This window comes from Furipterus horrens, unplaced genomic scaffold (assembly GCF_987537825.1).
Source record: "Furipterus horrens unplaced genomic scaffold, mFurHor1.1.pri manual_scaffold_6, whole genome shotgun sequence".
Lineage (NCBI taxonomy): Eukaryota > Metazoa > Chordata > Mammalia > Chiroptera > Furipteridae > Furipterus > Furipterus horrens.
Genome location: NW_028327176.1, coordinates 95,175,808 through 95,317,934, shown reverse-complemented (window position 1 = coordinate 95,317,934; position 142,127 = coordinate 95,175,808). Strand labels below are relative to the sequence as shown.

The 142,127-nt window shown below is 43.7% G+C and overlaps 5 protein-coding genes across 12 annotated transcripts; 3 read left to right on the top strand and 2 right to left on the bottom strand.

Annotated features, from left to right (window-relative positions):
* Positions 1-32,030: 32,030 nt before the first annotated feature.
* Positions 32,031-84,795, top strand: USP49 (ubiquitin specific peptidase 49). Of its 2 annotated transcripts, none has more exons than XM_090282388.1 (6): positions 32,031-32,091; positions 73,224-74,589; positions 75,877-76,081; positions 79,623-79,731; positions 80,797-81,002; positions 81,995-84,795. In XM_090282388.1, the coding sequence occupies exons 2-6, from the start codon at positions 73,252-73,254 to the stop codon at positions 82,180-82,182; spliced, it is 2,046 nt and encodes a 681-aa protein (XP_090138514.1). In that variant the 5' UTR covers positions 32,031-32,091; positions 73,224-73,251; the 3' UTR covers positions 82,183-84,795. The 2 variants fall into 2 exon arrangements, with proteins under 2 accessions (XP_090138514.1, XP_090138513.1); XM_090282387.1 differs by having other exon boundaries at positions 80,797-80,851; positions 81,995-82,094.
* Positions 84,796-88,381: 3,586 nt separating this feature from the next.
* TOMM6 (translocase of outer mitochondrial membrane 6) lies at positions 88,382-90,071 on the bottom strand. The gene is made up of 3 exons (XM_090282399.1): positions 89,515-90,071; positions 88,914-89,018; positions 88,382-88,684 (listed from the first exon to the last, which is right to left on the bottom strand). Exons 1-2 carry the CDS (start codon positions 89,640-89,642, stop codon positions 88,922-88,924), a joined length of 225 nt encoding a protein of 74 aa, XP_090138525.1. The 5' UTR covers positions 89,643-90,071; the 3' UTR covers positions 88,382-88,684; positions 88,914-88,921.
* A 71-nt stretch (positions 90,072-90,142) lies between these two features.
* On the bottom strand, positions 90,143-96,227 carry PRICKLE4 (prickle planar cell polarity protein 4). 6 transcript variants are annotated; one of them, XM_090282392.1, is made up of 8 exons: positions 95,890-96,227; positions 94,309-95,248; positions 93,758-93,901; positions 93,137-93,244; positions 92,303-92,521; positions 91,839-92,042; positions 91,077-91,281; positions 90,143-90,609 (listed from the first exon to the last, which is right to left on the bottom strand). In XM_090282392.1, exons 3-8 carry the CDS (start codon positions 93,887-93,889, stop codon positions 90,239-90,241), a joined length of 1,239 nt encoding a protein of 412 aa, XP_090138518.1. In that variant the 5' UTR covers positions 93,890-93,901; positions 94,309-95,248; positions 95,890-96,227; the 3' UTR covers positions 90,143-90,238. The 6 variants fall into 6 exon arrangements, with proteins under 6 accessions (XP_090138518.1, XP_090138517.1, XP_090138519.1 ...); XM_090282391.1 differs by lacking the exon at positions 94,309-95,248; XM_090282393.1 differs by lacking the exon at positions 94,309-95,248 and having other exon boundaries at positions 92,303-92,518.
* On the top strand, positions 90,815-105,528 carry FRS3 (fibroblast growth factor receptor substrate 3). 2 transcript variants are annotated; one of them, XM_090282390.1, is made up of 7 exons: positions 90,815-90,903; positions 98,457-98,600; positions 99,833-99,921; positions 101,050-101,236; positions 103,158-103,319; positions 104,174-104,331; positions 104,624-105,528. In XM_090282390.1, the coding sequence occupies exons 3-7, from the start codon at positions 99,856-99,858 to the stop codon at positions 105,509-105,511; spliced, it is 1,461 nt and encodes a 486-aa protein (XP_090138516.1). In that variant the 5' UTR covers positions 90,815-90,903; positions 98,457-98,600; positions 99,833-99,855; the 3' UTR covers positions 105,512-105,528. The 2 variants fall into 2 exon arrangements, with proteins under 2 accessions (XP_090138516.1, XP_090138515.1); XM_090282389.1 differs by lacking the exon at positions 90,815-90,903 and adding an exon at positions 96,578-96,797.
* Positions 105,529-133,211: 27,683 nt separating this feature from the next.
* PGC (progastricsin) lies at positions 133,212-141,043 on the top strand. The gene is made up of 9 exons (XM_090282386.1): positions 133,212-133,376; positions 134,758-134,908; positions 135,307-135,424; positions 136,240-136,358; positions 136,770-136,969; positions 138,116-138,238; positions 138,824-138,971; positions 139,924-140,022; positions 140,749-141,043. Exons 1-9 carry the CDS (start codon positions 133,318-133,320, stop codon positions 140,899-140,901), a joined length of 1,170 nt encoding a protein of 389 aa, XP_090138512.1. The 5' UTR covers positions 133,212-133,317; the 3' UTR covers positions 140,902-141,043.
* The last annotated feature ends 1,084 nt before the right edge of the window (positions 141,044-142,127 follow it).

The following is a 142,127-nucleotide window of genomic DNA, read 5'->3' as shown; positions in this document are numbered from 1 at the left end:
GCTTCACAGGCCAGGGCTCAATCCACTGAGCCACACCAGCCAGGGCTTCCCTGACCATCTCTTGATGTCACTGCTCCACCTAAAAACAGACCACTCTTCCCCACCAGCGGGTATACCTCAACCCAGTGTGCCAGTATTCATTCCTGAGGCTTTAGGATGAGGTAGTGAAATTTTTATCTTTAAGTCCTGGCTGGTAAGAGGAGTGGTTAGAAATTCCCACTTAAACGTGTCTTCCAGATGTTGAAAGCTAAGGCTCTTAAAGTACGATATAGGAAGGACCATAGGCTGAGCATTCTGAGGACATTCACAGAAGGTCTAGAGCCATGCAGTATGGATATGGAGCAGCCTCCCTCTCCATATCTGCTGCTGTGGGGGCATCTCGGCCTGCAGACTCCAGTTAAAATTGCCATGTGGAATGGCTGAAACGGGTTGTATTACAAGTTGGGTCCTTTTCTAGGGGTTGGTGACCTTTGGGGGTGGATTATACCCAAGTGAGTTTCTGTCATATTGTAGAGCAGTTCTAGTTCAGTCTCGGGTTAGAAGGGACCGTTTAGGTCAGCTGCTTTGACCATCAGTACTCATATCTTTATACAATCCCCTCCTGAGGTCATGCAGCCTTGACTTGGCCTCATCTAGAGCAGTCCCTGCCCTCTGTATTTCATCCCTTTTCTCATTAACTCTTGAGACAAAAATCAAAACAAAACATACCTGCCCTTCCCCTCCCAGATTGTGGAGAGAGTCTTGTGCTTAAAGAGGGAATTTGTTGTTAGTTGGTGCTGGACGTATGCATGAACTATGACTCTAAAGTAGGGATTCTAACATTACTACAGGTTATCAACCCCTGAGGGGAGACCTAAGAGGCTTAAAATGCCCTGCAACTGGACACAGCTTTGTGTATATGCACAGTTTTTTGGGGGGGACTGTAGGATTTATAGGGTTCATTGGAGTTTTCGCAAAGATTTGTGATCCAGACAGTGAGTTTCTGAAGGGAGACAGCAGGAAGACAAAAAATAAAGCAGGGGTGAAATGTCCAGCTGGCTTATCATGAGCAAGACTTTGCTGTGCCTTTTGGACACCTCATATGGGATTCTCTCCAGGGAATTTCCTCCTTCATTTTGTAGTCCTTCAGACCCTCCATTCGGTTTCTGGGAAGCTGGACTGCTTCCTTGCTCTTATCTTTTCTATAGGTTCCTCCTTCTCTTGTCTCTTCATACACGTGCACAGAATCTTTTAGAAATGAATGGGAGTAAATACGTATGAAGCAATCTTTACAGTTTTCTTGATGGCCCCAGAAGTTACTCTTCCATTATGACACACTCGATGGGATCTGAAAATTATTCTGGTGTGATGGAATTTGGCATAATGAGTTTATTTTCATAAGGAGGTGATTGATGAGGTAGAGAAATAGTTTCTACTTTCTATGATGAAATAAACAAGTTTAAAAAAAATCCTGGAACTACTAGGACAAAGATTCCTAATTCTCTTTTATTCTCTGTTTTGTTTCCCAACACATTCCTGCCCCATCAGATGTAATAGACCTGTTTTAAGGTTAGAAATCTCTTGTTGTGTAGAAAAGGCAAAGCTAGGGAGTAGAGGAGGTGAGGGTTGTTCCGAGGCAGCCTAAAGGGGAAGAGAACATGTGTTAGGAGACAGATGGCTGTGGTAGCCATAGTACTGTCTCTAACTTTCCCCGTTACTTCAATCAAGTTGGCCTTTCTGGGTCTCATCTGTAAAATGGAAATAATGATGCTGATTTTTCATATTTCATTGGCTCATGGAGAGGCTTAAGGGAGAATAAATGTGAAGAGTACTTTGTAGGTAAGAATATGCTGTCTCTGTTGCACTTTTGCATTTTTATTTTTATTTATTTATTTATTTATTTATTTTCACTGTGTGGTTGCCTCTCACTTGCGCCCCCAACTGGGGACCTGACATGCAACCTAGTAATGTGCCCTGACTGGGAATCGAACCAGCGACACTTGGCTCGCAGGTCGACGCTCAATCCACTGAGCCACAGCAGCCAGGGCTCCACTTTTGCATTTTTAAATGGTGCTAAAGGTATTGGTGTTTGGTTAGGATGTTTAGGATGGGAGGTTATGGGGTCATTACTGTTCAGAGGTAGGTTAAATTCTCCAGTGCAAAGAGTGTTGCTTTAATAGAGAACAAGCAGTGTAGAGAGCGTACAGAGAACATAGTTGTATGTATATAGGAGTTTTTTTGTAACAAGATTAGTGAACACAGTTTGTGGATCAGCTCTTATTCATAGTGACAAAAGTTTACTTGTTCTCATAACCTAAAGGGTCTGAGCTTTAAAAGAAAAAGAAGTGGGGTAGAAATGACTATATCTTTTATGTGGAGCATATCCATTCCTGTTTCCCCTCAGCTCTCAAGTCTTTGTTATGGCTGTCTCTGAACTTTTTTTTTTAAGGTTTTATTTATTTACTTAAAAATATATTTTTTTAAATTTATTTATTTGTTTGTTTATTCATATATTTTTAGAGAGAGGGGAAAGGAGAAAGAGAGGGAGAGAAACATCACTGTGTGGTTGCCTCTCACTCACGCCCCCACCTGGGGACCTGACATGCAACCGAGTCATGTGCCCTGACTGGGAATCGAACCATCGACACTTGGCTTGCAAGCCAACGCTCATTCCACTGAGCCACAGCAGCCAGGGCTATTTATTTACACTCAGAGAGGGGGAAAGGAGAGATAAAGAGGGACAGACATCGGTGTGGGAAAGATCCATCAATCAGCTGCCTCTCATGTCCCCAACTGGGGAACCTGGCCCGCAACCCAGGCATATGCCCTGACCTGGAACGGAACCCACAACCCTTCAATTTTGCAGGCCTGTGCTCAATCCACTGAGCCACACCAGCCAGGGCTTCTTTTTTGTTTTTAATGCCATCTATATCGTGATTGCACTTGTAACCAGTTGTGTCTTTAAAGAAAGTTCAGTGTTCCTGATTCTGTTTTCTATTCCTCATCGATGAACCTTCTAAGCTCTTAACTCTGAAGCTACAATAAAACCTTTTGTTAGCTATCCTGCATAGATGTTTCATATTTGAATTATCAAAAATAGCCTTCTTCATACTCTTTCTGCTTTCATCTCATGCACAATTCTCAAACATTTGGTCTTAGGACTCCTTGGTGCTCTTAAAAGTTGTTGAGACCCTGGCTGGTGTAGCTCAGTGCATTGAGCATCGGCCTGCGAACCAAATGTCACTGGTTCGATTCCCAGTCAGGGCACATAACTAGGTTGCACGTCAGGTCCCCAGTTGGGGGCGCGAGTGAAAGGCAACCACACATTGATGTTTCTCTCCCTCTCTTTCTCCTTTCCCCTCTCTCTAAAAATAAATAAACAAACAAACAAATAAATTATTTTTTTTTAAAGTTATTGAGTACCCCAGAGAGTCTTTGTTTATGTAGGTTATGCCTGTTGACATTTACCTTCATAAAAATTTATAGTGGTAAATGAAAGTATTTAATTCATTTAAAGATAATAAATCTATCACATGTTAACATAAATAAAATATTTAATGAAAAGTAACTTCTAAAAAATGTAGTGAGAAGAGTGGCCTTGTTTTATATTTTTTGCAAATCTCTTGAATGTCTGGCATAATAGAAGAGTGAATTCTCATATCAGTTTCTGCATTCAATCTGTTGTTTTGGTTGAAGAATATGAAGAAAGTCCAGCCGCACATAGATATGTAGTTGGGAAAGGAGAGGAGTGTATTAATAATCTTTTCAGATAATTGTGGATAGTCTTTGATACTACATCACAATTTCACTAAAGGTTAGTTGCAATGTGGAATATAAAACTCAATCAGTGAAGTTTTTGTACTCTAGTATATTAACATTCATTGGCTTATTTTGCACTTCAAAGGAGTCTTTTACCAAGGTGTGATTTTGTAGCATTGTGTATTGGTCATTTGGAAAATACTACAGATCTTTGAAATGTCGACATACATCTTATCATACAATATCAAAAAATTATATGTTAATATCACCACCAGTCTCATCAGAAGTCTTGGGAAGTTGTGAGGCTAAAAGTGGTGGATACAAGTTTTCAAAAATCAAGTTTTGCTTGAGAGCTTGAGTTTGAGCATTGCTAACAAATGCTGTCAGGCTTACCTTGTTTATTTTTGAGAAAATATCTGTCAGAGACCTGAATCACTTTAGTTTATCTGTTAGCTGTTCTTTCACGTAAAAGTGGTGTCCCATGAAGAAAGCTGCTAATTCATCTCAGAATTCAGAGAAATTGCACAAGTGCTTTTCCTCAAGAAAAACATTGTGCTTAGGTAAGGAATAGAAGTGCTTTATGCATACATCCAAAGAATAGTATTAATGAAAACATGTGTACTTAAATAAAACAAATAATTTTTAGTGCTTCCTCAAGGGCTTCGTTAAGTAGAACAATTATTTTTTCCTGTGAATGGGTGACAGTGAAGAATAAATACCTTGACTGCTAGTACAATTTAGTGCCATTGCCTTGATTTGCGCTAAGGCAGTAACAGCTTCACCTGTCATTACTTTTATATCATCAGTGCAAATGTCATGACAGTGACAAGGGCAAATAAAATCTTATTATGAAAATACTTTGATCTTGGATGCCCCTAAAAGGGCTTCAGGGAACCAAGGGCTCCACGGGCCACACTTGGAAAACCACTGATCTAATACATGCTCACAGCACTGAGACTCTTCCCCTGCCCCTGGATTGCTATTCTGAGAGCACCCCTTTTTTCAGAAGTCTTAAGTGTCTCCAAAATCCTTCACTCAACAAAAGCACCTATTATGTGTCAGGTTCTTTGTCAGGGAACTAACATAGAATAAGATATTGTACAACCTTTATTCTCCAAGAATTTTCTTGGGCGGTTTGGGGGGGGCGTGTAGAAAATAGATAATTAAGGAGTTATAATGTAAGAAGAGTTCCTTAAAGAGAATACTGTTAAAGGTGATAGACAACAAAGGGAATGCTAAATTTTAGCTCTAACTCTGAACTCTTGAATCACATGACAAATCCTCACCAAATCAATCACCAGGTCCTCTTCTTCCATCAAATCTCTTAATTACCTTTGGAAATGTTTTCACACCTAATTGTGCTTGGCACCAGGCATTGTAGTTATACATGCACATGCTGTTCCCCCTTGTTTTATTGTTCTTTGGCTTTTGTGCTTCTCTATTGCATATTTACAAGTGTGTAGCCTTGAGCCAGTGTAGCTGATAACGCATGTTTATTTTTAACTTGTCCTTATATCTAAATATAAGCCTTTACTTGCTTTAGCCATGTGTTGGGTGATGTAACAGTATTGGTCTTATTTGGGATAACGTAACCTCCCCCCTCCCCGCAAGTTATGTCAGCACAATGCACCATAGAGGCTACTCAGGAAGGAAACCTTTTCTGAGACAGGGAAGACTTATAGAAGTAGCCGCCGTTCTGTTTTCCTGTGATTTCTCACCATCCCCATGATCTAAAGAGCGTCTTCAGTTTACAGTCAGACCCCTTCCTTGGGCGGATGTCCATAAAACAGCTGAATCCCGCCTGGGTCATCAGTGGCAAAAGTCAGACACGTGCTCACCGGTCTGAGAGCCAATCGTAACTTTTGCAAACGCTGCCTCAAGAAACCACTGCTCGGAGGCTGCTGCTTCCCAACTAACTAGCGGTTAAAACTAAGTCTTTTAACAGAACAAAACAAAAACATAGACGGGGTAATGAGAAAGGCTTTACCCCTTGGAAGTGGTTAGAGATGTTAAAGGAGCTCCAAGAAGAGTGCAGGATACTAACGTAAAATTCCTTTTCTGTTTTCGTGGCTAAAGGGGCTGGGGAGAAGGGAGCGGAGATGGGCTCGGGAGAATCTCTGGCCCTTTAAGAAGGAGGGACAGACAGAAGACTTGGTACCTTAAGAATCTCTTTGTCTGGAAACCTCCTTATTTACCCTCCTGTGCTTCAACCAAACTTCGATCCGCGATTCACAACGCTCCTCTACGCCGCCGCCCCTTACGCCAGGCTCAAGTTGGCCTCGGGTTGGTGGCTGACCCTAAACTTTGCGCCTGCGGCGCGAACCCTGGGAGCGGATAACATTGCCAGGGTCGGGGCCCAGCGCTGCGCCGTTGGCGCAATGCGGGGCCCGGGGGCGGGGCTTCGGGGGCGGGGCCCCGACATGCGGGCCAATGTGCGGGAAGGGGGCGGGGCCTGTTCGGTTGTCTCGCGCCCTGGTGACAGCTCGCGCGTGCTGATGATGGCGGTAAATAGAGGGGGGGGTCGGTGGAGGGGGTGGAGGAGGTGGGGAAGCAGCGAAGGGGGTAGCTCCAGGAGGTGGGGGGGGACGGGGACCAGGGAGGACGCGGCCGCAAGGGAGCCCATTCTAAGACTCGGAGGCGGGGACTGGAATCTCCGGCACCCTGGTCCTCCCCTTTAAAGAAGCAAAATCCTTACACACCGGGTGAGGGGCGACAAAGGCTGGGCAGGCGGGAGGAGCGGCGGCAGGGGGCGGGACCGCGGCGCCTGCGGGCTGGGGGCGCCCGGGGAGGGGGCCGGCGGGAGGCGAGAGCCGGCAGTCCGGGCGCGCCGGCGCTTGATTTTGGCGGGGTGGGCGACAACTGGCTTTGGGGTAAAAGCCTTGAGGAGAAGAGAAGGAAGGCTTGCGGGGCGGTTGCGGGGAACGGGCTAAGAACGAGATGGGGATTAAGGGGAGAAAAGGTTAGAAGGCAGGAGAAGAAGCCAGCCAAGGATGTAGGAAGGAGAGGCAAAAACCAGGGCGTGTGTTTAGGAAGCCGGGTAGGGAATGAGGTTAGGAAGACCAAGGCTTGGAAGAGGGATCCTGGGATTAGGTGTAAAATCCTGGGGTTAGATTGAAGGGAAAAGCTTTGCAGGGGATGGTAGTAGGGTGAGGGGTACTGGAGTAAGAGTTGGAAGTGGGCAGCGAGGAGGGCAGAGCTGGGGTAATAGTTGGGAGCAGGAGAGAGAGAGTGATTAAGAGCCAGACGTGACAAGGGTGTGAACTAGTGCAGAGCGAGCGAGATGAGCTGAAGGACTAGGACCAGCGGTGGTGGGGTGGGAACTGCGAGGTTCTGGGAAAGGTATGGGTTAGTGGTGGGCAATGGGTGTGAATTCTTGAAAGTGAAGGAGGGTGAATGAAACACTGAACTAGTACCAGGTGGAGTTAGGAGTAACAGCATGGTGGAAGGAAGGGTGGAAAGACATAGAGATGAGATAGGGCGTTTATAGGACAATTTGGAAACCAGAAAAGCTGAAAGGAAAAGAGTAAAGGTGTAAGAAGTGATGGTGGTGTGGGACAGGGTAACTGAGGAATTTGTTAATTGACGAGGTTCAGCAAGATCCAAGGTGAAAATAGGGAGGTGAAGAGACAGGGCTAATAGCGGAGGGTGGAAGGAGCAAGGCAGAGATGGGCCCCAGGATGTAAAGGATGAGATGGGGAGGAAGGGAAGAGAACAGGGTTAAGGGAAGTCAAGTCTGATGGATGCAGAACTGGGGCCGACTATACAGGGGTGGGAATCAGATGTGCATATTGTGGGGAAATCCGCCAGAAGGTGTGCATGGGTCAGGGCACAGATGCTGTAGTGAAGAATCAAGTGTAGGGAGCCTTTGGTGCAGAAGAGGAGGAACCATGGTGAGTGAAAAGAGACCTAGAGATAGGGGTAAAAACTAAGACGGTGGGGAGGGTACAGGAAAGGAATTCTTTGTGGATAAGAGAACTGTGTTTTTTGTCCAAAAAAGTAGGAAATTCCAGAAACCTCTTTATCTCTTTAAGGAATCATGAATCTGCTTCTACCTTTCATTGCTTTTAATTTGACTTTTAGGTCCACTTTGAAAAGATGAGACCCATTTTGATTTGATTTTGTTCTTGTCTGAATGATTAAACATCAACTCAGCGCTGAAAAAACCTGTTCATTTCTCTAGGGTTGTGATCTTAGGAAAACGGGGTGTATTTTTGCAGAGTGTGGCTGTGCCGGTGTGGTGTGATAGTGATGTGTTGTGCAGTGTTGTACCTGACAAGTACTGGGTGGACAGAGAGCTTTATCCACAGCATTTTTGTTTTCCACGAAGAGTCTGGTGTTACTGAGGTAAATCTGAAGATCTTTTTGTTTTGATAATCAACCAGATTTCTGCCTAGTTGAGTTTGGTGGCTGGAGAATACTGAGAAACCATTTCAGAGAAAGGCAAATAACCAACCAGGGAAGTTTGTTGGGGAAGAGATTTAGATTTAAATCAGGGCTGTGAGGGCTTTGAGTTCCTAAGCTGCCTTTAGCTTTGTGTGGGACATTTCATACTGGAGTAGGTAACTCACCCACTTAGCAAAATGGAATAAAGAAAGGCAGATTTGTAGAATAGTGGAGGATTTTGGAGTGGGATTTATCATTTAGGTTAAATAATGAATTTATGGATAATTTTTATCATGGAAAAAGCCTCTGTAAGATAATGCATGCTGGAGAGCCTTGGACAGCTCCACTTCCTCTCCTGTTTTGTAGGTGTGAATAAAGAAGGCCACAATAATATTAATTTTCTAGAAGCTTTTGATTTTTAAGACACTTCTTGGAAATTACAAGGAAGGTAAAAAATCTGGGACAAAATTTAGGTTATTCTTACTAAGTATTTCTTTTGATGAATTTTTATTCTGAAGCTTTTACATTTAGCTAAGAATATGAATGATTGTACTTTGCATTTGATGGTGCCAAAGGACAGAATATAACTTACTGAGGGAAAAAAATGCAAACTGTTCTTTATAATCTTACTTAAGGTTATTTCATTAGTGTACATTCAGTTACACAAAGATACTTTTTTTTACAAAGTCATGTAAATTTTGGATTGCCACTGTTTTGTGGGTGTTTGTATAAAAGCAAAGATGAGGCTGAAGGCATTTGTTATAGTTAGCAAAGATTGAATTTTGATTTGTGATTATCAGAAACATTGCTTATTAATACATATAAATAATTTGGAATCTTAAATCTTTCTGAATTCAGCTGCAAACTGTATTCATGGATTCTGGATTCTATTAAGCAGGTGCTCAAGGTGATTAGGTTGATTTAAAAGTTTAACAGGATTTTTAAAAATTACTATTTTTGCTGCTAAATTTCAAGAGGATTAGTCTGAAATATTATCTTTCAAGTTGAAGAGTAACTTTGGTATGAGTTATGTGTTTCTGTGAGATGTGTGTGCATATTTTTTCTTTATGGATGTGTTTGGGCTGGAATTACTACTAGGTTTTATTCTGTGTATGGTATTGCCATTTTAATAATGTAATTGTTTTATAGTTGGTGTTCTTATATAAATTATCTTAGACTTACAGATATTAACAAAGAAGAAAATATAAGCTATGAGATCAACCAAGGGAAAGAGTCTGTTTCAATCCTGTCTTTTGTGTCTGTATGCTGCCATAGTGTGCTAAATCATCAATTCTCTGTGAACAGTTATTACTCAGTTAATATTCCTAAAACTGAAAATGGATAATCTTTTAGTTCAACTAATACTATTTATCAGTAAGGACTTCAGTGATAAGTTTAAGCTTTATTTTTCTTTGTTCATCAAGTAGAATTCTACTCAATTTAACTTTATTTTGTTTACAATATTATTTGCTTAGCAAAAAACATTTAAGTTTATATTTTCAGATTTGAATAAATAGGTTGTACATAATTAAATGTTTTTCTGGTTAATCGTAGATTCTTTGGATGGAACGAAACCTTGAAAGGACCTCTAGTTTATCCTGCAACTTCAGTCAATATCCCACTTAAATCATCCCAGGTAGATAAAAATTTATCCTATTTTTGTAAATCTTCAGAGGTAATGTAGCAACCTTTGTAGATAATCTTTTTTAGCATTTAATGATTTATTATATAAGGAGAGCTTGCCTTCTGTCCAGCCAGCACACACTTAATGCTATATATGTATTTATTCCTTCACTCCATTCTCATTTTTGAGTAAATATTTCTGCTTACTATATAATATTAAGAAGATGCTAGTTCTTCATAAACTTAATAATAGTAGCTACTATGTATAGTGCTTTTGTACCAGACACGGTTGTAAACTCTTTGCAGATTATAACTTATTTATTCCTCACATCAATCCTGAGGTCGGCAGTGTTCCTGTTCCCATTTTACATGTGAAGAAATAGAGAATCCTTGAGATTAACTGATTTTCCCAAGGTTATACTTGGGTGTTTTTTTGTTTTGTTTTGTTTTTTTTGTGGACTAATAATTTATTTATATATTTATTTATAGTTTTTTTATAAGGGAAACTTCTACCAAGTGGTGGGGGATAGGATTTGAACCTTGGCATTTTGCTGGCAAAGTCTGTGCTCTGATTCATTGTGCTGTCTCTGGCTGGTATTGTATCTACTTGACAGTTTTGAAGTCATCCTTTACTATGCTCTTCTCCAGATTAAACAGTGCTAGTTTATTTTAATCCCTTAATGGGACTTGCTTGCCAATACTTAAATTGTCCCTGTGGTGCTGTTATTAACTGTTCCTCAGGTCCTTTCTGGATAAGGAACCTGGGACAAACACCTTAAGGGTTATGTCTAATGCAAAGATTACATCAAAGTTCTTGCATGCTCCTATTTTTTAATTATAAAATTGCATTTATAAAACAAAACAACCCCAAAACAAAAGGCCCTGGACTTGTTATATATGCTACAGTTTGTAATCGTAAGATTGTTGCCATTGAGGAAAAATGGAACTCTCAGTGCAGATATCCATAAGCAATATGTCTTCAGGCTCTTGCTGAATATTTACTATATTCTCTTTGTTTTCCTGTGTAAACAATATACTAAGTACATTTATGCGTGCTTTAATTTGGTTAAGTAAATTGATAAACTCATTTTTTAAAAATTAAGACTTTTTAAAAAGATTTTATTTATGCTTTAGAGACAGGGGAAGGGAGGGAGAAAGAGAGGGAGATAAACATTAGCCGATCGGTTGCCTCTCTCACGCGCCTAACCAGGCACCTGGCCCACGACCTAGGCATGTGCCCTGACCAGGGAACCAGCCGTCTTTCAGACTGCAGGATGATGCCTGACCCACTGAACCACACTAGTCAAGACAACACTTTATTTTTTTAGGGCTGTTTTAGGTTCACAGCAAAACTGAGAGGAAGGTATAGAGATTTACCGTTTACCTCTGCTCCTACACATGCGTAGTCTCCCCCATTATCAGTATCCCCCACCAGAGTGGTTCATTTGATACAATTGATCCACTTTTTTAAAAAAGAACTAATAATTAGTGTTTACTAAGTGTCCAGCATGAGTTAAGTATGTCAGTTGCTTGAAATTCAACAATCCTATGAGAGAACATCTGTTGCTAATACTTGATTTTGGGAGGATGTTTTGATTTTTTTTAACAATGTTTCAAACTTATAGAAAAATTTGAAAAATAGTACAAGGAACTTCTATATATCCTTATTTAAATTCACCAGTTGTTTCCATTTTGCCCTATTTGCTTTATCATTTTATCTCACTTGTATATTTTTAAACAAGTAAATTTGAAGAAAAAAATGGATATAAAGGCCTTAAGTTTTTTTGTTTTGTTTTGTTTGTTTTTTCAGATTTTATTTATTCTAGAGAGAGGGGAAGGGAAGGAGAAAGAGAGGGAGAGAAACATCAGTGTGTGGTTGCCTCTCACACGCCCCCAACTGGGGACCTGGCCTGCAGCCCAGGCATGTGCCCGCCCTGACTGGGAATCGAACAGGCTACCCTTTGGTTCGCAGGCTGGCTCTCAATCCACTGAGCCACACCAGCCAGGGCAAGGCCTTAAGTTTTAAAAGAAAAAGGAAGACTGTCTTGAGTGTATCAGCAAGTTGGTATTTATTTGGTTTTAGTCAAATATGTGAAGCAGAAGAATCAGTGGATTTTGTGGTGTTATGGTTTGTTTTCTTCAGTCTGTTCTGAAAACATTATTTTACTTGTGAATGATGAGTTTGTAGGCCCCTTTCATATCAACAAAACTGTGTCATGGTGTATCCCTCTGTTGAGGACCTGCTTAGCACTTGGCATGGTGTGCTCACACATGAGTGGGTCATTAGGATATGCTAGGTATTGATGTATGGGTGGTTATTATGTGAAAACAGGAGTCACAAGGGCTGTCCAATGCCATGACTTAGACATATTTTGAAGATCCTTTTGTAGCTTCAAGCAGTTGGAAAAGATCTAAGTGCAAAATGTGTAAGAACATTGGTTGCAATTCATACAAATAGTTTTGCCTTACAGTAAGGGAATGAATATAAATATTGTAACATTCTATTATCTCTCCCCAAATAAACTAAATTTTAGGATTCTTTTCAGTTGTTGTCATACAGGGAGATTTAACTGACCCCCATCCCCACTGCCACCTTCTAGCTCATCCTCAATCTTTATTATTAAAATGATAGCCGTCCTTTTGATAAAGGCATGACCTGCAGAACGAGGCCTGATTTCAGTGAAAGCACTATTATCTGTATTCTGACAAATGTAAAATACAGCCCTTATAAGCTTCTTTTCCTTTCCCCCATTTTAAGTGATCATGAAACTGATGAAATATAGCTTCTATTAAACCTGATTGTAATAATTAAAAACACTTTGCTTTCATAACGACGAGAAAATTACAAATTATTTGGAAAGCATTCTTCCCAGTCACGCATTGTCTGTGAGGCATGGGCAGTTTTTTAAAGACTATAATACTGCTCCTTTGACATTTACATGCTAATAGAAGTCTGAAAAGTAAGGCACTCTTCTGAAATGTTCAGGGTTGTTTTTATTATATGTCAAGTTGTAAACAGCATTCTGTGACAGGTATTTTCTCTCTTTGTCTTCTGTTGGGCTAATTAGTAATTTACACTCTAGTAGCATCTCTTACAGCCTCACTGTGTGAAAATGCCTGCTATTCTGTGCCTTCCATGCAGCCTGGGCTGGCAAATGATTGGGGGCAGATGTTGGTTAGCACATCAGAAGGATCAAGGCTAAAATTTATTTTTGTGTTTTTATAAAGGTACAGGCTTTTGTATATGCTTTGCCCTTGCCCCTTCACCCCTCCCCCCTCCATTTAAATAGGAATGTTATGACCTTCTGTAATCCAGAGCAAGTGTCCTTGATTCAACTTTGGGCTGCTTTCTGTGCTGTCCCCACCCCCACCCCATCGTTGTGGGATTTGGGGAGGATTAGCAGGGCCGTCTGGCATAGTTTAGAGCCCAGAAAGCTGGTCTTCACTGCTCCCTCCCATTGTCAGAATACAGAGCTTCTTGCCATTGTCTTTAGAACCCAGGAGTCTTCTCTTGCTGGGCAGGCTATGTGAGCTGTGGGAGGGCAGCACTGTTGCTGGCAAGTTAGGAAAATGCTTTTATGGGACACTCGTATCCCTCCAAAGGAAGGATAGGCCCTACTTTGCATCAGCTTTTTCAAAATGGAGTTGTGAGTGATGGAAAGATAATTTATAGCTTGCCTTTAGCACTTGTTACATTGGTGTTCTGCTCTTTCCTGCCACTGGTCTATCTCTTTCAGTCTCTGACATGGGGAAGGTGATGTGTAGTATCTCTCATGTGCTCACTTGGATAGACTGTGTGGACATATTAAAGTAGCAAAAAACTTGATTTTGAAATAAAGTCCTAAGGATCAGTTTGTTCAGTAAGGAATATAATTTTAATTGATAATTAACTAAAGGAATGGTAGAGAGGGGTTTACTGATATATTAGTTTTGAGCCAAAACCTTTCTAGTATGCTAGATAATTTGTGGTACTTATTTGTACAGTTATGGGCACTAATTTACCAGAATAATAAGGTCAAAGTCCCCATTAGAGTTAGAGTCCCCCTGACAAAAAATTGTTGCCTGGATGTTGCCACAAAGAAAGTCAGGTGAGAAAATGTGTGACTAGCTCTGTTCAGCTATCATAGCTAGGAGTATCGTAATCATAGACAGCTAGCCTCTGACAGCACGCTGGCGTTTGCGGACACAGAACATTTCACTTCTGTAAGCGTTCATAGAGCATGCGGGGCTGTAGGCTATCCTCACATCTACTTTTATTCTCCTTTTTTTTGTGCTCTAATACAACAACCTGTATCAGTTGTCCTAATTATTTTGGAAGTTCGTGGCTGGATACTAATTACACTCCTGTGCTATAACATCTAAAAGAGGTTAAAGGTCAGATTTTAAGCAGCATATATAAAAGGAAAATACCAAAATGGACTGCGCACACAAAGAGGTATAATGAGTAAGTAACGGTGAGAAAGTGAATGTAACATGATGGAACTGAATATACTCTTAAAAGAAACATTTCTAAAATGTATGACATAGCTTAAAGAACTGATAACAATGCATTTTACTTGAAAGGTATGTATACTTTAATGAAGAGATCAAACTCATTTATGCTTGGCCTCATTGTCTGCTCCATGCTAAAATCCCTAATTGGTTAAATGTTACCAGTGTTCAGTTATATTGTTAATGTGCTTATTGAATTTCTTAATCTCCATAGGCAGTTTAGCTTAGCCTATAACTAATAATAAATTCAAAATCTATTTAAGCTATAAATTCAGTAATCCTAATATTTAAATGAATGCAAAATAAAACATACAATTACTGCTTTTTGTCTATCAGATTGAAAGATTAAACAAATTGATGATAGCCAGTAGTGAATGAGGATGTGGGGAGAAGTTGGAACTTTCACACATTGTTGGTAGGAATGTAAGTTTCCTTGGAGGTAAATTTAGCAATGTCTATTGGAATTTAAAATGTTCATTCCCTGTGACCCAGCAATTCACTTCTAGAAATTAGTCTTATAGATACATTCATACAATTGCATGAAAACTATAGTGCAAAATTTTTCTTTATAGCATTGTTTGTTATAACAAGTTCCTCAGTTAGGTGCTGGTTGAATACTGTGTGATGAGTCCACACAGTGGAACACCACTAAGCTGTTAGGAATGCAGTGGGTCTCTATATGCTGATATAGAAAGATGTCCACTATAAAGTTAGTTTAAAAGTCACATTTTAGAACAGTATTTATAGAATATTCCTAATTTTGTAAAATGTTAAGGACTATTATTGAGATATTCCCTTTTGGGGGAGGAGGTAGCCACTTTTTATGCACTATACATTTCTATATTGTTTACTTCTCATAAGCATGTGAGGAAGGGGTTAACTGAGACCATCTTTGTGATGGAAACTTCTGTGGTAGTAAGGGAGAAGAGGGAGGAGGTGGGCCAGAGAAAAGAACTGGTCCATTCACATGAGAAACATCAGTCATATTTTTGAGTCAGAATTGTCTGGAATTGAAGAAAAAGGGAATAGTGTGGAGGTTGAGGCCATTTGGTGGAGGTTTGAAAGGCAATAAAAAGAGCCTGTGTTTGATTTGAAAATGATCTATAAAGTGGAGATGATAATAGTACCTACTCCGCCCTGACTGGTGTGGCTTAGTGGGTTGAGCATTGCCCCACGAACCAAAGGGTTGCCAGTTCGATTCCCGGTCAGGGCACATGCCTGTGTTGCAGGCCGGCCTCGGTTGGGGCTCGTGCGAAAAGCTACCGATTGGTGTCTCTCTCTTACATTGATGTTTCTCACCCTCTCTCTCTTTTTCTCTTTCTCTAAAGTCAATAAACATATTCTTGAGTGAGGATTAAAAAAAGTTAAAAATACTGAAGAGTTACAATTTTAGAGCTCTAGACACATGATATCCTATAAGTTGCTATTGGTTTTGTTTACCTGTATTATCATGTAAGTATATTAACATTCAGGGTCTGTAAAAAAGAGGGGAACAGGTGATTTTGGGGAAAAGCATCATTTTCTGTGCCCATGGGATGTGAAATAGATACATCACTTTTCACCAAATGTGTTAATCATTTTTGTTAGCAGTGCTGTGTAATGAGCGTATTAGCTGCAACACCTACATTGGCAGCCAGGAGTCAGCTTGTGAAATCTTTTAGAAAACAAAAATCTGGCAAGAAGTATTCCTGAGCAGTCGAAATAGCTTTGGTGGAAAAATTACATGGAACAAAAAAAAGTCGAAAAAATTTCTCCAAAAAGAAATTGTTTCACTTGAGAGCAACAAGAAAAGATGTTTTACTATGAACTGAGATGTTACAGTGTAATTTTGTAGGGCTTTAGAGTTCTTTTTGTATTTCAACTTTTCATTTAAGTTTGTCATGTAAAGAACTTCAAGGTATGAAAAAATAAATCTGAATTTTTATGCTATAAAAATTCCTCTCTTTTAAGAATGATAAATTTCTCACACTATATAGTATATACTATATTCTAATCTAAATTACTTTCCCCTTCTACTTCCAGTTAAAACGTATCTTAAAACATATAAAACATTTTTTAGAGTTCTTAAAAAAGAAAACCTTCAGGAGAAATAACAAGAAAAGTTTATATTTTATCACAGTACTTGGCACTTGAAGTGTTCAATACATTTTTATTGAATAAATTAATGTATGCATGAATGAAAGTATTCTGAATTTTGACTTCATACTCTGTGATTTGGGCACAGTCTAGCATCGGTGTATAAAGGCCCTCTGTTCATCCCCTTTTCTGTGCCCAGTTTCCTCTCCCACCCCACAAGCACCCTCTCTAATGTGTTTGCTATATGCCCTTAATTCTGTATGCATCTTTGTAAAATACTTAGTGATTTTTTTTGTATATGTACCTTTAATTCCAAAATTCCTCATTATATCACACTACTGTAAAATTTGGTTATAGAATTCTCCTTGTAGAAATACTATAGATCTTGCTCAGTTTTTACTTTTTTCACTCATTACTGATTTAAGAGCTAGGTATGTTTCTGGTTATACATTTAGCTAATTGGCCCTCACTGCAGTATAGTATTCCATGGTGTGCATCCATTCCCATAGTGACGGATGCCTAGGCTACCATAAACAATGTTACCAATAAACAGTCTTGTATGTGTCTGTTATGGGCATGTTTGAGAATTTCTTTGGGTTACGAGCACTGTGGCATAAGTATTGTCAGGCTGTTGAATCAGTTGATATCCTACAGGCATTTTATTTCCCACCAACCTAAAACCTGGTATTGTACATATTTCTGATTTTTGCCATTTAATAATGTCTCATTTTAATTTATACTTTCTAATTATTAGTGAGTTTGAGCATTTCTCCATATTCTAGTGAGTTGTTTCCTTTCTGTGAAGTAAGCATGAAACAATAAACAGTATTTTTTTTAAGCTGGAGGAATTTTTGGTGATGCATTATAGTTTGTAAGATAATGTATTTTCTCAAACTTCAAAAAGGGAAGAACATCATACTGTATGTAGAAGCTTAAAGTATTTTCTTACTAATTGAAAGAAACAATGAAACAGACATTTTAAAGCATTCAATTTGAAAGCTATAAAACCTGCTTCGATTAAACCACCTGGCTAATCTAGCCTCATTGTCTTTATTTATGACGAAAATTGAGAGCAAGTGTTTACCAGAATGGATTTGGTCAGAAGGTGCTTTAGCACATTAGATTTTTAGAAAATCACCTCTGGACAAAAGTCAGTAGGAGATTATAATGATCCAGCTGTTTCCCCCTGTTTATGGTGTTCTAGATGTTAGAAAACTGAGTAAATAGCAAGCAACGCTTCTGCTTGTATGTCATGGAGAGCCCATCACTTGATCAATAACTACAGACTTAACACTCATTGACTCTAAGAGATGATATTAAATATCATAAGTGCCATATTATACTTCCATTTTTTTATGTGAAAGGACCATAGAAAATATAGATGTGAAATACTTGAGGACAGAGAAAATCATATTTCCAAATTGAGCTGCCACTTCCTGGGGTTTTATAGAAAGCTGGGCAGCAGTCGTTTCAGAGTTGTGCATGAATCCCACTATTTGTTCAGTTTTCAGGAGAGGATAAGTGACCGACTCAAAAGGCTTTTTTCCTTGTTCCAGTAAATTCACAGGACTACTTGTGCTTGCCTGTCCTGAGGAAGCAATACAGTGTTCTAAGTATTTTCATTTCTGCCTAAAATGTGATACGGTCAGCTTGTTCTTTAGTTTAGCATCTGCTTGACTGAGTGAAGAAGGAAATTTAATTTGTGGCATGATTGACATAGCCATAAACCATGAACTTTCCCAATAATATATAATATGTTAAATTTTTTCTTTCATTTCTCTCTTTTTGTTGGTGTTATGGTTATGATTTTTTGAGTATCAGCAAAACATTTTTTCTGCTCTTATTTTTTTCAAAGTCACACTTCATGCTAAGATATAGAGTTTTCTAAATACTTTGATATTGCTCTGCCTTGAAATTTTATTTTACTCTCATTAAATCTGCTTGACATCCCAGTCAGGGCACCTGACTAGGTTGCACATCAGGCCCCCAGTTCGGGGCGCGTGAGAGGCAACCACACAGTGATGTTTCTCTCCCTCTCTTTCTCCTTTCCCCTCTCTCTAAAAATAAAATAAGTAAATAAACAAACAAACAAATAAATAAAAATCTGCTTGACAAACCTTATTTCTAGATGCTATTTTAAAACATCCTTTTAAGCCTTTCAAGAGTCTTTTAAAATTTAATATTTATCAATGCTAAGCCTCTCTAAAGCATAAAAAGTATACTACCTGCTTTTCCTTTCCCCAACATTCTGCCTTTCCAGGCACCTCCATTTTCTACCCTTTGAGCTGTTTCTTTTGAAGTTTAATGACATTTTTCTAAACAGTGGGCTTAGATTACTATTTTTAAAAATCTGTACAGCTTGTTTTCTAGACCTACACAGCTATTGCCCTGTGATCTGCCTTCCTGCATATCCTAGGTATATACATTCACCTTCCTATGTTGGGATCCCATGTTACCTGGACCTCATAGCTTCCTCCTTTATCATTTACACTTTAATCGAGCAATTCCTCCATAAAATTCCAAAGAAAAAGGTACACAGGATGTAAACTTATTTGCGAATCTGCATATATGAAAATGTCTTCATTTTCTCTCATGCTTGATTTATAGTTTCCCTGGATATAGAATTTTAGATTGGACAGTATTTTTTCTGAGTTTAACAAGCATCACTCTATTAATTTCTTGCTTCTATTATTGCTAATGAGAGTCGGATGGTGTTCTGAGTCTTGATTCCACCCCCCCCATCATGGTTACTTTTAGGATCTTATCTTTGTCCCTGATGCTAATCAGACTCACTGTGGGCCTTGTTTTGTCTGCTCTGCTAGGCACACTTAGGGCTTCAATTTGGAAACCTATTACTATTTCTGGAATTTCTTGAATTCTTAAATTCAAACCAAATTTCCCCCTTCTTTCCCAGTTTTCCTATTCTTTCTCTCCGAAATTCTTATTATTTGTATTTGAAACTTATGGACTGATGGGTCTTTTAATTTTCCTATCTTTTCTATTTCTCATCTTTTTGTTTTGTTCTACTTTCTTGGAGGTGTCTTGAACTTTCATCTTCAGACTCTTCTAATAAATTTTATATTTATTCTATCCTTATCCTATTTTTAACTTTTAAGAGTTTTTTTTCTCTGAATGTTCCTTTTTAATAGTTTTCTATTTTTGTTTTATGAATGAAATAGCTCTCCTCTGAGTACATTAATTATAATTTAAAAAAAATTTCTTCAGCCTCCTGCACCATCTCTGTTTCCTTAAAATACCTTTATTTGATCATTTGTTTTGGTCTTTCATTTAGGGAATTTCCTTAAATGTATAGCCTTGGCTATCTTACTCATATTCCAAAATGAGCCATGGAAAAACTGAAAGCTGGCGCAATGGGGGCTTCCGGAAGTAAACTGGTGGTCTTCATTATAAAGTGATAAGCCATGGACCCAACTTCTGGAGGTGGGGGTGGGAATTACCTCTAGCAGTCAGTATTTGTAGGTGTTTTTCTCTTGGCAGGTTCTTCTCCAGCGAGAATGCTCCAGTAATTGGCTTACATATCTGGCTGCAGCATTTGGGGAGCTGAGTGTGGAAAGAACAGGGGAAATTTACCTTTCAGGTTTCCATTAATCCCCATCTTTTTAGACTGGTAGGGCTGCCCCGAGCTAGTTGTGCCTAAGTCCTGAGTCTCTTTAGTTTCCAGAGAGCAAACTTGCTCTTTGCTGACCGGTGGATATTTGGAGTTAAGGTGGGAATCTTGGGGTGGAACTTTCACCCTGTTCTCCTTTTTTCAGGCCTGACTGCAGTCTCCACTTGCAGAGGTAATCTGAGCTTCTCTGGTTTATCTCAGCACGATTCAGTTTGCCTTGGGATTCCCCTTAACATGTTCTTAGCTTTTGCTTTCTTTGCTCTGCTAAATCAAATAACTTATCCATTTACTTTTCAGCTTCCAAAAACTTTGTTGTAGTTATTTCCTACTCTTTGTCCTTGTGTATTTTGTTTTCAGTGCCATTTTAGTGGAGTTATGGAGAGAGCAAAGGTAAATGCAGGTACTCAGTGTTTCATGGAAAATTCAAGCTTCTTTCTTTTTTTATTTTTTTAGTTATATTTTCTTGGTTATGCTGTTACAGTAGTCCCAATTTTTCCCCCCCTTTGCCCCTCTCCGCCCAGTAACCCCCTTTCCTCCAGCAATCCCACCCTCCTTAGTTCATGTCCATGGGTCGTGCATATAAGTTCTTTGGCTTCACCCTTTCCTATATTATTCTTAACATCCCCCTCTCTATTTTGTACCAACCGATTATGCTTCTTAATCCCTGCACCATTTCCCCATTTCTTCCCCTTCCCCCTCCCAGCTGATAACCCTCCAAATGATCCCCATACCTAGGATTCTGTTCCTATTCTTGTTTGCTTAGTTGTATTTTGTTTTTATTTTTTAGATTCAGTTGATAGTTGTGAGTTTGTTGTCATTTTAGTGTTCATAGTTTTGATCTTTTTCTTAAATAAGTCCCTTTAACATTTCTTATAATAATGGTTTAGAGACAATGAACTCCTTTAGCTTTACCTTGTCTGGGAAGCGCTTTATCTGCCCTTTCATTCTAAATGATAGCTTTGCTGGATAGAGTAATCTTGGTTGTAGATCCTTGCTTTTTATCACTTTGAATACTTCTTGCCAGTCCCTTCTTGCCTGCAAAGTTTCTTTTGCGAAATCAGCTGATGGTCTTAAAGGAACCCCTTGTAGGTAACCTTCTTCTTTTCTCTTGATACTTTTAATATTCTCTCTTAACTTGAACCTTTGGCATTTTAATTATGATGTGTCTTGGTGTAGTCCTTTTTGGGTCTAGCTTGTTTGGACTCTCTGTGCTTCCTGAACTTGTATGTCTATATCCTTCGCCACATTTGGGAAATTCTTTCTCATTATTTTTTTCAGATAAGCTTTCAATTTCTTGCTCTTCCTCTTCTCCTTCTGGCACCCCTATGATTTGGATGTTGGCACACTTAAAGTTGTCCCTGAGGTTCCTGAGGCTCTCCTCATTTTTTTCAATTCTTGTTTCCTCATTCTGTACTGGTTGACTGTCTTTTTCTTCCTTATGTTCCAAATCATTGATTTGAACCCCAGTTTCCTTCCCTTCACCATTGGTTTTGTATGGATTTTCCTTCATTTCATTTAGCATAGTCTTCACTTCTTCTCTTATGCATTTGCCATAGTTAAGCATATCTATCAAGCCTGTAAGCATCTTTATCACCAGTGTTACGAACTCTATATCTGTTAGGTTTTCTATCTCCTCGTCACTAAGTTCTCCAACTGGAACCTTGATCCATTCCCTCTTTTGGGCCATACTTCTCTGTTTCCTCATCTTGATAGGTTCCTGTGTTTGTTTACCTCTGTGTCTTGGTTAGAGCTGTCACACCTGTTACATTGTAAGGAGCAGAGCCTTATGTATTTATCAGTGTGGGGTGACCCGTTTCACCACATTGTGGCACTGTTTGTGGGGGAGGGGTCTGAGAGGGAACAATGCCACTTGCTTAGCACTTGCCCGCTTCCAGGCACTTCTCTCACTTCCGTATGGGATTGGCACCTCTCTAGCTGTTGCCCTGGCTGTTGTTTCCAGAGTAGGTGGGTCTGCAGATGTCTTAGGACTGTGGAGTTCTAAAACAAGTGAACTCTACTGAGAGACCTGCAGTTTCTGCCTCCACCCCAAACACCACTGGTTTGCATAGTCAGAAGCAATGAGGCTTTATTTTCCCTGGTGCTGGGACCATAAGCTGTGCATTCTAGTCTGGTGCTAGGAGTGCTCTCAGGTGTCCCTCCCTACTTTTCAAAATGTGTGGCTTCACTTTCCGCTGGCCTGTCTCTGCCACAGCTGCTGCTGCGTCCTCTACGCCCTGGCTCCATCCCTTCTACCTGTCTGGATGAGTATTTCTTCTTTATATCTTTGTTTGTTGGATTTCCATACAGCTTGGTTTTCTGGAACTTCTTGGTTGTCTCTAGTTTTGAGATAGTTGTATTCCTTCTTAGTCGTGGAGGGAGATGCAGTGTGTCTGTCTAGGCCTCCATCTTGGCCGGAAGTCTCAAGTTTATTTCTTTAATGCCCTGTTTTCACACAAGTCTTATAATAGGTGTATTACTTATAGCAGCGATTTTCAGCTGATGTGCTGTGGCACACTGGTATGCCATAAGAATTTTTAAAATGTACAATACCTGACTATTTAGTCAGGGTTGTGGACCTCTTTTCCCATAGGTTGTCAAATAAAAAAATGACAACAGGCAGTATAACAGTACAGTATTACCTCACTTACCACGGGTATTACATTCCAGGACCCCCCCCCCCCCGCAAAGTAGGAAACTTAAATTTATTCCTCACTCTTAAACCTACGTAACTTTAACAACATATGTATACAGTACCACAAAATCTCGCGATATAGCGAAAAATCCGCGATAAATAATTAAATATAATATATTTTAAAATCCCGCAATACAGTGAGACCGCAATAAGTGAACTGCGATATAGCGATGGACTACTGTAGCTGTCTGGTGTGAATGAATCAAAATTATACCTATTTTTTGTCATCAGCAAAAAATATAATATTTCTGGTATGCCACAGAATTTTAGAAGTTAGTTTGTGTGTGCCATGAGGTGAGAAAAGCTGGAAATCACAGGCTTATAGCAATTGCAAAATTTTGCTACAATGGCAGAATTGTACAGGACATAAATTCATTTGGTTCTTGCAACCCTCATAGATTAATGCCTAACCTATAGCTTGCTATAAGAGAATGACATCTGAATGACTTTGGAAAGTTTATAGGTAGATAACAGAAATTTAGGTTATTAGTCACTTTAACAGCCCTTTTGCAGATGTGGAAACTGAGACACCTGTTTCAGTTGAGAAGTGGCTTACTTATATTCACTCATTTATTTAGAACTAGAACTGAGCCTCTTCTTCAGTGTTCTTTTCCTTAACAGTATGGTTTTATTCTCATTAAAATAACAGAAATGGGAGCCCTTTATTCATTGCTCATGTCGCCCATATATCCTGTTAATTTAGTGTTAAGTTTTAGGTTTCAGTCATGGAATTTTTAATGTTTTTCTTCCTGTTAATATTTGGAGGTCTAGTTTTATTTTGGTGAACTTTAAAACTTGAGAAAATTTGTCTTACTATTTAAAGATGTTTCTGTCTTGAAGAATTATATTGAGCATTTAGAAGGTTTATTTTTTCCTCCTACTGTTCCCTTCTCACTGGGTCCCAAAGTTTTTGTCAGGGAGGGCAGAAACTTTCCTGAATATAATTATAACAGCTAAAACAAATTAGTATGCCTGTTATAAATTTTAAATAATGTGGAAAAGGGAAGCAGGTGTTGTAAAAATGTCAACAGGTTTCTTTGGAGAAATCATGGAATGCTTTCTTTACCAGTTTTTTAATTCTCAATTCTTCTCTTCTAAGACACCTTCCTGCATTTTACCCCATACTACATAAAGCTTTTGTCTTATTTCTCCTTCCCTCCTGTAGTTTGTATTTTGTACAGTTTGCCCCAGAACACCACTAAATTTTACGTTGACCAAGGATTCTTTGGTGTTTTTTTATTTATACATAAAATCCATGGTACAGAAACCCTGTTTTATACTTTTAAATAAAACCACTTACACATATTTATGGAGCACCATCTTTAACTGAGACACTGGGTTCCTCTGTAGGTGCTAGCATCTTTTGGGGTAATATTAGCTCTTGGACAGATTACTATTGGTTGGTATAAATCCACCTTTTCTTTAGTCGCTATTACAAGGCAATCGAAATGGGCTTGGCCTCTTTCTTTGTGTCACATTGGTGACTAGTAATAACAGCCGGGAGCAGAGCAGGGAAACCTGGTGTTTGGAAACTAAGGGGTCTCATGTTCCCTTATCTGGAAGTGAACATATTGGAAGAGAAGCCCTCCGAGAGTCCGTATAACCTTCAGTTTTCATATCATAGAGAGGGGCTCCCAGTGAACCAATGACACTCTTTGTAACAACTGACTGACAAAGAAAAATAATGTCTGTTAGGATTCAGTGGAATCCAATGGAAATTTTTTTTATGACTGAGCCAAGCTATTGCAAACATAATCTGAAGTAACCTTAGAATACTTAGAGTGATAGAGCTTTGTTTTTTTTTCTTTCTCTCTCATTAAGATTAAACAATGCATGCTTTCTCATTATACTTCGGAAATGTATTTTTAATTTTTTTCTAATTTTTTATTTTTATTGTGGAATATGATGTATATGAAATACATTTAAAGACTAATATTAAAATAAAAACTGGAGTAACCATTCTATAATATGGAAGTTCCCTGTGTGATCCTTCCTTCTGCCCTATCTCAGGTTAACCACTCTCCTGACTATTATCAAGAAAGTTAGGATTTTGCATCTCTTTATTATGTTTTAAATTATAAACTTGAAAGCAAAATAGCTCAGTGATGAAATGCCTTCAGTCTTTTTACATGTATATTTTATTTATTTATTCAGGTGTAATTGACATATAACATAGTTGTTTCAGATATACAACATAATGATTCAGTATTTGTATATATTACGAAATGATCACCACAATAAATCTAATTAATATCTGTCACCATATATACTTAGAAAAACATATTTTTCTTGTGATGAGAACTTCTAAGAGTTACTCTGTTAGCAACTTTCAAATACACAATACTTTACTTCAGCCAATCTGGCTTTTAAACCTGCTCTCTTAACTACTGTACCTAATTAGGGTATTGTTAAGATCTGCATTTATTTTGCATCTTTGAATACTCTAACCAGATAGGTGTAGTCATCAAGTTCTGTATTGTTTCTGCTGGAACCATTTTGTGGGATAGTTCTACAGGCTTTTAGATCTCATTGCTTGGCACAGAAAATATAGTCCATGAATTTATTGAAAAATTTTATTATATCTTTACTATTTTTCATTTCAGAGCCTTTCTAAATATTAGTTTTTTAATGGAATTTTCAGGGGAAACCAAGAATATCACTTATATTTGTAGTATAGTGAGTAATGATATGTAAGTTAAAGATAACTTTAATTTTTAAAAGCCCTGTGGTTATAGGAGGCATTTTTTTTACTGTAATATTTTAAATTTCTTCCTTAAAATATTTTCCTGTTTGTAAAGCAAGTAATTTTGACACTCCTTTAGATATCTTCAAGAGATGTTATTTATAAAACTGTTATTAACTCTAGTTAGTGAATTAGTTTCCTTTGCAGTGTTTTCTCTGAAAACAACCAGCTGCAATAAGTCTTTATGTTTAAATTTTAAAGTTAGAAACTTTCTTTGGGAGGTGTGTAAATTTACAGCTCAGTAACATCTCAAACAAGGCTAACGGCCAACTAAGTTTTACCATGGTACAAAACTTAACTAAACCTCGGATGGTTTTTTTTAAAAGATTTTATTTATTTATTTTTAGAGAGAGAGACAGGAAGGAGAAAGGGAGAGAAACAGCGATATTGCACATCTACAGGTTGCCTCTCACACACCCCTGACTGGGTACCTGGCCTGCAACCCAGCTGTGTGCCCTGACCAGAAATTGAACCAGCGACCTTTTGGTTCACAGGCTGGCACTCCGCCCACTGAGCCACACCAGCCAGGGCTAAACCTCATGTTTTTGTTTTTGTTTTTCACTGATTACTGGAATTGTGCTAACTCAAAGCCATTATTTTGGGTCTAGGCTCTGCTGTTTTCTTGCTGCATGATCCTGTGCTGGTCATTTACTAACCAATTTGAGTACCCATTCTTCATTTGTAAAGTGACGCTGACACCTACTTCATTGTGAGAATTAACTGACACAACATGGTATCTGGTAGGAATACAAAAAATGTTCATAAATGCCCTTTCCCCATAAAAATTGCCACACTTTGTTGACAGAATTGTTGTATATTATTTATTAATGTGCTTGGTGATGATAGAATTAATGTTTTAAAAGTGGTTTGAATGTATGCTGGCAGACTGAACTCAACCAGTTAATCATATTATATGTGGGGAGTATAAAAAGCAGGACTAGATGAAGCACAGTGATGCAATCGCAACTCCAGTGTGTGCTCTATGCGGCTCTGTAGACTAAATGGGATTTGGTCTTGTTTTTGTTTGCCTGTGTTTATCTTGGATGATTGGGGTGAATGCACATATATTATGTTATTGCTTTTAGGTCATTTTTGTATGTGTGAGAAGGAATTCTCAATCTGGCTAAGATCTTATGCCCTTTAATCCTCATTACGCTGTTAGTTAAGACCAGGATGTTATTTAACTAAAATAAAAGACCCAGATACCAAACACATTTCAGGATTCCTGAGCTGTACCCAGATGATCAGGCTCTTATCCCAGCATGCCCTTCAGCCAGTGTTCAAATATCAGTACCTCTTCTCACCAGAATCATGATCTCAGGTCTTTGCTTTCTTTGGTAGCAAAGAAAGAATAGCCAACCCATGTGCAGCTCTTGTCAGTTTACAGTGCACTTATGCACACATTTTCTTATTTGATCTTCACAGCACTCTTGAAAAGGAGTAGAGTTGATATTATATCCATTTATAGGTGAAGATGTAGCAGTACTGACATTAGTCAATTGCTCAGGGTCACACTGCTAATAATTGAATAACCTGGGGCTTAAACCCAAGCCTTCTGATTCTAAATCTAAAGCTTTCTTATTCTTCCATATCCTTATGCTCCTTATAAATTAACAGACCCGTTTAGTCTCTCATTAGATATGAAACTCAATCAACAAGGTAGGTGGATTCCTAAAGCCTTTTGATCCTAACCATTACGTAGACATTTAGGGAAGAAAGTTTCTAATAAGGCGCTTGGCTGTCTTTTAGTCTGAGATTCTGGATCTCATACATCGTTATATTGATCCCAATTGTTTTTATTTAAGAAGGGCAAGACAATGGGAAAGTTTTATTCTAATACAAAAATGTGTCTGTTGATTATAAAAATTACAATTTTCTGTGGTAAATGCCGTGTGAAGTTTTTGATTTAAAAGACATAAATGTTAGAAAGCATATGACCTAAGAAATAAACTTTGCAATGAACTTAAATTTATGTATTTGTTTTTTAAAGCTTCTTGTTTTAATAAAAAAATAAGCACATATTAACAGCCATATGTGAATACCAGATGATTAAAACAAGACAAAAAAGTGATCTGCACTGCAGCTAGGAAAGCAAACTTTTTGTCTGAAGAGAAACGGGGCGTGTGTGTGTGTGTACATATGTGTGCACGAGTAGATGTGGGGATTTTTCAGGAAAGCCATTCTATTTCAGTCTGGAAAAATAAAAGCACAGACCATTTCTAATGACTGTTTCACCAAAGCAAACAGAGTAGTTAGGGTATTTTTTAAAACAGCAACAACTGATCTCATTAAAAGGCTTTTTCACTGAAGGAAAAAACCTTTCTCCTTCCACTGAGAACACAATCCAATAAAATAACTATTTTAGTTCTTTTCGGGGTTGATCAACTTTCTAAAGGCCTTATGCTTACTCACGGGTTAGATTTTTGTTTACCAAATTTTCTCAATTGTAAGTATCGCTCAGGGCACCTCTTAGACATAGGAATGCATGGGTCCCATTTCAGACCCCAAGAAAGCTGACCAGCTGACAGGTGCTCTGACTTCCACCATCAGCAGCACTCAGTTCAGGAGCTGCTCTGGAGTCTTCTGCTTTGCCTACCTCTACCCACCCATCCTGGGATATTTTTGGGGGAAAATACCTTGAAGGCCTCTAATACTATTTGGTTTTCTTTAAGCATCAGAAGACCTTGTCTCCAGGAACGCACAGGAACAGATTGAATCCCTTTGTGAAATGGACCGGGATTGAGGAGACACTGAGTTTAGCCTGGTTTCTACCCGAAACAGCACTGAGACCTCCAGCAATCCCTTAACTTTGCTGGACCTCAATTTTCTCTTACAAAAAATGTGGGTCATGTCTGTCTTGTGGACCAAAATTTCTCACTTAGTACAAAATTTCTGCCTAGTTGTGTTAAACTTACATTTAAAAGAGATGGTCGTCTTATAGTGATTAATTCAAACAACAATATAAAGACAGTGGGACATAAAAATGAATGAGAAACGATCTTTGTCCTCAGGAAGCTCACAGTCCAGGTTGTCCTTTCATGTATACTATATAACAGCTTCATAAACCCATGCTTAATGGTGGGGGGAAAAAAATTTTAATAAGCACCTTATAAGAAATCAATCCAGCCATGGCCAGGTGGCTCAAGTGTTTGAGGGTGGTCTTGTGCACCAAAAGGTTGCAGGTTCAATCCCTGGTCAGGGCACATACCTAGGGTATGGGTTTAATCCCTGGTTGGGGCTCATATGAGAGGCAACCAATTGATTTTTCTCTCTCCCTCCCTTTCTCGCCCTCTAAAAATCAATAAACATATCCTTGGATGAGAATTAAAAGAAAAAGAGAGTGAGAAGGGGGAGAGAGAGAGAGAGAGAAAGAAAGGAAGGAAGGAAGGCAGGGAGGAAGGAAGGATTTTATTTTGCAAGTGAACTTAGATTTTACCACTAGACAATTCTGGACCACAGTCAGGGTGTAAATGCAAACTTAGCACCCTTTGTGTTTCACAGAAAAATGATAAATCTGACTGTTTTGCAGTTTCTGTGCAGAGGTCCTGAGTTTGAACTGAAATTATTAATCAGAGCTGTTAATGGGTAAAATCCATGGCAAACTAATAATTTAGAATCATAGAACAGTAAAGTCAGCAGATCTTGAGCCTTTATGCTGTCCATGGTGTGCACTGAAATGTAAACTGTTATATGTTTCTTTTACATTATTACTCAGGGTGATATTAAAAGTAAAAAGATAACATGTGCTGGCGAGGATGCGGAGAAAAGGGAACCCTAGTGCACTGTTGGTGGGAAGGCAGACTGGTGCAGCCACTGTGGAAAACAGTATGAAATTTCCTTAAAAAACTAAAAATGGAACTGCCCTTTGAACCAGCAATTCTGTTGCTAGAATTATATCTGAAGAATCCTGAAACCCCAATTCAAAAGAACCTATGCACCCCTATGTTCATAGCAGCACTATTTACAATAACCAAGTGCTAGAAACAGCCTGAGTGCCCGTCTGTAGATGAGTGGATCAAAAACTGTGGTACATTTACACAATGGAGTACTATGCAGCAGAAAGAAAGAAGGAACTCCTACCATTTGCGACAACATGGATGGAACTAGAGAGTATTATGCTTAGTGAAATAAGCCAGGCAATGAGAAAAAAATACAGTATGATATCACCTAATACAGGAGACTAATGAACAACACAAATGAACAAAATTGAACCAGAGGCATGTAAACAAGGAGCAGACTAACAGTGAGAAGGAGTAGGGGGGAGGAAGAGAAGGGGGACAAGAAGTGGAATGATCTAGTCAAAGAACATGTATAAATGACCCATGGACATGGATAACGGGGTGGGGATTGACTGTGGGAGAAGGGGTGGGCAGGGTGTGAGAAAGCAATGGAGGAAAAAAAAAAAAGTAAAAAGATAAAAAGATTATCAGCTATGTGCCAGGCAGTGTACTAGCATTTTACCAGCATTCTCATTTAATCTCTACACCAGTGCTATGACGCAGATGAGAAAACAGGCTTAAGGATGTTAAGTATCTTGCATAAGATCTGTGCTAGAAAGTGGATACCCTGATAACTGGTCTCTGTTACTCTCTACATCTTGCCTTGCATGACACCAGAAAGCCTGAGAGTTCAGCAAGTTTCATTAATAGATAGCTTGAATGTGCTTGTTGGGGACCTTATTTCAAAGACCATTTAAAGGATGTCATCCACATTTTGTTTGTTTATTTTATATACGTATTCTGTAATTTCCCTTCCCCTTCAAAAGTATATTGCAGTAGCTTAAATGATATAAGTGGGGCCTAGATGGAAACTATTTTAACCTGTAGAATCTTATTAATAGTAAGCTGATTTATTATAATTTCCCAGTTTTCAAGATTACTATCATAATTATTGAAGTCATTACTCTTTAAATTAATAGCTGTTTCAAGGGCTTTTAAGCCTGCCTAAACTCCATGTAATTAAATATCCTAGGTGCTGTTTAGAATAGAATTGATTACTGTGGTCAGCTTTTGAAGAGCGTCCAGATTAATAACTTGGATTCAGCCCTGGCCAGGTGGCTCAGTTGATTGGAGCATTGTCCTGTACATCAAAAGGTTGCAAGTTCGATTACTGGTCAGGGCAAGTGTGGGAGGCAAGCAATTGATGTTTCCCTCTCACAAATGTTTTCCTCTTTCTCTCTCTCTGTTCCTTTCTCTCTCTGAAATCAATGAATATATCCTCGAGTGAGGATTAAAAATAATAAAATAAAATAACTTGAATTTAAATGTATGTAAGTTAACTTTTAATCTTTGGTGTTATATTGAAAGTAGGATTATTTGGATAGGAAAGAGGGAAATTTTGTGCATATAAAAACCCCATCCACAGTCAGCTTAGCTTCCCAGATTCGGTTGCCTCAAATCCCCATTCTAGAAGGTGTGGAAATGGTAAGCTCTTTCTAAAAATATTTGCACGTTTCCTGAGTTTTATCGTCTAGCAGTCACTCCTGCCTCCTAGACCCCTGTTTTCTTGCCTTGCACCTCTGATGTGCGTTGCGGTGCACTCAAATGTGAAACTTGGCTCTTCCTCTGATTTTTAGAAAGACCGCAATTCACACAGGACATTTGTGGGTTTGGTACACCCGACTGAAGAAAGGTGATGAAAAGAGGTGGGGTGAGCCTTACATTGCATTGATGCAACTTTCCTAGTAAAGCATCCCCATTCTCAAAATGTTTTCAGGCCTCCCTTGACCTAAGAACTTCACCCCCATCTAATCCCAGCTTTCCTCCATTATACTGACTCATCTTTTCCTTTCCCTGTCCTCATCATTCTTTTCTCTGTTCCTTTCAGAGATAAAATAACAATTTCTTTCCCTTGTGTAATGCAGAGCAATTTCTCTCTTTTGACAACCATTCTTGGATCTTGACAGCCATTCTGAAGGGATTCATTCACCTCTAGAGACTGGACGTGAGAGAAGAGGTGACCCATATTGAGGGAATATATTTTCACAAAGGAAGTTCCTTCTCAGAGGAATTCTTGTATGTGTTATAGGATGAAAAAATAGGCTGACATTGTACTAATCTCTAGCTTATTGTGTCCTGCTTCCTGAATGAAGTGTCAGAAACCTAAAAAGTGATTATACATGTAATTTATCCAAATTGTATGCTCTGGATATCATTGACCAGTCTAATGTCCTTGTGTAAAGAATGTATGCTGCTTCCCTAAAAGGCACAAACCCACCTATCACAAAGGGGTCACCTCATGGCATCTTTCGTTATTAAATATTTCACTTATGCATAAATAATTGTAGCTTTTGATACACGAGAATTTTTGTTACCATGAATTGGTTTTTGTTTTTCTGACAGTTTGGGGTTATATGTAAAGACAACATATAATCTTTAAAACCTAAAGCAAATGCCGAAGTGTTTTTTTCAGGACATAAACCTTTGTTTTCATTTATGGATCAGACTATTCATAAGTGACTAATCTTTGTTCTTAGCTGAAAAACGATCACAGCTTTTTTCACTCTTCTGCATTAATATTGAGTACTTGTAGGGAGTTCATTAAACTGCATTGTAATATACTGATCCTTCTTTTGAATTTATAAATAAAGTTCATGAAATCATTTTTCTCTTGCCCCACCTTACTGATTATTTTTCTCCATAGATAATAGAGAAGAGGAAACCTAATCAATGACTGTGGAATAATATGGAAGAAGATGGAAAAAGACTTGTTTAATGGGTAAGAAATAAAATTATAAAAATATATTATGAAAACTATTTATAATAGCATATGTATGACCAATTTGTAATAGGTGGCTGAGGATGGGATGCTGTTAGTGTTAGTGATCAGTCCCTGCTTTTGTCTTATCTCCATTCTGAACTTTCACCACCTTCTTCCTTCTCACTATTGAGGATTTTTGAGTATTATAAAGTAACTTAAGCTAAGAGGGAACATAGCCGTATTTGTATGTCAGGTGGCAATCAAATGGAATTCCACATAAAGCCCAATAAAAGGTGTGACTAAATTTATAGGATTATAAAATTGTTTAATTACACAAGTCCATACATTCTCATTGTCAATAATTTAAACATGCATAAGCAAAGTCCTCTACCTGCATCTTAGCCCCCTCTCAGAGAGTATATGAGGTCTGTCCAGAAGGTGTCCAACCATGTAATATGAAAAATAGAGACATTTATAGAAGAAGATACAAGAAACACTGTACATAGGACAGTGACACCTCAGTCCCCTTCAAAGTAGGCACCTTGGGACCTCACCCAGTTCTCCCAGTTGCCATCAGCTGCCCTGTTGTATTTTCTTGAATCTCATCGACCATCTGAAATCTCTTACTTTTCAAAGGTGATTTTAGTTTTGGGAAAAGTCAGAAGTCACAGGGCGCCAAATCTGGGCTGTAGTGAGGCTGAGTCACCTGGGTGATGTGATGTTTTGCCAAAAAATTGCAAGAGACCTGATGGCGTGAGCAGGCGTGTTGTCGTGATGAAGCTGCCAGTCACCAGTTAGTTGCCCATAGCTGTGGCCTTCTGAGTCATCCAGATAGTTTCCACAGATGAATGTTCAAGCTTAATGCAAAATTTGACGCAGATTCGTTGTTCTACTCGCTCAGTCATTTTGAATGCAAGGGCCACACAGTGCACGTGCTCACTCAACAGTGTCTGCTGCCCCCGCTGACTGGTACAGTGAAGGCGCTGTTGTTCACGCATGCGCATTCCAGTCCACTTGCGTTGGCTGCCAGGTTACATTGATGTCATGCAAACCATTCTCGTTATATTAACAGTGGCTGGATGTTTTTTGGACAGACTTCATATAAATGTATGATACATATTTGCACAGCCTTCTTCTTTGCTTAATATTGAAAAAGTTGGGCTTAGGAGTCAAACTTATTTTTGACTAGCCACTGTTAACTTGACAGTTAGGCAAGTTAATTTCTCTGTGCCTCAATTTCTTAGGTATAAGGTAGAAACAATAAAATGCCTGTCTTATGCCATTTTGAAGATTAAATTATTAACCCATATAAAAAATTTGGAATAATGCATGAGAGGCAGTAAGTGCTCAGTGAATGTTAGCTATAATTCTCGTATGTATACCAGTTTATATACCAAAGATTAATTTTTTTTTTTATATATTCCAAGAGTTAAACCTTTTTGGATAAGGTTAAACCCTGGTGGCAAGGATTTTTTTCTTTGTGGCTTCATATCTCTCAGAGTTTGCTGCTAGACTACATGAGAATAGTTATACACCTTCAACTCTTACTGCGTATATTATGGTGTATATGATGCTTATAGGTACCTATGAATAAACAACTCTTTGGGCTACAATAGTTTCATCCTTTCCATAAAAGTAGCTATGTCTAAGCTGGATTCATGATTGATTCTCTTGTTTCTGGATAGGTATGTCAAATATTCTAAGATTCCTTCAGTCTGTTTTGAAGGACAGGCCTTTTGAGTTTCTTGTTTGTTTCACAGAATTGTAATAGTTTTGAAAATGTCTTTGATATCTTTTCTATGGCTTATCAGTACTTTTTTTAGGTGCTATAGACAATTACCTATTTTAAGAAACAGTCATCTCTTCTTAATAATTTTTTCTCCTGCACTGTTTTGGAGCTCTCTTAGATTATAAGACTAATATATAAAAACAAGTTAACATTTATTGAATATTTATTATGTGTCAGACACTGTTTTTTTAATTAATTTATTCATTTATTTCATTTAATCCTTTCGTTCACTTATGAAACAGATACTATTATGACCTTCATTTTAAAAACTGAGAAAAGTGAGACACAAATTGAGTAATTTGCCCAAAGTCACAGAACCTATGCTGTTGAGTAGGGGATTGCCGGTCTAGTTAATAAACTCTTTTAAGGTTTCCTAAGATGAATGTGAATTTAAATGAAACAGAAAAGCCAAATATCTTCTAAAAAAAAAAGTCACTGTAACATCTGTTTTTGCTTGCTTGTGGGAAGGAGGATTTGAAATCATGTATCTTCTTAAGGATCAGAAAAATGATGTGAGATTGATTATTTTGTAAATATATATTTTTCTTGACCATACTTAAATGAGTACAGCTGTTTTGCTTCATTGGGAATTGTTTGTAGTGGATACAAATCACCTGAACCTAGCTAAGGACCAACTATTGAGTGCATGTTTAAAAGAGATCACAGTGAGTTGATTTGTAGATTACCATTTTGCTGCCCTTTGTAGAAACAGGCAGACAGAAAGATTTAACTGTGCAGCAGTTTGGAACTGATTGGTAATTGGAAATTGTTCTTTTGTCCTGTTAAATAATATTTGAATGACAGTCGGTAGAAAGTTGTGCAAGAGAAGAAAAGGCAGGAGAAAGGTGACTTATGGGTCTCATAATTAGAATGTCACTTATAAGTGATGGTCTAAAAAGTAAATGTGCATTAACAATTGACATATAGGAACTGGAAGGACTTAAAGTATGTGGTTTTGTTCTGGGGTCTGTCTTGTCAGAGAGAAACATTGGCTTTTCTTTTCTTCAAATAGCAATTATTTCATGTTGAAATACGATAAAGTACAAAGAGTAAGCAACATTTAAAATAACAAGTATGCTGATAAAATGTTTTGGCTTTCCTGTGAAGTGTGGCTACATGTAATCAATCAGTATTGTTTTCCTCCCTTCATCTTTTTAAACTCCATTCCTTTGTTTGAGAATCCCTTCTGAATGACCCTCCAAGTTAAGCCTCTTAGTGTACATACCTTTTACAACAGTTTCTTGAAGGGTGGCCCTGGGCCCCTGAGAATATTTCAGGATTCAAAACTATTTTCATAACAATACTAATGTATTACTTGCTTAACAGGTATACAGTGGAGCTTTCCAAAGGCTACATGATGTGCAGCCAACTGAATGCAGAGATAAGGTAGGGGAATTCAGCTGTCTTCCTTAATCCAGATAGTAAAAAGATTTGCAAAATATGTAAAATAAGGTCAGTCTTCTCACTAGATTTGCAGTGAGACGCACTGGGGTTTGTTTCTGCATCAGAACATTGCAGTGACTCCAGTGTGGGTCAGGATGCCCTGATGCCCTGTCTAGTGAGTGAGTAGACTGTGAGCATAGACTGTGAGTGGTCAGCCAGTGCCCAGCACACAACACCTCTGTGTAGATTCTAGTGACATCCTGGTAGATGGGGGCTGTGTCTCCCAGTCTAGAGAAGTGAAAACTGTTCCTTTTTCATATTGTGCTAGAGGGAATGTTCTAAATTATAAGGAGCTGTGGAAATCTGGACTTAAAGGAGAAAGGAGGGTTTCATGTGTTAAGTAGAAACACCACCAGCCTTGCCAGTTGTTCTTTGTGCTGGTTGCTCCCAACTTTGGGAGGGCCAAAAGGACCTTTCAGGACAGCCTTCTATCAATATTTTTTAGTGTTAATTGAGCATCTACTATGTTCCAGTTGTGTTCAGGGGCTGGAAATAAGTCAGTGAACAAAGTAAAAGGAAAAAACCTCTACTCTCACGAAGCTTTCATTCCAGCATTTGAGTCCTTTGTCATTGTAACACCTTCTTCTCCTGGGGAATCTGAATTAATGGTAGCTTAGACACTGTGGATCTTGAACACTGGTGTTTCTCATTGTCCAAGTGTTGAAGATAGAGTGGAAACTGCTTGACACTTTATTTTTTTAAAGGCACATTATGGCCCTGGCCTGGTGCTTCAGTTGGTTGGAGCATTGTCCTATACACCAAAAGATTGTGGGTTTGATTCCTGGTCAGGGCACATACTTGGGTTGAAAGTTTGATCCTCTGTTGGGGCATGTATGGGAGGCTAGCGATCCATGTTTCTCTTTCACATCAATGTCTCTCTCTCTCTCTCTCTCCCTCCCTCTATTCCCCTCCCCCTCTCTCTGAAATCAATGAACATATTCCTTAGATGAAGATTAAAAAATAATAATAAATAAAAATAAGAAAGCACCAAATGGTTTGGGATTTTTCAAATCTTACATGGAACCCCAATATAGCATAAAGGTAGGCCTATCCAGTCACCCTTGTGGTTGTTTTAATCTTGTTTTGCTTTCAGAGTTAGTGCCACATTTGTTAAGAAATTTAACTTAAAAAAATTAAATACCAAGTGATGTTAAATTTATTTTAATGTTTTCTGTTGTTTGAAGAAAAATATTTATGCATTTGTGAAATATTCCTTTCCTGGTGAGTTGCTCCCAAGACCCTGTAATTTGTTTAATATACTTTTTTTTTTAAGATTATGTCATCTACAGACAATTTTATTTCTTCAATTTTAGATGCCTTTTTTTTTAAACAATTTTATTTATTTATTTATTTACTTTTAGAGAGGGGAAGGGAGAAAGAGAGGGAGAGAAACATCACTGTGGTTGTTTAATATACTTTTATACAGAAAGCGATTGCTTGGCTCATTAGATTCTGTCACTTAATAATGACTTGAAGGTTAACTAATGTGACCGTCAGACTCCTGCTCACTGGCTAGATGTCTTTGATATTTTGAGTATGTTGGCTGTCTCAGTGGGTGGAATAACATTTCCAAGTACAGAGGATTGGGAGTACCAAAAGAAACTGACATTCTAAATGCGAATGACCGAAAATTGTCTCTAAAGATAATTTAAAATATACTTTAATAGCCCTGGCTGGTGTGGCTCAGTGGATTAAGTGCCAGCCTGTGAACCAAAGGGTCACTGGTTTGATTCCCAGTCAGGGCACATGTCTGGGATGCTGGGCCAGGTCCCCAGTTGGGGGTGCGCAAGAGGCAACCATACTTTGATGTTTCTCTCCCTCTTTCTCTCTCCCTTCCACTCTGTCTAAAAATAAATAAATTAACTTTTAAAATACACTTTTAATAGAAGTTTTTAAAAAATAGGTGGCATTTGGCCTTCCCTTCATTGAAGGTGTGAAAGGAGCATTTTAATCAGAATTCACCAAATGGCTGTTGTTTTCCAGCTTTGCTACCTGTCAGGTGCCCTGTTCTCAGCTGTGCCTGGTGTATCGCAGACCAGAACATCTAAGATTTAACTAAAACGCCAGCCTTCTGCCAAAATGGAAAAGACATGGTCATTTGGGTGCTTGGGGCTGAGGAGGGGAAAACAGTGTGGGATTCTTTTAAAGCTGTCCAATCAACTTTTTTTTTTTTTTAAATCCCATACCTTACATCCACCTTTATAGGTGTGCAAGACCCTCTTAGTTCCTGAGCCTTTCCAGGTTCTGAAGTTCTAACCAGCTTGCTTGTTTATTTCACCCACATCAGCATTTAAGTTTTAGCATATTCTTATCTGTTACATTTCCATTCCTCCATTTCCGAGATTCTAAAATTTTGATGATACTTCTCATCTGCTATTGTGTCATCTCTCATTCTTTCTGTGCTTATGAATTTATGCCCTTTTTTACTCTTACTATAAATGTATATGTTTTCCTAGAAGTCCATGTTTTAACATAAATTATCAAGTGCATGAAACATACCATAAATTATGTTGGACACTTGGTGTTTTCTCTAGTTTAAAAATCTTGTCAAATTCTATTGAGGTTTAGCAAATTCATTCCCATTAGCATTATTCACCTATCATTTTTTGAGCCCCTTCGATATGGTAGGCACTTCTCATGTAAATCATTTTATTTAATCATTACATAAGCTCTGGGAGGTATGTTAGTTATTATTCCTCATTTTAATAAATATGGAAATAAATTAAATGTCACAGACCTAGTAAAAGGTAATGCCAGGTTTGAGACAGGTTTCTAAAATAAACATGCTTTCTGTTATATGTATATATTGGGTTGGCCAAAAAGTCCATATAGTTTTTTTCCATAAACTAAAAGACACATTTTTCATTTTCTTTCTTCTTTTTTCTTTTTTCTTTTTAGCAGTTTACTTACTGGTTTATTTGAAAGAATGTTAACTCAGGAACAGCCACATGGAAGTCGTCATTTTTCATTTTCACCAGTAACTTTATTGATTTGGATATTTTGAGTATGTTGGCTATCTCAGTGGGTGGAATAACATTGATTATTCTCAATTAATGTCTCAATTTGATTGCTATCAACTTCAACTGGTCTGCCTAACTAGAGCATCATCCAGTGAGAAATCTCCAGCATGAAACTTTGCAAACCACTTTGGACACGTTTGAACAGTCACCTTCTCCATGCACTGAACAAATCTTTTTTGCATTTCAGTTGTGTTTTTACCTTTTTTGAAATAATAAAGCATAATATGCCAAAAATTTTGCATATTTTCTTCCAGCTTTAGTATTAAAATGGCTACACCAAAATTCATCAATTTTGATTTTTTTTAATGCACGCTGATATGACAGCTGTCACAATACAATCTAACAAAATTGTTTTGAATGAAGTTAAGGACAACTAAGCGCTACTAGAGCCATCGTATGGAAAAAAACAAACGCACTTCTTAACCAACCCAATACCTCCGTAACTCTTTATTAGATATTAGGTAGATAGCTATTGTAGGTTTTTATGCAGGGGATTACAATATAGGGTGACAATACTGTTTTTTGTTTAATACAGTGATAATATTTAAGATTTGTAGTAAATCTAGAAAGATAGGAGACATCAAGATCAACTAGCAGTTAAGCAGTAATAATGCAGTTGTGTAGTGTTATAGGCCTAAATTTGGACGAAAGAGGGTAGCAGTAATAATGGGGAAGGTACTTAGGTACAGAAAGCCACAGGGACATTTGAATCAGTTTAAATGTAACAAAGAACGTAGACCAGGGTCTGGTACTATCATTTCTGAATACAAATTAGTAGCCTTGGTAACTTACTTGACTGTGACATGAATAAGGAGTTTAAAAGAATGTCAAGCTTTCAAGTCAGGTGAATAGGAGTGCCATATCTATAACTGGAGAAAGGTGGGGAGGAATGCAAGAGGAAATTAGTAAATTAAAAAAACTTACACACGAATTCATGGTTTCTTGAGGATATGAACAATGACGTTTTTTGTATTTCTGTCTTTGGGGTTGTTTGTTTGTTTGGCATTTGTCTGAATGTGCTGTTATCATATCATATACGATTACAGGAAGTCAGCTTCATACAGTTACATTGTTTCTTGGTAGGTAATATGTACTTGTGTTTTTAAGCCAGTCTTTAGTATTTTCAGATCTGTAGTTGGAGCATCATATTATTTTCCTGTTCCGAAACAAGTACTCCAATTTCATTAGCACACAAAGTATTTTTACAAGTCAATTTAAAAGACCAAGACATGAATTTATAGTTCACATAAAGAAGGGAAAAAAAGATTAATAGTTACCATAATTAAAGACATAGAAACCAATTATGTAGGCATGTATATATAAAATTTTCCAAATGTCAGATTGAAAATTATTTAAACATGTGTCAGTCCCCAGTATTGGGGAAACATACACTCCCAGATACTACTGATGAGAAGAAGGGGACCAAGTGTAAATTAGTGCAGCCTTTTTGGAAGGCAGTTGGATGCTATCTGTCCAAAATTTAAATGCATATATATCTTGACACAACAATTCGTCTTCTGTAAGTTATTTCACATACACACTTGCATAAGAATGCCCAAGAATATCCGTGGTGCATTGTTTGTAATAATAACACACTGCAAAGAGCATAATTTTTCATTTGTAGGGGAGTTAATTAAATGGATTATGTAGTCCATGCCATAGAATATGATACAGTCTTTAAAAAGAGTGAGGTAAAACCAGATATGTGGGAAAAAGTCCAAGATATACTGAGTTAAAAAGAGCAAAATATAGAATAATATACATGGTAGGGATTCAATTTATATTAAATATTATGTTTCTAAATGCATAAACTATTCCTGGAAGTGTGTTCCAGAAGTACACTCAGTTGATAATAGGTACCTCTAGAGAGGCAACTGGGGATGAAAAACAGAGGGAGAGTTTTAATCTTGAAATTTCTATTCTGTAAAACATACTAGTTTTATATTTTAAGTATATAAAATTAATATGAGAAAGCCAGGACTCCAGTTGCCCTTTGCTAAATGTATAATGAACCTTGATTTTCATAATTTTTAAATTCCTTTTTCATGGTAAATTTCAAACTTTGTCTATACCCCTTTCCTCTTTCCTACCCTACTCCTGGGTAATTTTGAAACAAATCCTAGACATTATATTATTTTATCCATAAATATTTATTTTTTAAAAGATTTTACGTATTCATTTTTAGGGAGAGGGGAAGGGAGAAAGCAAGAGAGGGAGAGAAACATCAGTGTGAGAGAGATACTTCAGTCTGTTGCCTCTCACATGCCCCCAACTGGGGATCTGGCCTGCAACCCAGGCACGTGTGCTGACCGGGAATCGAACCAGCAACCTTTTGGTTTGAAGAACAGTGTTCAATCCACTGAACCATACCATCCAGGGCAATCCATAAACATTTAATTATGTACCTCCAAAAGATAAGAATTTAAAGAAACATAACCACAGTAATTATCACACATAAAAATTGACAGTAATTCTTAAATATCACCAAATAGCTAGGATTCAGATTTTTCTAATTAACTCATTTTTTAAAATGTTTTATTGCTTGAATTAGGATTCAAACAAAGTTTAACCATTATGGTAGTTGATTTTATCTCTTTCCTCCCCTGCCGTCTTTTTTTTTTTTTTCCTTGTAATCTGTTTGTTAAACTATCATTTGTCCTTGAGTTTCCTTTAGTTTGAATGTTGGTGACTGTAGCCCAGTGATGTCCTTTGTTCTGTTATCTGTAAATTTTTAGTTAAATCTAGAGACTAATTAGATTTAGGTACTTTTTTTTTTTTTTTTTAAATAATGTTGGTATATACTTTCTTCAGGGAGTACATAATGTCTGATTATCTTTTTTTGTGTGTGATGTTAGTAGTCATTGTTGATCATTGTCTAGGTGCACTAATTCTTAACTAGTGGGTTTGGTTAATATATTAAGTATATATTAAGTAAGGTATACAATATTTAGGTACAGATTATTTTAAACATTTTCTAGCTTTTTATATTTTGTGTACCTGTTCCCATTGGTGTGCCAGTTTATCTCTGGACCCTTTCATCATGGTTTAAAGTCCTTGATTTGATCAGACAGACGATCTTGTTTTTTAAACCCCAGTGAAAAATTCCTTTTGCTTTTTTAGTTTTCATCAGGGTATTTTTTCCTTCTGAAGATACGTAAAATGAATCTTAGATATAACTATAAATAATTTGCCAAAGAGAACATTAGAGAGTTACTTGTTCATTCATATAATCTTTCATTCAACAAAGTTTATTTACTGAGTACCTGCTATGTTCTTGGCACCATGCCTACCTCAGGTTGATTATAATTGTGACACAGTCAATCAGACAGGCAATGACTGTGCAACATGGCAGATGCTGAGGAAGGGAAAATACATGTGTGTACTCTGAGAGCACATAGAAGGTCCACCTAACCCAGTCTTGGGGAGCAGGTTTCCTGGATGAAGGAATGCTATACTGATGTGAAGAATAAGTAGAGTCAGGTTGAGGAAGAAGTGAGTGGCCAGGGTAATGATGAAAATGTCCTAGAGGAGGGTGCAGGCTGTGAAAAGGCCTAGAAGTGAGAGAGAGCAGTTTCTTAGGGCCACTAAGGATAATTTAGAACAGCTGGAACACAGCCATGGCGTGAGGAAAGAGGGATGGGTTAGAGGTGTGCAGAATCAGACCACAAAGGACTTGATGAACCATGAGTTTGGGTATTATCCCCAAGGCAGTGAAAATGACATGTTTGAGAGTTAGGCTGAGTGCTTAACAGTAATGTGGGCTAGAACTGATGGTGGTCTAAATTAGACTAGAGGCAATGAAGATGGAAGTTGTTCGTTCATTTTTTCAAAAAATAATTACTGAGCATCTCTTTTCTGGTAGGTACTGTTCTAAGCATTTCTAAGCATTTGGGATTCAGTGACCAGAATACACAGACTCCTGCCCTCACAGACCTTCTAGCCTAGTGGGGAGGAAGAGGATAAATAAGTAAATATATACTATACAATGTATTTAGATGGTGGTATTGGCAGGAAGGAAAATAAATCAAGAAGGCAAATAAGTATAAAGGAGTGTTAAGTGGGGAATGATTTTATGTAGTGTGACCAGCAGAGGCTTCACAGAGAAGGGTGTGAGAAACTTTATTTGAGCACATATTCAAATGAAGTGAGGAAGTAAGCCATGTGAATTGACTATCTGAAGGAAGAGCATTTGAGGCAGAAAAATCGCACAGGCCCTAAGATCAGAGAGTGCCAGTGTGTTGGAGCAACAGTGAGGCCAGTGGCTGAAAAGGAGTAGGTGAGGGGGAGAATAATGGGAGATGAGGTCAGATTATATATTGCCTTATTGGTCATTGTAAAATGCGATGGAGGAAGAATGTGATTCATAAGGAAGAATCAATGGGGACTTAGGGATCAACTGGGTATAGGACGTGGTGTAGAGGAAGGACTCTTGCCCTGGCTGGTATGGCTCAGTGGATTGAGTGTCAGCTTGCAGTTTGTAAGGTCGCTGGTTTGATTCCCAGTCAGGGCACATGCCTAGGTTGCAGGCCAGGTCCCCAGTTGGGGGTGTGCAAGAGGCAACTCATTGATGTATCTCTTGCACTTTGATGTTTCTTTCTCTCCCTCTCTTTCTCCCTCCCTCCCCCTCTTTCTAAAAATAAATAATGAATTTTTTTTAAAGAGGAAGGACTCTTGATTACTGAGATGACAACACAGTGATCTCATAACATGAACACTAACTTTAAGAGACTAAAGCAGCTGGAGCAGATAAGCTTAGATACCTATTATACAACTCTTTTTTTTTTTTTAAATCCTCACCAGAGGACATGCTTATTGATTTTAGAGAGAGGGAAAGAGAGGGAGAAAAACATTGATGTGAGGGATAAACATCAATCAATTGCCTCATGTACACATCCTGACCAGGGACCCAACCCACATTTTTTGTGTACACAGTGACACTCCACAAACTGAGCCACACTGACTAGGGACATCCATAGTCTTTAGGATGTCTGATAAATGCGTAGCTGACATTAACCTAGTTGAATAGTATAGCAGCTGCTTCCACTGAGAGAGAAGTTATTATGATTTTGTGCCTGTGCTAAGTATGGTTTGGGAAATATATATACGTAACCATCAAGTCATCATTACTGGTGATCTATATAAATCTCTTCCGTGATTCCTGGGTTACAAAGATGATAATGATGTGGTCATTGTTCCAGGTTTCAAGGACTTCAGAGTCTAATAAGTGGACGAAGGACACCAGGCATTACAGTTAGACATTCCATAACATTGGGTGTGAAGAAGGTACTATCGGAATATCAAAGGAAGAGTTCGTTAAGCTCCAGGCTAAGTTAGGCAAACTTCTAAAGGCAGAGAATAGCTTCTAAATCTACTGCTTTTTCATTTACTGCCTAATCGGTGTATAAACTCCCTTCTACCTTCTTTCCAAGTCCCTCAGACCCATCTTCCTAAGGAAAGCTTTGTTTACAGGTCCCTGAATGACCTTCCTTATTCTTTCCCAGTATTCTGCAGATATAATAAACAGAAGGAAACACCGACAAGCAAATAGTATAAGCAGGTTCATGTGTTGTTTAGTTTGTATTAATTTATAATTAAAATGCATAATGCTATTATAAAAATAGAACTAAAAAGAAGTAGCTTTAAAAATAAAGCAGCTTCTGCCCTGGCTGGTGTAGCTTAGTGGATTGAGTGCTGGCCTTCGAGTGGGAAAGTCACAGGTTCAATTCCGGGTCAGGCCACATATCTGGATTGCAGGCCTGATCCCAAGTTGGGGGGGGTTGTGAGAGGCAACCCATTGATGCTTGCACATGTTTCTCCCTCTCTTTCTCTCTTCCCCTCTCTCTGAAAATATAAATAAAATCTTTAAAAAAATAATAAAGTGGCTTCTATCCTGTAGAACAGCATCTCTCAAGCTTCCAACATTTGTATATCACTGTACACATTCCAGTAACATCTGTAGAGTTTTACTTAATATTTTTCCTTAAACCAAATTTTGTTTTAACTTAAAGCCTACTTGAACCTCATCCTAAAAAATATCCATGGAGTTAGGGATTTTCTTTTATTATATAAAACATTAAAATAATATATAACTACTAGATTAAAAAATATTTTCCCCTGGAGAGTTCTATTTCTCCCATAAAATGCAGCTGAAAATCTGGATAGAAGACATGAAACAGCAATTTGAAGGCTCTGAAAAATCTTCAGTAGCTATTGGATTGGAGAAGACCAAGACTTGAAGTACTACTAACCACGTGGGAGTGTCCCTTTTTATTTCTCGTATTTGCTGGTTTGCCTGCAGTGCAGCCCAAACCTGGAGATGGACACCCGGCACCAAAAGAGAGAGCTCCCAGGGTAAGCCCTTTAGTTCAACTTGACTCGGAAAGGAGACTCTTTTCTTAAAGATGTTATTTATTTATTTTTAGAGAGAGAGGAAGGGAGGGAGAAAGAGAGGGAGAGAGAAACATCAGTGTGCAATGTGCGAGAGAATCACCCATCAGTTTCCTCTCACATGCCCCCAGTTGGGGACTGGGCCCGTAACCCAGGCATGTGCCCTGACGGGGAATCAAATAAGCAACCTTTTGTTTCACAGGCTGGCATTCAACCCACTGAGCCACGCCAGGCAGGGCAGAAAGGAGACTTCTAATGCTCAACGAAAGAGTGGTAGAAACTCCCTCCTTCAAAAATTTTTCTTTCCATTTTTCATTCTTGTGGTGTTGATCCTGGCAGTGACAGCAGCAGGGTCCTCAGATGACTGAAACTCTAAGGGAAGGGACCCTGCTTCTCCACTTGGAGAAGCAGTAGTCCTAAAACCGTGGGCAAATCCCCATCACTTCATTTTTTCTGTTTGTGTGCTGCCTAACCCTCAAAATAGGTGGTAGAATGGGGTAATGAAAGCCCCAGCTTTCTGGCTGGAAGACAGGAAAAGGGAGCTCCAAGGAACTGAAGAGTACCTGGGAGACAGTGAAGAAGGAGGAGCATGGGAACACAACACCATAGAGTTGTTTTTGAACTCCTGGGGTCACCACCAAACAGTACATGTGTGGATCTGATCCTAAACAGCATACGAAACCTTTGAGAATTGAACTATGAGAGAAATCACTGTCCAGGTCCTAGACTGGCCACTGGGTAGCACTCATGCCAGACGGACCTGAACAGCTCTGCTGAGGCTTTGAATGTGCTTCTGGTATTTATGTGTTTATGTATTTATTTATTTACATATATGTACATATGTTGGAAGGGTTTCTCTAATCGTAGCATCCTAGCTTTTGTAGGAAAGTGGTGTGGAGTGCACTGGCTGGGAGTCAGGAAATTTGGGTTCCAAATTCTAGTTCTAACTCAACTAGGCAAATCCTTCTGATTGTGTGAGTCCTAGGTTCTTTGTGAAACCAGGGAGCTGAATCAAGTGGGTGCTCAAAGTTGGGAGTCTCAGTCCTCTCAGAATATGGTTGTACAAGTCTTTTTTTTTTTTTTTTTAACTTTTAACTTTTCTTATTTTTCAATCTCCTTTTTATTATCTTTTACAATGTATATGTAACATTATATTTAGCACATGCTAACTTGGGAAACATAAAAATATAGTAACCACCTGTGAATTCACCACCAGAACATTATCAATGTCTGCGTCCTGTTCCTCTACCCCATATTCCATCCTCCTGTCCAAAGCTCACTGCTGTTTCATTTGTATGATTACACGGTGTTATAAGAACCTCTGGAGGCCATCTAGTCCCACATGTTGCACTCTCTAAAACTAGCTCACAGAAGTTTGGTGACTGGTCACCAAATTTAAAACTCTATACCCATGAAACAACACCCCAGCCCTGGTAACCACCATTGCACTTCCTGTTTCTGTGAATTTAACTACTTTAGATACTTCATAAAAGTGAATTACAATATATGTCTTTTTTGTGACTAGCTTATCTTACTTAGCATAATGTCTTCAAGGTTCATCCATGTTGTAGGTTGTGTCAGAATTTTTTTAAAGGCTGAATAATATTCCATTGTATGTATATACCAGTTTATGTATTAATCCATCCATGGACATTTCTCTAATGATTAGTAGTAATTTTGAGCATCTTTTCATATACTTATTGGCTATTGATATATCATCTTTAGAGAATTATCTACTTAAGAGCTTTGCCCATTTTTTTGAGATTTTATGTATTTTTTGAGAGAGGAAAAGAAAGGGAGAGAAACATCAATGTGTGAGAGAAACATCGATCGATTGCCTCTTGCATGCACCCCAACTGGGGACCTTCGCAACCCAGGCATGTGTGAACTTTTGCTTCCTGGGACGATGCTCAACCAACTGAGCCACACTAGTCAGGGCAGCTTTGCCCATTTTTAATTGGGTTATTTACTTTTTTGTTGTTGAGTTGTAGTCATTATATATTCTGGGTATTAACCCTTTATCAGAGATGAGTTGCAAATCTTTTTTCACAGTCTGTGGATTACCTTTTCACCTGTTGATTGTGTCCTTTGATGCACAAAAATTATTTGTTTTGCTCTTATTACCTGTGCTTTTGGTGTCATATCCAAGAACTCATTGCCACGTCCAATGTTATGAAAGTTTTTCCCTATATTTTCTTTTAGGAGTTGTATAGCTTTAGGTCTTTTGTTGAGGTCTTTAATCCAGTTAATCTCTGTATGTGGTGTAAGATAAAGGTCCAACTGCATTTTCTTACATGTGGATATCCAGTTCTTCCAATTCATTGAAGAGACTTTTCCTTTTGCCATTGAGTGGTCTTGACATTCTTGTCAAAGATCATTTGACCATATACACAAGGCTTTATTTCTGGCTCTCTGTTCTTTTCCATTGGTCAATTAGTCTGTCTTTATGCCAGGACCACACTGTTTTGATTACTGTAGCTTTGTAATCGATTTCGAAATCAGAAAGTATGAGTCTTCCCACTTTGTTCTCTTTAAAAATTGGTTTGGCTTTTTTTGAGTCCCTTGAAATTCCATATAAGTTTTTGGATGAATTTTTCTACTTCTGCAAAAAGTACCACTGGGATGTTGATAGGGATTTTGTTGAATCAGAAGATCTCTTTGGATAGTATGGACATCTTAACAATATTAAGTTTTCTAACCCATTCATATGATATGTCCTTGTTTTTGTATCTTCTTTAATTCCCTTCAGCAATGTTTTGTAGGATTTTTTTTTTTCAAAAATAGTTTACATTCAATATTATTTTGTATTTGTTTCAGGGGTACAGCATAGTGGTTAGACAGTTGTATATTTTACTAAGTGTTCCCCCTGATATTCCTAGTACCCACCTGGCACCACACATAGTTATTACAATATTATTGACTATATTCCTTATGACGTACTTTACATCCCTGTGACTATTATATAACTACCAATCTGTACTGCTCAGTCCCTTCACCTTTTTTTTTTTTTCACCCAGTCTCCCAACACCCCTCCCCTCTGGCAGCCATCAGTCTATTCTCTGTATCTATGAGTCTTTCTTGTTTATTTGTTTATGTTGTTCTTTAGATTCCATGTATAAGTGAAATTACATGGTATTTGTCTTTCTTTGACTATTTATTTCACTTGCCATAATACCCTCTAGGGTCATCCATGATGTTGCAAATGTTAAGAGTTCATTGTTTTTTATGGCCAAATAATATTCCATTGTATATATGTACCACTAGTTTTTAATCCACTTTTTAATCCTATTGATGGGCACTTGGCTTGTTTCCATATCTTGGCTATAGTTTTCAATATACAAGTCTTTATCTCCTTTGTAAGACCGAATTCTATTTTATTCTATTTCATGCTCTTACATGTCAAATTGTTCTTAAATTTTTTTTATTGTTAGTTTGTAGAAACACAAATTACTTTTGTATGTTGATTTTGTATCCTGCAACTTTACTGAATTTGTTTTATTAGTTCTAATCTTTTATGTATATGTGTCTGTGGATCCTTTAGGATTTTCTACCTATAAGATTGTGTCATCTGCAAATAAAGGTCATTTTACTTTTTCCTTTTCAATTTACCTGATTTATTTTTTCTAGTTGTTCTGCCTAGGGTTTTCAATGCTATGTTTAACAGAAGTGAAGTGAGTGGGCGTTCTTGCCTTCCTCCCAGTTTTACAAGAAGAGCTTTCAGTGTTTCACCATTCATAAATGAGATAGTTTTGTATTATTCCTAAATTATTTTTAAGATTTTTTTTTTATTTTTAGAAAGAGGGGAAGGGAGAGAGGGAGAGGGAGAGAAACATCAGTGTGTGGTTGCCTCTCATGTGCCCCCAACTGGGACCTGGCCCGCAACCCAGGCATGTGCCCTGACCAGGAATCGAACCAGCGACCCCTTGGTTTGCAAACTGGTACTCAATCCACTGAGTCACACCAGCCAGGGCTATTCCTAGATTGTTGAGTGTTTTTATTTATCATGAAAGGGTGTTGAAGTTTGTTCAGTGCTTTTTCTGCATCATGTGAGATGCTAATGTGATTTCTGTTCTTCATTATGTTAATATAGTGTGTTATATTGATTGTTTTTCTTATGTTGAACCATCCTTTCATTCCAGGAATAAACCATAACTTGTTCATCGTATATAGCCCTTTTAACGCATTCCCTCCCTTTCCCTCCTCCACTCAGCCCTTGTCCCCCCTCCCCATTCCTCCCCCTGCCTTTACCACATTGTTGTCTGTGTCATGGGCTATGCATATATGTTCTTTGGCTAATCTCCTCTAGTGCCCCCTCACCCATCTTCCCTCTGAGATCTGTCAGTCTGTTCCGTGTATCCATACCTCTGGCCCTATTTTGTTTGTCAGTTTTTGTTCATTAGATTCCACATATAAGTGAGATCATACGGTATTTGTCTTTCTCTGACTGGCTTACAGTATTCCCTCACTTATCGCGGGTATTATGTTCTAGACACTCCTATGATAGGTGAAAATCCGTGAAGTAGGAACCTTACATTTATTTTAGTATTAATATATATGTTAAGGCTTTATAAACCCTTCCCACACACTTATAAACCGTTCCCAGTCCCTTATTAACCTTTCCCACTACCTTATTAACCTTTTCCACACTTTTATAAACACTAGTTATGTTCTTAAACATATTCTACACTCTTAAACCTACATAACTTTAACAACATACATATACAGTACCGCAAAATCCCGCAATATAGTGAAAAATCTGCGATAAATAATTAAATATAATATTTTTTTAAAATCCTGCGATAAGTGAACCGTGATATAGGGAGGGACTATTGTATTTCACTTAGCGTAGTGATCTCCAGGTCTATCCTTGCTGTCACAAAGGGTAAGAGTTGACGATTTTTATATCAATATTTACCAGTGATATTGGTCTGTAGTGTGTGTGTGTGTGTGTGTCTTTGACTTTTTTTAAGTATATTTTATTGATTATGTTGTTACAGTAGTTCCACTTTTTTTTCTCCCTTTGCTTGCCCCCTTCCCTCCAGCAATCCCACCCACCTTAATTAATGTCCATGGGTCGTGCATATAAGTTCTCCCCCATACCCCTTCCAGCTGATAACCCTCCAAATAACCCCCATACCTATGATTCTGTTCCTATTCTGGTATGTTTAGTTGTATTTTTGTTTTTATTTTTTAGATTCAGTTGTTGATAGTTGTGAGTTGGTTGTCATTTTAGTGTTCATAGTTTTGATCTTCTTTTTCATTAATAAGTCCTTTTGACATTTCATATAATAATGGCTTGGTGATAATGAACTCTTTTAGCTTTACCTTGTCTGGGAAGCACTTCATCTGCGCTTCCATTTTAAATGATAGCTTTGCTGGATAGAGTAATCTTGGTTGTAGGTCCTTACTTTTCATCACATTGAATATTGCTTGCCAGTCCCTTCTTGCCTGCAAGGTATCTTTTGAGAAATCAGCTGATAGCCTTATAGGCACCCCTTTGTAGGCAACTCTCTGCTTCTCTCTTGCTGCTTTTAGGATTCTTTCTTTATCTTTCACCTTTGGCATTTTAATCATGATGTGTCTTGGTGTGGTTTCTTCTGGGTCCAGCTCGCCCAGGACTCTCTGTGCTTCTTGGAATTGTATGTCTATTTTCTTCGCAAAATTTGGGAAGTTTTCCTCCATTATTTTTTCACATAAGTTTTGAATTTCTTGCTCTTTCTATTCTCCTTCTGGCACCCCCATGATTAGGATGTTGGCACGTTTAAAGTTGTCCCAGAGGTTCCCAAGCCTCTTCTCATTTTTTTCAATTCTTGTTTCCTCATTCTGTACCGCTTGACTGTTTTTTTCTTCCTTATGTTCTAAATCATTGATTTGAACCCTAGTTTTCTTCCCTTCACCATTGGTTTTGTGTGGATTTTCCTTCGTTTCACTTAGCATAGCCTTCACTTCTCTTATGCGTTTGCTGTACTCAAGCTTATCTGTCAAGTGTGTGAGCATCTTTATCACCAGTGTTTGGAATTCTGCATCTGTTAGGTTGTCTATATCTCCTCGTCACTTAGTTCTCCCACTGGAACCTTGATCTGTTCCCTCTTTTGGGCCATACTTCTCTGTCTCCTCATCTTGACAGGCTCCTGTGTTTGTTTGCCTCTGCGTCCCAGATAGAGCTGTCGCTCCTGTTACGTTGTAAGGGGCGGAGCCTTAGGGATTCGTTGGTACAGAGCGACCTTTTTCACCACATTTTGGCGCTGTATGTCGGGGAGGGGTCCGAGAGGGAACAGTGCCTCTTGCCCAGCACTTGCCCCTTTTCCAGGCACTTCTCCCACTTTCATATGAGACTGGTGCCCCTCTAGCTGTTGCCTTGACTGTCGTTCCCAGAGTGGGTGGGTCTGCGGATGTTCTAGGACCGTGGGTGGCCCTTTAAACAAGCGGACTCTGCTGAGAAACTGGCAGTTTCTGCCTCCACCCTAACCCCCACTGGTTTGCAGTCAGAAGCAATGAGGCTTGATTTTTCCCCCGTGCTGGGACCGTGGGCTGCATGGTCTGGTGAGGAGCTGGGAACGCTCCCCAGGTGTCCCTCCTGACTTTTTAAAACATGTAACTACGCTTGCTGCTGGCCTGCCGCCACCGCCACTGCCACCACCACTGCTGCCACCACCACAACTCGTCCTCTCTGCCCCGGCTCCGCACCTCCTACCTGTCTGGATGAGTATTTCTTCTTTATATCTTTGTTTGTTGGACTTCCATGCAGTTTGATATTCTGGAACTTCTGGTTGTCTCTAGTTTTGAGGTAGTTGTATTCCTTCTTAGTTGTGGAGGGAGTCACAGCGTGTCTGTCTACGCCTCCATCTTGGCCGGAAGTCGGTCTTTGTCTGACTTTTGTACCACGGTAATGCTGTCCTTATAGAATGAACTTGGAAGTGCTGTCTTCTCTTCAATATTTTGGAAGAGTTTCACGAGGATTAGTGTTTATTCTCTTAATGTTTGGTAGAATTCTCCAGTGGAACCATTTGGTCTTGAGCTTGTCCTTATTGGTTATTAGTCTTTTCAGATTTTCTATTTTTTTATGTTCAGGCTTGGTAGGTTGTGTGTTTCTAGAAATTTGACCATTTCTTCTAGGTTATCCAATAGGTCATAGTTTTATTTTATAATTCTGTTTATTTCTGTAAAATTGGTTGTAATTTTCCCTCTTGTTTCTGATTTTAATTATTTAGGGCTTTTTAAAATTTGATCTAGCTAAGGGTTTGTCAGTTTTTTTTGATCTTTTCAAAAAACCAAGTTTTAGTTTTTTAATGTTTTTATTCTCAGTTTTATTTCTGATCTAATCTTTATTATTTTTATCTTTCTGCTAGCTTTGGGTTTAGTTTGTTCTTTTTGCAGTTCTTGAAGTGTAAAGTTAGGTTGGTGATTTGACATCTTTACTTATTTTAATGTACACATTTACAGCTATGAACTTTCTGCTCGCACTGTATCCCAGAAGTATTGGCAGATTGTTTTTTAATTTTCATTTGTCTCAAGGTATTTTCTAATTTTCCCTGGCTTTCATTGACTTTTGGTCATTTATGAGCATGCTAATGACTTCTAGTTCTATTTCATTGTGATTGGAAAAGATACCGTATGTAATTTTGTTTTCCGTTATTTGTTAAGATTTGTTTTGTGGTCTAACATGTTTTATCCTAGAGAATGTTCCATATGTACTTGAAAAGAATATATATTCTGCTTTTATCGGTAGTGTGCTTTGTATATTTCTTTTAGATCTAATTGATATATAGTACTGTTCAAGTCCTCTGTTTTCTTTCTGATATTCGGTCTGGTTGTTTTATCATTATTGGTAGTGAAATATTGAAGTCTCCTACTATTACTGTCTTGCTATCTATTTCACCTACAGTTATGTCGAAATTTAGTTCATATATTTAGGCCCTCTGAGGTTGGTGCATAAATGTTTATAATTGTTATACCTTCTTGGTGAATTAGTCCTCTTATCATTATGTAATGTCCTCCTTCATATCTGATAACAGTTTTTTTTATGATTTAAGGTCTGTTTTGTCACCACTTCTGCTCTCTTTTAGTTACCATTTGCATGGAATACCTTTTTCCATCCTTTCACTTTCAGTCTGTATATGTCCTTGATATAAAGGGAGCCTCTTGTAGCCAGAATCTTTTGGATTTTTTAAAAAATCCATTCAGGCAACCTATTATTTTGATTGAAGAGTTTAATACATTAACACTTAACATAATTACTGATAGAGAAGAACTTACTGTTGTCATTTTCTTCATTGCTTTTTCTGTCTTGGAGCTCTTCTGTCCCTCTTTCCCTTTCTTACTACCTTCCTTTGTGTTTTGTTGATTTTTTTAAATAGAGATATGCTTTGATTTCCTGGTATTTCCTTTTGTGTATTTTCTATAGATATTTTCTTTGTGGTCATTATTGCAATTACGTGAAACATCTCCAAGTTATAGCATTTTATTTAAATGGATGACTTCAGTTGCATACAGAAACTATTTCTTTACAGCTTCCCATACTTTGTTATTGATATCACAGATTACATTTTTATATATTGTAAAGCTATGAACATACAGTAATGGAGTTTTTCTTTTCTTTTCTTTTTTTGTCATTTAAATTCTATGCACCAAAATTACTATAGTACAGGTTCCTATATTTGTCTATGTATTTAACTTTACTGGCGAACGTTATATTTTCATGTGGCTTCATGTTGTCTACTGTCCTTTTTTTAGAATTTCTTGTAGAGCAGGTCTAGTGGGAGTGAACTCTCTTAGCTTATCTGGGAAACTCTTAATTTCACCTTTATATTTGAAGGCTAGTTTTCCTCGTTACAGTATTCTTGGTTGACATTTTTTCTTTCAGGTCTCTGAATATACCATCCTACTCCCTTTGTAACAAATAACGTTTCTCTTGCTACTTTCAAAACTCTCTTTGACTTTAGAGAGTTTGATTATAATGCATCTTGCTGTAGTTCTCTCTGGATTTATCTTTGTTGGAGTCTCTTGAGCATTCTGAAAGTGTCCAATTCTTTACCTAAGGCTCTTTTCACTCTTCATCATTCTTTTTTCTTTTTTGCTTCTTTGACTAAATTTCAAATGACCTGTCTTCAAGTTCACGAAATCTATTTCTTTTTTCTTCGATTTTATTTATTTTTAGAGAGAGGGGGCGGGAGGTAGACAGAGAGGGAGAAAAACATTGTTGTATGAGAGATTGGTTGCCTCTCACATGTACCCAAACAAGGACCTGGCCTGCAACCCAGGCAAGTGACCTGACTGGAAATTGAGCCAGCAGCCCTTCAGTTTACAGCCCAGTGCTCAATTCACTGAGCCACACCAGCCAGAGCCAAGTTCACTAATTCTTTCTTCTCCCTTATCATATCTACTGTTAAATCACTCTAGTGAAATTTTTAAAATTTCAGTTACTATATTTTTCAACTCCAGAATTTTATTTTAACAGTTTCTATCTTCTTGTTTATATTTTCAATTTGTTCATGCATTTTAAAAAATTTTTGTTTAGTTGTTTGTGTTCTCTTTTAGCTCAGTAAACATCTTTATGACATTAAAAATAAATTCTTTCCCTGGCCATGTAACTCAGTTGGTTAGAGCATCATCCTGATATGCCAAGGTTGCAGGTTTGATACCTGGTCAGGGCACATAGAAGAATCAACCAATGAATGCATAAATAAATGGAACAACAAATTAATGTTTCTCCCTCTCTCTCTCTCTCCTTCTCCCTATCTCTCTCTTTCTCCTTCTCTCTCTTTCTCTCCCTTCCTCTATCTCTCTAATATCAATAAATAAAAACTTTAAACTAATTATTTGTCAGGTAGCTTTTACATAGGCATTTGTGTGTCTTTCTACAGTTTTAGTTTGTGTTTTTGTTGGGCCATGTTCCCCTATTTCTTTGTATGCCTTGTAATTCTTTCACTGAGATTTTGACATATGCTAAAAGAACTAGTTCCTGGTCTTTGTGTACCAGACTTGTGTAGGGGAAGACCTTTACCAATTAGCCTGATGGGTGGTTCCCAGGACCAGCCCCGCCCTCTTGCCCTCCCTCCGCCTTTTATGATTTCTTGCTCTCCCTGATGTGTGCCTGTGAAACTGCACCTCCAGCATGCTGCTTGCCTCTAGTTTCAGAGGCTTCCAAACTCTGACACTAATCTGATCAGTGCTCTGAGTCAGATGAGAGAGAAACCCATCCCTCAGGGAGCCCTTAGACAAGCCAGAGTGTTGGGTGCATTGTCCCATTTGTTTCTGTCCAGAGGGAGGAGCCCTGGTATGAGGGGGTTTCCTCCTAATTTCTCTATCTTGTGTAGGTAGAGGGGCATAAATGGGCACACAAATACCATGGATTTCTGTACCCCTTTTGTTGAAATCTCTTGGTGTCATAGTGACCTGGGTGCTATGCTCTAGTTTCTCAATGGGTCTCTAGACTTCTCACAGAGGTATTTGGGTCCATATATTGTTGTTAACTCACTGTCTCTGTTGAGGAACAGCCTGTAGCTTCTTAGTCTGCCATCTTGCTGACATAACTTTCTGTAATGCTTTTTAGTTTTAAAGTACTTTGCTTCGCATTAGAGATATGAGGAAATTATAGCTTTCCTAAAGTAAGCTGCCTTCTAGCTGAGAAGACAAGATTTATAAATTAAAGGTACCAATATTTCATAGACTGTAGTAAGTATCCAATATATAAATGCTATAGGTACTCAAAATGGAACTTCATAAATCAGTAAGCATTGAACCTAGAAAGAATAAGACTTTACATTGTAAACTCCTTAAACACAGGGACTGTGCATCTTTTCACTATAATAATTTCAGGGCCAACAATACCTAATATTTATTAAAATTATTTACTGAGCAAATGAATGAGCAGAAGGTAGCACAGAGGTAGCTGGAAGTACTATTAGATCTTCAGTCCCAAAAGAATAAAAGACATATTGAATTATGTTTATTCTAGTATTTTAGAACATCTGAGTAGTCAGTGATTTTCTCCAGATAAGTTTTTTAATTCAATGCAATACCAATCAAAGTTTCAAAAGGATTTTCATTGACAATTTTATGAGTTCATTCTCAATTTCATACAGTAAAGAGGTAGAAATAGCCAAGCCTACTTTGATTTGGCCAGATTGGGCCAGATTTGTAGAGCTTGTCTCTGTGATAATCGGAACAGTAATCAGGCTAGTCAAATAGACCAACTAAGCAGAATAGGAAAAAACATTCAGCTATATTAACAACTTAAGAGTTAAACTTTAAAACTTTTAGAAGAAACTATAAGAGAATATCTTTTATTACCTTGAGATAAGAAACAATATCATAAAATATAAAATAAATAAATTACATCATATGATTGTATTAACTAAATCTTATTCAAGACAAAAGATACCTTAAAATGAAGACAAGCCACAGACTGAGAGAGGATATTTACAACACATCTAACCAGCAGAGTCCTTGAATACAGAATATATAAAGAACTGTAATCATTTAATAAGGAAAAGACAACCCAGTTGAAAAAGTAGGCAAAAGTTAGTTGATCTCTTGGAATATGTAATGCTTATTATTTTGTTTCTGCCAATATTAAATATATTTTTATTGATAGCATCATCAAAGCACTTGAGTTCTTTTTCCTATTACTTTTTTTAAGTATATTTTATTGATTATGCTATTACAGTTGTCCCAGTTTTTTCCCCTTTGCCTCCCTCTGCCCAGTACCCCTCTTCCCTCCAGCAATCCCCCACTTAGTTCATGCCCATGGGTTGTGCATATAAGTTCTTCAGCTTCTCCATTTTTTATATTATCCTTAACTTTCCCCTGTCTATTCTGTACCAACCAATTATGCTTCTTAACCCCTGCACCTTTTCCCCCATTCTCCCCCTTCCCCCTCCCAGCTGATAACCTTCCATATGATTTCCTATCTATGATTCTGCTCCTGTTCTGGTTGTTTGCTTAGTTTTTGTTTTTTAGATTCAGTTGTTGATAGTTTTGAGTTTATTGTCATTTTAATTGTTCATAGTTTTGATGATCTTCTTTTTCTTAAATAAGTCCCTTTAACATTTCATATAATAATGGCTTTGTAATGATGAACTCCTTTAGCTTTACCTTGTCTGGAAAGCACTTTATCTGCCCTTCCATTCCAAATGATAGCTCTGCTGGGTAAAGTAATCTTGGTTGTAGGTCCTTGCTTTTCATCACTTTGAATACTTCTTGCCAGTCCCTTCTTACGTGCAAAGCTTCTTTTGAGAAATCAGCTGATAGTCTTATAGGAACCTCTTTGTAGGTAACTTTCTTCTTTTTTCTTATTGCCTTTAATATTCTCTCTTTATCTTGAACCTTTGGCATTTTCATTATGATGTGTCTTGGTGTAGTCCTCTTTGGGTCTAGCTTGTTTGGGACTCTCTGTGCTTCCCAGACTTGTATGTCTATTTCCTTCACCAAGTTAGGGAAGTTTTTCTTCATTAATTTTTCACATTAGTTTTCAATTTCTTGCTCTTCCTCTTTGCCTTCTGACATCCCTATGATTCGGATGTTGGCACTTTTTGGAGATGTCCCAGAGATGTCATATCCTCTTCTCATATTTTTGAATTCTTATGTCTTTATTCTGTACTGGTTGACTGTTTATTTTATTTTATTCATGTTTGTCTTAAGTATTATTTTTGCAGTTAGTTTTGTAAGGGTTTCTTTGAAACCTTCACCAGTCTATGGGGGTTTAGGTCTAATTGTGAGTGTCCACTTCACTTTGGGGTATGTTGAAACATTTTTACCGAAGTAATAATGATAATAATCATGGTAAGCTTTTTAAAGTGTTCCAAAGACTAGCAGTGGGGATGTGAGCCTTTACCAAGTCCTGCATCAGTTGGATATGTCCACTGAGTCAAGGACACATTCTTGTCCCACCTGCATGGGTGAAGTGCAGCAAGCCCTCTGAGTGCAATGGCCAGTACCACTGGTGATAAGCAGAAACTGACTAAACCACAATACTTTTATTTCTCGAGTTGACTTGTTTTGTGAGTAATACCAGCTTCCTCTCGCTTAGTGCCTGCGCTGCGCAGCGTGCATGATCTCATTTGATTCTTAGGAGGGCTCAGAGTGGTTGAGTAACTTTTCCAAGGTCACTCAGCTCCTACATGGTCAATGCAGACTTCAAACTCAAGGCAACCAAATTTTAGATCCTGTGCCCTGCCTGGTTACCCACTTTCTAACAAGAGAGAGAAGACAGGAAAGGAGAAAGTCACAAGCCTTGCTGCCCTGTCTTTATTTGGGATCGTAATTAATGTTAAAGTGTAGTTCCTTAGCTCCAAATGACCTGTTTGGATCTTTTGGTTGACTATTTATTTCTTCTTATACTCCAATTCATTGATTTGAACCCTGGCTTCCTTTCCTTCACTATTTGTTCCCTGTGGATTTTTCTTTATTTCACTTAGTGTAGACTTCACTTCTTCCCTTATGCATTTGCTGCACTCAGTGAGTTCTCTGATCATCCTTATCACCAATGTTTTGAACTCTGCCTCGTATAGGTTGTCTATCTCCATTTCGCTTAGTTCTTTTTCTGGAATTTTGATCAGTTCTTAAATTTGGGCTGTATCTTTGTCTCCTCAATTTGGCAGCCTCCCTGTGTTTGTTTCTGTGTATTAGATAGAGCTGCTTTGACTACCTGTCTTGCTGCACCTGTTATATTGTAAAGGGTGGAGCCTTAGGTAGTCATCATTGTGGGGCAACCCATTTCACTGCTTTGTGGTGCTGTATGTAGGGGAGGGGTCAAAGAGGGAAAAATGCCACTTGCTTGGCACTCGCCCCTTTTCCAGTCACTTCACCCACTTCCTGTATGCAACTAGTGCTCCTCTAGCTGTTGCCTTGGTGATGGTCCCCCGAGTGGGTGGGTTTGCGTATGTTCTAGGATGGTGGGGGTTCTCTAAACAGACTGTCCTGAGAGACGGGTAGTTTCTTCCACTGCCCCAATTCCCACTGGTTTTCACAGCCAGAAACTATGAGGCTTTATTTTCCTAGCGCTGGAACCCTGGGTTGCTTGGTCTGTCCTGGGGCTGGAATTGCTTCTCAGGTGTCCCTCCCGGCTTTTATCTGCCATACAGCACTGTGGGACTGCCCATTCTGCCCCAGCTCCCATCTCCGCCTCTCCCGTCATCTGGATGAATTTTTCTTCTTTAAACCCTTGGTTGTTGGACTTTCGTACAGTTTGATTTTCTGGCAGTTCTGGTTGTTTTTTGTTTTGAGGTTAGTTGTGATCCTTCTTATAGTTGAGGAGGTGAAGCAAGTCTACCTACGCTGCTATCTTGGTGGGAAATCCTTCAAAGCACTCTAGTTTTTTTAAAGTCTGTTAAATTCTTATTTGAGTGGTAAGTATAGTTGTGAGTGTATGTTTTGTCATTTCAGAGAAGAGAAAACAAACTGCCCAATGGATGTATGAAAAGATGTTCAACCCTTGTCTAGTAATCAAGAAAATGAAAATTAAAACAATAAGATCTTACAGCCCAGCCATATACCAGCAATGTGACTTTGGAGAAGTATCTTTACGTCTCTGAACCACTTTATTCTGTTTTAAATGGGTTTAAAAAGAACTCCCTTATCAAGTTGTTGTGAAGAATAAATAATAGATTTGTTTTAGAACAGTACTTGGGTGTAGAACAGTGCCTGGATGTAGTAAGTGTTCAATAAATGATAGTTGATTTAATTATTTGTAATTCAAATTAATTATAAGAATAATGAAAAATCTAGCCCTAGCCAAATTTTGTCCAACTGTATTCTCCTTGGAGAGATCTTAAATAGAGAGCTGCTCCCAAAATTACTAGCTAGTTATCTTCTTACTTCAATCCCTTTCAGGTGGCATTAGCTTGGTGAAGTTATAACTAGGGTCTACACCTTTACTCTAAAGGTTCAGAACCTCAGTTTTGTGAGAACAAAATATGAAGACCAGTTTCTTAGGAACTGACTTATGTGGTCAAAATAATCTGAATGAAGATTCATTTAGAGCGAGAAATATAACTGTTAAGCATATTCATACTTAATTTTGGTAGTTATTGCATTCTCTCCCTGAAGGCAAACATGGAAAATCAATTTTGATTTTCTGTGCAAGGAATCAGTGCAAAGGGAGTCTGAAGAATGGTTTTAGTGACTAATGGCTGGCATCAGGCCCCCTTATATGATATTACCAGGCTCAAGTAGTTATGTTTATGAATTACAGGACCTGCTCCCCTCGCCAGTGGAGGAAGAGGACTACCTGATTATCGTTCTGAGGACACCTCTTCTTTCTGCTGGCCTCCAGTGGTTGGTCAGACCTAGGCTGACAGTCCTCAGTAGTCATGTTCTCCCTGGCTCTCTGGGTTCATACCTCGGTCACATTGATTGGGTTTAGGGGTCCCCAGAACTCTGCAGTCACTCGGATCTCAGATTTTTGGTATTTTTGACAGATGGATTATTGGGTCCACTGTATTTTTTCTTTTGAACTTCAATTTCAGAAGATAAGCCTTACCTGCTATTTTGGCGACATTTTATGTCATTGCCATGTACTAACATGAAGTGATGATTCCTTATTTCTTAAACCTGCTCAGTGACATCAACACTTCTATGGTCCTGTCCCTCTTTCCATTAAGATCCAAGTTGCATCTGAAAAAATTCTGTAAGGTATTTTCTTTACTGTCAGACATATAAGCTGGCCTCTTAAAATTGGTAATGCATTAAATGGTCCCTTAGAGGTCTTTTGGTTGGTCTCTTGGAATATGTAATATATTATTATTTTGCCTCTGCCAATAATAGATATGATGGTCCTGGATGGGTTACTCATTTGGTTGGAGCATCACCCCATGCACCAAAGGCTGTGGGTTCGATACGCGGTTGCGGTGTGTATGGGAGGCAACCCATCAATGTTTCTCTCCTACATCAATGCCCCCCCCCCCATCCTTCCTCTTTCTAAAATCAATTAAAAAACATATCCTTGGGTGAGGATAAATATATATAATTAGATATGTTTTTAATTGATAGTTCCTTCAAAGCAATTTAGTTCTTATTAGTAGGTATAAGTAATGATATATATGTTTTGAGAAATTGGCTATAGCTCAGTTAGGTGGTTTGATGGGGACTTTATTTGCCCTTGACAATAGGCTGTTAGTGCCATTAACAAGCTGTGCCCTGGTTGAGTGGCTCAGTTGGTTGGAAAGTTGTCATATACACCAGAAGGTTGCAGGTGCTGGTCGGGGCACAAACCTAGGTTGCAGGTTTGATCCCAGGTTGGGGTGCATATGGGAAGTAATCGATTGACGTTTCTCTCTCACATCAATGTCTCTCTCTCTCTTTGTCCCTTCCCCCACTCCTCCCCCTCTGCCCCTTTTTGCTCCCTAAAATCAATAAACATAACCTTGGGGAGGATTTTTTTTAAGTAACAAACTGAAATTTACTGAGATGTCAGGGTCAGACAACACATGTTCATAAATGAAAGGTTTAATTTTAGAATAATTCCTGTACTTGCTATTCATATATGTTACTTAGTGAATTACATATAGACCCTGTTTCATTATACCTCACTAATATTATAACTTGATAGGTATGTACAAGATTCAGCACAGTTACTACAGGCAACATGGGAGGGATGCTTAAAAAAACTATGAAGTCAGTGAGCCTTTTCTGTGTGTGTTCTCATATTTTTTTAGGTGCTTCCCTCCTTTGTATTCATTACCTCTTAAGGGTCAAGTCTTTTTTTCTCCTCTAGTTTCTTTCTCACTGCATCTCCGAGCTATGCAGTATGCTGTCCTTGAGAGCTCTGCTGTCCACTTCCTGCTGTGGTAAATTAATCTGCACTTAGTTACTCGTGGTTGATTGGTTTTGAGTGTTTCCCTTAAAAGATTCTATATTTGCCTGTAATGGGGTCGTCAGTGCCTTAATCTGAATGGTGGGACTGACTGGTAGGCCAGGAGGGTTGATACTGTTAAAAAGGAGCAGAGATGGCTTGGATTTTTGGGATTTGAACTACATGAAGTTCATTGCCTGGGTGTGTATTGGCCCTCTTTTGTGCCTGCTCACTATCGTTGAGTTCCCAGAAGTACTTCTGCTTTATTCTTATACGAGAGATGAGGGTTCATGCACAGTTCACGTCTTTGAAATGCCTTCTCTGTCTTGTTTGAAAGAAGACCCCTTTTATATTTTTGCCACGCAGCACATTCTATTGGACCTGTAAGTATTCAGTGGGCATACCGGCATTGGAGAGTGAGCTGAGACTGATTCTGGTTCCTTAATTCACCTGCATTATATGGTTTGTTTTTAACGTCTTAATTGGACTTTTACTACCCTCGCACTGTGTTGTTATCAAACACAATTTTTAAAGATTAAAGAAAAAAGATAGTATTAGAAAATCTTTTTATTTGCTTTGGAAAGATAGTGATTTTTAATAAAAAGTATCTTTTTTAAAAAAAATACCCTCTAATTTCTTGTTGAGCATTATTTTACTATGTGTGTTTTATTAGATTAAACCATCTAGATAAAACAAGACCATATAGTCAGTTACTATAAGCTGCTCCCTTATCCAGCCTGGCAGTAGGCTCTGTGGAGGCAAAAATAACTTTTCAGGGATGGATGGCAAGGTGGCCAGGTTAGCCAGTACTTTGGTTAGAGTTAGTCATTTTCAGAGTGCAGGTACATGGTCATCTTATTTTCGTCCCTCTCAGAACAACTCTTTGAAGTAAGTATTATTGCTCCCCAATTTTACAGACTTGAGAATTGAGGAGGAGTCCTTCACATTCAGCTGATTATCCCCTAGCACACACACGCTCACGCTCATCCTCATCCTCCTTGAGAGGTTGGTTGGGTGCTAAGAGAGAAATTTTGCTGACCACTAAACTGGAATAATTTAGGAACTGTTCCATGAAGGAAGGAAAGATCCCCTGAGAGTTGGGGAAGAAAATAATCTGCCCACAGAATTCACTTCTGTGGACATTTTCTGGTAGTGGTCCCTGGGGAAGTAGAATAGAAATTACTTGGTAACTAGCTGATATGAAATATCAAATGATTGACACGTGACTAAGGCTCTGCTATATTGCCACTCTGCAATAAGCCAGAGTTTTGTACTTTGCCAGTCATAAGCTCATGGGAAAAGGGTGAGGGGTCTTCCTTTTGCAATGGTTAGTGCTTCTAGAATATAATTTCTTAGGTTCTCCATACACGGTAAGTATCATCAGACTGCCTATCTCTAAATCTTATTTTCTAATGAAAACATAATGAACCATATAAGCTCTGTTAATTTTCAGTCATCTTGCTGATACTTGAATTTTTAAGGTTGTTGAAACAGTCTCCTCAGTGTTGTGCTTTTTAAAAAAATAGATAACACATGATATTTTGTCCCCTAAAAGATGTAGAAAAGCTGAGTGTCCTTTTTGTCCATCTCCATCCCCAGTTTGCTACCACAGGGCATATGGTGTTACCAGTTTCTTGTTTATCTTCTTAATTACACGAGAGAGACAGAAAGCAAGGGAGAGAAATTTTGTATGTGTAGTTTTTTTAGTCATGATGGCATATAATATATAGCATCTACACCTTTGCTTGTTATCACATATATATTTTGTATTGTTTTACACACAGCCCTGTCTCTCTAAAGACAAAAAGTAAAAGACTACTGGTATTGTGTGGCCAGTTTATAATTTACTTAACCTGTTCTCTATTGAAGTGCGTGAGTGTTCTCTTTGTAGCTTCCAGTTTTCTCCTTTTGTATGTATGTAACAAATACCCCTTTGTATTTGGCCCCTTCTTTTTGGACATTTGTCTTCTTTGCTCTTGAAATAAAATGCTCAGAAGTTGTTTCTCCAGTCATGCAAAATATGATGGAGCTCCATCCTGACAGATATGCTTTGGTGTATATTGGGGAGGGCACGGGACTAAATATGCTGCTATCATTTTAAGAAACAGGCTATCAGAAAGCTGGGGTTCCCATTCCTTAGCCACTGAAATAGCCAACATGGCATCTAATCCTGATGATCCATTTGTGAATTCTAGTCAGATTTATTTTCTATTCACAGAAATTGTTCGCTTTTCACCACTGTGGGCAGTTCCTAACGTATATATGTGTCCTCCATACAAATGGCCATGTGTGGAAAGCCCTCTGCTGCCACGTGGGGAAAGTGGGGAGGAGGGAGATTCCCAATTTCACTGTCTGGGCTGCAGCTGGGAAAGCAATTCTGAGTATTTCAAGTTGAAACTTTGAATTAATGTTCTCAGAATAATACATTTGGTAGTTAGCTTCCATAATGGTAGCTCTAGTTAGTGTTCTAGTAGATACTATACATATTGTACATGGTGGGCTCAAGAGGCTTTTTTCCTGGGCCACGTGCTATTCATAGCATGAGTAACATGTCCCAGAGTCTCAACTGGAAAACAACCTGTTGGTCAATGTTTGAGTATAGTATTGGACCTGTGTGGCCAGATTTTCTTCATCAAATATCATGTGGACTGAGAGTAACCTTTATCTGACTGGGGAGAGGAAACTAAAATATTTGGGTTTTTTTAAATATAATTTTTGTGCCACTGTCTGTTGTGACTACAGTGAGACTTAGAAAAGTATAGTATGAGCTCCTTGCCACCTGGATGATCTGAGTGAGTGAGGAAGAAGTGGAATATGGCAGAAAACATTAGAGATTTTTCTTTCCCAATGAAGGAGGAAGTTTAAGAGAGAGAAAACACATTAGACTAAGCAAAAACATTTCAACAGACGGGCTAAAGTGGCTTTGTGCCCCCACGGAACAAAGACACTTAGGAGATTTTTGTGGCCAAAAAATCTGGGGAAGTTGCTGAAAGAAGTTTGGGGGGCGCTGCAAGAAGCTGCCACCTGAGTCCAGAAGTGATACTTGAGGCTCAGGCGTAACCACTAGGTGAAAGCTAAAAGGACCATGTCAGCAATCTCTGACCAATGCTGCTGAGAAGAGCTGCGTGGTTTGGTTGGGCGTGTCTGGGGCGCGGGGGTGGGGGGATGGGGGGCGTGCATTTCAAAGCAGAACTAGACCTGACGGTAGATGATAGAGCCCAAAGGCGTCCCATAACCTGTCTCGTTTGTGAGCGGTTTGCTTTCCTTTGCTATCAGAGAGTGTGTTGTTTGCTTCCTCCTCATCTTAAAATTTTTTTATGGAACTTTATAAGCATACACAAAAATAAAGAGAACAGTATAAGGAGCTCCAGCTTCAACATTATGAATGTTCTGACAGTCCTGTTTCATCTGTCTTCCTGCCACTTTCCCTCTAGGGTATTTTAAAGCAAATTCCATACATCATAATATTTCACCTAGAAATACTTCAGAGATATCTCTAACATATAAAGACTAAAAAATACAACCACAGTACCACTGTCACATCAAACTAATAATTTCATATTATCTCATATTTAGTGTGTGTTTAAATTACTCCAGTTGTGGACCTGGGGTGGTGGGAGGGAGGTTGGAGGGAAGGGTTATGGGGGAATGAAAAAATGTTTGAGATAATGTATGTGTTCGTTATTTTGATTGTGGTGATTTAAAAAATATATACCATATGTCAAAACTTCAAATTGTACACTTTAAATATGTGCAGTTGATTGTATGTCAATTATATCTCAATTAAACTGTTAAAAATATGTAGAGATGTGTAGCTAGAGGCAGACAATATTTTAAAATGTTTTCCCAGTTATGTCAAAATATATTTTTATAGTTGGTTTCTTCAAATAAGAATCTAAATGAGAACACCTTGTATTTGGTTGGTATGTCTCTAGATTTCTGGCAAGCCATGCATATCCATCTATCCACCCATCCACACCCTTTTTCCTTCATGCCATTTATTTATTAACCACTCCAGATCATTGGTATTTTTCACACTCTGATTTGGCGATTTGGCTAATTCCAGCCTTGCATTAGCATGTTCCTATCTCAGGTTCAGTTTTTTTAGCAAGGGTGCTTCATAAGGAGTGCTGCTGTGAACCTCTTATTGCAAGATACCAGGGAACCATATAATGTCGGTTGTCCTACTTTCAGTGTAAAATTGATCAGCGGAGTCAGGTGTTGTCAGCCTTATTCACCCATTATAAACTTTCCCATCAGCTTTCACTTAGGGGTTTAAGGAACTGCTGCCTGTATTTATTATTTCACTAGGGGTAAATTATTCATGTGTGTGTGTGTGTGTGTGTGTGTGTGTGTGTGTGTGTCTGTGCATATGTTGTATAATTTTTAATAGCTGTGTTGAGATATAACTTACAATATAAACTACATATTTAAAGGGAACAGTTCAAGAATTTTTGACATTTATACATATGCACACATACTTTGACATATGTTACATATGTATATACATTTTTGATGACTGCCTAGCTGCTACAGAAAACATAGTGTTTTCTGCATACTGTAGGGACAAACCCTGATTCTCTCAGTGGCAGTGATAGAATTTTCCATGTGGCAATGGAATAGAAGAGGCAGCCTTTAGTTTGGACCTTACTTTAATACTGGCTTGCCAGGGAGATCAAACTAAAACAACAGGTTGCAGCCAGTAGGCCTGTTTGATCTGGAAGCAGCATAAACTACTAAGCTCTGAAGCAGACCTACTTAATCCTCACCTGGCCAACCTGCTGTCCTTCACTCTTGGTTGCCAATTCCCTGCACAGAGTGAGCCACAGGTCACATTTTTAAGAGTATGTATGTGTATGTTTTTCCAGTTTATTCAGAATTTCTCTGATTTTAATATGCACAGTCTTCTTTGGCCACCTCGCCCCAGGCTACTGTCTTGGAGAAGGGGTTAAGTTTCAAGCACAGACCTCTTTGTCAAGAGTATTAGGTTAATGAAATAAAAAAGTCTCATCTCTTGAAGGCCAGCTAGCTTAGCTTTGTTCCACAGGTGACATCTCCTTAGCCCCCTGTCAGTCATCTTGCATATCTTGCTCACCAGGAGACCTGGATGAGACAGTGTGTACGCATACCTCGGTGCATGATCATTGCTACCAGATAAACAAAACAGCACAAAACACAGCTTCATTTTGCAAGTATCATTAATAGCAGTATACCATAATGCAGGTATCAGAATGTGAGCAATCAGCCTGAAACTGGGTCTCTGCAATGAATGGGAAGATTTTATATTCAAAAGTATTTGTAGGACTCAGTGGATATACTAAAAATTATTTTGCTTTAAATGAGTGTATTTTGTGGTAAGTGACCTATATCACAATAAAGTGGTTTTAGTGACATTTAAAATAGATTATCTAATAGAAATGATAGTTGATGTTCTAGGAATAGATGAAATCACTGAGAAGAGAGCCGAGGACAGAATTTTAAGGAAACCCTAAACTTCAAGGAAGAGAGACGCATATGAAAACAGAAGATGTGATTACAGACGTAGGAAGAAAACCAGAAGAGAACAGTAGCCTAAAATGCAGGAGTGAATGTCTATTCAGTGTCAAGCACAGAATAGATGTGGATGGGGACTGAGAAAAGGCTGATAATGAACCTAGCTGTAAGGAAATTGCTAATGACTTTTGGAGAAAGGTGTTAAGGAGGGAGTTGTGAGGAATATGAAGCTTCACATTCCACTTGCCAGAAATAAAGTAGGCAGGAGAGCTAGAAGCAGTGTCAAGGATAGTCAGTCTAGAGGTTAGGGTAAACTTGGGTCTGTTTGTTTTTGTCCTGAGAGGAGGAGGCTTGGGCATATCTGTACCTAGACCGGAAGGAGGCCAACTACAGAGCAGAGATTGAAGGTACAAAGAGCTTACACCCAACTCTGGCCCCTATGTGGTTAGAGAAGTTGGTATTCCATACAGAGCAAAGCATTTGTTGGAAAAGTTGGTATTGGGTTCAAAGCAAAAGCATTGCTAGTTGTTCGGTCTTTGTCACTTCTCTGCTCTGTGGCAGGCACGCCCACCCCCCTCCGGAAACCCGGGTGTTATGTGCGTCCCTGCCCCCTAGATGAACTCACCTCCTTTTTCATTAAAGAAAGCACCCTAATGCAAGTGTGACTTTATCATGAGGGCGTAACCTTGAATCTGTTGTAACTCACGATTAGACAAGTTCATTTCTCAAACGTCAGCACTTGATTATTGACACCAAATGTGTGATAGCACGCCTCTTAAGGCTCCTGCACACCCAGCCCATCGGAATACCTTCGCCTGTGGCCAAGAGCCTCTGCTTAAGTGACCATTCCAGCTCTCCGATCAGAGCCTCTGAGCCCCTCTCAGAGGATTCAGCCTCTCCAGGCGTCTGTGAGCTGCGCTCTGACCTACAGGTTATCCCTCTTTCACCCCACTCACCGCCCCCCCATCCCTACATTCAGGGAGAATGGTAATGAAGGAGAAGAGGGAGAGAGCACAGGCCACCGGGGCGCCATCCCCAGCCCCCACACACTCACCCTTTGCAAAGGCCTTCTGAACAGTTTCTTTCCCTGACTTCACCCTCCTCAGTCTCTGCCCCTGTTTTTGTTTTTATTATTAGTTGTATGTATTGTTTTTTGTTTTTATTTTAGCCATACTATAAGAATTTTAAAAGGCTAGTTTTATTGTACTTATAATACAGCCTTTTAAAGCCCTACAGAATATTATAAATGTAGTGTTCTCCCCTTTTGGGTTATTAATTGCATCTTTGTGTGGTACGTGTGATTTAGGGTACATTAAGTAAGTTGAAGGGTTAAAATACCCTGCACTGTCACATATGGCAGTGAGCAGAATCGCAGATGTTGATGATACCACGTAATTAGTATTCTTTTATGTAAATGAAGGCTGTCAGCATGTTACCATAGTGTCTACTCTCTCTGAAGCTGGAATTTATGCCACTTGGTCTCACCAAGACCAGGCAGGATTATTCCACTGTCCTTAGTTAAGAACTGAGAAGAAATTGATACAGTGAGAGAGAAGAAATGAAAATCTCCTTAAAGTAGATAGATTCTCTTTATTTTTTTCCTATTTGCTTTTGTTGATTTTTTTCCCTCAGAAATTTCACTTCTGGTGAGGCAGAAATGTATTTAAGATAAGCTAAGAAATTTGTTATTTGAGAATAATTGGAGTAGTCCAATTAAAGAAACATCATATTTTCAAACTATAGATTTTTGAATGATTATAGAATTCAGTCATCTCAGACAGAAATTTTTAAATGATGTGATAAATCTAGAAACTTCTAACCAGAACAGAAAGCAAGAATTGAAAAGACTTCATTACCTTCTTTTAATTTACTGTTTTAGAGATATTACCTGTAGTTTGATGCTTTTAAATGTTGATTATAGTTTTTAGCTCAAGTTGATTCAGATTTTAAAAATAAAACTATGGTAATTAAGGAAGCAAAAACTAATATCTTATCAGATTTACTTTCTACATATGCAGACAGGTCCAAGGTATGCAGACCATTTAATTAAAGTTGCTGATCTACCTAATGATGGAGAACTGTTAAAGCACATCATGTTCTTTTGCTGTTACTCCACAAGTTGATCTCTTTTGGATATTGGGTGCCCGTCACTCTGGATGATGTATGTCTTAAGGAAATGTTAGGGTTATAAAGTCAGAATATGTATGAGAGGTGAGTTAAACCCATTATCTTTCTTGAACTGAGTATTGTGTTCTCTTTATTTCCTATTTTGTGTGTTGATTAAGGTGGCCTCTTCTGTGTCACTTTGGGTGATTTCCATTTCACGATCAGATATGTTTTTCCTCTGGAGAAGCTAGTCTGCCTAGCTTACATCAGTGTGGTGAGGTGCAGAGTACCCCTGTGTTTTCCTGAATAGGTTTACTCTGCCATATGGCAGGTTAGTGAGTTGCCACGACAGATTTGCTATGGGAAAGGGCTGTGCAGGAAAGGATGTGCGTGATCAGCAGATTTATAGATCAGAAAATGAGATCAGAAGAAAGAGTTTCCAGAGTACCCTTTCCATTTGATGGCTCTCCATAGAGAGAGTGTGGAATGGTTTTTTAAGTGATTTTCTATTTTGGCTTTTAGTTGTTCCAGCATATTTTTTCTAGCACAGGAGTTAATTTCATAAAGCATCAGTATTCTGGTGATGTGTTGCTGTATACCCATTCACAGAAATATTCTCTGTAGGATTTTAAGCTTTGCTGTTTCATGTGATAAGATCTCAGTAGCAATTAACATCCTGAAGATGCATGACGCTTCCTATTGCCAGGTTTTGAGGTGTAAGAAGCTATTCAGATATGATTCAGTGAATACTGAATCTTTCAAAGGAAACAAAAAGAAAAGTGAGCTAAAGATAGTATGTCCTGGTATGTTTAACTCTGTGCTAACACATGTGGCTATTTAAAATTGAATTAATTAGAAGTAAATAAAATTAGCCCTGTCTGATGTGGCTCAGTGGGTTGGGCGTTGTCCCGCAAATGGAAAGGTCATCAATTTGATTCCCTGTCAGGGCACATGCCTGGGTTGCAGGCCAGGTCCTGGTTGGGGCTGTGCAAAAGGCAGCCAGTTGATGTTTCTCTCCCTCTCTTTCTCTCTCTCTAAAAATAAGGAAAAAATAAAAAATAAATAAAAGTATATAAATTATGGGGGGTTGGGAAATGGGACAACTGTAATAGAACAAATTTTTTTTAAGTGAAAGTATATAAAATTAAAAGTTCAATCCCACAGTCTCAGTAGCCACATTTCAAGTGCTCAGTAGGCACATGTGGCTAATTGGTGCTGTATTGGATAGTGCAGATAAAGAACGTTTTCATCTTGCAGAAGTTCTTTTGAGCAGTGTTGGTCTAACTGGAAGATTTTGAGAAATAAAATTCTTTAATTTCTATGAAGAGTTCTCATCCCTATATAATTTATTGGATTTAGCGCAGTTGTTCTGAGATCTTAATGTGCAAATGAATCATCGAGAAAGCCTGTTTAAAATGGAGGTTTTAGACCCCTCCCCAGGCTCTGATTCATAAGGTTTGAAGTCATGACCAGAAATCTGTACATATAAGTATCCTAGAGAATTCTGATGCTGGTAGGTGGTTTAGGATCTACATTTTGAAAAATATAAAACTTGTGAGGAACTTGGGAATTGACCTTCTTGATATTAACCCCCTTCATTCTGTCATTACTGACTTTCTTTTGTGTCCCTGGTAATTGGTTGTAAGCATCTTTTGTACTCAACTTGATTGGTAATAAGTAGAAAAAAGAACATTCATTTATTTATTATTTTATCTTTTTCTTAACATTTTATTTATTTATTTTTAGAGAGTGAAGGGAAGGGAGGGAGAAAGAGAGGGAGAGAAGCATCAATGTGAGAGAGAAACATGGATCAGTTACCTCTTGCACACCCCCAACCAGGCACCAGTCCATAACCAGGCATGTGCCCAGACCAGGAATTGAACCAGCTGAGCTACACCAGTCAGGGCTATTTCATCGTTTTAATGTCTGTGTGTTTTAATTCAGTTCTGCCCTATAGAAAGTACCATTCTGGATTTCATGGGAAGGTAATTCTGACGGAGCACCTTTGACCACTAAGAGTTGAGTACTCACAAGTCTTAAAACTACAAAGAAGTATAGATTTAAAAAAAAACAAAAACGTATTACACATGATCTCCTCTCTTAAGGATATTACATCGTGTTAGGAAATTGATAAATATGCCCAGAGAAATAACTTAAAGGGTACTTACCAACAAGTTACTAATTAGAAAAATAATATAGTAGAAACTAAATCTTGACAGAAAAGCATGATCTCACTTGTTGGAAATTATTGAGGTTGCTTTCCTTTGTATGATTTGAGGGTTTCTAATATAGAGATATGGCCTCTGCCATCTGGAATGGGCAATTAAAAAATTGAAAGGATTTCTAATTTGGTCCTGTGGTGTATTTGTGGGTTTTGTCAACAGGACCAGCCTAAAAGGGCATCTGGAAATCTAAAGAGACCACTCAGAGCACACTGGATTTAGAACTTCTCTAGGTGACCCCATAATCATGGAACCACATTTGCATTTCACAGAAATGAAAGTAAAGAAGAATTGAAGGTGAAGCAAGTTCTCTTTATAAGAGGAACTGCCTTTGGGGAATTTTAAATACCAGTATTAGGGGGAAAATGTGTCAAGGTTCCAAAAAATAAAGTTTTCTTTTAAAATAATTGGTTAACATCTTTCCTTGGAGAAATTGCCCATTAGGCTTCTCTGACGAACAATATTGAAGAAACAATGTAAGGAAGACCAAAAGAGAAAAAAAACAGAAACACTTCAGTTGGTTGCCGCTGTTTCAAAAAGCATTTTTATATCATGTGGAAGATTTATTCTTTTTTCTTTTTTCTTGGTAGTTTAGTTAAATAATGTAATACCAGTAGCCATTCCACCTCTTGTCCTAAGAGTCAAATCTACCATATTCTGTACTTACCTATCCTTTCAGTAAAGAAGGGAAAAGTTTTTCCACCTTTTCTACAAGATGTACATGTTCTCTTCAAAAAGAGACATTGTCTTAATCCTTTAGGGCTGCTATAACAAAAATACCATACACTGGGTATCTTGTGAACAACAAACATTTATTTCTCACCATTCTGGAGGCTGGGAAGTTCGAGATCATGACACCAGATTCCGTGTAAGGACTTCCTGGTTCATAGCCATACACAGCTTTTCACTGTGTCTTCACATGGCAGAAGGGGTGAGGGAGCTCTTTTATAAGGGCACTAATCCCATTCCTGAGAGCTCATAACATGAGGGTCAACCCATTTGTGATCTAAGCACCTTCCAAGACCCACACCTCATGATACCATCACCTGGAAGTTAAGATTTTAAGGACTGTCTCTCTATGTCTCTCTCTGTCTCTCTCTGTCTCTCTCTCTCTCTCTCTCTCTGTCTGTCTCTTTCTCTCTCTTTCTCTCTCTCTCTCTCTCTCTCTCTCTCTCTCTCTCTCAGACAGACCATAGCAGATATACACAATGCTAACTTCGATTGAGACTCACAGTCTGCCTCCTTAGTCAGGTTCTTTGGACTCAGGAAAATAAAAGTGATACTTTGTACTATAGAGAACTTCTTTCTTACCTTTACCTTATCCTGTTATCTCTGCTTTGAAACACAGTGAGACCTACCTAAGATTGCCTTTTTAGTAGTCTCTCCTACTGGTATTTAAAACACTGTGCATCTGCTCTTCTTGCCTCTCCCGTCCCTTTCTACATACAGCCAGTCTCTTGATCAGTATGAGCTGTAGAAGCTTTCCTTCTAGTACATCATCAGTGCAAAAATGGTTTAGAACACAAGTTTCTTTCTCCTGGTAACTAGTTGGGTGCAATATGAAATAAGGGCAATGGCACTTCCTAAGGAACACAAAATTAGCCTCACATAAAAATCAGCTGATAAAACAGACTTAGAAAATTTAAAGTTTCAAATTGGTGCTGAGGCCCTCCATGTAGTATTTTATGCTTCTTCCTTTTTAGGGAATTTAATGGTCTTTCTGTAATTCTCATTCCACACCAGATTTGCTTTTTTTTTTTAACTTCCAAAGGAACCAATTTTGAATTGAAAACTAATGAGTATTGAGTTGAAAATGCCAGTTGCAAGCCTTTCTGTACGAAAATATTTTGCTGAAAGCTTTTGTTTCCTTCTGTCTTTGGGGGGCCCTGTTGTGCCAGGTTGCAAGAGCGGAGCCTTCTGTAAGACATGGATAGATGCAAACATGTAGGGCGTTTGCGGCTGGCCCAGGACCACTCCATCCTGAACCCTCAGAAGTGGTGCTGCAGGGAGTGCACCACCACGGAGTCCGTGTGGGCTTGTCTCAAGTGTTCTCACGTGGCCTGTGGCCGCTACATTGAAGACCACGCCCTTAAACACTTCGAAGAGACTGGACACCCGCTAGCCATGGAGGTCCGGGATCTGTACGTATTCTGTTACCTGTGCAAGGACTACGTGCTTAATGATAACCCGGAGGGGGACCTGAAGCTGCTGAGAAGCTCCCTGCTGGCAGTCAGGGGCCAGAAGCAGGACCCGCCGGGGAGGCGCGGCCGGACACTGAGGTCCATGGCCTCTGGCGAGGACGCGTCCCCTCCACCACGCACTCCTCAGGGACAGCCGCAGATGCTCACGGCTCTGTGGTACCGGCGCCAGCGACTGCTAGCCAAGACGCTGCGACTCTGGTTCGAGAAGAGTTCCCGAGGCCAGGCAAAACTGGAGCAGCGGCGGCGGGAGGAAGCACTGGAGCGCAAGAAGGAGGCTGCGCGGCAGCGGCGGCTCGAGGTCAAGCGGCGGCTGCTGGAGGAGCTGGCCAGCGCCCCTCCGCGCAAGAGCGCACGCCTGCTGCTGCACACGCCCCGCGCCGCCGCCCCGCGCCCGGCCACCCCACGCACACCCGCCGGGGGCCGCCTCCCACCACGCCGTGCACCAGCCATGGCTCCAGGTGTCACCGGCCTGCGCAACTTGGGCAACACCTGCTACATGAATTCGATCTTGCAGGTGCTCAGCCACCTCCAAAAGTTTCGAGAGTGTTTCCTGAACCTCGACCCTTCCGAAACAGAACAACTCTTTTCCAGAGCCACCAATGGGAAGGCGCCACTCTCGGGCAGGCTGGCCAGCAGCTCCGCCACAGAGCTGTCGCCAAGGAGCGACAGGGCTGAGTCTTGTGAGCAGGACGGCCTCTGTTGGAATGGTGGGGCCTCCATCACCAGGAGCCTGGAACTCATCCAGAACAAAGAGCCCAGCTCGAAGCACATCTCCCTTTGCCACGAACTGCACACCCTCTTCCGAGTCATGTGGTCCGGGAAGTGGGCCCTGGTGTCGCCCTTTGCCATGCTTCACTCTGTGTGGAGTCTGATCCCTGCCTTCCGAGGCTACGACCAGCAGGACGCTCAGGAGTTCCTATGCGAGCTGCTGCACAAAGTGCAGCAGGAACTCGAGTCTGAGGGCACAGCGCGCCGAATCCTCATCCCCTTCTCCCAGAGGAAGCTCACCAAACAGGTCTTAAAGGTGGTGAACACCATATTTCACGGGCAGCTACTCAGTCAGGTAGGTGTGTGTCCACCCCAACCCCAAGCCTGTCCATAATGTTGGAAGGTGGCTCTCCTATGTTACAGGTGGGGCTTTTGGTGGGTGCCTCCCCAGGTTATTAGGCTGAGGGGGTGGCCAACATGGCTATAATTATTCATAATGGAGGGTGGCCACTGTACCTTTTATTGTACTATACTCTCTGATGGCATTGTTGGTAAATTTGCCTCCTGTCTCTTTCTGGGCAGATTTTCAGTATAACTTGCCATATCGCTTCATTTTCAGTGAATGTTGTTAACCTTTAATAACAGCATGGGTAATCTAATATTCTTATAATTAAGTACCCACAGTTGGCATGCCATCCTTTGATCAGTTTTAGGAAATTGAATAGTTTGCCTGTAACCCTGATTCCCTGGTAGTTTGAAAGAGTATGTATTCTTCCTAACTAGATATTCTTCGCATACAAGGAAGGGAGGAGCGTGGCTAGGAGGATGCCAAAGGCCTGAGCAAGCCTCCCTTCTGTTCCCCATTACCTTTCACTTCCTAGGTCTTTAGCCATGTAGGGACAGAAGCAAAAACCCAGAGATAAGGCTTTGTGAGAATATGCAGAAAGAGAATTTTTTAAGTTAAAAAGGTGGACAACTTAAAGAGTCAGGTAAAACCTCTATGCTACTGAGGTTTGTGTGTTGGTGTTTAGGGTTTTTAAAGAATGATGAGAAGGAAGGGGGAAAGTTTATTTCAGTTTTAGCATTTGAAAGTAGTTATCATCAACATTTCCTCTACCCCCGAGGGTCCGTAGGAAGACAGGTGCATCTGAGGGGTTCTAGTCAGGAGATGCTTTGAGTCTCTGTGGACACAGGGTCAGTGTGGGGATGCTTCAAGAACTAGAGGCAAAAAGAGGCAAGTTGGGACTGCATGGAAGGAGCAAAGTCTGGAAGAGGATGGAGTGTGAGGATGAGAGAAGCAGCCAGGAACCTGCAGATTCTTCATCTCAGACTGATTTTACGATAAACTGCAGTCTGTACTACAGCCTTGAGTCTGGTAGAGCATGCTTTGGATAAGAGGAGAGAAAGGCGTAGGTAATGACCTCTGCACTGGATGGTTTTCCAGTTCCAGCTAGAATCACATTGTTAGAAATATATACAGAAGTAACATGCTCTAATACATTTATTTTAATATTATAATTAAAATATTTTTTAAAACTATACACTTAGTTTTGGCCAAGTTATGTGTCTTGTATAAATCAAGCAAAACTGTATGTGGGAAACATGGAGTTATATAACCTGTAAATCAATCTTTTAATTCTAGGTCACATGTATATCATGCAATTACAAATCTAACACCATTGAACCCTTTTGGGATCTGTCCCTGGAATTCCCTGAACGCTATCACTGCATAGAAAAGGGGTTTGTCCCTTTGGATCAGACAGAGTGCCTGCTCACTGAAATGCTGGCCAAGTTCACAGAGACAGAGGCCCTAGAAGGGAGAATCTACGCTTGTGACCAGTGTAACAGTGAGTGCTGGGGTTGGGGGGGACATGGGGGTGAGCAACTGGAATATCAGTTTAAGGTGCTTCTTTTGCCCCTTTTAATCAAATGATTTTAAAGCATGTTTTAGAGACTTTTTCCTCCCATATTACTGAAAATAAGCATATGGACATTATATATTTTAAAAGCAAAACAAAACGAACCTAGGAGTGGTCCCTCCTTTGACTTCCGGTGTGATTGACATTAGCTGTTATCTTGGGAGGCGTTTGAAAATATGGATCCCGAAATGGGGACTTTAAGAATGTGAGTACTTAGCTTCATAGTGCTATAGAGATCCTGCCTGAAATTCATGAATACAGAGTCTGACAGTTCTTATTTAATCTAAATTCAGGTGACAGCCTGTTTGAGGACTGTGGCATCAAAAAAGTATATTTTTGTACTGAACTTGTAGATTTAAAGTATCAGAAGTGATGCTAAAGATCTGCACAATAAGATTAAGAAATCAAGTCATAAGGTGCATTGCTCTGTGGAAGTATATTTTGCATTTGGTTCTTCACGTGCTTGAAAAGTTGGCATTTTGGAGGGAGTCAAAAGGAAATATTTCTCTATTGTGGCTTTAATTTAATTTTTTAAATTATTTATTTATTTGTTTTATTTTTAGAGAGTTGGAAGAGGAGAAAGAGAGGGAGAGAAACATCACTGTGTGGGTTGCCTCTCACTCGTGCCCCCAACTGGGGACCTGACGTGCAACCTAAGTCATGTCCCCTGACTGGGAACCGAACCAGCGACACTTGGCTTGCAGGTCGATGCTCAATCCACTGAGCCACAGCAGCCAGGGCCTGTGGCTTTAATTTTAAAGTGGAACTCTTTCCATTTGGTTACATGGGATCTTACACAGGGCCCCTTCTGTCATGTCACACTAACGCTCAATACTTTGTTAACTCAGCACGTACAGAGGAAATGCAGAACAAATGTTTGGAAGCTCATGTTTGGGTTTTTTTTGTTTGTTTGGCATATAAAGATTTGGAAACTAAAATTAATGGATTTTACAGAGATTTAGAAATCAACCTGCAGCCATATAGTAGTTTGAACTATAAATTTTGGCAACAAAAATCTTATGGTAGTCTTTTTTAATACATATGCATTTTTCTAAAGTAGTAAATTGTGGGAAATGTGGTCTCTGAAGAATCAAGACAAAAATCAAAAGTAATACTTGATATTATTTTGCTCTTTTAAAACAAAATTTGAAATGCTGTACTTGGTTAACTGTAGACTCACTTTTCCTGTTCTATATTGAGATATAAAGGCAGTGACTTAAATTATCTTATTAGAGCAGTATCAGTTTTTTTAAATATTTATTGATTCATAAAACTTTTTACTTATAAGGAACAGCAGAAGGATGTTAACAGCTTTAATTCCATCATTCTCAGACATGATAGGTGAGGCAAGAAATACCTTTATTTATTTTTGCAAGAAAGGATTGTTTTTCTGGTTGCCAGACGTGCCAGTTTATCACAATTTTTCTAGGCAAGTTAAAATAATAGCAGGGAAGGAAAGCTGTGGTAAAGAGATGAGATGAATTGATCTTTTTGCTTGTGAATTTTCAAAACTTTCAGCCTTCTACCTCTCTTAGGGCCAGCTTAATCAAATGGAGACAGAACTGATCAATCTTAATTGAATCAGTAATTTCTTTTTCTTTGTGATTTTCATTTTCAGAAAACAAAGCCAGATTCTATATGGTCTTCATCTTAGCTCACATACTCCCTCTGCTGACAGTGGCAGTCATTGCCAGGGTTCGCAGAGAGGGCTGCAATAATTTTCAAAAATCTGCTAGTGAATAGGAATGTAAAATAAAGGCCAGGCCCTGCTTTGAATTCTCTTTCTGTTCATGCCCCCACATGTCATGACTGCCAGCCCTTGCAAAAGCAATGGCACACTCATTTTGCTGCAATCTGTTATGGGAAGCAACAGCTGCACATCCTGTTGTCACAGAAAGCTCCGTGATGTGTCATTTACCTGTGATTTGGTACCTTTCACAAGTGGTACAGACATGACCTGGAATCACATCTCAAGCTCTTTAGACACTGAGACCATGATATCAACAGCTCAAAGACAATTATTATCAAGCACTACTAGTGGACTACTAACAAATTTTATATTCCCACCCATTCACCAATTCAATTAATAACAGCAGCATCAATAAATGGTTATGGAGAAGGTTTCTAAAGGAAATTAAGTGAACTTTATTTCCATTGGCCACCCTGTCAGCCTGTCCTGTATGTGCAGCAATGTGCTTTTATCTGAGAAACGTGTTTCCAAAACTAGGTACAGCATAAAAATATAAAACTGGAAAAGGTTCTTTTCTTAATATTGTGTAGGCCAGAAGCATATCATGCTGGGGAAAAAATCTGTTAAAATATTTAGTCCTTTAGTAATACTGTATTCTCTTACCTTTTTCCTAAGCCTAAAATATATGCATTATTCCCCATTTTATAGGAAAGCAAACTGAGATTCAGAGTTTTGAATAACTTGTCCAATAGCATACAACTAGCTATGAGAAGGAAGTAGAATTAGGCCTTTCTGGTGAAAACAAAAGCTCTTAAAGACATACTATGGTACATCATAATTTAAGTTATAAGCCCATATTTAAAGGCCTAGAACCCTACCATAATGCCTCTATGTGCATGTTGTTGTGGTGATGTTGCATTATATTGCATTAATAAACCCATGACATCAGGAGTGCATCATCCTAAACCCACACCGATTTTGGAAATTGCTGATGGCAAACATTTGAAAGTGGATGTATCAAGATTAGTTAGTTTTACTTGCTGTTAAGTCAATTCAAATAACAATGACTTAAAATGAAAAGTAATTTTTTTCTTCTGTTACATAAAAGAGGTCCAAAGGACATTCAGGGGCTTGCATGGTTATTGGGAACCCAAGTTCCTTCCATCTTTCAGATTTGCTCTTAGTTCAGGGCTTCCATGCTCAAGATTACCTCATGGTCCCAGAGGAATTCCAACGGTTGCAAACTGGGGGAAAGACAAAGGATGCACCTTACAACTGTGCCAGCCTTCTTAACGCTGCTACCCCAAGAATGCCACACAATCGTCCCTTTCCTCTCTGCCAGAACTCCCATGGCCACAGCAGGTAGACATGTGAGGCTGGGAAATGCAGTCTTACAGGGGGTTATATAGCTGCCTCAAATAAAATTGAGGTTCAAATACTGAGAAATAGCCCTGGCTGGTGTGGCTCAGTGGGTTGAGTGCGGGCCTGCGAACCAAAGGGTCGCTGGTTTGATTCCCAGTCAGGGCACATGCCTGGGTTGCGGGCCAGGTCCCCAGTTGGGGGCATGCAAGAGGCAACCACACATCAGTGTTTCTCTCCCTCTCTTTCTCCCTCCCTTTCCCTCTCTCTAAAAATAAATAAAATCTTTTTTAAAATAACTTTTAAAAAATACTGAGAAATACGGAGAGTGCATGTTGAGTGGCAAGCCATATCTCTGCCACAGCCAGGAAAAACGAGACTCCTCACACACTATGTCTTATACCTTCCCAAACCATATAGGCAAACGACGAAAATCCAATCCAAAACCCCTTATTCTGAGTGAAGCTAGAAAGCAGTTAATGATCTACAGACTACCTCAGGTCCTCCGGCTGCACCTTAAAAGATTCAGGTGAGCTTGCTCTCGGGTGTCCCAAGTGGCTATAAACTGGGAACAACTGTTTCAAAGGCAAATGGTGAGGACACAAGTCTTTGCTGTTGGGAGGGGAGGCTGGTTCCTTAGAGACCTTGTGCTTTCCCGAGAGATTAAATGTATCTTGTGCAGGGAGGCAAATGGATGTGGGGGCCCAGCAGGACTGGGCTTCTGCTCATGGCCGTTTGATTAGCTAGCTTGCACCAGGTGTTTGTGCTTGGAGATCTTTCTAGCCTCACTTGTGCTTGAACAATCATCTTTAGAATCAAGTATGAGATAATCTGTGAGAGGAAGGGGCCGGCAGTAAACTACAAAAGATTACTGCCTGAATTGCTTGTTTAGGGATCTGTAGTTTCAGGGTATATCATAGACCATTCACAAGAAATATATGTGGACATTGATCACTACTGTTTTATTTTTGTGAAAACCAAGCTGGAGGGTTAAGTTTTCTCAGTTCCCAGTTTTACCTATATGAGGGGGACCAAAAAAAAAAACTGAATTTATTTATAAAATATTGTGTATTTATTGTTACATGTTTAAACTTCAATCACCTTCAACATACTCTCCATTTGATAAAGTATACCTGTCAAGATGTTTTTTCCCACTGGTCAAAACAGTTTTTGAACTCATCGATTTTGATGTCTTTTAGTGCTTCTGCCGTTTTTTTGTTTCACCTCTTCCACATCGGCAAAACGTTTCCCTTTGAGGACTTCTTTCATTCAGGGGCGAAACTGGGTGAATAGGGAGGATGGGGCATGCCATTTTTGGTCAAAAACTAATGAACACTCAGCATAGTGTGGGCAGATATACTCATAATCACCCATCATGAAATGGGCAAATGCATTAAAAGAATCTTCACAGAAATTCACCAAAGCCGAATGCAGCCTCTCACAGTGTCCCTAGAACACTCACCTAGCAAGGGAAGCCCATACTACAACAGCCCTGCCCTTCAGAAGATAATTCCGGTTTTCGGGGGGGTCCCCTCTCGTACCTGTGTAATCACTTATACCATTTTTTACTAGTAAGTTTGTATCCATGTTCTAGGTGGTCTGGCCGTAATCATCGAGAGAAGATTGGGGTCCACGTCGTCTTTGACCAGGTATTAACCATGGAACCTTACTGCTGCAGGGACATGCTCTCCTCTCTTGACAAAGAGACCTTTGCCTATGATCTCTCCGCAGTGGTCATGCATCACGGGAAAGGGTTTGGCTCAGGACACTACACAGCCTATTGCTACAACACAGAGGGAGGTGCGTGCGCTTTACTCTGTAGGGTGGGGGACACGGAAAAGGGTTGGCTGGTCCACATTTCATTTCTTTCCCTTTATTTCATCTATAGAAGGATATTACATATATTTAAATCCAGTTGGAAGAATTATGGAAGTTTAAATTTTTATATATTACTAGGTAAAATATAAGATTGTTCTAAAAATTAACAAGAACTGACACATGTAAAAGTGCCTAATATGTGCCTAGCATGATATGCTCAATTGGTGTTTGAGCTTATCATTAATATTAATACTTCTGCTGCAGACCTCTCTTTCCTTCTTGGTTATGCAGAAATGATATGACCTACCTAACCTCATGGAGATATTGTATGAACCTCACTAGCCTCAGCTCCTAATAAAGTTGAGGACATTTACTGAGCATTTACTATGTCCTTACTACATCCCTTACAATGGAAGGTATGGGATACAAGGACCCCTCCCAAGAAGCTTTTAGTCCTTGTCCCCGAGAGCAGAGCCTCCCAGCTACTGCGCTGCAGCAGGTGGGCTGCAGACGTCTTTTCAGTAGTGTGCTGATCTTGAACCCCTCAGCCCTTGGGCAGCCAGAGTGAGTCTGTGAACAAATAACTTCTTATTCCTTCTGAATTTTCCTTTATCACTCCTCTATTTACATTTCCCCCTTCCTCCTCCTCCTCTTCCCCTCTCTTCACCCTCTGTCTCTTGGTTGTCTTTGTAGAAGGCCAATGGGGGGTGAAAAGGCCTAAATAAAATTAGGATAAAAATTACAGTCAGTTCATACTGTAAGCAGTATTGTGGTGGGGTTTGGTGGGGTTAAAGCCAGGACTTACAGGGGAGTCTCTTGGTTTCACTTACTTGTCTCTCACCTGCCCCCATCAATAATCGAGTGTTGGCTCTATTCACACTCCTCTGTCCCTTTCTTCATCTCCTGGTTTTGCCTGCTGGTTGAAAATATTAAGTTGGGTAGTCATTTACTCTTTCTTTCCTTTGGTTTCCTAGGTTTTTGGGTCCACTGCAATGACTCAAAGCTGAATGTATGCAGTGTCGAGGAAGTGTGCAAAACTCAAGCCTACATCCTTTTTTACACTCAAAGAACAGTTCAGGGCAATGTGAGAATCTCAGAAACCCAACTCCAAGCTCAGGTGCAGCCCAGCAACAACGAGGGCAGACCACGTACCTTCCCCTGAATGGGAGGCACATGTCAAAGACTGGCTTGCTTTTAAACTATTGGTGTCCATACATCTTTCCTCTTACAGGAAAATAAGGTTTACTGTAGGAACAGGTTACTAGGTTTGCCTCACTGGGTCTAGAGCTGAAGGTGCCAGGTGACTCATGTGCTATCATAAAATCTGTAGTCACTTTCTTTTGAATGGATTTGGAAATTCCCTCCTTTGATAAACAAATCAAAAAGGAGTAACTTGAATGAGGGTTCTTTCCTCAGTTATGTGTGAATATAGAGGGATCTGGGTAGAGCAAAGAGGGAGGAAATTGATCATATCCAACCAGGAGAAGCCATGTTTTCTTTCCATTATGTGATTCTTCTGCTAATCAGGACCTCGAGGCTAGCAGCACCAGCAGAGTCCTCCTGATGTGAGTAACCCTGGACAAAGCACGTGAGAGGGGCCCTGGGCTGGCAGCTTGCTGGATGGAATTGGTTCCAAGGTAGCGGGTGAAGTCTAAGGAATTGTTCCTACAAAGGAAGTAACCTTCAAGGGTTGAAAACTTGCAGACGGACCTTTTGGGGGGTTAGCAGCTGATGATTGGAATGAGATGCATGGAGCAAACTTCCCCATGCCAAATGGGAGGTTTTTCACCTGTCATACCCTCCCTGGATGCTGCTCATTTAATCATTCCACATCTTCTGAGACTGGTGTGAACATCCATTCATTCTAAAGGAGCAGTTCATATGGGGAAATAAATTGGCACATGACATGTTCTTTGTTGCATGCTGAGCCTAAGGGCACTCCTGGCTACCCAATTTTGTAGCAAATCTCTGGGTCAGGTCAGGTCAAGGGCTAAGGTTTGGTTTAAATTGGTCTTTAGGTCAGCTGTCTGAGGCTCTCTCAGAACTCATTTGAGGGCAGGCGGGAACAGCTGGTAGCCCAGGGCTTATCTGAATGCCTGTTACAGGTTCTCACCTGGTGCAACATGCAGCTTTCTTAGCTTGCAGCTTCTTTCTTGCTCCTGGAAGGTTAGAACATTCTTGTTCACCACAAGGTTTGGGAGCTTTTGCTTTCCTAGGGCTTAGGAAATCTGCCCCCTATGTGCCCAAACAGTTCACTGCTGATGGCCCTGGCTTGTTTCCTCCCAAATCTGATGATCCCTACCATTTCCTCACCCAGCCACAGAGAAAGCAAGAGTGCCCTGTCCTTTACTCCAGTGCTAGTAAAATAGATCTTTCTTTCTAAACTGGGTCAGTTCCTAAGTGGAATGAAATTGCCCAGGTGGAAACCTTCCTGCCCATCAGGCACCGCTGAATTTCCCTTCTCAATCCTTCACTTCTACTCGCCAGTGCAAGTGAATGCAAATGATAACTCTCGTTGTGGGTTGCTGCAGCCTGCCTCAATCTGTCATATGAATGCTCATCTTTTGACTGAGTATATCATATGAATATTTCAATTCAGGTAGAAGTACAGTTGTCACTTGAAGGGAGTTGATGTGGAAGGAAACTTGGGGAGGGGTGGGAAGTTGGGAAAAGCGGATAATGAATAGGGGTCGTAGCTTTAGCACTGTTGATGAGCCACATTCTGGAGCAGATCTGGAGCAGATCTGTAGCATCTGTTTTGACCTCTTTTGAGACAAACGCTCCCATAGAAGTTGTCAGACAGCACTGAGGCATGAAGGAAATTCAGACAGAAAATGGCTTACTTTGATAAGGAAGGGAGGAGTGACTATATTTTAAATTAAACTTGCTTTTTCCAACACTGTGAGGTTTCTGTAATATTTAGCTTTTATTTGGAAGCGATAGCGTATGGCATTTTTAATGCTGTTTGGTTTATATTGTCTGCAGCAAGCTTCTTTTATAAGCTTGGCCTGGGCTCACCCTCTCCTGGACACTGTTTTAAAGTGTCACAGCTGCTCACGCTGCCAGAGGCTCTGATGTGAAGCTCCACTCTCTAGATCCACATTTTTAAGTCAGCATGATTGGTGATGACTTTTTGTGGCAATAGAAAAGCACATTAACAAAACAAAACAAAAAAAAACGAGAAATGAGAGTAAAAAGGAAAGGAAAATACAAATTGTGCCTCATTTTTCATTGAATGCTATATTTATTATTCTAAAAAATAACTTACAAATGGAGAACTAATAAGAGCATTACACCATCCCTCCGGCTGTCCAGGGGGAAATATTTAAGAAAAATTAAAAATTAAAAAGACCTTCAAATTTAATTTTTAAAAATAGTTTTATACCAAATACTATAAGGATATTAAGCAGATTAAAACTTTGTAAAATAAATGCTTAATTTAGCTAAACACCCCTGTATCAAATTAATCAAATTGTTTAAAATGAGTTGGCATGGAAACCAATACCAGAGTCCTCACTGAGCTGCACACTCATGAAGATGCCCCTGCAGTCACAGACACCTCAGGTACCCAGAGGCATCAGCACTAGACGCTGTTGAGACATTAGTATTTATGAAGATTTTTTATTAAAGAAGAGATCCCTGTGACATAAGTCAATGGGAGGGAAATGTCCCTTTGCCTTTAATTTATTTACATATTGGAAGTAGATGAATTTCTTAGTTGCATCTTACAATACTTTAAATTGAAACATTCTAAAGAGAAAAAAAAAAAAAAGAACCAAGTACAAGTTGACTAGATGCTGCCAAATCGAACCCAAGAGCTAACTGAACCTTACAGAACTGCTTCTCTCCCAGACCAGTAGTTAGCGTCCCATTTCAGGAACCCTTAGCAGTTGGCTGGTGTGTTTACTTTCTGCTGTAGCCAGCCAAAAGAATGCACCCTGGCCCTCAAAAAGATTTTTACCTCAGTCTAGCTTGACCTTCATACTTGTGGCTGCCTCAGAGATGAGCATCCATGCTAGCTTAAAAGAGATTAGGAATGCCCTCAACAGTCAGAAACTGAAGCTCTTATTCAGTAGCGGACAGAGCTCTTGCCAGCTTTGATCCAGCCTCTCTCGGCTGAGGGGGGTGGTGCCACACTGTAAAGAATTTCCAGATGTCTCTTTAAGTGTCGTAAATAAAATTGGAAACTGTAGAAGTGTTAATGTGTCCTATGGACTCGATAGCAGAGTTTATTTTTGTTCTTAATGGTAAGGCTTCTAGTCAATGATTGTACGAGCTCCCTTCTCTTCCTGTGCTACAGTTCCATCCAAGTGCAAGAGCTGCCGGAGTGGGTTGGCTGGCCGTGGGGCGTGGCCCTAGCCAGCCCGGAGCCTAAGCCTGAGAGGTCAACAGTAGTGCAGAATGAAAACTTGGTTGGGTGTGGGGGATAGGATGTCGGTGGGTAGGCAGGGAAGGAGAAATGGAGTTTGTTTTACTTACTGATAAAGCTTTGTGAACTAATTTTATACAATTCATAAAATTTGGTGCCTTGTACCCAATTATGGTTTGCATGGGATTGAAAAGATTAGGATTCCTTCTTGTCATTTCAAGTGGCAAATTGATTTGTATAGTGTAAAGGGCATTTGGTATCAGACTTTTTAAAAGCATTTCATATCTCATATGTGAAAGCAAATTATTCTCACCAGCAAAATCTGAAATGTTCTGTAATGTCCAAAATCTGTATTCATGAAATGTCTCTTCTCAAGGTGGACCATGTACCCCATTCTTTTTCACCACCCTTTTTATGTTTAAAACATTAACTCCTTTTCAAATCAGGCTTGGAGGGCCACCTTTCTTAACCATATACCATATTCCAATCTGGGGTTATATCTTATGAGCAGAAGGGTTGCTTTTCCAGGGGGTTGGGAAAGCACAAATGTCCAAAAAAGGCCTTTTCATTTTTCTAATGCTGGGCGACTTATGGTAGAAGTCAAACAAAAGTGGGTCCCCCTGAAGTGCTACCTTCCTTAATTCTGAAGTTCTTTTGCAGAAAATTTCAGAAAGCAGTGTAGAACACAATCCCCTATATGTGATCCTTTAATTTAGATTTTAAAGCAAGCCAGTGCACTGTGTAATATACAAGAGAAGGCTCAAAGAACCCGTCCCAGCCCTTTTGCCCGGCAGGTGCTGACTGGGGTGGTGCTGAGTGGCTGTGGAAGGTTAAGACCCAGTTTGCTCACCTGCAGGGCTGTTTACAGCATGTAGTATAATTTCCACTGAGTTCATGAGAGTTCACCAAAGGGTGTTTAAGAGGCTCACCACTCAAAGCACATTTAATAATTGGGTCCCTCAGCCTAATTACTGGTTTAATTAGGTGAAGAGGTTCTATCTTTGGAGTAAAACCTTCCATGGCCACTTAGATTTTTACTGGGTAAGTATGCATCTCCATGGTGGCTCAGATTCTTTTAAGTTAGCACTGCAGCTAAAAGCGCCTTCCAAATATGACTGTGAGTTTAGTTTTTATCTTCCACATTTAAATTACCCATGCTCTTGGTCTAGGGCTTTGACTTTAACCACTGTGTACTCATTCAATCCAAACATTGCTCTAAATACACTATAGTCACTCTAACATTGAGATGAGCAGTCATTTTTGTGGACCCTTTCTACTGGCATGTTTTCATTTAAAATTTAAGTAGTGTAAGAGATTTTCATAGTATGGTGTTAATTAGCCAGGACTGAAAACTGACAGGATGTAAAAATGACTTACTTCCCTTGGGAAGAACGTTATGTGTTGGATGATGAAAGCCAGCACTTCCACTTATAGAATGATTATGCTTCATGACTTCTGAAATTGTAATTTGGTAGTTTTATTTGCTAGTCTTATCACTTTGAGGAATTAAGCCAATTTAAATGAAACTTTACCTTACCAGCATATGGCTTTACAAACCAACCAACAGTGAACACATTACTTGAAGCTAAAACATTAAATTTTTTAAAATATTTAAAAACTTTTTAAAGTTAACATACAATATAAAACATTGAATTTTGAATGAAATTTCAGTTATGATTTTGAAAGCTACCATGTCTTAATTTTTGCTAGGTTTTGATTTTTAACTGTGAAAGTTTTTATGGAATAGAACTCACAATTATAAGATCTGGTATCAGACTTCAAGGATATAAGTTTAATTGTTATAAAGAATATGAGGTGCTCATGTTTGTCTTACAGCATCTGATACAGGTGGGAAGAAGCATAGAACTATGTATGCTGTGGCTTAAAAGTTTCCTTCCTGGTTACCATTCTGGGGTTGATGGCCTCAATCCTAAGCCTTGCTCTCATATACGTGACTCTTCCTAATCTTAACACTCGGTAAGACATCAATCAGTCTGTCAAATCATATGTGGTCCCAATGTAGACTCTTAAAGGATCTTGGTTTGAGCCACAGTCCTGAATTCAGTGGCTCAAACTTCTTCCTCCTAACAGATTGGGACCTACCTGATTAATACAAGAGAATGGTGCTTTTCAAAAGAAAATATATTTAAAATCTAATTCTCAAACAGCTTTCTTAATGAGGTTTATGCCAGCAGAATCAAGAGGGACTATTTTGCCCTATTTATCTTTAGGGAACAGATTGCTAGACAACATCTGTCAACTGTGACAATTAGACCACTGTGGTACATTTATACTGACCCTCCTTTCCAATTAATTGTTCCTTAATCCCATACCAGTTCCATAAGAGACTTGGCACAGAAAAGCAGTACTTTTTAAAATGCCTACTAGATAAATCAACTCGGGAAAAGAGTTGCCAAGGGCAACCTATTTTCTCATCTCTCCTACATGAGTCTTTCCAGGCCAGTTCATTACATATTCCATTTCCAAAGAACCTCAAATTCCTGGTTAGTGGCACTACCGTGAGTTTCAGGGTCAGAAAACACCTATTTCCTTGTGAAGGAAGCAGTTTTCTCAAGCAGACAGCTGCTCACTTTTGTGCCCATCACTCAGGCTTACTTAACACCTTGCCTCCACCTGCTTGTCACTGCCCTTTCTGCCATTCTCTTACAGCAACAATGCCTCCTGGTGCCTGGAAAACCCACCTGGTGCACTAACATGCTATGCAACACCAAATGGCTTCTTCCCCTAGTCATGCTCAAAAATAGAAATTCCTCAGTAAGCTTCATCCTATGATAACATCAGTGTACTGTAGCTACAGTTTCCATTGCTTTTTTTCTTTTAAGATGAAGCAAACCACCTGTCATAATCCATGTTTGGGGCTTGTTCCTGTCTCTTGAGTGTGAAATATAAATCATGTTTTATGATTTTTGTAAATCAACTTTTTACACCTTGTTTTTGTAAGCTGAAGTTTCTTATTAAAAGAATAAAAAAATGGCTTTGTGTGCAGTCTTTATTTCGAGTAACTGTTAAAATGCCATCAGGTTATTCCTCAAGACAAGAGCAAAAATCTCCCCTGCAGAAACTTAGGGACTATGTACAGAACGTTACAAAACAGAGGACAACACTTTAGCTGAAGCCTGACTGCTGACCAGAGAATGGAGTTCTGAATAGATACAGGGAAGGGAAGGTACCCATAGGAATCAAACTTCAGCTGCCATCATGGCAAGTCTTGTGATGGTCACAAATTGGAGGCTCTGCATTTGGAAGGTTCAAGTACAGCACGGGTTCCATGTGTCTGCAATCAGATGACAGGACAACAGGTGGCATTAGAAATGTAAAAAAGCACTGGAGGGAAGTTGGTAGACTCAAATCCCTTCTAACATATGGGAACACATATAACTAGGAAATTGCCAAGGGTTTTACATCAAGTCTCTTTCCTGTATTTTGTGAATAGCTGATAAAGTTATTGCTTCTCCCAGCCTTTAGAACTCTTAAGAGACACAGAGCAGTGGTTAAGTACTTACCCATTTGTCTACACCCCTGGCTGAGGGGCCATTAGGTCAATGTCACTCAAATTCCTGGCCAGCCAAACTCCCGCAGCAAAAAGTCCCAAGTTTAGTATCAAGTTCCTGAAGAAGAATGTATTCTATTAACCCTGTGGTCATTGAGTGTCACTTAAATCTGGTTAACCAAAGATACTGCGGGAAAAGGCTTTCCACCACCACTCTGGAAAAACTCTCGAGGCAAAAACGCTTCCTAGTTTGCAGGAGTGTTTGTCGTTATCTGGTAGGTTGCCCAAGACCCACACAGTTATTTAGACTTGGTTTCTTAGTGTAATAATAGCAAAAGCCAATTAATCACTCGTCCAGGGCCGAAAAGCCCGTTTACGTGTTGGGGCCTCCTCTTCCCGCCCCCTCCCTCATCAGGGTGAAATTCTCTAGACCTATGTCAGGTAACTGGAAAGAAAGATCGCTTCTGCCGCAGGGGAACTTTCCCGATCAAGGACCTCAGCAAACCACAGCCAAAACCACTAAGAGGCTTGGACATTGTTTTAGAAACCTGCAGGCGCCAGGTTATGTATACAGGCGCGGAGCGGCTCAGACCGGCCTCCCGGGCATCAGTTACCTCCGGAAGTCATTCCTATCGGTGGCGAAGCGGTAGACGCCCCGCAGCCAATCTCCCACGTTGTCTGGAATTTCGGAAGCTTCATTTGTCGAGCCCCCGGCGCTCACACTGACCCCACTGGAAGCCATAGCAGCCCCTTCGCGCTCCGCAAGGCTTCTAGGATGAGCCGCGTCGGCGCAAACGGATGACGCTACTTCCGGTCTCGCCCTTTGGCCCGCTACTGGCAGCAGAGGGCGCCGGCGTTTGGGCTAGGCCTGTCGTCTGCAGGACAGATAACTCCAGGGCTGAGCGTCCACTAGCTCTGCAAGAGGGGGAGGGGTGCCGGGCTCTGCCGTACCCTGGTCCGGTTTCACCTCCTGCTCCCTCCAGACCTTGGGCTCCTCGAGCAGCTCACAGAACACGTGGTCTCAGAGTAATCATTTCATTGGCTCAAGAGGAGGATTCTGGGGATCGAACAGTTCCAGCCAGTGGTATCGGAGTAGTGGCTAGCTCAGCAGGGGCTACGTAGCTTTGGGGAATGGGGTTACCCAAGAAAAGTCTCCGTGAAAAGTCACACAATGCGCGGACTGAAGAGGGAGTACTCAAGTTTGTCATCTCTCTGCCTTTCCCAGGCGTGTCCATGATTGCATTCAGTCGATAAGATTTTTATAGGGGGAGAAGAGCCTCCGTCTAAAGCCTGACAGATCATCCCTCCCCCTGACTCCCCCTTCTCTGGGCCGCGCAACTAGCAAATGGTGCAATGCTTCCTGGATGTGTCGCAGCCCCCAGCTTGCAGGCCTCCGGGGGTCTTGCAGGGCCGGGGAAGGCGCTGGCCTAAGAAAAAGCCTTCGGGTTCTGAGTCAGAGGAAGAGGAACAAGTGGGGCAGGGGGCGTCCTCCTTGGGATCACTGGGCGCCTCCAGGAGGCGCTGCTCTCCCTCTTTCGGTGTCTCAGCTTTGTGCCCCGCTTGGTACTCCTGTCCCGGGCTGGTTCCAAGCCGCCCCCTCTGGGTTTCCTGACTGGAGCTGGCGGCCGTGGGGAGGGCTGCTCCGGAGGTGGTCGAGGAGTGCAGTGGGGTGCGGTCCCCTCCGTCAACTCTTTCGAGCCCCGCCTCCCCTGTTCGGTGCCGGGCCATACAAGCCTAGCTCAGAGCCCCGAATCTCCCCACTCCCAGACCGCAGCGTGGGGGTCCCAGGTAGCTAGGCCCAGCCTCCCGCCCCGCCCCTGAGCGGTGCGCCGCCGCCGCCGCCGCTGCCAAGAGTCCTCTCCCGGGCTCCCAGCCCCTCCCCGCCTCCGCCCACCAGAGGGCGGTCGTGTCCCCAGTCCAGGAGCGAGTCGCGTGCCGCAGCCTCAACCGCGGCGCGGGGTGGGCTCGGGAAGCCCTTGGAGCGCTCCGGCCAGGAATGCGCGGTGAGAGCTGCGGGCCCCGAGTCTGGGGGATGCGGTTGGAGGACGGGGGGCGCCGCTGGAGGGACGGGACAGTGTGGGACTGGGGCGAGGGTCCCAGCCCGGGAGAACTCCCTCCTCTGCCCAGCGCAAGACGCTGCCCCCTTCCCCTTTGATCTGCACCTTTCCTCCCTTACCAAAGGACGGCCTTCCTTCTAGTATCGCGGCTGGGCTCGACCGCACATCCGAATAGCGACTCTCAAAGCAGCTGGGGCAGCAAGGGCCACCCCCCTGCAGGGCATAACGTCCTCCGCCCAAGGGCCCGGCGCAGTCCTGGCAGCAGAAGTGGTTCTCGTGCCAGCGCCGTCCCTCCGCCTCAGTGCAGCGCGGGGAGAAGATCAGCTGGGAGAGGGAGAGGGGAACGGCTCATTCATTCATTCACTCATTCATTCATCCAATAACCACGCCTTATAGCCTGTTAACGGTAAAGCACGGCTACGGACATTCCCATTTGATCGACTCAACCACTCTCCAACGCAGGGAGGGCTGATTGGCTCAGCCAGGATCCCCCAGCTAGCTTGTGGAACAGCCTCAAGTGCGACCGAGTCGCCTGGACTCCCAACCCAGGGTTCGTGGCTGCCTCTTATGTTGATATTAAGGGAGTTCCTCTCACGATCAGGCATAGCGCTGGGCACCCAGCATAGTGATGGGGACGTCTGTCCAAGAGTCTCTGTTCCAGAGAAATTCACTCAGTTCCAGAAAAAATAGGGGAGTCTGCTTGCGGTGGGGGAGGGCGCAAAGGGTCCCACCTGCTCAGAGCTCAAGTCAGAGCAACGGGAACACAAAGGTCCCAGGCTGGTGCCTTGTTCTCCCTCCTCCACTTCCTGATACTGGGAGAGGTGTTCCCCTTATGTCCTGCCAAGTTGTACCCTGAACAGACCCTCCACTTAGAGCTGTACCTGGTCACAAGCAGGGCAGCGCGGCCTCAGCAGCTCAGCATGATGACGGCCGCAGTAGAGATGGCCATCGTGGTAGAAGTAGATGAGGCTTACCAGGGCCTGGCCACAGGCCTGGCAGACAAAGCAAGCCGGGTGCCAGCAGCGCCACTCTCCTGCCAGGGCTGCAAACACTCCATATTCCCCTGGCCTCAGCTGCTCCCTGCACTGCCAGGCGGGGGCGCTGGCTGGTCAGAGGCAGCACCACACTCCGAGCTTCCTTCCTGGCTCTTCCATCCCAATCCACCTCCAGTGCAGGCTCACCAAGATCCCCCGAAACTTGGGTTTCCCTTTTTCTTAAGATTTGCTAAACTATCAGTCCCCAAACCCCTTTTCCCACCAGAATCTCAGAAGCTACCTTCTTCTGCAATACTGAGAGGGCCAAGAGTGGAGGAAGGGGAATATTGGGGGGGAGGGGTACTACATACCTTCTCACAGGTACATTCTTTGAGCTTGGGAGGTACCAGATGTGCCACCCCCTGTCCCAGGGCCTCCTGCCTCCGCTGGGCACAGAAGAGCTGCAGCTTAGCCAGCTCCTCCTCCGCAAGAGCCAGGCAGTATCTCTCCTGCAGAAACAGGTCCCACTGTGCCAGGAAGAGCCCCAACAGGCAAGACTGAAGTTCGAGTGGGGAGAGAAGGCTTAGCTGCTGGGTCAAAGGAAGGTTGTAGAACCTTAGGGAGGTGCAGGTGATAACAGCATAGCCAGGCATTGAGATGGAAAGGAAAAGGGACAAGAGTACCAGTAAATCCACCTTAGTCTTACTCCCCCCACCCCACCCAGGAATGGTCATCAGTCAGGTCTGACATCATCCCCATAGCACTTGGCCCTGTCACCATATATTTAAGTCCTTGCTCCCAATGAGCTGTAGCTCAATATCACCTCCCATGGTGTTTTCACTATTTATTCCATATTCTCCTGTCTTGTCTTCCCAACTGAATTATAAGCCTTTATTTAGTGTAGGCATACATAAGGCCTCAATAAATACTCTACCATACTCCCTACATTTGTACATTCCATTATTTGTTTCAAAAATCGTTCATGTCCATTTTCTCATTTGCTCTTAAGTTAAGCATTGTGGTGGGCAGTGCAGCCATATGTAGATAATTGAACCCATTATATAGATGTGAAAATTCAGGCTGGGGTGGGGGATGATCCCCTATTAGTGGCATAGTTTGGCCTTAAATCCATGTTCCCTGACTTCTGGACCAAAGTTCTTCCCAGAGTATATAAAGAGAGGGAGGCTGGGGAGAGGGAGACTCACATTGCTGTCCTGTGGAGGAAGCTGCTGCAGGAGCTTCAGGAGCCCAGGCCAATTGGAGGTTTGGTTGGTGTCCAGGTCAGGGAGCCCCTGGCTCAGAACATCAGGGTCCTGAGGAGACACAGCAGAAGATAGGAGTGGAACTGGGTTTCCCTTCTCTCCCCTCTCCTTCCCTTCTCATTGCCATGTCTTTTCCAATCTGGAACAACATCCACCACCACCACCCCCCATTTAGATAATCAACTTCAAGATCACCAGGACAGCTGATCCATGCCTGCATTTGTGGTCTGATTGGTGAAGGGGGGGGGGGTAGCTCACAGCCCAAAACAGCTTCCCTTCTTACTCTTGAAAGCACCCTCTTCACTCAGCGTCAAAGCCCCTCAGGTCTGCTTTGACAATACAGACCCCACCTAGGAGAGGTAATGTGTATTCATGTGAATATATTTAAAGTCAAAGTCTCAGGTCCTGAGGGGGCTGTAGAAATGAATTCGAAAACTCGCAAAGAGAAAAGGGCCACAAGAAGGCTGAGCATAAAGGCTAACTCCTCCCAGCTGGTGGAAATGGGAGGCGGTCCAAAGGGTGGAGACATGTTGATCTCAGAAGAAAAGGCAGGGCTCCTACAACCTGAGCAGAGGTCTCCTCAGGGTCCTCCTCTGGCAGGTGGCCTGGGTCACTGTCTAAGTTCACTGGTGGACCTGGTTCCTGGGCGGTGAGGTCCTCCCCTTGATGGAAGCGGCCAGAGTTCAGCTCCGACATCGGTGGCAAAGTCTGCCCAGAAAAATAACAAGAATGTCTATTTATTCAGTCTTTACAATGTGCTACTAAGCAGTATTAAGTGCTCTACAGACATTATCTCATTCAATAACCATGTGAGTTAGGTGGTATTCTTTGTCTCCCTTTTACAGATAGTCAAACTGAGGCTGGGTGAGCATAAATGGTATGCCCGAGGTCATACAGCTAATAAGTGGCAAAGCCAGATCTTCAGGCCAGGTCTTTCAGCTCCAGAGTTTCTGAAACTCTAACTCTGGGGTCTCCCAAGATTGGAATGGAAGAAAGAGGAGGTCCACAGTGGGAGGAGAGGGCATTTTGCCTTTCCAGTGAGCCTTTGGGCAGACTGGTCCCTTCTTCCCCGCCTCCCTAGCCTTAATGCTCATCATTCCTCATTGTGTACTTACCTGGCCAGTTAGCCTGCCTCCTCCCTGCTCCCTCTACAGGCCCCAGGTTTCCAGCTGTAGGCTTGAGCCAGGTGAAAGGACCACTTCACCAGGAAGCCCTTCTCAGTCTCTCCAGCTCATAACTGTTCCCCTTTCCCGGAGCTCCAGTAGTAAGTCCAGTTGGTGTCCCAAGGTTTAGCACATAATTTTCTCTTTGCTCCCTCTGTCTCGCTCAGCTCCTTATCTAGTCTATAAGCTCATCCAGGACAGAGGGAAATCTTGTGTTTCTATCTTCTATCTATAGCAGCAATTTCATTGGACAATTCTAAGTGCATCTTCATCCCTCCTCTGGGCAAGCCCTGGTACGACCACAGTGTCTTGAGGGTAGAGGGTGACTATTGAAGTAGAAAAAGAATGAGCCCTACCCACAGGAGCTCATAGTCTAGTAGGTAAGACAGAGATCAAACCAGGCAGAGTGGGGCTAGAGCTCTGGGCTGCTATACACAGCACCCTAGGAAGAAAAATAACCACAGCAAACTTCTTTGTTTACTCTGTGCCAAGGACTATTTGAGCATTTTACATAATATCCATCCCCACAACAGTCCTATGAGGTAGTTTCTATTATCCCATTTTATGGCTGAAACAAACTGAGGTTAATTACTTTGCCCAAGGTCACACTGGAAGGCTAAGGGGAGCTTTAGGAAAAGATGACCTTTGAGAGCCAAGATGGATTCTAACTGGCAGCAGGGCACAGGAGGGCAGCACCAAATCCCTGGCCTCTGTAAGACCAGACTTTGGGGGTGGGAACAGGGTTTGGACTCCAACAGTTATACTGCTTCCCAGCCCACAGCCCCACTCAGCAACCCCTTCAAACGCCCTGTGCCACCCTGGCCTGCTTCCCGGCCCCACACCCACCTGCTTCCTTCCCGCTCCCTCTGCTCTGTCCCTCAGGTCAGGTTTCCTGTGGAGGGCAGCCAGGATGGGCCTTTCACACTTGGGGCCAGGAGCAGCCACTTCCCCTAACAGCAGTGGTGCTTGGGGGAGGAGGCCGCACAGGAAGAGGGGGGACACCTGGGGCCCCAGAAGGGGAGTTGCACCCTTTTCCAGGTCAGTTCTAGTTTGCATGAAATTGTCCCACACAAAAACAATGCTCAGAAATTAGCCGTCGCCCCTCACCCTCCCATCCCCCACAAGGGCGGTCTAACTCCACTTCTGCTTAGCCCTGGCCCCCACCTTTCTAACATGCTGATTCCTTCTAGAAACCCCAGCCCTCTGGCCCCCTTAGACAAGGGACAAGGCTGAAGCCCTCTCCCGCCTGGCGCAAGTGCAACCAGGCTCACGGAGTTCGACCTTCCCAACCCAACCCTGCCCGAGAGGGCAAAGCCTGAGCTGGGAAGGTTTCCCCAACAATGAGAGAGAGAGAAGGGGAGAAGTGTCCGTTCCAGCCAAATACCCTCTGGGTGGATTCCCAATTCCTTTTTCTTGGACTTCGCGGGGGTCCCCCCTTGGAGGCGGGGCGTGGTGTGGTGTCGAGCCAGCTGGGGCTCCCACCCTGGCCACTGGAAGTCTAGAAAAGGGGACGGGACTCTGCTGGGTTCTCACCCTCGCCGCGCGCTGGTGTCTGGGCCGTCTGGACAGACCCCGCCGTCGTGCCCCTCACTCAGTCCCCATCCCGAGGCTCAGCACCCGCCTCCGCCCGCCCCGGGAGCGCTGCCCTTCCTTTCCCACGCCCTCCCGGGCTAGTCGAGCGGGACGGCTCGGGGAGGGGCCCGGGCTGCAGACTCAGGAAAGCCTCTGTGGGATCCCGGGGGGTGGAAAGTATGCAGTCTCCACTGCCCCCCACTGCCATGCGCTCAGTGCCGGAATCACGCCCTTTCGGGCGCCGGGCAGACACCCGAGAGCCTCATTTATGCCTAGTCCTCGCCAACCGCGGAACACAACGCCTTTCCAAGCACGCAAGCCCCTCCCCCGCAACCCGCACTCTGGTCTCATAGCCCCGCCCCTCTCTGGTTCCCCACCCCATCCAGTCTTCTCCTCCGCCCCTTCCCTTTCCTCAGCCTCTCCGGGGTTTCTCGTACTGCCCTTTTCTCTCCCATCCCTTTAGATCCCTTCCCCATCTAATGTGTTTCTTCCTTCATCCCCTGTCCCTTTCTGCTCGGGGAGTGAAAACCTTTGGCCCCACTTCTGGTCCTCTCAGCCCCGCCCCTGCTCCCGCCCCAGGCTCCGACCCACCCCCGCCAGGAGCGCTCAGCCGCTGGCCAGGAGCGCCCTCTGGCGTGTGCACATGCTCCCTGCTCCCGACTGCAAAGTCCTCCAAAGGGACCTTCTAGGCTACGCGCCGGTCGCCCCTAGCGGGTCCGCCGGCCCGCATGCCGTCTCGTTGGTGCTGCCGGTGACCTCCAACCCCGTGGCTGCGGGGCTGGGCGGGGAGGCCTTAGCTCCGGGCGGGCGGCGGCTGCTGCAGCGGGACCCGGGAGCGGGGCCCGGCGCCGCCCGGGCCGTAGGGCGATGTGAGTGGGGCGCGGCGGGGCGGGGATGAGGCGGCTCCACAGAGGCCGCACCGCGCCGCGCCGCAGTCTCCGCTCCCATCTGCGGAAACACCGGGCGGGCGGGCGGGCGGGCAGGTGGTGGAGCCCCGGGGCTGGGGGCTGGGGGCTGGGATCCGGGGACGACGTGCGGACCCGAACTCTCGCATTCCTTTCCGATGTCTAGAAATCTCCCTGACAACCCCGCAACCTGAATGCCTCTCACTCCTCAGAACTACCCTACCCCCACCCCCGACACACCTTCGCACGCCCTGGTGCCCTCAGAACCCCTTACTCCTGCGAATTTGCGATACGCCCCCAGAGCCACATTCTCTTCTGGATGTCTGAAAATATTTCCTCCACCCTGAATTTCCTGATTCATCATACCCCCTCCCCATTCTCCCTGCACCATATTCAAATCCAAAAAACTGCCCACGTTTCCTCAGCCCTCTCCTGTATTTTGAGTACTCATAACCTCCTCTTCCTTAGGTCCCACCCCCAATCCAAACCTATCCCAGACGGAAGCCCCCCTTTCTCCCGTGTCATCCAGTGTAATCCCCTTCATTTGGCTGTCGTGGTATGTCCTGATAATCTTAGAGAGAAGGGGACAGGAAAAGGTGCAATGCCCTCCTCCTCCCTGTAGTTAGTTCTTGGTTTCACCCCCAGACTGCCTGTTGGTTGGTGGCCCAAGCCCCAGTATTGTCCCAGCCGCCTTTCTTCCAGCAGTGCACACCTGGCTCAGCCTGCTTCACCTTTCAGCGAAAAGGCCAGACCAAGAGGGTGGGGGCCCCTTCACCTGGGAAGTTCTCCAAGGATGCAGGATGCAGAGCTCAAGGGGCCCTGGGAAATGCTAGTGGTTTTCCAGGGAGGAGGGTGGGATTTCAAGAGGCTCCAGGGTCATGGCCTGTCGACGTGTCTACCTGGGACTAGATCCCTAAAGTTTTGTTTTATTGTTAGCATTTGTGTTAAAATTTTAGGGCTTTCCAAGCTTGGAGAACAGAAAATCTAAAAAAGCTTCCAAATGTGAGATAGTCCTGAAAAAGGAAACTTTTGGTGAGGTTTGTCCACATACTTACTTCTAGAGGTTATTTAAACTGGAAACTCTGCAGTTTACAAATATTTCCCTTAAAAACTAAGGTCTTGGTGTGGGAGTTGGGGGCAGTGGGATGGAGGAGGGGGTGACTTGGCAGTTTCTCAAGTACTTAGTAGCAACAAAACATTCTATAGCATTAGTTTCTGAATCTTAAGCCAGGACTCTTTTCAATCCATCATAGTGTCTTTTTGGGAAACCTCTTTGTCAAGTTCTCTGCAAAGGTAAGATGGTGGTTCTGGTGTTGGTTGTAACAGGATTCAGGTGGGGTCTGGAGGCCACGAAAAGGTCTTGGGCTGCCTCAGACTTCAAACCCACTGATGCCAGGAGTATCTTCCCCTTAATTTCTGGTTGGAATCAGTTCAGGTGTTTGCTTATGGAGCCAGAATTTGTGGTCTCTTTGCCCTGATCGTGCTTTATTCGTTAGTGTTTCTGTCCCATTAGGATCTGGAACAGATATCCAGGAGGGATGGACTGACAGAAAATCAATTTCATTAACAATTGGTGATGATGGAATGTTTCCACTAACCCGTGGTCTCTGTCTCCTGTGCTAGGTGAACCCCAGGTGTGTCCCGGAGGGATCCAGGTGACTTCTCTGCAGGCTACTTGCCATGATGCCCCACCAAGAACAGGGGGAATAAAGTGGGGGTCCTTCCCCATCCCCCTCCAATGGTCAGCTCCCCAATGGCCTGGGTGAGGTGAGAGCTGTGTATATGAGCCTCTTTCCCGGAGTTTCCCAAGTTGAGAAGAATGGAGGATGCCAATCAGGCTTGTGCAAGGCTTTATACATTCAGCAGTAGTTCTAGAAGGATATTGAATCTTACAGACTCATTTCTTGAAGCAAGTTGCAACCACTTAACTTCTGGTTGGAATCAGTCCCTGTGTTTGCTTGCTCCCTTAGGTCCCTCAAGCCATGTGGTATCCTCTCCACCTTAGGCACAGGTCCTACTGTTCTGACATGGGATCCAAGTGCCATAATCTTGGAGGGAAAAGCCAAGAATACATCTCGCCTTTGTCCAAAAGCAAACCGAGCATTTATTTTTTTTAATGAAGAAATGCCTAATCAAGGTTATAAAAAGTGTGCTCTATTTTATTCGTATTTATTTTTATTTTTTTAATCCTCACCTGAGGATATGTTTATTAATCTTAGAGACAAAGGGAAGGGGAGAGAGAAGGAGAGAAACATCAATGTGAGCGAGAAACATTGATTGGTTGCCTCCCATACGCGCCCTGACCTGGGTTCAAACCTGCAACCTAGGTATATGCTCTGACTGGGGATCGAACCTGCAACCTTTTGGTGTATGGGATGGTGTGCTTGTTTTAAATGTTCGATCTTCTGAGTGCATCTTTTGGCCATAATGTAGCACCTCATATGAAGAGAACATCAAAAAAGTAAAGTTGAGGTGGATGTTGAGACGGTAGTGAGGGAGGAAAAGAGAATTTGGATGATGTGGGAAGAGTGAGGTGGGAAAGCAGAAAAGTACAGGCTGAAGTGTCTGGGACTCCCAGATTAATTTCTTTGCTGAATCTGGACAAGGCCCCAGTACCCAACTCCTTCTGATGCAAATCACTTCCTCTGGGTCCTTACTTTTTTAATGTTTTTCTTGCTGGCCGGACCTCCCTTTCCTGTCATTACATCGGCCAAAATCCTATGTACTTCTCAAGGTCTAGATCAAATGATACATCTGAGAAGCTCTTTCCATACCCCCGGCAGCATTAATCTTTAACACATCCTAACTGGAGTTAATGTTTATCCAGTGTGTGTCTGGCCCTGAGTTGAGAGTGGGCAGTTCCTGAGAGACGGACTATGTCATAGATCCCCTTGAGCAGAGTAAGTGATCATAGTGAGGTGGTTCTGCCAGAGTTCCCTAGAGCAGGACTTTTTGGAACTGACCTTGATGACTTTCCTATCTCTTATGCTTTTCCCTAGGGTAGGCTCGCTGCTCTGACACCATGGGGAGCTGCTGCAGCTGCCTGAATAGAGACAGCATCCCAGACAACCACCCCACCAAGTTCAAGGTACCCACAGCCCCCTCTCCTGAGTTTCCAGCATGGTCTCCTGCTCTCAGGCCCCAAGCTGTCGAGTTGCCTCAGCCTCCCTAGCGAAGGTGAAATGAGCCCTGGCTCATGTGGCTCAGTGCGGCCTGCAAACCGAAGGGTCACTGGTTCAATTCCTGGTCAGGGCACATGCCTGGGTTTCGGGCCAGGTGCCCAGTCGGGGGCGTGCAAGAGGCAACCATTAGATGTTTCTCTCACACATCAGTGTTTCTCCCCTTCTCTTTCTCCCTCCCTTCCCTGTCTCTAAAAAATAAATAAATAAATAGAAGATGAAATGACAGCCTGAGGCTATGGTCTCATTAAGACTTCTTGAGATCAGGGCCTCTGAGGTGGCCTGAGGAAAGGAACCCAGGCCACTGTTGTTTGTTCAGCTCTTGGTACTACCAAGAATGAAGAAATGCCATAATATAGTATCAAAATATGTGATTTTAAAAATATTTTAAAGATTTTATTTTCAAGGAGGAGGAGGGAGAAAAAGAAGGAGAAAAACATGGATTGGTTGTGGTTGCCTCTCGCACACCCCCAAGTGGGAACCTGACCCACAATCCAGGCAGGTGCCCTGACTGGGAGTTGAACCAGGGACCTTTTGCTTCACAGGCTGGCACTTGATCCACTGAGCCTACACCAGCTGGGATGCAAAATATGAGATTTTAGATAATTCACTCCTGTCAGTATTTAAAACAATGCTTAACACGTGGTAATCACACGCTGTTTGCTTTGGGAAGCTAAGGCCAGGCCCAGTGGACCTGTACACCCCTGGTGCTTCCCACCTCCCCAGAGGGCCAGGGAGCCCCCTCCTGACTCTGCCTGTTAAGGTGCAGGTTTCTCCTGCTCACCACACGAGGGAGCCCACAGCAAGATCCTGCAGTTGGGGAGGCGGTGGAGGCATTATGGATTTGTTCTTTCTGGGCTTGATTCTCCCAGGGTCTTACGCACTCACTCATGTGGGGCTCTGTAGAGTCTGTGGTGAGTCAGGTGAGCCCCTCAGTTCCCCAGCTCCAGCCCTGCATCATCAGCAGGGCTCCCAGTGGCTCAGGGACCCATACACGCACTTGCTGGACTCACTGACCCTCTGTCCCCTGCTTCCAGGTGACAAATGTGGATGACGAGGGAGTGGAGCTGGGCTCCGGGGTAATGGAGTTGACGCAGAGCGAGCTGGTGCTTCACCTGCATCGGCGCGAGGCTGTCCATTGGCCGTACCTTTGCCTGCGGCGCTATGGCTACGATTCCAACCTCTTCTCCTTTGAGAGTGGTCGCCGGTGTCAGACGGGCCAGGGTGAGTACCAGGGCTTTTGCTCCTGGGTCAGGTGCTAGGGCTGGAAGTCGTGGCTCAGACTTGGCAGGTGTTGCCCAGCAGAAGGAATGGTCATGGCCAAGAGCACCAGCATGTGAATGTAGAACTAAATGAACTCCCAGGCCAGTGATCTCCCACTTCAGTCATTGCAGCTCTGGTCAGGGTCCCTTTGTGGGGACAGTTATTGCACAGCCCATGAAAAAGAGCTGGTACTCCCAGACCAGAGCCTGCTTGGGAAAAGCAACTGATTCCTCCTCCCTCTGTTACTCCAGTTTAAAGGGTCCTTGTTGCCCCCTAAGTGGGAACAACCTTTCTTCTGAGCCCCCAGGTCATATACTCTAGAGCCATGAATAACTAACTGCATAAGGAAAGGTCAGGCAGGAAGCTCTGGCGTCCTTGGGCTGAGTGGCTTGGGAATGATAGATTTGGGTAGGTCTTTTGGGTCCCAGTGTACATACAGAGCCACCCTCAGGAGGTTAATCTTCGTCTCTTCTCACCTGTGAGCAGTGGCGTGTGACGTATTCTTTTTTTTTCCTTCCCCTTTCTCCCTGCAGCCAGAGGTTAGGGAGGGGTGGGTTGTTCCATAAGTTCAAGACTAGAGCTCGCCAGGCTTTTTGAAGGAGTGGCGTGGTTTGGACTTCTCTTTTAGGACCCAGATATAAGGTCTGCAGAAGGAGTCCTGCCTGGGACTGTGCATAGGTGAAAGGAATGAGCTGCTTTTATGAAGCTGCCAACAGTCTCTGAGGTTGTGTTCCCAGGGGGCCGCCTTCCCCTCCAGCACCCGACTGTTGGAGCGCATGAGGCAGAGGCAGTTTACACTGGCTGAGCAGAGAGAGGGGAGGAAGCGGCTTCTCTGCTCCTGGTGGTGTTTGATCTATACTGGGGATCCTGGAGGGGCTGTCCTAGCCCCAACACAGGGTTCTCTTAAAACTTCAGGCTTTCCCGGCCTTTTTAGTACTTGACGTACAATAGCTTGCCAGTATAGTCATGTTCCTCTGCCTCCATCCTTCCTGTCCCCGTCCCGCAAATCTCAGTTGTCCCATACCCTGGCCTCATCTGTCTTTGTTGTGGATATGTGCCTGCACACACCCCAGTTGCCGCCCCTGAGTCCAGGCCCCACTGTTATGGGGGGTGCAGAATCCCAGGCTGGCACAACACCAGATCCCCTGAGTCGCAGGTGCTCGCTCAGCCCAGTCCTGCTGGCCCTGGGACTTTGAGTTCCTGCATGAGAGTTTGAGGGGCTCTAAGGCGGCTGGCCTGAGGAGCCACACGATCATTCTGCAGTATTTGCCCTTTAGCTGGTCAGCCCATCCTTTCTTCCTTGAGGTCAGGGGCATATAGACTATAGAAATTTGCTCTTTGGCCAGGGTCTGGGCTTAGTATCACTGAGCTAACTACCCAGTGAGCAAGCAGTGAACAGAACAGACCCTCTACCCTCAAAGACTTTAGGCATAGGGCTGAGGGCTGGTACCCTGAATGGAGCTCATTTTTCTGGGGAGCAAGTGGTAGAAGGCAGAGGGAAATGAGGGAGGCCTGTGAGCCGTGGTCTCTCATCCAATACTACCCTTTTCACTTTGATTTTTACTTCTCTTCCCCTCGCCTCTGTACACATCCATCCTTAGGAAAATGATTTCACCTCAGAGGAATATAGCTGAAGTATTAGATCTTAAGATGGTAATAGCTCATGGGGGGAGAAGGGCACTGCGCTTAGGCCCAGCTCCTCCCAATTCTAGAGTGTGCTGGGGAGAGTACTCAGGACGAGAGGGGCTCTCCCCCTTCCCTGCAGGCCTGGGCCTGGAGTTGAGAGACATTTCCTGAGCTTTGTGCATCAGTGTAACCTCTGTGGCCCTTCCCAATTGGGCACAGGGTCAGAGCAGCCTCAATTCTTCTTCTCCCACTTCAGGGATATTTGCATTCAAGTGCTCCCGGGCCGAGGAAATCTTCAACCTCCTTCAGGATCTGATGCAGTGCAACAGCATCAATGTGATGGAAGAACCAGTCATCATCACCCGCAACAGCCATGCAGCCGACCTCGACCTCCCGCGGGCCCCCCAGCTTCCCAACAGTGAGGAGACCCAGTACACACGCACACACACATACACACATGCACATATGCACGTGCGTACACAGGTACACAAAAGCACAGGTCCAAGAAGCACCAGTGTTGGAGGCCTGAGTCAGGTAGGCAGGTAGGGGGGTGGCTGGGCGCACTAGCCTTCCAGGATCAGCGACCATCAGCAGAACCACTTTTGGAGATGCGTAAGGCCTGCCCTAGGCCAATCAGCTGACTTCAGCTGAGGCTGGGGAGTCCTGGAACTTTTATCATCTGATGGTCAGGGAACAGACAGGAAGACATTGGATTTCCATGGAAACAGCAACCTGGAGCCTTTTTGCTTACTTCCTTCCATCCACTGGGTCATACCCATTACCTTCCCTGATGTGTAGTGCAGGCATCACTGTCCATGACCAGTTCCTGGAGAGGTTCCCACACTCTCTTCTTGTTCATTCATTGAGTCCGCACTGAGTACTCACTCTGTGTTCTGCACTCCATGGGCTGGAGTGTTGGGGCAAAAGGAATGGAAACACAGCCCTGGCCTCCGGGAGCTTCCCTGGAGCTCACTGGCAGAGCTAGAATGAGGCAAAGGGGCAGCCCAGTGATGACAAGGTGTGCCTTACGTGTTCTAGGTAAGGCTGGGGTGGGGAAGTGTTACAGGGTTCAGGCTGAGCTCTGAGGGAAAGGGTGGGGTTTGAAGAACAGAAAGGTGAAAGATAATGGGGGCCACTGGTTCAGCAAGGCTAACTGCTTTGGGGGCCCTGGGACCATCTCCCCTCCACTCAGAAGGGTCCCAAGATGCTGCACATGGGGTTGCAGGTGGTTTAAGGACCCCTCTCACCTGGGCTTGCCTTCTCTGTGCCCAGCTCTAGGCTACAACATCTCCAGCTTCTCCAATGGCTTCCCTGGATGCCCAGGAGAGGGCCCGAGATTCTCAGCACCCCAGCGCCCCTCAACAAGCAGCCTTCCACACCCCTCACTTGGGGAGGAGTCTACCCAAGCCCTCATTGCCCCAGATGAGCAGGTGAGCACACAGATGCCTACCCTCCCCCCTCATTGGTGTGGGTGGGAATGGCGGTCAGGAAATAGGGCACCTCCTCCCAGTAAGGATCATGGAGGGAAGAAAATCTATAGAGTCCCTTCCCGTCCCCAGAAAGGGAGGCAGCTTCCCTGGAAGGTTTGGAGGACAAGGAAGAAGAGAAAACTCCAGCTGCCTCCCCAACCCCTCGCGTGCTGCTTGTCTCTCCCCCGTCCCTTCTGCTCTCCTGCCTCCCTGCCCTGGGACCCCCTGCTTCATTTGGACCTTTTTCCCCCAGTCCCACACTTACGTCAACACTCCTGCCAGCGAGGATGACCACCGCAGGAGCCGGCACTGCCTGCAGCAGCTGCCTGAGGCCCGGGGCCCCAACCAACGGGACCCACAGGCGTTCTGGCAGCCCGGCCAGGTGAAGTTCGTGTTGGGTCCCACTCCGGCGCGGCGGCACGTGATGAAGTGCCAGGGCCTCTGCCCCACCCTTCGTGACCCCCCTCACCACAACAACAATGAGGGCACTTCTGAGTGCCCAGCCCAGCCCAAGTGCACCTATGAGAATGTCAGCGGGGGGCTGAGGCCAGGGGCCAGCTGGAGACTGAGCCCGGAGGAACCTGCCTGGAACGGCCTCGCGCACCGCCGGGCGGCCCTGCTGCACTACGAGAACCTGCCCTCCCTGCCCCCTGTGTGGGAGAGTCATGCCCAGCAGCTTGGGGAGGAGGGCGGGGATGACGGAGACTCAAGGGACGGGCTCACACCCTCCTCCAATGGCTTCCCCGACGGCGAGGAGGACGAGACCCCACTGCAGAAGCCCACTAGCACTCGGGCTGGCCTCCGCAGCCACGGCAGCTTCCCTGTGCCACTGACCCGCCGCCGAGGCTCCCCAAAAGTCTTCAACTTTGATTTCCGCCGGCCGGGCCCCGAGCCCCCGAGGCAGCTCAACTACATTCAGGTGGAGCTAAAGGGGTGGGGTGGAGACCACCCCAAGGAACCCCAGAACCCCGCGGACCCCCGAGCCCCCGTGCCCACCACCCACTCTGCCCGCAGCTCAGAATCCTACGCCGTGATTGACCTCAAAAAGACCGTGGCCATGTCCAACCTGCAGAGGGCTCTGCCGCGAGAGGACGGCACGGCCCGGAAGACCCGGCACAATAGCACCGACCTGCCTCTGTAGGGGCTTCGTCCGCCCCCTCCGCCTCCGCCTCCCGCGCCTGTCCTCTGAACCCACACGCCCCAGCGTTCAGGGGTGCTCGGCAGAAAGGCAGTGAGGTGGGCTCAGATGCTTCCCTGTGCTGGCCAGAGTCCCCAGAGATATCAGCCACTGAGTGGCCTGGTCTCCCAGCTGGGAGAGAAGAGGGTGACCAGGCGAGGAGGGAGCCATCGTGTAAAACTGTGAAGGGCTCCGTGACTGCATTCAGCGTCCTCCCGCTATGTCCATTTGTCTTATCTGTCATCTGTGTATTTTTGGTTGATATTTTGAAACATTTTGTACTTGTTGATTTTATTTATCAGTTTATTTTTCTATTTATTGTTTCAAATGTAATTTAACATATTTATTATTAATATAATTATTTTTAAATTCTGACTTGGCGGATGATATCAAATTCTTAGGGAGTCTTCTAGCATGGTTCAGGGGCCAGGTAGGGGAGGCCTAATCGAGGTAGAGGCTTCATGCTGGAAAATTTGGGGCGTCTGTGGTTTTTGTGCCAATTCTCTGACCATTTCCTTTTCTAAGAAGCCCTAACGCAGGCAAGTTGCCAGCAATGGGTGCTCTGTCCAAGGAAAATGGCAGGACACTGGAGTCCTAAATGGGAAGGCGATTTGTAAGGAAAGCTGCCCTCATGGGATAAAACCCTGACCTTCTGAGGTTGGCAGTGGCTGTGGGGGGGGGGGGTGTAGGTAGAGAGAGCTATACCAGATTCCCCTCCGGGACCCCTCATTGATTCTACCTTCTGCTAGCAAGTGGTTGACCGTGGATACTGCTCTCCTTTAACACCTTCGCCCAAAGGTGGACACTGGGTCCTCCTTTGGTGCTCCCAGCATGGCTAGGCCAAGGCTAGAGCTTTTTAAAAAGTTTTTAAAAATTTATTTTTAGAAAGAGGGGAAGGGAGGGAAAGAGGGGGAGAGAAACATCAGTCAATTGCCTCTCCTACGCTTCCAGTTCGCGGACCTGGCCCCAGGCAACCCAGGCATGTGCCTTGACCTGGAATCGAACTGGAGACCTTTTGGTTTGCAGGACAATGCCCAACCCACTGAGCCACACCAGTCAGGGCAAGGCTAGAACCCTTAAACAGGACTTTTACAAAAAGCCCAGGAATAGCAAAAGGAAAAAGCAGTATATTATGTAACTTAATAATCTGACTTGCAAAGTATCGCTTTCCCAGAGAACTGTTCCCCAGGAATGGAATCCTTAGGGCACCTCTATCCACCACAGGGGTGGGGCCCTGGCAGAGCCACTGCTTCTGAACACAGGCCTGGAACCCCAGGGTCTGCACAGGGCTGCACATGCCACCCACATGGCGCTGCTGTTGCGTGGGCTTCTTCTCCCTGTTCCGAGGCTGCCTCTTTTCTTCTGCTCTCGCCAGTCTTCCTGCTTCCAAAACTTTCTATCCCAAGCCCCTGAATGCTTCATCTAAAGGAAATCCAGTGTCTGTGATACGTCACTCAGGGCCCAGATGAGGAGTGGGAGTGAGGTTTGTCTAAGACTTAGGGACAAGCCTTCTCATCCCTGGTCACTGTGCCTCCACTCTGCCCTGTGGAGCAAGACCTGTCCTTCTCAACATGGAAACAGGCCAGGGTGAGGCCCATAGGATTCCTTCCCCTCCTCTGGTCCAAAACACCAAGCCAAGACCTCAGTTCTGGGAGTGCCTTTTCCTCTGGGTGGGCATTGAACTGACCAGCTTCCAGAGCCCCCTGACCTTGGGTGTCTCTCTATCAGTGAACTGGCTGAAGAGGACTGGCCACAACAGGATGTAGAGAGGCCCCTCACCTGGGGCTCAGAAAGGGCCCAGGGCGCAGCTGCTGCAAACCCAGAGCTGGCACCAAACCCTTCGCTACATCCTTTTGATCTCTGGACCGGAGGGATCGCCAGCTGCAGGCTGGATTTGTTGCTCGTTTCCCACGCTGCAGTAGGGACATGCCTTCGTCTCCCTGCTGCTCAGCCGGGCGTGCAGTTCTGCTTTCTCCCTGTCCTCCCATGCTACCCTTGCTCCTCTTAGCCTCCACAGGTAGGAGTGCTGCTCTCCCCAAACAGGAGAGCCAAGATGGGGGGCAGTACGGGGGTGCCAGGACCAGGCCTAGGGGCCCTGGCCATGCTTGTGACTCAGTCTGCTCAGCCTCCTGTCACTCATGGACACTGTCATGTGGGAGCCAGAGGCTGGGTTCTGGTTCTGACTTGGCTATTATCTCTGCTCTCTTGAGCATTTGGTTACCTCATATGGCCCTTGGTTTTTGCTCTTGGAAATCACAGAGCTAGTTGTGAGCAGTAGCCAATGAGATGATGAACATGACACCACTTTGGAAAGCACACAGACCTGGGCAAGCTGTGTTAACAACCCAACTGTTCCCGAGGGACAAACAACTGCAAGTCAGAGCTCCCCGGTCCCTGAGACCTCAGGCCTATTGCTGCTCCTTAGCTGAGCAGTGCAAGAAAGAGCAGTTTAGCCTCATTCCCTGGGGAGGCTAGGTCCTGGTCAGACCCCTGGGGATTCCCCAGAGCAAGTCGTAATCGCTTTATTGCACATATTTGTGGGGCGTGAAGGGGGTGTCCAGGAGACGTGTCTCAGGAATTGGCTTCCAGCCCAGTGTGGCCGCCAACCTTCCCTGTCCCCTCCCCAGGTCCCTGCCTCTGACCCATGAGGTCTGCTGCAGGAATTTTCCTCTGGTGGGGTGGGTGGGGAGTGAGTGGATGACTTTCCTGGTAGGAAGGGGCGGGTGGGAATGATGCCCAGGAGGGTGACCACTGTGTTCGAGCCTGCCCTGCTGACGTCAGGGTGTGGTGTGCAGATGGAATTCGTTTGTCCAAAGATCATCACTAACATCAGTGAATGTTTGCTGAATGCTCAGTTCTCTTCTTTAGGAACAGGCCCTACCCACTCCCTGGGCTGCCCTCAGGAAAGGAGGGGAGCCAGCATCCTGTCCAGGAGTGACATTTCAGGTTAGACCAGGAGGGGCCCTTTCCAAGCCCACCCCTGGGTAATAATAGCACTTTAAGTTGTATGAACACGTCAGCTTTACCACTTACCTCAGGCTCACTGGGCTGGATTGTTATCACCACTGTGCAGAGGAGGAAATAGGCCAAGAGGTGAAGCGACTTGCCTCAGGCCATGAAGTTAATTAGTGGCTTGAGCTGGGGCTGCATGCCAGTCTTGTGTCTCTTCCTGCCTCCGCTCCCAACCTGGCCCGGAGAGGCCCGGTTCCCCCGGGTGGGCTGCAGGGAGAGTGTGCTGGGTGCTGCCCACTGCAGGAGTGGGCTGTCAGCAGGGGCCACAGGCGCCCATTCCCCGGTGCTCCCGCTGAGGAATCCTTTTGAATTCCAAACCAGGGCCTTGCCTGGGTAACACAAGGTGAACCTGCTCTCCCCTAGGGCCTAACCAACACCCACCCACCGACCCTGCCCCCTCAGCTCTCCGAATGGCTTTCCTTCGGTAGATGGGTGTGCAGGAAGAGGCCTGCCCTCGCCTGCCCCTATGGCGCTCTCTGACGGCACCGCAGCCTCGTGCAGGACAGGACCTCCCTGAGCTCTGGGGTGCTCTCTGACCAATACCTTAAAGGGTGGAGGGGAGTTATAATGGAAGACCCCTGGTTCTCCAAAAAGGCTGAGGAAGACCGAGGGTGAGGGAGAGCTGAGGCAGGTGTGAGGGGGCCTGTGTGGGCCCTCAGGGCTCCGTAACTATAGAGTCCAGGACAGAATCTTGTAGGTCAGCTGGGCTAGGACCCATCATAGATCCCTTTGCCGGGATTCCTAGAGACGGTATTGAGTTTTGGCTCACACACTTCCCAGGACGGGAAGCTCACTATTTCTCTAGTCCTCTCTCCATGTGAGTGGTCCCTAAACTGCCTCTCATTGGGTCCTACTTCTGCTCAGGGAAATACGCACAGCTAAGACTAGTTTCCCTGCCCGGGGTGCTGAACTTAGAAACCTGGCATCACCACCTACTAACAACTTCACCTTTTGGAGCTTCAGTTTCCTTATCTGTGACACAGGGATACTAATAGCCCCTCTTCCTGAAGTTGTGGTGAGGATCAGAACATCTGCCCAGGAGGAACCCTAGCAGCTGGCCTGAGGGAAGTAAGTGACCAGTAAATGGCAGGTATTTTCACCTAAACGTGGTTCTTTCTGGCATAATCAGAAGGGTGCCCACACCTCTGTGCTATAGCTGGACCCAGGCCTGAACCTCACCTTCCTCCAGCCCAACATCTTCCTTGCTGCAAACATACTTCTGCTAATGCTGCATTCAATTCATTGGCCCTTCTGGCTCCTGGGACCTTAGAGCTAGCCTAAAACCACCAGGTCTTTCCATATAAAATTTGCAGTCTTTGGCTCGTTAAATCAAAGTCTGAACTGTCCATTCATGCAGGTGACATTTCTTGTGTTTCGTATGGGTCTGTCCTGAAACGTAGGCACCTGCTCTGGTAGTGACCATGGAGGAGCAAGACAGGGGCTGGGAGGAGGTTCTCCATGGGCGGTATGGGTCATGAGGGTTTGCTGCGGTGCCCTCAGCTTAGCTCTTTTGGAAGCTTCCCTCTGCCTGCCAGTGGCTGATAGGAAGCCTCCCCACTGCTTGCCTTGCTCACCAGGTGGACCCTTCTCTTGGCCTGTCTGGGCCCAGCTCCTCCGGGGATGGCCATTCCTGCCCTGTGGCCCCTAGGGATGCGTCACCCGTGCTCCGGGTGTAGGTTGTCATTATACACATTCTTACAGGATTATTAATATAATGACTGAGTTAATGAGCAGTGCAGGGATGGGGGAACCTTAACCCTACTTTGTGCCTGCTGATTATTGGGGAGTTTCCTCAGTCATCTCTTTTCCCTCTGGTCTTCCCCTTTTGCTGGGGGCACGGTCCCTTGAGGGTCCCCCTTTAGCCTTGCTCCATTTCCCTATGGGTGAGAAGGCACCAGAAAGAGTGTAGCCAGGACACAATGTGGGGGTGAGGAGATGGGGAATTGGGGACCCTGGTTCTCTGGGCAAAAGGAAAGTAAGTGCAATGAAAGCACTAATCTTGACTGGGTGCTGCTTGGGCTGGGGAGAGGAGATGCGAGGAGGGGTAGAGGGCATGGGCCAGCAGGCTGAGTTGAGGTGGGGAAGGGTTTCTGGGTGTTCTCTGAGGCTTGCCTCTCTGGCCCGGGGCTGATTCTGGCCTTTTTCCTTATTGAGCTCCTTTCCTCCTACAATTAAAGAGCCTGAGGAATATATCAATGTATTGATATATTAAGGGGGGGATGGATGCATGATGCACAGTCATACAAGTACAGTGTCCTTGATTTCCCAAGCAAACGTTAGACACAGCAGGTCCAGGATTCAAAATCTGGGTCATGTAGGCTGAGTCTTGACAAAGCCCCAACTCCCCAGAGCTCACAGTCTAGTTGAAAAAGAGAGGCTCCCACAAGACGGATTATGGAACACGGGCCTGTACCATCTGATAGCTGTGTGACCTCAGGCAGATCACTCAACCTCTCTAAATTTGTTTCCTCATCTAGTAAGGAAAATTAATAACACATTACAATATTGTTGTGCTTTAAATAAGAAAATGCACATAAAGTACTGACTGAGTGGGTGCTTGGCCCAGGGCCCAAGCTTGACTCTGTTATGGTTGTCATAGCAACAGCCTGGTGATGTGGAGAAACCTGCTGAAGGAGGTGGACCATGAAGGTTGAGGAGGATTTGGGGAAGGAATAGGGGGAGTGTGGGCTGTGTCAATTAGCCTGGGGAATGGGGGTGGAAGGGGAAGGACTGGGCTGTTGGAGGAGAGGACGCGGTGGGGCCTGGCGCTGGAGGAGCTAGATTGGGGGTGGTTGGGGAAGGTGGAGGTGACTACACTTCCTAGGCTATGGGACAGCAGGCCTGTGTGCCTGCACGTGGATCAGAGGGGACAGGCTGCGGGGCTCAGACCAGGTGTGAACATTCATTTATCCACTCACTCAACAACTATTAACAGAGTACCTGAATGTGCCAGGCATGGTGGCAGATGCTGGGGACACAGAAGCAATCAGGAGAGATAAAGCCCCTGTCCGTGTGAACTTATGTTCTACTGAGGGTGAGACAAGTAGCCAGCAAATTAACTGAATGAACCAGTTAAGTTCAGGGAAGAGAGAACTTTGAAGGAAATGCAGAAAGGGTAATGTGGTTGAGTGGCAGGTGTGGCACCTCAGGGAGGACCTCTTTGTGGAGGTGACATTGGAGCAGAGGTTTGGGTGCCTCAGACAGGCTGAGCAAGCAGCTGAGAGGAGGGAGTCCCAGACAAATGGAACAGCAAGTGCAAAGGCCCTGCAGGCTTAGGAAAAGTGAAAGAGTCGAAGTAGGTAGTCAGTTCTCCAACTGGGGAGAAGGAGGGGAGAGGGCGCATGGCACACAGGGTCCTGTGGACCCCAGGAGGCACTAGAATTGGCTATTGGAAGATTCAGTGCAGAGAAGATCTGACTTGAGTTTTAACAGGATGGCCCTGGCCTCTGTGTGGAGATGGGGGTGGAAGGCAGAGAGGGTGTGGAAAGGGCAGAAGTGGCGACATCTGTTGGGAGGCAAATGCTGTAATCTAGGAGAGAAATGATTGTGGCTTGGAGCCTACTGACAGCAGTGGAAAAGGAGAGGACAGATGTGGGATGTATTCTGGGTACTGGTGATGGAGATGATGGGGGCGGGGTTTGGGGTAAAGGAAAGGAGGGATTAAGGATGGATTAAGGAGGGCTCTGAGGTTGGGGGCCTGCTCCTTATCCAGGCCTGGCAGGGAGCAGTGCCTTTTACAGAGGCAAGAAATGGAATGTGGGAGAAAGAGGGACAGAACTGAGCTGGAGGAGGCCCTGGGGTAACTGGGCCAAGGGCTGAAGGTGAGTCCTCAGGGCAACCCAGAGCTGAAGATGCCACCACCCTCACATTCCACAGGCCCCACCTTGCAACTCCTGAGTTTGTGATATGGTGTCTGTTCTCTGCTGGACCTACAATCAGGGGTAATCTGGATTCTGAGTCCCTATCACACCCCCGGGGCTTTAGGAGGTGAAGCCCCAGGTGAGAGGGGTGTTAATGTCCAGAGCAGGCCTGGGTGAGGTCAGCACAGAGGGAGTGGTTCATGCAGACAGAGAGTCCCTGGAGGGCAAGCCTTGGGAGCCCTGGCCAGCACTGAGCAATGATGACACCTCCTGCAAAGTGACACAGGTGAGACCCTCAGAAATCCTCCTGGAACCTCAGGGTCACAGTCTCAGCTTCTTGGAATCTGAGTGGGGTGGGGGCAGGGTATCCAGACTTGGTAGGAAGCTGGGCCAGGCTCAGCCAGACCCCTTTCAGACACTCAGAATCTGGAAAATGGAATGCGCAGCCGGGACAGTAATGGAGTGGCGGGGGGATGCCCAAGGCCTCTGGATCCTGCCTCTCCTCCATCACGGCTGGGTGCGTGAGGACTCCCTGAGGATCTGGGTGCCCCTTCCTGCTCCAGGCCTCCGTTTCTCTATACACTGGGTACACAGAGCCAAGTCATCAGATGACAGGATGTTGGGGAGAGTTTGTGTGGCTGCCCATTCCCAGCTCCCTGTCCCCTACCTTGTCCCAGGTGTCCCACATGGGGAGGGGAAGCCCTGGAAGGCTGCACATTACACTCACAGGCCCACCTTTCGAGAACCCAAACTAGACTAGCCAGGATCTGGCCTGGGGCCATAACCACACCCATCTGAGGCCCAATTAGGGGCCCTTGGGTGGAAGAGGTGAAGGGGTCAGATGTGGATCTATTATCAGTGTTTGGTTTGGGACTTTTGGAACAGGCCTTGTTACAGCTCCTTATCTAGGCTCCAGGTGATTAGATTCTCTGGCCTTTGATATGCCTGAGTCTGGGACATAGGACCCCTTCCTGCCACCCAACCCCAAACCCCAGCACTCCCCACTCCGCACCAAAAAGATGTGCGTGGTCTGTGGTATAGTCCATCTCAGTCCAAACAACCCCTTCCCATAGTCTGTCCTTTCTGCTCAGCCCCTGCTGCCCCAGCAGAGTCTCAGGAGGACACTGAGCACAGGGACATAGGCCTGGCCCCTCCCAACAGGCCTGGGGGCTTAAAGGAAGAGACTGAGTCAAGAATGGGAGGGAGTTTCTGGATCCTCCCAAGTGGACCACTCTCCTTGGAGGAAAAATTGAGGGAAGCCCTGCAGATCCACAGGGTGACCCCATGAACAGAGGATCAGGACTGGCCTAATGTCAAATGTCTTGTGGTTAGACCAGCTGTCCCCGTTGCTGCTGTGAAATCTGTAGTCATGTATAGGCCCTTTCCTAGTCCAGCCCCGGAGGCTGTGCTGAGAGGAGGTCCTGGGCTATCACTTGGCAAGGGCTTGGGGGAGAAAGCCCCAACGGAGAGGGGGAAGGGGAGGGGGGAAGAGAGGACAGTTTGGAGGAGGACAGGGAGGAGGAGAAAGGAAGGGGAGGAGAAGGAACAGGAGGAGGAGGAGGATGACCGTGGGGAGATCTTCCATCCTGCCCTGCTTAAGGAAGGTGTGTCTGCACATGGAAACACGCGCAGATGCCTCTGTGGGCGAGCAGGAGCTTGTGTGTAGCACGTGGCTGGTTGTGAGGCATATATGAGCAGGCATGTGCCTGCATGTGGATGGATGTTTGTGCGTGTACATCCTGAACCATGTGAGTGTGGGGCCCTTTCAGCATTTTGCACCATGAGCCGCACACGCACATACACAGCACTGCATGGCCCCGGTATCTTAACTGTGCTCCGATCTATTCTGCTCTAGTCAGTTGCACTGAAAGAAGAACCATTGTCAGGATCTACCAGACTGACTTAGCCACACTCATGGGGCGAGACCCAAGGTATGAAAGGCCCTGTGCATGTGGGGGGTTCACACATGGAGTGAGCTGGGCACAGGGACCCGCTCTGATTAAACATGTGACACGCAGGGAGTGGGAGGCTCTGAAGTTACCCTCATCTCCTCATGGCCTCAGGCAGGCCCCCTGCCCTCCCCCAGGCACCTCAGTGCCTCCTGTACAAGCGCAGTCACACCCTAGGATCCTGCACCCACCCAGCTTGCTTGGTCTAGGGGTCTCACACTCTGCCGATTTGCAATCTTTCCCCTGAGGCCTCCCCTGCCACACCCCCTTGCTCCCCAACAATCCTATACAGATCCTCTGCCAGCCGACACTTCCCCCTCTCTCCTGCCCCAGTTCCTGAGCGAGGGCACAGTTCTGTCCTCAGGGAGCCCCAGTTGGAGGGGAGATCCATTAAAGACTCAAGACAATGGGGAAGTCATCTATAAGGGTCAGAGTCAGGCCATGAGGGAGCTGTTGGAGGGCGGAGACTAGAGGCTGTGGGTTGGTCACTGGGGGCCTGGAGCCTGACTCTCCCTCAACGGCAGAACCTTCTTTTCTAGGGGCATATGCTATGGAGGTCAGCGTCAGAACCCTCCTCATAACTTCACCATCTTTTTGACACTAGCTTGGCGAACCTGTGGGTGCCCTTTGTCTCCCATAAAAGTCCAGCCTGTGAGTGACAGGGGAAGTCACAGGAGGTCACTCTGCCCCTGTTCTGGGTGGGGTTTAGGCCATGCGGGGACTAGAGGGGCCTGATGTGGAAGCAAGGAGCGAGGGGAGGGGTGTGGCCCTGATGTCCGTGTCTTGCTCCCAACAGTCAAGCACAAGCACTCTCAGCCCAACAAGCCCTCGCGGATCCTCAAGGCTACTCACTCTCGCTGCAGGACAGGGCCGGCAATCGCACTGGAGTCCTGGGCTTCCACACCGCGATGTCAGGCGGTGGGTGGCCAGCCGGGGCAGGGGCCAGCTGGGACTCCAGCTTCCTTCCCACTGAGGGAGGCTGCTGGGTCCCAGCCTCCTGAGGTCCACCCGAGGGCATTCTCCCCTCGGAGTAGATCCTGGGCTTGGCCATCACCAATCAGGAGTCTGGCCTGAGCCAGACAGAGTTGGGCCCCACCTGTAAAAGCATCCACTTGACAGGATTCAGGGCCCATCCTCTCCTTCCCTCTCAGCACAACAGTCGTGGATGGCCTTATTAGGTGGAACTGATCCCGGAGCCCCTGGTCAGCTTCTATCTCACTAGGTGAGAGCACCGCTGCCGCCTGGGAGCTTCCTTCCTGCTCTTCAAGTGGTCAACGGAGAACCACCCATAGGGGTACAAGAGGAGCAGGAGGACAGGCCTGCTGGGTGGACTCAGAGAGTGTGCTCCAGAAATGGGGGTCCAGTCACCCTGCAGCTGACTGCTCCTGAGACCGACTGTGTCTGTGATCCACAGCTGACAAATGACACCGCCGTGGGAGCCCTGTGAGGTCTAGGAGCCTTGTGGTTGGTTGCCCAGGGTTATTGGAAGGTAACCTTCCAGGGACAGGTGGGAAAATCCCATTCCCCCCAACCAAGGAAGGATGCCTGGGGGGGCTTCTTTGGGAAAAATACAGAACTTTTCCCATCCCAGGGCAGACCTGGGGACTGGCCTGAGCGCTACGGGGAAAGTGTGCATGAAGGCTAGGTGAAGGCTGGCATGACCTCTGGCCTCTGATGACTCTTCCCTCAGGTTGTCCATAGCAGAGCAGGCCACTGACAGGCCACTGACCAGGCTGCCTGGCTGTTGCAGACACAGGACTGTCCCTCATCACTGTCCCTAAGCAAATTTTTGCTCAGCTGACACAGCTCACTGGTGTGCCATGGAGTGGCAGGTACGCCAACCCATTTTCACTGGGAAGTCAAAGGACAGTGACCTGAGGGGCTTCTTCCCAATCCTAGCCTCTGAGGACCTGTGTGTCATTTCCCTACCAGCTGCTTAATGCCAGGTGCACTGGAATCTCTTTGCCTCAAAGGCTCCCCTAGCAACAGCCCTTTCCTCCTATTTCTGCCCTATGCTTGGACTCCATCTTGGTGCCTTCATTGGGGCATCCATCTGGGGTGAGGCTACATCTGCAGTGATAGGGGGAGGAAGGTGGGAGACTGAGGGGTCAGGTAGGACAGACTGGGGTGCAGGATGGATTTCTGAGCATGGGACCAGCCACCTCCATCCCAGGAGCTCTAGAGCAAGAGGATTCTGACCACCTGTCTCCATGTCTCATTATTTCTACAGTTTGTCACCAACTATCACTGTAGTCACATCCCACCCATCCTCAGTGGCACCAACTTTCCCTCCTGGGCTTCGGTACCTCTTTCCTGTAACTCTCCCTGTGTCTCTCTCCTCCCCTTCCTACTTGGTCATGGGGGAAAGCCGAGGAGGCCAGGTGGGAGGGCAGCCTGTTTGCGGCCCTTAGGGTTCTGGGACATCAGATTTGTAAAAGAGTTTAAGGATCATTTTTATCAGCCTCTTCCACAAAAATAATACCAGAAACCACTGTTTATCCAAAGCTTTCTGAGGTGCAGTATGTGTAGTGGTGGAGTCTACCTGCAATGGGATCCTTTCCTACCACTTCTGAGCTTTGTGACCTTGGGCAAGTCACTTAGCGTCTCTGAGACTCTATCTCCTCATTTATAAACCAGGGCCAATACAGTGTTTACCTCATAAGGTCCTAGTAAGATTAAACATGCCAGTAGACATAAAGCAGTTAGAACAATGCCAAGCACATGCTGAGCACTGTGGAGTGCTGGTTGCTATTCCTGGTGTCAGGCACTGCGCCAAGGACTCTGTGTACACTTTCTCTTCAAGTCCTTGTGGTAGTCCTGGGAGTGGGCACCACCATTACTCCTACAGGTGGTCCCTCAGCCCTTTCTTAAACCCAAGACTTGACACTTACTTGTCACCATTCCATTAGCCCAAGGAGAAGGATTGAAGCCAAAGTAAGTGGCATGATGGTCAGTGGGTCCTCTTCAGATTACTCAAACCTCCAAATGTGATGGGCCAGCCCCCTTCTCTTTCAGCCTTTAAAGTCTGCTTCTAATTAACAAATATGCCTTGAACATCTCCTGTGCCCCCACTGTGGGGGACCTGAAGGAAGGAAGAGATACCATCCTGCTCTCCAATCACTTGTGATTAATTGCTTATGTGAGAAATGACAGCTGAGATCGCAATATTGTGCATGTGCACATGTGTACTCAATGCCATATAGATCATTGTTTTTCAAATTGCAGCTTACAGCCCATTAGAAATCAACTTAGTGATTGGATCCACCACTTTAGAAACAATTAAATAAAATATAAAAATTAGAGTGCATCAAGTGTACTACATACCAGAAATTTTTCTGGCGGGTTGAGGCCTTCGTTTTAATTATATGATATGTATGTGTGTACTATAATGTTATGGTGCTGAATATATTTCTAACTGTGGTTTGTGGTGAGAAAAGCGTCAGGGACTTCCAGTCAAGATGGCAGCATAGGTAGACATGGCTCACCTCTTTGCACAACCACATCAAATTACAAATAAAATATAGAATAACCATCACCAGAACCATGAGAAATCAAATTGAATCGAAGTCTGAGAACTACAGAATTAAAGAAACCACGTTCATCCAGACTGGTAGGCAGGGGGTGGATGTGGAACGGGCTGGTGCCACATCCACGTGTGGTGAATAAAAATTCAAGAGGGATATCCCAGGAGCGAGGAGACTAAGCCCCACACCAAGCCCCCCAGCCCAGGGTTCCAGTGCCAGGAAAGTAAGTCCCCAAAACTTCTGCCTGCAAAAACCAGTGGGGATGCATCAGTTGGAGAAACTGCTGGAGCCCCAAGTAGTTCTTAAAGAACTCACACATGGACTTACCTACTCAGACTCACTCCCTCTGAGCTGCAGCACTGGGATAGCAGCTTGAAAGGAACCAGTGGTATTTGGGGAGAAACTGAAGTGACTGGTATCAAGGGGAGCAGAGGCCATTGTCCCTTTTCTAAACCCTCCATACACAGAGCCACAGAGCCTGACTAACACTGTTTTACCCACCTTGGCGATCCCCAGAGACTTTGCCCCACCTAACTTACTGGCCCACCCAAGGTGCTTTTCCATATAATTGGCTGGTCTTGGCCCATGCTTCATAACTTCCTAAATCCTGTCAACAAGCAACAGCTGGCCACAGGCTCAGCACTAGTAGCAGTCAACCTAGATTCACAGCTCGGCTTCACTTGGGAATCTCCAAGCCCAGCACAAGTAGCAGCCATCTCAGATTGCTTTATAGCTCAGGCAGGTAGTCCTGGGCAAAACACAGGTGGGGGCTGACCTTGGTCTGCACCACGCAGGAATCCCCAGGGCCAGCACACCCCGTGGACAGCTGCAGACCACATCAGAGCACCACCACCCTATCACTGCACAGCTGATCCTCCATGGAGGGCAGAGGTTGGTGGTCAGTGGTCACAGCCAGTCCTTGGAGCTGACTGGCCTGGGTAAATCCCTCCCATTGATTTGCCAATAGTAACCAAGGCTCAACTACAAGAGGAGGGTGTACTCAGCCCACACAAAGGGCACACCATGAGTACCCAGCTTGGGTGATAGGGGAGATTGTGCCACTGGACCCTACAGGACACCTACTACACTAGGCTATGCTACCCAGACAAGGAGTCATAGCAGCTCTACATAATACATAGAAACAAACACAGGGAGGCTTCCAAAACAAGGAGACAAAGAAACATGGCCCAAATGAAAGAACAGAACAAAACTTCAAAAAGAGAGCTAAACAAAATGGAGATAAGCAATCTGTCAGATACAGAGTTTAAGACACTGGTTATAGGGACTTCTGGCCAAGATGGAGGCCTGGACAGACACGCTGCATCTCCCTCCACAACTAAGAAGGAATACAACTACCTCAAAACTGGAGACAACCAGAAGCTCCAGAAAACTGAGCTGCATGGAAGTCCAAGAAACAAAGATATAAAGAAATACTCATCCAGACAGGTAAGAGGGGTGGAACTGGGGCAGAGAAAATGTGGTTTGGCAGCTGTGGCAGTGGCAGTAGCAGCAGTAGGCCAGTGGAAAGCATAGTAACACATTTTTTAAAAAGTAGGGAGGGACATCTTGGGACTGCTCCCAGCAACAGACTGTGCAACTCATGGTTCCAGTGCCAGGGAAAATAAAACTACATTGCTTCTGACTGTAAAAACCAGTGGGAGGTGGGGCAGAGAAAGAAACTGCCAGTCTCTCAGCAGAGTCCACTTATTTAGAGGGCCCTCATGGTCCTAGAACATCCACAGACCCACCCACTCTGGGCACCACAGCCAGGGCAATAACTAGAGAGGCGCCAGTCCCATATGGGAAGTGAGAGAAGTGCCTGGAAAAGGGGAAAGTGCTGAGAAAGCAGCATTATTCCCTTTCAGACCCCTCCTCCACATACAGTGCCACAACATGGTGAAATGGATTGCCTAGTACTGCCGAATAGCTAAGGCTCCACCCTTTAAATGTAACAGGTGCGACAGCTCTACCTAAAACACAGAGGCACACATAGGAGCCTGTCAAGTTGAGGAGACAGAGAAGTATGGCCCAAAAGAGGGAATTGATCAGGTTCCAGTGGGAGAACTAAGTGACAAGGAGATAGCCAACCTAACAGATGCAGAGTTCACAACACTGGTGATAAAGATGCTCACAGACTAGAGAGATATGCTTAAGTATGGCAAACGCATAAGGGAAGAAGTGAAGGCTATGCTAAGTAAAATGAAGAAAAATCCACACAAAACAATAGTGAAGGGAAGGAAACCAGGGCTCAAATCAATGACTTGGAACATCAGAAATAAATAAACAGTCAACCAGTACAGAATGAGGAGACAAGAATTGAAAAAGATGAGGAGAGGCTTAGGAACCTCTGGGACAGCTTTAAACATGCCAACATCTGAATCATAGGGGTGCCAGAAGAAGAAGAGGAAGAGTAAGAAATTGAAAACTTATGTGAAAAATTAATGAAGGAAAAATTCCCAAATTTGGTGAAGGAAATAGACATACAAGTCCAGGAAGCACAGAGAGTCGCAAACAAGCTAGACCCAAAGAGGACCACAACCGAGACACATCATAATTAAAATGCCAAAGTTTCAAGATAAAGAGAGAATCTTAAAAGCAGTGAAAGAAAAGCAGAAAGTTACCTACAAAATGGTGCCTATAAGACTATCAGATGATTTCTCAAAAGAAACTTTGGAGGCAAGAAGGGACTGGCCGGAAGTATGCAAAGTGATGAAAAGCAGGGACATACAACCAAGATTACTCTAACCAGCAAAGCTATCATTTAGAATAGAAGGGCAGATAAAGTGCTTCCCAGACAAGGTAAAGCTAAAGAAACTAATCATCACCAAGCAATTATTATATGAAATGTTAAAGGGACTTATTTAAGAAAAAGGAGATCAAAATTATGAACATTAAAATGACAACAAACTCACAGCTATCAACAACTGAATCTAAAAAATAAAATCAAAAACAAAATAAGCAAACAACCAGAATGGGAACAGAATCATAGAAGGGGATCATTTGGAAGGTCATCAGCTGGGAGGGGGATGGAAGAGAAATGGTGTAGGAATTAAGAAGCATAATTGGTAGGTACAAAATAGGAGGAAGTTAAGAATAATATAGGAAAGGGTGAAGCCAAAGAACTTATATGCATGACCTATGGACATGAACTAAGGGAAGAGGGATTGCTGAAGGGAAGAGGGTACTGGGTGCAGGGGAGCAAATGGAAAAGAAATTGGGACAACTGTAACAGCTTAATTAATAAAATGTATTTAAAAAAATAAACACTGGTTATAAGGGTGCTCAAGGAACTTAGTGAGGACCTCAGCAGCATAAAGAAGATCCAGTCAGAAACAAAGGATACACTAATAGAAATAAAGAACAATTTACAGGGAAACAACAATAGAGTGGATGAAGCAGAGAACCAAATCAATGATCTGGAACATAAGAAAGCAAAAACAACCAATTAGAATAACAAGGAGAAAAAGAATCCAAAAAAATGAGGATAGTATAAGCAGTCTCTGGGACAACTTCAAGAGGCCCAACATTTCCATAATAGGGGTTCCAGAAAGAGAAGAGAAAGATTAAGAAAATGGAAATCAATCTGAAAAAATAATGAAGGAAAACTTCCCTAATTTGGTGAAGGAAGTAGACATGCCAGTCCAGGAATCACAGAGAGTCCCAAACAAGATGGATGCAAAGAGGCGCATTCCAAGACGCAACATAATTAAAATGCCAAAGGTTAAAGATAAAGAGAGAATCTTAAAAGCAGCCAGAGAAAATAAGTTAGTTACCTACAGGGGAGTTCCCATAAGACTGTCAGCTGATTTCTCAAAAGAAACTTTGCAGGATAGAAGGAATTGGCAAAAAACATTTGAAGTCATGAAAAGCAGAAACCTACAACCCAATTGCTCTATCCAGCAAAGCTATCATTTAGAATCGAAGGGCAGATAAAAAGTTTCCCAGACAAGCAAAAACTAAATGACAAATTCCTGTGAGACAGGCATTTAGACTGAAATTCCATTGCTTCCTGATGCTTCTCAGTTGGAATCCTGTCTTAAATCACAGTGTCCATGAAATCATAGGTATGATTATATATCTGTGCTAAAACATAATAAATACATGGCTATGCAAAAAAGACATGTTCATTCTTACTTCAAGTAAAGTCACCTCTGCCTCTCCGCTGCGGTGGAAAATGTGATCATGGGTGAATGTGTGGGGTCCCCATCTTCTGGGAACTCTCTGAACAGGACTGCCTCCTCCCTCCATCTTTGGAGTCCTCTCTTCCTTCTTTTTCAAGTGTATCTGTAACAAATTGGCAGTCATGAAATAGTCACAGGCATGTAAAGTACATAACAGGGAATCTAATCATAATATTGTGATAACTATGTATGGTGTCAAGTGGGTGCAAGACTTACCAGGGGATCATTTTGTAAGTTATATAAATGTTTAATCACTATGAAAAACTTTTTAACTAAAAAATTAAATGTAACTTTAAGAAACTTTTTTACCCTGACTTTAAAAAATTATATTTTACTGTTTATGCTATTATAGTTATAGTTGTCCCAGTTTTTCTTCCTTTGTCCTCTTCCCCGAGCCCCCCAACTTCCTCGGGCAGTCCCCACACAGTTGTCCATGTCCATGGGCCCTGCGTTTATGTTCTTTGGCTGCATTCCTTCCTATGCTGTACTTTACCTCCCATGCACGGACCCATCTCTCACCTAACAACCATCAAAACGTTCTCTGTATCTATGATTCTGTTTCTGTTCTGCTTGTTTATTTTGTTTTTTAGAATCCATTGTTGATAGATATGTACTTATTACCTTTTTTGTTCATATTTTTGATGTTGTCTTTAAAAAATTTTTTGTTGTATTTTTCCCATTACCATTTATATCCCTTATACCCGCCTCCACTAATCCCACCCTGCCTTCTTGTTCTTCTTAAAGAAGACCCTTTAACATTTCATATAATACGGATTTTCTTGTCTAGGAAGCTTTTTCTATGTCCTTCGATTCTAAGTGATAGCTTTGCTGGGTAGAGTAATATTGGTTGTAGGTCTCTGCTCTTCATCACTTTGAATATTTCTTGCCAATCCTTTCTAGCCTGCAAAGTTTCTTTTAAGAAATCAGTTGACAGTCTTATGGGAGCTCCTTTGTGGGTAACTAACTGCTTTTCTCTTGCTGTTTTTAAGATTATCTCTTTATATTTAACCTTTGGCATTTTAATTATGATGTGTCTTGGTGTGGACTTCTTTGGGTTCATCTTGTTTGGGACTCTCTGTGGCTTCGTGGACTTGTATGTTTATTTCCTTCACTAAGTTAAGGAAGTTTTCTTTCATTATTTTTTCAAATAGGTTTCCAATTCCTTGCTGTTTCTATTCTCCTTTTGATATCCCCTTGGTGTGAATGTTATTTTGCTTAAAGTTGTCCTTACATTATCCTCATTTTTTTGGATTGTTTTTTTCTTCTTCTTGCTGTTCTGATTGGTTGTTTTTTGCTTCCCTAGGTTCAAATCACTGATTTGATTCTTGGCTTTATCCACTCCACTGTTGATTTTCTGTAAATTGTTTTTATTTCAATTAGTGTACCCATCATTTCTAACTGGATCTTTTTTATGCTGCTGATGTCCTCACTAAGTTTCTTGAGCATCCTTATAACCAGTGTTTTGAACTCTGCATCTGGTAGATTGCTTGTCTCCATTTTGTTTAGCTCTTTTTCGGGAGTTTTTTTCTGTCCTTTTATTTGGGCCACATTTCTTTGTCTCCTCATGTTGGCAGTCTCCCTGTGTTGGTTTCTATGTACTAGGTAGAGCTGCTATGTCTTCCAGGCTTGATAGAGTGGCCTAATGTAGTAGGTGTCCTTTAGGGTCCAGTAGCACATGCTCCCCTATCACCCAAGCTGGGTACTCAAGTTGCACCCACCGTGTGGGCTGTGTACACCCTCCTCTTGTAGTTGAGCCTTGATTGCTGTTGACACATCTAAGGTCAGCCACCACCTGTGTTCTGTCCAGGGTTGTGCAGCCTAAGCTACAAAGCAATGTGCAGATGGTTGCTACTGGTGCTGGGCTTGGAGGTTCCCAGGAGAGTTCAAGCTGTGTACCAAGACCAGCTGCTGCTAGTGCTGGACCTGGGGAGACTTAGCAAGAGGTACAGGGCTTGCTGAAGCCAGGTGCTGTTGTTTGAGAGAATTTAGGAAAATATAAAGTATGGGCCAAGACAAGCCATCGATATGGAAAAAAATCTTTGGTTGGGCCAGAAAGTTGGGTGGGGCAGGACCTCAGGGAATCAGCAGAGTGGGGCAAACAGTGTAAGCCAGGTTGATGGACTCTCAGATATGGTTCCTGTCTGCCAGCTCTGTGGCTCTGTCAGGGAGGGCTCAGAAAAGGAACAATGGCCTCTGTTAGCACTTCTTCCTGTGAGAAAGCTTCCCCCCAGCCCTTTCCCTATTGCCAAAAAATTCAGTTCCTCCCAATATGTCTCTGCTGCCTTTTAATCTGCTGCCCTGGCATTGGAGCTCAGAGGGAATGAGTCCTAGTAAGTCTGTGCACAGGCCCTTTAAGAGGAACTATAACTGGGCAGCATGGGGCCCAGCTGCTTGTCACTATGTAGGCATATAACATAACAATTTGTGGGGAAGGAAATAGGTTTTTATTAACAGGGTTCTCAATTTGAGGGGGCTGGGAGCATTCCTGCTCTGAGGTGACCAAGCCAACTCTCCTGCAAAGCACAGAAAACCAGCCACCCCCTGCAAGATTAAAGCCCAAATCCATGACCCAAATTTCCCCATTACCATATTGCTTATCTGTAGCCCAAGATTGTTACTCGAATTGGTCTCCATCTACAGCTCCAGGTACTCTCTCTCTCTCTCTCGTACCAGTGTTGCCATTGCCTCACAGCAGCTCTCGCCCTCTCTCTCTCTCTCCCTCCCTCCCTCTCTCTCTCTGTCTCTCTCTGTCTCTCTCTCTGTCTCTCTCTCTCTCTCTCTCTCTCTCTCTCTCTCTCTCTCTCTCTCTCTCTCTCTCTCTCTAAGAGTCTGGGGTGCGTTGACAGATCACTCCAGAAGGTCATGGAGGGGAAGCTCCATCTGCAAAAAAAAACTTCTCAGCTTATGACTCTGTGTGCTGTTCTCAGGGCGAGAGAGTGGAAGCAGCCCAGGACCTGTGTGCCGGGCTGCACTGGGTCGTAGCATCCCAAGGGCTGGAGAGGCACACATCCCATTGTGGGGCCCTGCCTCTGGGAGTGCACTTCCAACCATGCAGGGCCTAAGCCCCAAGCGGTCCCAGCATCTGCTGCTCCTGCCCTTGCAGGGCAAAGCAAGAGCCCAAGAAGCCAAAAGGCCAAGTGGCCAAGAAGTCAAGAGACCAAGAGACCGAGTTTCTGCCCACCTTCTGTTTAAAAGTCCTCTCCTGAAGTCCCACATACTGGAAGCCAGTGGGAGCATCCACCTTTTCAGTGAGGGCCAGGGTCGGTCATGTTTGCCTTTGCCCCTCTCCCGGCTGCTATGCTGAGTAATGGGGCAAAATCTTGAACCACACATGTTCTGTACAAGCTCCCTTCTCCTGAGTCACAAGCTGCTCATCTGCCTGGAGCAATCACCCTCCTCTAGCAGCCTCTCCCTTCGTGGGGAGGGCAAGCTGTTTTTAATCTTCAATTCTGCCTTGGGGTTTTCTCCCTGCCTTCTCTCAGTGATATGACCTAACCCCTCTGTTACAGAACTGCCTGGAATTCCAGAAGTTTCTGCCCTCCATAGCCTCACTCTTCACTGGTTTTTACAGCTAGCAGTTATTGGGATTTCTCTTCCTGGCACTGGAACCCTGGGCTGGGGCGCCTAGAATGGGGTTGGGATCCCTTACTCCTGAGATATCCCTCCTGATTTTTATCTGCCACACATGTGTGTGGGAACAGCCCATCCAGAGTCTCATCCCCTCCTACCAGTCTCAATATGGTTTCTCTGTATAGTTTTAGGACTTCCATTCAGCTCAATTTCTGATGGTTCTGAATGACGGTTGTTCTATAGTTTAGTTGTAATTTTGATGTGGTTGTGTGAGGAGGCGAGCCGTATTTACCTATGCTGCCATCTTGACTGGAAGTCTCTTTATAAAACTTTTAATTAAAGTTTAAGACACACGCTGAAAGGTGCACATATCGTGAGTACACAGTTCACTGACTTCTCACAGACCTTTGTCACTGGAACTCAGGTTAAGAAACAGAATACAGTATTCCCTCACTTATCGTGGGTATTGCGTTCTAGACCCCCATGATAGGTGAAAATTCACGAAGTAGGAACCTTACATATATTGTAGTGTTTATATATATTTTAAGGCTTTATAAACCCTTCCCACACACTTATAAGCCATTCCCAGTCCCTTATTAACCTTTTCCACACTTTTATAAACAATACTTATGTTCTTAGACATATTCTACACTCTTAAACATACGTAACTTTAACAATATATGTATACAGTACTGCAAAATCCCGCAATACAGCGAAAAATCTGTGATAAATAATTAAATATAATATTTTTTTAAATCCTGCGATACAGTGAGGCCGCGATAAGTGAACCGCAATATAGAGAGGGACTGCTGTATTATCAGTGCTTCCCAAAGGTCCTTTTTCCTCTTTAACCCCTGCCCGAAGCCCCTGTCCAACTGAATGAAAAGGTTTCTGACTCAGCTGATGGTCTGGAGGGCTTGCTATGTGCCAGCACTTTCCTAATCATAGCCTTGTTGAATTATCACAGCAAACCTGCAGGGTAGATTATTATTCCCATTTTGCAGCCAGGGAGACCCAGGCTCAGGAAGGGTAAGTGAATTGTTGTGGTCAAAGGGTCAAAAGTGGTGGAGAATTTTCTTCTAAAGTCAATGCATGTTGCACACCACCACATTCTTTAATATGTACCAAGAGGGTGGGTGAAGAGTTAGAGATAGGGTCCATATGTCATCAAAAATATATATGCATAGACATCTTTAAGATTATTTGCCCAGACACATACCTTATTTCCTCTGAGGACTTCTGTATACACTCTTCAAAGTGCTTCCTGAGGAAGCTGCCAAGTTCTTACAGGGTCACAGCTGATTGGCTCAGGAGTGGGTGTCTGACCAATCAGAGAGCTTTCCTGGGAATATTGGTTTCATTATTTCTCTGGAAATGTAAAAATTCAGCTTCTGGTGGTCAGATACATGGAGAAAGCCAGCCAGGGGGCGGGAGCATGGGGCAGGGGAGATCGCCCGTCTGTTCAATGTATCCCCTTTCCCACTTAAGCCACATGGGCAAATTATTGTCTTCAAGCAAAGGTGTGTCAATAGACCAGAGAAAAAACAATGTCTATTTATTCATTTGTACACACAGAGATCAATTTCCAGATATAGACGGGTAAAGTGAACTCCTCTGTAGAATAGGGATAAAGTAACAGACTTTGTGGGGTTCTTGTGAAGGTTGCCTGATTAAACAATATAAAGCACCCTGCCTGGCACACCTTCAATGATGGGTGGGATGTTTTGGCAGGAGAGGAAGAGTCCATTTTAAAACCTTGAGCCCAGTTTTTTTCTTATAGTAGAATTCTAATAAATAAATGTAGAAAGAATGATGGAAATAGAAAAGCACCACTAGGCATACACCACCAAAATGACTGTTGCAGGCAAGGACCAGTAACAGATGTTAAAGCTAGTGGGCAGAAGAATGATGAATCATCTCAAAGTGTCTCTCCAGAGGACACTTATTAATTATCAAGGGAAAGATAGTAACTATGCAGTTGAGAAAGCTGGTAGACCTCACTTAACCAAGTTATTCAGTGTAAACCCCCAGTAATAAGCCATATCATGTACCTCCTACTACCATGCATTGAGTTGGGTATATCACCTCTGTGTTTTCTGCCCCATATGCATGCTCTCAATCTCATCATGAGAAAACATCAGAAAAACCTAAATTGCGGGATATTCTACAAAATAACTGATCAGTAATTTTTAGAAGTAGCAAGGTCATAAAAGACATAGAAAAACAAAGAAACTGTCACAGATTAGATGAGACTAAGACATGAAAACTAAATGCAAAATGGGAACCTAGATTGGATCCTGAATCAGAAAAGGGACATTAGTGGGAAAACTGGTGAAATTCAAATCAGGTCTATAGATTGGTTACTAGTATTAGACCAGGGTTAATTTCCAGAGTTTGATTGATTATTGTACTATAGTTATGATGTAAGGTGTTAACATTAGGGGATTCTGGATGAAAGGTATACAGGAACTCTCTGTACTATGTTTGTAACTTTTCTGTAAGTCAAAAATTATATCAAAATAGAAAGAGAAGACCCTGGCCAGGGTAGCTCAGTTGATTAGAGCATCACCCCAACATGCCAAGGTTATGGGTTTGGTCCCAGTCAGGGCACATGCAAGAATCAACCAATGAATGCATAAATAAGTGGAACAAATTGATGTCTCCCTCTCTCCCTCTTAAATCAATAAATAAAACTTTAAAAAGAAAAAAGAAAAAAAAGCACAAATTCTTGAACTTGAAACAAAACTCAGGTCCAGTATGTTTTCCATAGGTTTGGTGTAAGTATAAAACACAGAAAATTTAAGGAAAAACCTATAAAACCAAGATAATAGCTAAAGCTGTAACTAAAATCCATGTAGGCAGCTGCCAAAGACTTAAGGTTTATAGAGTACCTGTCTCCAGAACTGGGGTCTTTTTTTAAAAATTGAGTTTATTGGGGTGACATTGGTTAATCAAATTATACAGGTTTCAGCCCTGGTCAGGTAGCTCAGTTGATTAGAGCATCATCCTGACATGCCAAGGTTGCAGGTTTGATTCCCTGGTCAGGGTACATATAAGAATCAACCAATGAATGCACGGATGGGTGGAACAACAAATTGGTGTTTCTCTCTCTTTATCTTTCCCCTTCCCCTCTCTCTAAAATCAATCAATAAATTATAAACAATTATATAGGTTTCAGGTTTACAATTCTACAATACATCATTTATACATTACATTGTGTGATTACCACCCCAACTCAAGTCTCCTTCAAGCTGAGGTCTTTTAGCTCTGTGAGTGTATTGCAGGGGTTATAATATACAGAGAAACTCAGATCCTTAGCTCAATTTTACACTTGCTGCAAGATACCCCTCTACCAATATTCCTCAGAAGGTGCTCCTTTAGCCTCTGCTTGAACAACTCTGATAATGAGAAGGTCACTACTCTCTTCCTTTGGATGATTTTTAGTTTGGGAGCTCAAGTGCTATTGATAGTAATGAGAAATTGGAATTAACCCAAATGAATAGGGTTAAGTAATCCTAGCTACATGATGATAGAGCACTGTATAGCCACTGAAAGTGATAAGAATGTAGCTTATCTTAATGCATGGAAATGTGTATGTAGTAATCTCAAGTGACAAACACATTTACGTACTGATTACATTTATGTTAAAACCAAAGTGTGCACATTAAGAACTAGAAGATAATTTAGAATGGTACAAATAGTTCCAGTTTCAGGTTGCCTTGATTTTTTTCTTTTTTTTAATTTCTTTATTTTCTGTTTCAGTTGTTCCACTTTTCCCCCCATTGCTCTCCCCCTCCACCTCTACTTTGATTTTTTTAAACAGTGGTATATATATATATACAATTCTAAATACAATTTAGAATCCAGAATTTTAAAAAAAACCTTCCATTAATGGGCTTGGGGATCGTCATTGTATAATTGATTGAGAATGTCTGAATGGAGCACTAGATTGAGAAGGATCCTAAGGCCATGTCTCAGCTCTTTGGGAAAGAGTGATAAGTTTGATTAGTGATGTCTGCGGTGGGTGAAGGATTAACAGTGGCAGTGTTCATGCTATGTAGTTGCCATCGCTTCTTGAGACATTCTCAGCAATGTGTGTCACTTTTGTAGATACTCAAAGGATGAATGAGCTGTTTAAGGAGCCATGCGTAGGAAGAGACCTATTCTTCAGTTCCAAGTGGTAGGATCTGGGGCAAGTCAGTGGGATATAAGATGGTGCAAAATAAATATCATAAGGGGAGGGAAAGCAATGTCCTCCACAATTAGGGTCAGTTTGAGAGTAGGGGGGCACAGTACAGAGACTCTGGGACATTTGTAGTAGGTCTTGAAGGGTGAGGTCTTGCAGGTGGAGATGCTTGGAAAGGGTGTTTCATATGGTGAGCTCAGCACGGGTAAAGGGATGGAGGCTGAAAAATAGCAGGCCTCCCCTCAAGGAAACAAGGAGGTCACTATGAATATCTGTAAGTTAGTAGTAGAAAATGAGAATGGAAACCTAGGAAGGGACCAGACTGAGTGTGTCATGAAGGCCAGGATGATGAATTTAGATTTTATTTAGTTATCCACTGGGAGGCCTTTGATGAGTTTTGAGGCAGGTGGTGCTTAGAGGGAACTAAAATAAAACCAGAGGGTGATGAGAAAATACCTCTTTCCTGGGAGACTCTCACGGTATAGTATCAGGGCCTGGATTTTAACAAGAGCCCACTGGAGCTTGAGGTGGAAATCTGAACACTAGGATAATGGGGTATGGGAGATACAATCAAGATCCATTGGGAACAATCCCATGGGCTCCACCTACTGTTCAGGACTCCTTGAACTCAGAGCTAGGCACAAGGAGGTGAAGCCGCAGCCTTTGCCCTCTGGGAGCTTTCAGTCTACGGAGAGAGGAAACGTATACCCAAGAAACAACCGGAGACTCACCCTAGACAGCATGAGATCCAGTCCCAGGAGGACAGCTCAGCTGGGTGTGCAGGGCTTAAGGGAAGAAAATAAACTTGGGCCCTGATTGGTTTGGCTCAGTTGGTTGGGCATCGTCCCGCATAACAAAAGGTTGCTGGTTTGATTCCCAGTCAGGGCACCTGCCTGGGTTGCAGGTTAAGTCCCCGGTCAGGGTGCATACAGGAGGCAATCAGTCGATGTTTCCCTCACATTGATGTTTCTTTCCCTCTCTTTCTCCCTCTCTTCCCCTCTTTCTAAAAATAAATGAATAAAATCTTTTAAAAAAGAAAATGAGCCCTGGCTGCTGTGGCTCAGTGGACTGAGTATCGGCCTGCGAACTAAGTGTTGCTGGTTCGATTCCTAGTCAGGGTACATGACTACGTTGCACATCAGGTTCCCAGTTGGGGGCGCGAGTGAGAGGCAGCCACACAGTGATGTTTCTGTCCTTCTCCTTCTCCTTTCCCCTCTCTCTAAAAATAAATAAACAAACAAACAAATAAATTATTTTAAAAAAAAGAAAGAAAGAAAATGAACTTTGGCGGGAACCAGTCTGTCAGGCTTCCTGTGGCTCCTGTCTTCGGTAAGCGGTGGCCCTGGATGACTTCTAAGGTGTCCTCAGACTACACATCCCTGGGTCTAGGAGGTGAGGTCTTCAAGAATGGGCAGAATTTGGACATGTAGAAGGGAAAGAAGTGGGCTTTCCAGGAAGGGGAGCTGAGTGGTGGAGGGGCAGGCCAGGGACAGACTAGGATTAGGGATGTCTGGGGATGTTAAGGAGACTGACTGAGTCGTCAGATCAGGTTGGGTAGGCAGGCAGGGGCTGAGGATCCCTAAGGCATGGTGGACAAGCAGGATGCCCGGCCTGATGCAGTAAGCCAGGGATGCTCAGAAGGGCCACTGGTGTTTGGGGAGGTTCAGCCTGGCAGCCGTCAGAGTCCTAGGGTCCTACAGGATAAGAAAAGGTCCCTGGAGGCCCATGCTGGGGAGCCCTGTAGGCCGGGCAATACTTAGGGGATCCCATGGATTCTGCTGTATTTAGAAGATTTGGCAAGGTTCCAAGGATCCTATGACTTTCTTTTGCCTGCGCTTCCAAGTCTGCAGATCCCCTAACCCTGCAAAGGCACTCAACCCCAGCGTGCATCGTGTCCCTGGGAACTACAGGGGAAAAATGGGAGCTGATCTGTCTTTGAGACACAATCAGGCCTGGGCAGACCTCTGATGTCTTCCCTCCTTCCCCTCCCTAATCACAGGGCTCAGGGAGGCTCCAGGGCCTCTGGCTGGGCAGTGGTGGTGGTGGCCAGAGTGGAAAATCCCCCACTGGCTGGGTTATACTGGTGTTTGGCAGGCCTGGTTTTGGCCTTCCGCCTGTGGCTTGAGGGCCTAACAAATCTGCTTGGAGCCCTGAGTGCGGGGTACCAGGTGGCAGAGAGGGTACTGGCATGGGAACTTTTTTCCACTCATCCAAAAATAGGGAGCTCTCCTGTGCCAGGTTAAGGTGCTGGGCCAGCTCCAGGTCACCTCAGGCAACGAGAAGCATGCAGCTGGGATGCAGGTAGGGCCTGGAGATGAAGCATAGAGGCACAGGATAGACCAGACCTGGGGACAGGAAAAAGGGCTGACAAGGGCTTGGGAGGAGAGTAACAGGGGATGCAAGCATTTCAGGGAAACTAAAATCAGAGGCAGAGTTGCAATGGGGCTGGAGAAGAGAGATGATGAAAAAAAAGAAGCAAGAGCCAGCCATGTCCCCTCTGTCCGCATCCCTGCCCTAAGCCTCTTGTTGTTCCAAGCTAGTACAAGAGGCACAACCAGAAGCCAGTTCAGCTTACACAACAGGTGTGTCATGAGAACTTGCTGAATTGTAATCAGAATTTCTCCAAATACCCCGTTTGACCTTGAAAGCCTCCAAAGCTGCCCCAAAGAGCTCTGACTTTAGCCCCTGGCATCCCACCCTACCACCTGCGTCAGTGCTAATGACACCGCCATCACGACCATTGGGACCACTCTCATCACCGCTGTTAGCATCACCAATCACCATCATCCTTGCCACTGAGCCCATCATCCCCCAGACACCCCTAACTGCAGCCCCCGAGGGCTTGGGGTTGCCAGGAGCCAGGACTTGAGTCCGACTTCCAAGCCTATCACCTATAAACCAACAATTCTCAACTATTTGGCCCCCAAGGAGACAATTAGCCATGCCTGGGGACAACTGGGGGACTGCTGCTGGCCTCTAGTGGGAAGAGGCCATGGATGCTGCTCAAGATCTTACAATGCACAGCTCAGTGCCCACAACAAAGAACTATTTGTTCTAAAATGTGAGTAGTACCGAGGATGAGAAATGCACTTATAGATCCTATGACTGCCACTCTGGCTCTATCTTTCTCTGGCCCTCATCCCAAAATGCCCACATCATGCTTCTGATTCTTGAACAAGAAGTAATCTTTGCCACTCCAACTTTGCTCTCTCTTATCGCTCGTACCTCCTGGCCTCCATACTTGTGTTAAAAAGTCAATAAGATGAAAAGTCCTTTGCGGCCACCCTCGAGAGGGAAAACACACAGAAACAATGGACACATGACACATGGGGTACACTAGGGGTTGAGGTCATGCTTGCCCCGGGCAGGGAGGCAGGGACTGTTCTGGAGGCCGGGGGTATAAAGGACAGAGGGCTCAGACCTTTCCTCGCCTGCAAGTGCCCAGCTCGGAGTGGCTTTTGCTTGGCGGCCAGTTGGGAATCGGCACCATGAAGTGGATGGTGGTGGCCCTGCTCTGCCTCCAGCTCCTGGAGGCGAAGGTGGTCAAGTGAGTTTGGGGCCCAGCTGCCGGTGCAGGAGCCTGGGCAGGGGAGGGGAGCCCTGTGAAGGCTGGCCTGGCCGGGGGCACCCCACCTGCCTGAGCTTCAGAATTTCTGCTAGGGGCAAATTTCTGCTAGGGGCAGTACAGTCTCCCTGAGGCAGTAGGACAGGAATCACAGGTGGGAGGGGACACAGCTTCTCTCCTCAGGACACTTTCAGTCAAAGGGAGAAAAGATGGACCTGGGACAGGGAAGGGGACAACTGCCCAAACAGACCCCACATGGCGGCTGTGGTTCCTGTCACAGAAAGGAACGCTTATCTCCGGTTAGGGAGACATTTGCTAAACATTTCCTTACGGCCCAGACTTATTTGACAGCTGGTAGAGTCAACTAAGCAGAAACACCAGTAATGTAGTCTGTGCATGCTGAGGTGTCAGGGAAAGGGAGGGAGGGGCAGGGCTCACAGGACACCTGGAGGGCTGGGCCAGCTGCACCTGGTCTCTTAAGAGTGATTCCTTAGGTGGAGAGATGGATCATCTTAGAAACTTCTTGTAATATGCAAATTCTGTAGAAGAGCTATCAGCCCTATGTGAATAGCTCAGTGTGAATGTCCCCCACCCCAGGCAATGGCAGCTAGCAGGTCTGGGAGGATGATCAAAGGTGGCATGGGCAGGAGCCCATAATTCTTCAGTCACAATTCCAGAGTTGATCGGGGCTGCAAACCACCCAGGCCAATTTCCCCATTGTCCCTGTGTCCTGAGAAGAGCAGGGATTGGCCCCAGGCCAGACACTTAGAAGCAGAGGCAGAACCAGGACCCTGCCTGCTGAGTCCCAGTCTAGCTCTGTTTACTTTTGCACCCACAACCTGTCACAGTCAGCTGGTGCCAGCTGCCTGACAGCCACCACAGGAGAGGATTCTCCTTGGGATGAAGTTTGCCAGCCCTAAAACCTTGTAAAAATGCACATATCCTGTAAAGGGTAATGCCTGAAGTCTCTCTCCCCTTCCTGGGAAGGAATGTATGGGATATTGGAGAGCAGAGGTCCCGAGTGGGGTGAGAATCCTTGAGATGGGGAGGGAGCCACACGGGTGAAGGTAATTGTTTCCTGAGTCTTGGAGCAACTCCTGAAAAGAATTTTGAAAGGGAAGGAGAGGGCAAGAAAGAGAAAGGCAGAGTGATTAAGTGATAAGAGAGAGACAGACACAGAGAAAGAGACAGACAAATGGAGAAGGGGGAAAAAAGACACACACACAAGTGACAGACACAAGGGTACAGAGAGGCAGGGAGATGGAGGTGTACAGTTAGAGATGGAGGGGGAGACTGGGGCTATTGATTCGAGGCACTGCAGGAAAGAGGAAGGACCCCGCGTTGACGCACAGACCTTCTGCAGAGTCCCCCTGAAAAAATTCAAGTCCATCCGCGAGACCATGAAGGAGAAGGGCTTACTGGAGGACTTCCTGAAGACCCACAAGTATGACCCTGCTCAGAAGTACCATTTCAGTGACTTCAGCGTGGCCTATGAGCCCATGGCCTACATGGATGTGAGTCCGACCCTCTCAGGGGTACCCCTCTCCCTGCTGCCAAAGGCTAAATGCAAGGCCCAGGCAGTGAGCCGCACCCCTCCACTCTACCCATCCTCCAACCCCTGCTCCCTTCTCTCAGACCTGCAACCTGGATCTCGCTCCCTGGACAGAGCCTGGGAGGGTCCCCTGCTGACTTGGCATCTCAGCCACAGAGGCCTCTGCCGCAGCCCTGGGCAGGCACTGGCTGAGGGTCTGTGGGCTCTGGGCAAGTGCGGAGGGAAGGCTCAGACCCCTGCTGCTGGTGGGGGCTGTCAAGCAGGAGCTGGTTCGTCTTCTGTTCTGCCCATGGAGGATGCTGGGCTGCAGGTTCCTGCATCCCTCCAGAGCTAAGAGCCTGCTCCTCCACCCCACCGCAGGCTGCCTACTTTGGTGAGATCAGCATTGGGACTCCACCACAGAACTTCCTGGTTCTTTTTGATACCGGCTCTTCCAACCTGTGGGTGCCCTCTGTGTACTGCCAGAGCCAGGCCTGCAGTGAGTGCTGGGCTGGGCGGGGAGGGCGGTGGATGGGGAGGGCACTGACTCCCTCTGGGGAAAGGCAATCTTCACGTGGATTGCTGGGGGGAGCTTCGGTCCTGGAGAGGACCAGGGACTTGTCCAAGGTCATATGGCATGTCCAAACCAGAGGGAAGCAGCAGCTTGTCCTGGAGCTGACGGGCGCCTCTGCCTTCCCTGCTCACCAATACCTGTTCTCCATCTGCTCCAGCCCACCCCACTCCGCTCCATTCTTTACTGAGTTTGCACTGAGTGTCTCCAAGGCACACGGGAGGACAATGTAGGATGTGATCCCCGTTCTGCAGTCATATTTGGATACAAATGATGTTCACTCTCTTAAGGCTGACCTGGTCTCTGCCAAAGCCTTGGGTCCTCACACCTGTAGCCCACAGGGTCCCCCATTGCCTCCACCCTACATGATCTCAGGATTCTGGAATGGCTAGCTTCTTGACCTGTTGAGGGTCGGGGAAAGCAGGGGTACACTGGAGAGCCATTTATTGGCACTCACTGTGTGCCCAGTGATCTGCTGGGGCCAGGGAGACAGAGATGGATCTGTGCAACCTGCCCGCAGAGTGATCACAGCCCTAGGGCTCCCCAGAGTCTGTAAGTCAGAGGGGGCTTTGGGGCCAAGGTCGGCCAGTCCCATGGGCCTTCCCATGCCGGGAACCTGGGCTGGACACCCCCTAATGGGTGGCAGGGTATGCTGGGGCCACAGGATGTGAGCACAGGCCTGAGAGCCAGGGCACCCCCGCATGAGCCAGCCTGACGTCCCGTATCCTCTCTCGCCCTGCCAGCCGGCCACAAACGCTTCAACCCCAGCCAGTCCTCCACCTACTCCACCAATGGGCAGACCTTCTCCCTGCAGTACGGCAGTGGCAGCCTCACTGGCTTCTTTGGCTACGACACTATGACGGTGAGTGACGCTGCTGCTGCTGCTGCCGCTCCCACCCCAGGGCTTGGGCTCTAACCTCAGAGTCTAATCAGGAGATTTAGACAGACCCTGAAAAATATGGAAAAATCTTGTGCTCTACTGCATAGGACAGGCAATCAGTACAATCAGGGCTCATTGAACCCTCACTAAGGACCATCATGTGCAGGACACGAGGACACCATGATGATGGATGGGGTGACCTTGGGCGGGGGGTGCTGCCAGCGGTCAGGGAAGGCCATTCAGAAGAGAAAACAGCTCTTGCAAGACCTGTCAAGAAGGAAAGGAGGACAAGTGAAGGAGGATGGAGAACGAGTCTTGAGGGGTCTCTGGAGATGTCTGGGGGAGGTAGGTGGAGTTGCATTTGTGACCTTGCACCCTCTGTGTCCCCTCCAGGTCCAGAGCATCCAGGTCCCCAACCAGGAGTTTGGCCTGAGTGAGAATGAGCCGGGCACCAATTTCGTCTATGCGCAGTTTGATGGCATCATGGGCATGGCCTACCCCTCCCTGGCTATGGGTGGGGCCACCACAGCCCTGCAGGGCATGCTGCAGGAGGGCGCCCTCACCAGCCCAGTCTTCAGCTTCTACCTCAGCAAGTGAGGAATGGTCTGGGGTCCCCAGCTCCCAGCCCCTCCCCCCAGTTCCTTCATCCTGGACAACTGAGGCTCCATCCTTTGGGATTCAGAGGCCTCCCAGCAGGCACTTGGCCCCTGCCACTCTGTCCCAGGGCCCTCCCTCCTGGGCTTCTGACTGCTCCCCAATCCCTGCCTCTGTCCCCAGCCCACTCTTTCTCGGCATTTCTTGGCCAGGACAGCATCTCTCCCTCTTCTGGCCGGGCTTTGCTTTGCGTGTTGCTGCTGATTCTCATTGCCTCTTGGGTTTACCACCTGCCCAGAGCCAAAGTTAGCTCATTTCCTTCCAACCCAATGTTTACTATCTGGACACCTCTTTTGTGTCGTGATCTATTGCTTCATCTCCTTTGATCTATTGTTCTAGCCAGGTCCTGGAACAACAGCCAGGTCCAGGTTCAGGTCAAGGTCCACATTAACACCTAACAAGTAGTTATCCTCGCCACAAACACAAGCAAATGGGGTTATTTATGTGGATGGGCCTGGGATCCAGGTGGTGGGAAGGGGTGCCCGGCTTGGAATGGACTTTCCTTCTTCCCTCTCAGGATTAGCCAACCACTTTGTAGAGAGAGCATCTACTGTCTGAGGTTTAATCACTGGAGTCTGACTTTGAACCACATTACCTGCCCTGTCAGACTGTTGCTGATTGCTCGCTACCTCTGTTTACAATTCAGTCTCTGAGTTTAGCCTTGAGGAGCTTTCCCCGGTTCCACACTCAAGTTCAGCTACCAGGGGAGGCCTCTCCAACACAGATCTGCTCCCCTCCACTCCACCAAAGCCATCCCTCCCTCTAATTACAGCAGGAAATAGTAAGCTGGGCCTGAGTCAGGCGCCACCAGCATCCTAAAGCGGAAGGGAGAGAAAAACGGAGTATGGGGTCACGTTGGGGGGCCACACAACCAGCAGCTTCCCCAGAGGCAGGACTTTGTGGGGCAGCAGCACCCAGGAGCCTGAGGCACTGAGAATTCTGGGAGCCCCAGTCTAATGGGGAGACACAGCCCTGTCCTCAGGGAGCCCAGTCGGAGGGGAGACATGGTCCCACCCTCAGGCTGCTCAACAGGGAAGTCCCTTCTCACAGCCGCTCCAACTCACCTTTCCCTTTGCCTCCTACAGCCAGCAGGGTTCTCAGAATGGAGGCGCAGTTGTCTTCGGGGGTGTGGACAACAGCCTGTACCAGGGGCAGATCTTCTGGGCCCCTGTCACCCAGGAGCTCTACTGGCAGATTGGCATCGAGGAGTAAGTCTGTGGTGGAGCCCTGGGGTTGTGGGCGCTTCCTTGGAGCAACAGGCTTTGAGGCACCTCAAGTCACACATGCAGCCAGGTCCTGCTGGGAACAGAGCGCTTCCCACCCTCTTCAGACCTGCCCTCACAAAGCCACAGCTGCCCTCCACTGGAGGTTCAAGGCCCAGCTCAGCCCGGAGGAGAGGGTTGGGATGGGGCAATGTAGGAAGAGGCAGGATTTGGAATCCCAAAGATTTCAGACCCTGTCATCTACCCCTGTGGGCTTACAGATGAGAAACTGGGGTGTGTGGTGGTTGGGGAGGGGCTGATCTGTTCGAAGTAGTTACTACGAATCAGTAGCCCTGGCTGTCAATGTTTCTAGAACCTTCCTTGGAACTTTAAAGAAGAGATTCCATGGCCATTTCAGTGGCCTTAGGTAGATTCTGGAATGGTGTGAGGTGGGGGAATGACTGGATTGACCTCTGCAGAGTCCTTCCCTTCCTCACCTTGCTTCTGGGGCTATAGCTGTTAGCCCCTCAGAGTTGGGGAAAGCTGCCCTGAGCTGGGGGTGCGAAGGCTGCTCGTCTCCTCACCATTCAGGTTCCTCATTGGCGGCCAGGCCTCCGGCTGGTGCTCCCAGGGCTGTCAGGCCATCGTGGACACAGGCACGTCTCTGCTCACTGTGCCCCAGCAGTACCTGAGTGCCCTTTTGCAGGCCACGGGGGCCCAGGAGGACCAGTATGGACAGGTGGGTCTGCTGGAGGTGTCGCTGGCTTCTCCTGGGGGCCCAGAAATAGCCTGATTCTTGACCTCCATACTTCGAGTTGCCCAAGGCACTGGATGTGTGGACTGCTGGGATGACTGGGTGGGAGCGTAGAGCCTGATTCAGGGGGGCACACTTGTGCTGAGGGGCTATGAGGAGCTTCCTACTAGGCAGAATTTCTTCTGAGCCTCAGCTCTGCTCCTCAGAGGAAACAGGTTCAACCCTTGCCGGACTTTAGGGGCCAAGCTGGTGAGAGACAAGGATAGCTTTTTTTTAAATTTTATTTTATTTTATTTTATTTTTAGAGAGAGGGGGAGGGAGGGAGAAAGAGGGAGAAAGGAACATCAATATGTGGTTGCCTCTCCCATGCACCCAACTGGGGACCTGGCCTGCAACCCAGGCATGTGCTCTGACTAGGAATCGAACTGGTGACCCCTCGGTTTGCAGGCCAGTGCTCAATCCTCTGAGCCACACCAGCCAGGCAAGGATAGCTTTCTAATCCACCTATCCCTCACCTCCATAGGGCCAGGGCCCCTGCTCCCACTCTATCCTGAGCCCACAAGGGGTTTGCTTAAACAATGCACTCCCACTGCCTTTGGGGGACCAACCAGCTAGTCTTTCTACAGACCTGTGTGTTTGCAACAGACAGTAGCAGAGATGGGGCACAGATTCAATCTGTCATGGGAGAAATTCAGGCAAAAGTAAGGTTTTTGGGGTGGGAGAGATGCTCAGGTCTCCCCAAATCCCACCCCCTGTACGTGAGTAAACATGAGCAATGCCAGCAGTGCTTACACAGGACTTTCTCTGAGTGTTGCCACCTTAGTCTAAAAGCAGGCTTGGGACTCAGGCCTGGGACTAGAGGGGTTGAGGTGACAGGGTTGGTAGGTACTCTCAGGTGGGAGATGAGACAGCCTGGGCCCTGTTCCTCTCTCTGCAGTTTCTTGTGAACTGTAACAACATCCAGAACCTGCCTACCTTCACCTTCATCATCAATGGGGTGCAGTTTCCTCTGCCACCCTCCTCCTACATCCTCAACGTAAGTCTTGGTCCTCACAGGATGAGCCAGCAGGGACATGATCGGGGTGGGATGAAAGCATGGGGAGCCTGAAACGCTCAGTCTCCTTACCTCGTGCCATTTTCCGACTTCCTGTAGCACTGATTTAGTTTGCCCACTCATTGATTCTAAATGCCCTTCTCTGGAATCAGGCTGTGAAGAGCATCATCTATTATTCATTATTATTATTATTATTATTAATTAGTGGGGAGAGGCCCTGGGCTCTTGGTTATGCACTTACCAGGCCCAGCCACCATGCAAAGCCCTTTGTCTACACTATTCCACCTAATTGTCACAACATTCAGTGAGGGAGATACTAATTTCTATTTTACAAGTGAACGCTTGGAGGTTCAGAGGGGTTAGGTAACTCACCCAAGGCTACACAGCTAGTTAGGGTGAAACTAAGGTTTGGATCCAAGCTGGCCTGCCTTGAAGGCTTGAGCACCAGGCACACCCGCTCTAAACTGGGAGCGGGAGGGAGGTAAGTTGGTGGGGGACACAAAGAGAGGAGTCCCTGCAGAGGGCCACTGCAGCCTGTACAGTATCCCTCCATTCCAGAAGTCCCTCCCACAAGCCTCTGCGCTGGCAGCTCAGTTGGCCTGAGCCCTCTAGGGCAGATACTCTGGTTCACTCATTTCTGCATTTGTGTCCTGTGCCTTGTCCATGAGTGAGCAAAATGAATGAATGCTGTGCTTTTGTCTTATGCAGAACAATGGCTACTGCACGGTGGGGGTCGAGCCCACCTATCTGCCCTCCCAGAATGGCCAGCCCCTGTGGATCCTTGGGGATGTCTTTCTCAGGTCCTATTATTCCGTCTACGACATGGGCAACAACAGGGTGGGCTTCGCCACTGCCGCCTAGACTCAGTGCCTGGACACCTGGGCTCCCTTCTTCCTGTCATCCCCACACCTTGCAGGGGCTTTTCTCTCTGTGCTTCTTCTCCTGATTCAGCCTTTCTTTTCTGGACTCTGGACTTTTTCTAATAATAAATAGTTATTCTCCATGTTGGTCAGCCTGTTGTTTTTTGGAGGGCAGCTGTAGCCTGTCAGGCAGCTCCTGGTCTCAGGGAGTGGGTAGTGATATTTGCTTCTGCTGATCTCAGGGATGAATATGCATCTGCTGAACCATGTTATCCCTTAGTTGCATCGAGGTTTCTGGATGGGTCACTGAGATTCTAAGAAAAATGGGGTATAAGGTAGGGCTTGGGGATGGACCCTATACCCTTCATAGCTTCTTTCTAGAGAGGGAAAACAGTGATAGTGGCATCAAAGGGAAAAGGAGCCCTACTCTGACAACCTGAAATGCTCTGCTGATGTATTGATTACTTACCAAACTACCACCAGAATTACTTCATGCCTGTCCACACACATGTCCACTAGCAGTGTGACTAGGGGGTCCAATGAATCCCAAATGCACCTCCTTATCTGGGATCAACTTTGCAGTAGGAGCTTCCTGAGGCATGCCAGATGCTGGGGATGCCTATGTGCGCGCACATGTAACAGTCACGGGTTCTCTAGGGAGGAGGCTGATGCCACCAGAACCTACTTACAGGAGGGTTTCTGAAGGTCTGAGCTGACTTGAGCTAATCATATTTTCACCCAGACACCTATATCCCAGGGCCCTTATATGAGCAAGGGCTGACCCTCCATACTGGACAAGAGGATGATGGCCCAGCACCCTGTAACTTTGAACAGGGGAAGGTGACATGAAAGATAAGAACATTTCTGATTTTGATAGTGGGAGGGGGTACCAGTGAGCTCCGACTGATGAGACCCATGTAGGGTGGGGCTATAAATGCAAAACTCATAATGGGAGGGGAGGTGGGCTCCATCCCATAGTCACATTTCTTTAATCTTGTCCTTCACCATACTGACCCTACCCTTGCTCCTGATGCTCAGGGGCAGAGGTAAAAGTGCAGGCCCATTTACTCCATTGCACACCAGGCAGGAGACTGAGGGTGCCACCCAGAAGTTACTATGGCAACGGTACACCACCTGGGACCCTACATCCTTCCCAGACTCTGGGAAAGACAACATGCTGCATGCCCCTCCTTAGGGTCAGACAGGCCACAGGGTGTATAGTAATGA

Coding starts and splice junctions, on each gene's coding strand:
- USP49 (XM_090282388.1), top strand. CDS start 73,252: ATGGATAGATGCAAACATGTAGGGCGTTTGCGGCTGGCCCAGGACCAC. Junction 79,732..80,796: donor CTGCACCTTAAAAGATTCAG/GTGAGCTTGCTC, acceptor TCCATGTTCTAG/GTGGTCTGGCCGTAATCATC. Junction 81,003..81,994: donor TTGCTACAACACAGAGGGAG/GTGCGTGCGCTT, acceptor TTGGTTTCCTAG/GTTTTTGGGTCCACTGCAAT.
- TOMM6 (XM_090282399.1), bottom strand. CDS start 89,642: ATGGCTTCCAGTGGGGTCAGTGTGAGCGCCGGGGGCTCGACAAATGAA. Junction 89,019..89,514: donor GATAGGAATGACTTCCGGAG/GTAACTGATGCC, acceptor ATTCTTCTTCAG/GAACTTGATACTAAACTTGG.
- PRICKLE4 (XM_090282392.1), bottom strand. CDS start 93,889: ATGTCGGAGCTGAACTCTGGCCGCTTCCATCAAGGGGAGGACCTCACC. Junction 92,043..92,302: donor AAGAATGTACCTGTGAGAAG/GTATGTAGTACC, acceptor CCCGCCTGGCAG/TGCAGGGAGCAGCTGAGGCC. Junction 90,610..91,076: donor AGAAGGAAGGCCGTCCTTTG/GTAAGGGAGGAA, acceptor GGCACCGAACAG/GGGAGGCGGGGCTCGAAAGA.
- FRS3 (XM_090282390.1), top strand. CDS start 99,856: ATGGGGAGCTGCTGCAGCTGCCTGAATAGAGACAGCATCCCAGACAAC. Junction 101,237..103,157: donor CCGGTGTCAGACGGGCCAGG/GTGAGTACCAGG, acceptor CTCCCACTTCAG/GGATATTTGCATTCAAGTGC. Junction 103,320..104,173: donor GGCCCCCCAGCTTCCCAACA/GTGAGGAGACCC, acceptor CTCTGTGCCCAG/CTCTAGGCTACAACATCTCC.
- PGC (XM_090282386.1), top strand. CDS start 133,318: ATGAAGTGGATGGTGGTGGCCCTGCTCTGCCTCCAGCTCCTGGAGGCG. Junction 133,377..134,757: donor CTGGAGGCGAAGGTGGTCAA/GTGAGTTTGGGG, acceptor GACCTTCTGCAG/AGTCCCCCTGAAAAAATTCA. Junction 140,023..140,748: donor CCTCCTCCTACATCCTCAAC/GTAAGTCTTGGT, acceptor TGTCTTATGCAG/AACAATGGCTACTGCACGGT.